Below are 144,179 nucleotides of genomic sequence, written 5' to 3' on the forward strand. Positions count from 1 at the left end.
GCTGGAGGTGAATTGGGCACCCCTGTCGGACGGTGCTGTCTGTGCTTTGAGCTCTGGCTAATTTCATCGAGGCTGTGTGGCAAGACTGAAGAACATTTGGAAGTGTTTGATTAAACAGGCTGCTTCCACTTTTTCCTTCTCATGTGCTCTAGACAATGCATCTGGACCCAGATTGAGACAGCCCTTCCTATGATGAACATGGAAGTCGAACTGCTGGAGCCACAGTGTCCACTGTGTAAGACGTGAGGAAGTTTTGGGGCAGTTGAATGCCCAGGCCAACGCTACATGATCTGTATAGATGTCAAAGTGCCTCCCTTCCAGATAATGCTTCCGTTTTTCCACTGCCCAGACCACTGCTAGACACTCCTTTTCAGAGGTTGAGTAATTTAATTCTGCTCCTCTTAAGGTCTGTGATTCAAAAGCTATCACCTTTTCACCCTCAGATGTCTGCTGGCTGAGTATAGCTCCCAAGCCTACATCACTGGCATCGGTATGCACCTGAAACGGCAGGTTAAGGTCAGGCTGCACCAATACAGGTAAATAATAATAATAATGCATTTTATTTATGGGCGCCTTTCTCAACACTCAAGGTCACCTTACAAAATCAACAATAAAACACACATTCCAATAAACAATAAGTAAAAACAGTAAATAAAAATAACATATTAGTACTATTGATTATAAAAACAAGTAAAAATAGAGTACGGTCATTACAGTCAGGGCAAAAAATAAAAAATTAAAGAGTAAGCCTTTCTGAAAAGATGAGTTTTTAGGTGTTCTTAGGCAGTCCTTCTCCACCATGGACCCTACCTTCCCCAGTTGTTCCACTGTGTTCATGTCCCTCTTAGGCAGCCAGCTACCCTGGGGTTGACATTGTTGAGGATGCGGCTCACCAGCCCTTCATCAGAGACGTCAGGCTTCCACTTCAGGCAGAGTGTACAGTAGTCATAGGCAAAGTCTCTCAGGCGTTGATGTGGCTGCTGTACCAGAAACCGCAGCTTGTCTTCCACTTCTGAGAGGTAGTTGTCTTGAAGGAAAGCAGTCATAAATGCCTCTTTGAAAGACTCCCAGTCCGTTACCTTTGCTTTTTCCGCCTTCCACCAGCTCTGAGCAGGTCCATGCAGCACAAAACATAAGAGTGCCTACGAGCTTGACTCTGGTGAGGGGCCTGATCCCCAAGAAGTTCTCACAGCGGATGTGCTCAATTTCATTTAACAATGTATCAATGGAGTCACCGAAGGTTTGAAACTCTAAGCGAATGGGAGGTCAAGCACAGAAGGATGATAGGCCTGCTGCCGCTGAAGAAGTGCCTGTAGTGAAACCAACTGCATTGTTGTTAATGGGTGTAGGTGGAAATATGTTGGCTCTGGGGAAAAACAGGGTTTTAATCTGAGGGACGGATGTAATATGAGAGGTGCCTGGAGTGAATGCTTGCAATCTGGTGAGTGTGGGAGTGCTTGTCAGTCGAAGTTTCTTCATTTCACTTTCCCACTTTGCATTTCTCCTCAGGAAACAGTCCGTAACTGCCTTTTCCAGCCTCACCAGGGCCTTCTGGAAATAATCTGCCAACCCCTCTAAGCTAGCCTCCACAGCTTCCCTTAAACTAGTTACCCTGTTTATTGTACCGTCATCCAGTAAAATTCTAAATTTGTTACATTTTGACTACAAATACTACCCTCTTTCAATAAAGATTAATGTTTAATGTTGGATTGCGTCTAGTTACAAATGGGCCTGCAGTGAAATCTGCATTGGCAACATTAATACTGGTTGATTGTTGAACATCATTATCATTTTTTACATTTGAGATATCGATATTTACACAATCAGTGGACATAACGGTGGCTGAAATCTCTGCATCCATGTTAAACTGTAAATGTAAATCAAAAATACAATAGACAGAGCGTTCCCTGTACGGGCCACCACTATGTAACGCTCAGCAACTATTATAGGTCACGGAGTGTACAAGTATAACAAAGGGGAAGATGCTCACCTTTAAAACCGTAAACTATGGTAGCAAAATATAAAGACACAGACACCAATAACATTTAACTTGCCCAAGTTTATTATACAAAAGAAACAGATATATACAATAACAAAACGTATACAAGACAAACAACGATTTCCAAGTAATACCGTGATTGTGCGTGTATGTGTGTGCGTGAAAGTCTCAAATTGAATATATTTACAAGTGCCGATCAGTACCACCGGTGAAGATCGCAACCAGCAGCATAATCTAAAACAAGAGGGTGAGTGAAGGTGTCTTCCCAGGTAAATAATCCAAACAAAAAAACCTACGCATGTTTGAGAGGTGATAAAAAGAGAACAAATGAAGATAGGATAAAATAGTTTGTTTTTGCCACAGGATGTGCAAAGCCCAGTGGTGGTGCTTTATTCGTAATAAAAGTAATCTATTAATGTAATACACTGTAGTTGTTGTGCTGCTTAATTTTTGGATGGGTGCGCCTACATTTTTGGTGGTGTTTCTATCTATATTTAAATTTGGGGGCACCAGTGCTACCAATAATCCAAACAAACTATATATTCCACAACACAACAACATGCTAATATTAACAGCGTATAAACAGTCCTCTCCATATGTGGCTACGCTACACTAGTGTTTTTACATCTTGTATGTTCAAAACTTGCTGTTTGACATTGCATAAACCAAATTAGGACCTCAAAAATGCAATGTTACTTACAAATCTGCACTGAAAGCTAAAGGTCATTTACTAAATTTATTGTACGGTTCAATTTGCAATTTATTAACTCTTTCCCCACCATAGTTATCTTGTGAATTAAGAGAAAATTGAGTTTTTTAATCCATATTTCCGCTATTATCCATTAGGTGGCGCTCTTACACAGCTTAAAACAGTATTCACTCAGTTAAAAAGTGTATGTTTTGATACTTAAAAAATCCTTTACTAAAACTAAATGATCTCAGCCTTCTACTTAAAATGTGGTATTTTTAAAAAAACCTACGCATGTTTGAGAGGTGATAAAAAGAGAACAAATGAAGATAGGATAAAATAGTTTGTTTTTGCCACAGGATGTGCAAAGCCCAGTGGTGGTGCTTTATTCGTAATAAAAGTAATCTATTAATGTAATACACTGTAGTTGTTGTGTTGCTTAATTTTTGGATGGGTGCGCCTACATTTTTTGGTGGTGTTTCTATCTATATTTAAATTTGGGGGCACCAGTGCTACCAAATAATTGTTAATTTTGAGCCCTGCAAGAGGGTGTGTGTTTTGGGTAAAAGTTTTCTAAGGAGCTTGACAAGACATAGGCTCGTGGAGATTTCCAGAAGCTGAGAGAGAAACTGCAGTTAGAAGATCTAAAGGGATATCTGGATTGGATCACATAGGCTGAAGATATCGACCCTGATGATGATGATGAGAGTGTTCAGGAGACCAAACACAGCCGCATGTACATGCAATCATGCACACTTTTAGATTGTTTTGTTTTTACATACATTTTATTGAAACTCTCTCTCTGCATTACAGTAATGTACAAATATAATTGAATTGTATCTACAGCATGCATTCCCACAAGTGAGACAGAACCTATAAACACAGAAAATCCAGGAGAGGACGAGAGGATCTTTTGCTGTGGACTTGTCTGGTAAGCTTCCAGAGATCATGATGAGATGTTTCTCCAGCTCTTAGCTTACTGTTTAGGCCTGGCAAACTCGATTCCTTTTTAAGGATCCGGGTTATTGTGAGTCACTCACTAAAGTGATCCAGGTTATGTGAGTCACTTGAATCACTTGAGTCAGTATTGCTAAATCGCCAAGGAAACTCAGTACAGACCCACTTGTAACCGGCTGATCCACACGACTCGAGATTCTCAGAGCCGGAAACATTGCAGACTCGCAGACCATGGGACTCGCTCTACAGATCCACTAACCGGCTGATTCGCGTGGATCAGCCGGAGCCGGTTAGTGGATCTATAGAGCGACTGAAGTCTCCTCAAAAGCAAATCCACAACAAAAGCCTTTCACTTCTGAGATAACATGCTTATAGGTTTTAGGTTTGGTGTGTGTATGGTCGACCATTTAAAAAATAGGCCTAATAATAGCATAATAATATAGAAAAAACTGTTTCCTGCTTATGCAGCCCCCAGAGGCGTAGAGACGGTTCGCGCTGATCAGCCGGTTACGGATCAGCTGGTTACAAGTTTAAAGATTCTTGAGTCAGAGCAGATCTCTCGAGTTTGCAATGTTTCTGGCTCTGAGTGAGAATATCAGGTCAATTCGCGGCTCGCGCAGATCCGCGGGTCTCTCGAGTTTGCAATGTTTCCGGCTCTGAGTGAAAATCTCGAGTCAATTCGCGGCTCGCACGGATCCGCGGGTCTCTCGAGTTTGCAATGTTTCCAGCTCTGAGTGAGAATCTCGGGTCAGTTCTCACGCAGATCAGCCGGTTACGAGTGGATCTGTAGTGCGAGCAAAGTCTCATCAATAATGTTGAAAGAGGTTTGTGTGTGTGGTGGCGCTTTTTATTGTTTTACATTGAATTGTAGTAGGAATCAACGGATCAGGGTAAATGACAATAGAGACTCGCGACTCATGAGTTAATTTAAAGATCCGGGTTAAAGATCCGAGTGAGTCGCGACTCAAACAGGTCTATTACTGTTAGCTTGTGTCATAATTAATGACATGCTGTGATGCCATATCTTTCACTCTTTCAGTCAAAAACTTGCAAAGTCAAAGTTCAGGTCAGTAGCTCAATATGTCAGTCTTGCCTTTGTCTTATTTGTACATGTGTTTGACTTCACCTCACGCTCTGTTTCTGAAGAGTTTCATTGTGGGTGTGGTTATGTTTTTATAGCCCTGTTCTCATGTGTTTACGTTCAGTTTATCTCTGAGGATTTATGTTGCTTGTATTTTGTGTTTGGTAGGAATATAATTGCAGACCTGAAGACCTTTGTCTTTCTATGTAATTGATAAGAAGTAACCAGCAGTGGCTTAGTGCTCATCCGTGAATCCCCCGCAAAGCACGAGATGGGCCCCTCCCACCAACAGTGATGTCATATCCAACACATGCTGCAATAACGGAGTCGGTCTCTCCATTTACATTAAATCATTTACATAATTAATTTAACAGTATAAATACATATTTATCTTTTTACTAATGCATTTAATATCATTATTATTGACATTATACAGGCCAAATAATATATTGTAATGATTTTGATAGGCTGTGTATAATTTGTTTAATGAACATGTTTTATCAATGACAGAAATAATTTTTAGCATTTCTTATAAGGCTCATGTTATAATCCACATATTTTATTTAACAGAGCAATTGATGTTTGTCATGTCTTGCACTCTAAAAATGGCTGGGTTGTTTTTGAGCCATTATGGGTAAATATTGGACAGAACACATGTTGGGTTAAAAATTACCCATGCTGTGTTATGCAACCATGAGGTATAAGAAACCAGCAGTTGGGTTAAAACATCCCAGCATTGGATCAATTTTAACCCAGCTGTAGGTTCTGTACAATATTTACCCATTATGGGTCAAAAATAACCCAGTCATTTTTAGAATGTAGTTAAAACCCCTTCATGGTTCACGTCACAGGAGAAGTTTCCTTTGCAGCACTACGCAGCAGTTAGCCGCGAGTCTTCAAACTAGCTACAAGAACGTCACGATCAGCAGGTAAGTTAATACAGAAAATATATATTTATTGTACATGCTCCTTCTGTAAAGGTTGCAACAGCATGCGAGTTAAAGGTATATTGGAACATTTTTCCGAATTTTTAAAAAGAACCGCCCCTCCACTTTAAAAAAAATGCACATGCGCAACACTCTACCTGCTCCTGAGATGGAAAGCCTATTAACATGTGCACGAGAGAGCCTCTTCTCTTCACTCTGTTTACAACTTGCTGTCGGCATGGCTCATACATTGAGATGTTTACCGTGTCTACGTGGTTCGTGACTTGTGCCAGGGCTAGCATCTCTAATCATAGCTTACATTAACTTTTACTAGCAGTTATTTTAAATGGATTTCTCCAAATTGCATAACAAACTTTACCTGTCGAGTAGAAACTTCACAACTGAGGTGAAGTTTCTGCTCCGTGGGAAGCCCAACCTGTGCATATCTTCAGAGTGGTATGCAGTAGAGGTCGACCGATGTGGCTTTTTCTCTGGCCGATGCCGATATTTAGAAATCAGGGCAGCCGATGGCCGATATGTTTGGCCGATTTTCTATATGTACATAATAATCAAAATGTTCTCATCATTAGCAGATATTTTAAATGTAAAAATGTCACTATTTAAGTCAAAGTATTAAAAAAATTATGACTGGTCTTTCTGAAGAGTTTTACAACCTTAGGCATGAAAATCCCTCAGCTTTCGGCGAAATTCGCCGTTTTGAAGCAAAAAAGATGACCCACGTGAATCGTTTAGATTCGATGAGAAAACATTTTTGTGGGGGAGGGGGGTATGGGCGCGTTGTTTGTAGACACGCCATTCGCCGTCATCCCACATGTATCCCAGTTACTAACCTGTTACTAATACAGTTAAAAAGAAAGTTTATCGTTTACAGTAACATTTAAGCGATTTTAGACTATTTAAAGCGACAAAGATGCTAAAATGATTTGTTTTCGATGGGCATACGCGCACAAACTCAAAAGCAAAAACGCATACTTTTTGGGCTTGACAGGAGATAAACGCACAAACTATTGTAATACCACAGTCTCTGCAAGTATTCTCATAAAAACTGTCGTTTATTATAAGTGAGCAGTTGATCATATGTGTCAGTGCTTCTCCACCGGTGTTAAAGGGACAGTTCCTCATATAAGAAATGCTTATGTTTAAGTCATTATGTTAATCAAACTACAAAAGACTAAAGTAAAATCACGTTTATAGCTTTAAAAAGATCAATTATTTAATTTATAGAATGAAAATAGTGTTATATTAATTTGATACTGTTTCTTTACCTAATCAATACTGTTAGATTTTACTCTATTTGTAACTTTGTTCTTTTCTATTTTATATGCTTGTAATTTTTATATGCTATTTTATGTCTTGATTTGTTCTTATTTTATTTTCTCACATAACTTTTTTGCTTATCTGAAAATTATTCAACCCATGACTCAAAAACCATAATGTAATTCATTTACCCAGTACTATATTTGTAAAATTAATTCATTTTAAATTAGATGTAGGCCTTCAGGTCCACCCTATTGCAATGCCAACTTAAAATTGTATGGCCTTGCGACTGGTGGTCAGATAATGGCAAAATAAAACTATTGCAGATTTAAAATAGTACGGGAATGCTGCTTGTTACAGATTTCCACATTTATCAACCCATATAATTAAACATGGTTTATGTTACTAGTCAAATGTTTACATTTTAAATTTTAAATCTAAATTGTCCGTCAGAATTAAATAATTGAAATAATGGTTATTATGTATTTTTTGCGTATGCTATGGTGTGCATTTTCTGCGCACGTGGAGGGATGTTGAGTTCCTTCCTTCTTTTTTGTCCTTGGCCAATCACATGCCTGAAGAATAAATAAGTTAAGTTACAGCGTGTTCCCTAATGAGGCCATAATATTTATTCTGGGGGGGTCCTCCCAACTCGCGGCCCCATCAGAGGCCACATCGGCCCTCGAGCGCCCTTCTCACCTTTTTCACCCCTGACCCGTTTTCATGCCTGCAACCTCCTCTGCACCATGCATTTATCAGACACAGATATTACTTGACACTCTGCTGTCATCATCTTTGATCAGTTTTTTACCATGGCTTTTATTGCTTTGTGGGATAAAATCCTTATTTGGTAGACCTGATAAATTATTTATTCATCATAAAGTTAACATGGTAAATGTCTGTTTTTAGGGGTCAAGCACCGAAGGTGCTGTGACACCTATTGGAATTGTTAGTATTATTATTATTATTCTGCTTCTTCTTCTTAGCCATAGGAGTCTATGGCAGCCCTATGAACCGTACATAGGAAAATTATGAAATTTGGCACAGTTGTAGTGGTGGTCTTAAAAAGTCATGTGACCAAAAATGGGGTCTCTAGTACTAACTCTTTAGCGCCCCCAGCAGTGCAAAAATTCAATGTTCAAATGGTTATAACTGCTGATCCGCTTGATCTATAAAAATTATACTTAGTACACGTGATTGCTCTCCTCATGCTTGTTGTTTTTAATACCTTACATGAAAACTCCACCCATTACAGTAGCGGCCATTTTGAAATGTACAGTATTCCGTTTATTCGCTGCTACTCCTTCAAATTTGGTTCAATTGTTATGAAATTTGGCACAGGTGAACTTTGGAGTGAGCTGCACAGAAATGAATGAACAGAATTTTGATATTTATCTTTGTTCAAAAGTAATAAATGCGCAAACTTAACGAGGTTGACGCAAAAATGGTTCTGAAGCTGTAGCTCGGCCATTCTTTGATCAATTGAAATGAAATTTGGTACACTTCATGTGGACCACGAACTTGGGGTTCATGCCAAATTTGGTGACAGCGTCATGGGTCATGAGATGTGAAAATAGGCTATTTTTGCCTATAACTTCTGAACTGTTTGTCAGAAAATTATGATCTTGATGTCTATGGATTGCTTACCTCATGCCGCATCTGTCGATGTGTATTATGCCGGGTTTGACCGAACCGCCTGTCCGCCATTTTGAAATTTCACATAATTTGTTATATTTTTTTAACTATTGGACATATCCGCGCAAAAATTAGTACGGAGCTTCGACATGATGTCCTGAAGGTACCTGGGAAGTCACAGTACAGCACCACCTAGGGGTTATAATCTGTAACAGTTCTTATGGAACTGCTTATAACTTCTGAATACTTTGTCTGATATTAATTTCTTTGTGAAATTGTATTCACTGGTTTATGCCGATTGCAACGATACCTCGTTTGTCATTTTCCAACATTCTGTTCATGTGTTATTGTAAAGCATATGGTAGATGATTTTTTCGCTACTCCTTTTACAAATTATGTTTATTTTATGCCAGGTACTGCTCGTATAATGTTTGGAGCAATCCGCACAGAAATGACCGAACAGATTTTTGATATTCTGTTCTCTTTCTTAGAAATACCGCTCCAAAGTTGACCGTGCCTGTGACGTTGTCTATTTGTCATAGTAAATTAATGTGACTGTATATTACATTGTATAGCATTACTATACAGAATGATCTTCTTGTCTTCAATCTCACTTGAGCTTTTTGATTCTCATATACATTGTATTTCTGTCAGTTCTGCATCTGTGTTGATTGACATATGTCAATCCTTGCAGCACCCAAGCTGTTGTTTTGCTGCCCATTGAGCTGTGTTAACTGAGTTGCGTATCTAGTTAACCACATGCCATGAGATTCTGAGGTCATGGGTTTGAATCCCATATGCAGTGTTTTTTTGTCTTAACTTTTTTCTCTCTTAAGTAACGGTAATCTCCATGCTTTGGGAACCTGAGGTCATGGGTTCAAATCCCAGCTCTTACTTTCACTTATTGAAATTTCCTTTTGTGTTCCCTTTAACACGTTCTTCTCGACCTGTCTGGTTTTCCACACGTGTTATATTTTTGCCATCTTTACTGTTGTTGCTCCACACTGCAGTGGTTCTGCTCTGCATTTGCTTTGCTTCGGATTCGGGCTCTGTATTGTGCGCTTTCTGCGCTTTGCGCATTTGCTGCGTCATGTGGTTTTTGCTGTGCTTTGGGTGTTCATTGCGCTGAAGGTGCTTGGCCCCGCAATTGCTGCTTGCAGCTATATTTTTAGTTGAGACTGTTCTTTAGGGCAAATCTTTCTGAACACATTTATATTCTCATTTCTGAGACGCTATAAGTGACTGATTGTGCTGACAGTGACGTCTTGTGAGTTTAGTGTTGGGACAAATCTGTTGTTTCAACCGTTCATTCAAACGAATCCATTCAAAGGAGTTCGCGAATCTGATGCATTGTGTTGTAATCCAGGCTGAGCAGCACAAAACTGTAAACAAAGTGTTACTGTAACAACACGAAAAACATTTCCTCGGTGGATATGATTTGGTCTTCCGACCTTTCGCCATCGAGTCAGTTTTGTTTTGAGCAATAAAAGCAGGGAGACAGTTTAAAGACAAAGCGTGCATGTGCGGCTCTGCTCTGTCACGCAAAGAAAGATCATCATCACTCATTAATCACATGAAATGAGCCTAATCTTTGCACGGACATAAACCTGTCGCGCTGTTGTACTGGCTGCTTAATTCGTGCGATCCCGCCATTGTTACTAAAGCCGTTTGTGAACAAGGCACGGCTGCACACACACGGGAGCGATCTGCTTGCAGCAAGAGGCAGCGTCACGAGTTCTACAACAACGCTTAGGTGCCCGCAGATGCGCCTGTCTATTAACACTCTGGGGTCAACGGTGGCGCGGGCGCCGCAAAGTCTTTATTTTTCAATCACTCCGCAAAGAGAGTTAGATAACTCTGCTGATTTTGGTCATACAGACATGATTTATACATCATTTAAAACGTTAAAGTGTCTAGTTTTTTTCTGTCCACTCCCAATAAAAACAGAATGTTGTGCTTTTCGCAAAATTAAGAAAATAAACATGATGCGTGTTTTGTTCTCTCTCCCTCAGTGAAGTTCTTTCAGAAACACGTCAGAAAAATTAACTGTAACTTAAGGAATACTTGTCATATCAACAAAAGATACATATCTACATAATGCTTGGAATGTCTGCTTTTGGAAAATGTAAGTGAAATCAAAAACAAATATTGTAATTTGTTGTTAACTGTGTTAGAAGAGGGAGATGTACCATCTTTCTCGTGTTCCTGCATTATCTATAATGAGCCACGCCCCGCTCCATTGAAGAGAAGAGCAGAGATCATCCATATTCATTAGTCAACCCCAGTCAATGGAGACTCCGTCTCTGTAGCCATTCAGTCAGTGGCAGTGCTGTGTTGAGTTTTAATCCAAGTGTTGGTGACATGACATCTACTTGTTTACTCAGACTGTAACTTAAGTTATCTCCAGACGCGAGTGTGTGTGCTTCATCAAACAGACGTGATCGACGTCCAAACGGACATACAAATAACTTACCTCATATTTGACGCGCTTTGTGGTATCATTATAAGATATGCGATTGTAAACATCACATCTACTTGTTTATTCGCGCATAGTTATCTCCAAAAAGCCGCGAGTGTGTGCTTCGTCAGTGTGACGGGATCGAGGTCCAAACGCACACAAAAACACAAGATGCCTCATATTTGACGCGCTTTGTGGTAAAATTATAAAGTATGCTCTCTCGCCTGTAAATACAAGTTATCTCCAGGCGCTTATGTTTTCTTTGTGCTTCCGTCAGACGCGGTTGACGGCCAAACGCACACACAAACACACAATGCCTCATATTTGACGCACTTTTTTATTAAGACGGATCTAAACACATCTAAGGGGCTGTCCACACGGAGACGCGAATCACTGTATACGCATAAATTTGTTATCGTATTGGCGTTTCATCCACACGGATCTGGCGATTTCAGAGAGTGAAACCGCTATTTTTTAAAACCTGGTCCTAAAGTGGATAAATCTGAAACCGACACCCTTGCGGTTTCGTGTGTACAGCCAATCCGTATATTTTGTGAACGAAAACGTCATCACATCACGTGTCGGCAGCGTCACACCTAACAGCAACAACAATAATGGCGGACTACATGATTGTGTTCGTGCTGCAGAAGCTAATAAGTCTTCTTGCTTTATTGCAACAAAATCTATTGCTTCTATGCAATTGTTGTGAGCAACAAGTGATAGTGGACAACACCATACGCCACATGCTCATAGATCCACCGCGGAAGACAACCAGGAGAGCAACCAGGAGAAAATTTTGGATAAGACCAGGTAGAACAAGCAGTTGGTCGGACAACTTTTTCAATGGCGTTGTTGTGGAAGATGAATGGAGGGAGAATTTCCGCATGTCCAAAGCATCTCTCGTCGCCCTGAGCGAGGAACTCAGTCCGTATATTGAAGGGCAAACAACAAACATGAGGGCACCAATTACTACACTGAAAAGGGTTGCGTTAACTTTGTATTATTTGAGGGACGAGGGACGGCTAAGGAAGACTGCTAACGCCTTCGGCGTGTCGCGACAGGCTGTGTCTGTTGTTGTCAGGCAAACGTGCAAAGCGATCGCTGTACACTTGGGTCCAAAGTATATCAAGTTACCTTTTACGGAGTCCGAGGATCTGGTTTTGCGTTTCCATCGTGCTCATGGCATGCCACAGTGTTTGGGAGCGGTCGACTGCACCCACATAGAAATCAAGCAGCCGCCTGCCAACTCGATGGACTACATCAACAGGAAAGGCAAACATTCTCTCAATGTACAGGCGGTCTGTGATTATAAGTACAGATTTATGGATGTTGTGATAAAGTGTCCCGGGAGTGTACACGATGCATGGGTTTTTGCGAATTCAAAGCTTAACCTGTACTTTAAGACTGGCCAGATCCCTCCTCTGAAAAAACAGATTGTGGATAACGAGGATGACATACCAATTTACCTTCTTGGTGACCCAGCGTACCCTCTGCTGCCTTACTTGATGAAGGAATATGCAAACGGTGGCTCAACACCTCAAGAACAGTACTTTGGGCTAAGTTTGTGTAGGGCACGGATGGTCATTGAGTGTGCTTTTGGTCGTCTCAAAGCCAGATTTGCTGCACTGAAAAGGCCTATGGACATGAACTTGCAGGACCTACCCTTTGTCATTTACGCCTGCTTTGTTCTCCACAATTTTTGTGAACACTGTAAGGAGACTGTGGCTGAACATACTGTGTTGGGAACGATGCAAGGTGATAAAGACTTACAGCCTCCTACACAATGCAACAACTACCTCACAGACTGTAATGAAGGAGAGGGAAAGAGAGTGAGGAGAGTAATCACAAAGTACCTTGACCCTTAAAAATGCTGGCTATCAAGTTTTGTTTCTATTTAGTTCAGGTTTTTTTTGTAAAGTATTTACCTTTTTGAAAATGTACTAATGATTATTTTGAAAGTGTTTTACTGAATATGTCTAGTGAAAATAAATGACTGCAACAATTCGAGAACTTGTTTTTATTGGAAAATAAATATTAAGGTCAAAAAACCATTTGAAAAAACAGGTAATTTGGAACAGTTATAAAGTGCAACAGTGCACAAATACAATATACACTGTGTCAACTACAACTGTTGTGTTATTTACACAAAACAGGTCAAACTGTATAAAGTGCAACCATGCACAGAACTAAAGTGCAGTGCAAACACTATTTAATCAATAACAAAACACTGCAACAGGGCAGTCACTCTGTGTCATCTTCCAGCAGTGCACGTGTGTACGAAAATGATGTTTGCTGATGTGGGGTGACATGTGGTGTAGGTGTGTAACATTCAGAGCGGTACTGTCGAGGTGGGTTTGCTGGTTCAGCGGGCCGAGGTGTGTGCAGGAAGGCTGGTGAAGTAGAGTGTGGTCTTGTGTCCATGAATGATGGTGGGTGCATTTGGAATTGACCACTGCTGCTGTGGAGGGGTGTAAATTGCCGTTGGAATAACAATTCCCTCATAAAGGAAAAACCCTCCTGAATGGTGCTGGTAATGTTAGCAATGTTAGTATTTATCTGCAGCATGTTGTCAGAGTTGCGTTTAGAAGACTCCTCCATCAACTCTAACATCCTCCTCTTTACTTTAAGATCCTCCTCTGCCGGATCGGTGGAAACCTTCCTCTTCAGCCTGTCTCCTCTATGGCTGTTCAACTTTGCCTTAAATATAGCAGAGAAAATTTGCATTATTATTATGCAAAATAAGTTCAGAAAAGCTATGCGAGTAATACTAAACAACACATCCACTAAGCAAAATGATATGTCTTTGTAACAAAAATCGGACGTTGAAACGACGTCCACTGAGGAGCCAGAATGAAAAAGACGTCTCTCTGACATTATTTTGCATACTGGGCACCTACACAAAGAACATGCATCCATCCTAACTACACTGAAAAAAAAATAATTAATTGAATTTACTAAATCTTATGGTAAGTGGTTGCACACAATTAATTTTAGCTATATTTAAACAAATGCATTAAATTGAACTAAAATTAAAGGAATAGTCCACCTCAAAGTTGAAAATTGTGTCATAATTTAGTCACCCTCATTTTGTTTCAAACCTGAATGAATTTCTGTCTTCTGCTGAACACAAAGTTATTTTGAAGAATGTCGGTAAGCAGACTAGGGATGCATATTAATTAATTGCGATTAATCTATAGCAGAATGACAATTTTTTGTTTACATCATATGTGTGTGTGTACTGTGTATAATAACTTTGTATAGATAAATCCACACACATGCATGTATATATTTAAGCAATGTTTACATGTGTATACATTTGTATATTTATGTATAATTTATATTATATATAAATACTTAATATATAAATGTATTTTTTACTTAAAATTATACATGCATGTGTGCATATTTACATATACATAGTTATTATACACAGTTCACACACACATATGATGTAAACAAAAACTTTTATTCTGCTATAGATTAATCACAATTAATTGATATGCATCCCTAAACCAGACAGTTGTTGGTACCCAATGACTTCCATAACTGTCTGGTTACCGACATTCTACAAAATAACTTTCTTTGTGTTCAGCAGAAGAAAGACACCCATACAGGCTTGAAACAAAATGAGGGTGAGTAAATCACGACACAATTTCTTTAACTTTGAGGTGGACTATTCGTCTAAGTTCAACTAATAAGCTTGAAATCATACACCTGGAGCAAATTTTACCTGGAGCAAATCCCGGCGCTGCTTTACAACCGCAGATGGAAGACAGTCGAGGGATTCAGTGGAGTTTGGAGAATCGGAAGACAGCTCCACTGTCGATGTCGACGACTCTTCCAGGTCACCTGTCTCGATGCCGGTGTCGATGGAGCGTGTAGCAGGCGACCCACCCCAGATCTCCTCGCAAAGCTCATAAAATATGAGTACTACCCGTCCGTGACCACTTCGACGCCCTGTGTCAACCGCATGCCTGTATTTGCTGCGTATATTTTTCAACTTTGCGGTGACTTGGGCTTTTGAGACCATGCTAGCATCGTGAGGGAAATCCTTCTCGATTAGCTCCCTCGGATACTGTGCCTGAAACGCGTCCGTTATATCACATTATTTAGATTGACACGACTCCCAGTCAATGTTTTGTTGGAGCTTAGTGGACTTGTAGTCGAGTGTGACTCTAAGTAGTAGTTGGACTTCGTCGTCAGTCCATACGAAAGACCCCGCTCTTGCTCTTGAAGTTGTTTTAGTGTTCGCCATCTCTTCTTCGTTCGTATACAGCGCGTAAAGTTATGCGCATGCTCAAAGTCTTCTTCTCCGTGTATAGTGTATATCTGTAGCATAATTACAGCGCCCCATAGTGGTCTGGCATATATACTACACCTCTTTCAGTCGGTTTCAGTGGTTTCGTGTGTGCGGAGATATTTCTTGATATGACGCCGTGTTTACGGATTTTTTTTTACAACCAGGGAAAAAAAAGATCGGATAGGGAATGCAACGGCTTCGTGTGGACATAGCCTAAAACCCTGTTTGTTCGCGTATATCTCTACACGGTAAGTTTATTTAACGCAGGATCACGCATGGGAAGGCATTTCTTTTGTGTTGCTTTCACAAACAAACACGTAACAAGGCGTCGTCTTACTGCCTAAAGGCATTATGCAGCTCATTATGCAAGTGTTTTGTTCTTCAGCTGTCAATCACAGATTATTCAAGAGCTTCCAGCCTCCTTGCATATTGCCTTCCTAACCAAAAAGTGACTTTGAAATTGTAAATCAATATTATTGTCTATGTGTAAATGAGTAAGCAGAATGATTTTCACATCATTTTAAAGAAAAAACTCTAGACTACTAGATCCTGTTTTGAAAAGTCTTGGGAAAACATGTTTAGTATGAGTTTTTTTTACTTATATCAGTCACTTATAAATTTAGCTTTTTCAAAAACCATGCATAAACATTTTTCTCTCAAAAATACAAACATGTACATACATGTTGATCATATAATATAGTAGCCCAGTTTGTGCTGAACACAGTGTTATAAGACTTTTGCCATTTATTATGTTTTTAAGCAACTGAAAAAAGCACAAATGTCAGTGCATGTCAAAACTTCTCCAAGGCCCTAAATACCCCTTAGACCCCAGAGGGTTAATCGGCCTAATTTTGCAACAAAATCGGCCAAAGCCGATATTTTTTTAAATATGCCAAAAATCGGCCAATTAATCGGCCGGCCGATAAATCGGTCAACCTCTAATATGCAGTGTTTTTATTGAACCGATTATTGAACTTGCAATAGGTCCATAACATTAGCTACCTCAAACAGAAGATGTGCAAGACACAAGACAAGTCTGTTTCAGACTATCAATTAGGAAGAACCACCTTTTTAAGTTTAAATATCTTCAAAACTCACCATTAAGCTACACGATACTAGCTACACTAATAAAATACTAGTCAAAGTTGTAAAAGCTTTTGTTCAGCTTTAGCAGTAGCTGATTTTCCAAATTGAGTCCATCCTGGCTCTCCTATGGCTAAATAAAAGTCCTGCTGTACTAAACAGCCTCTCACATGCTGCTGAGGCAGGAAGGGGTGTGTTTAACCTGATTGTCAACTTGCAGATTGAGGGAAAGGTCTTCAGCACACTGATGTGGTCAGCACTGCATGCCAAATATCCCTCAAGTTCTTTGGAGCTTTCTTGTGCATTTGACTTGATGTATGAGAAAAAGTCGTCATCATCAGAAGAGGTAGTGGCATGCAAGTTACTGAGGGGATGCAAAGGCTCCATCTCCAGATTGATGTAGTCCAGTTCTGAAAAGCACAAATGAAAGAGAATGGCATTCAGAACATTAGTTAATGATGGCCAAAATACATATTTTCATAGTTATATTCTTAACTGAAATTGTCATTTGGCAAATAGCCATGATATCATTCTGACTACACTGTTATAATACATAAATCTTCCAACTCAGGGATGCATGCAGTCCAAGCTGTATTGTAATAGAGCGCATGCAACTATTGAATATAATTCCTTTTTTATTTGCAATAATTATACATGAGTATGACCCTGTCATAATTATACATATGAATGGGAATGTGAGGTTTAATGCATGAACTGCCATCAATGCACAGTAGACATCCCTATTAATGTTTTTGAAAATAAATACAAAATATCTGTTCAAAAGAAACATGCTCTGCTTTATTCTCTTTGAGGACGATTTCATCTTTGGTCCACAACGTCTTGAGTTTTGGCAGCAAGATGGCGGCTGCAACAGTTCTGGGTCTTCCAAGATTTTACTGAAGCTGTTCTTCAAACCCAGTTGAATGGCATCGACAAGTGGCTTGAAAAACTTTAATGACAGCTTGATCCAGTCCAGTTTTGTCTTCGTTTGAGTAAGAGTAGGAAGAAGCCATCCCATCTGTATGTTGGTTTCAGCCTGCAAAATATCAATGGCCTTAGCCATTGGACTCATGACTGCTGAGTATTCTGTTAAAAAGGCCAGTTTGGTTGGATTGAGCCTGAAACACAAAACAGTTTCAATCTGGGGTAGACATAGATTTAATATCTTAAGCCACTTGCTTAAAAGTAAATCAAATGTATCTCAATTTAGGAATTTTCAGATATTTAAATTAGAAATCAAGACAAAAATGCTAAGACATTTATTTTTGGGAGTGTACAATAAAGTTTTTAACTTTTTTTGTTCTGATGAACACAAAGGAAGATATTTTGAGGAATATTTGTAACCAAACCGTTTGTGGACCCCATTTACTTCCATGGTAGGAATAAAGAATTACTATGGAAGTAAATAGGGTCCCAGAACATCTTTGTTACATTGTAACATTTCTCAAAGTATCTTCCTTTGAAATGTATACAGGTTTGTAACAACATGAGAGTGATTAAATAATGACAGAATTTTTATTTTTGGGTAAACTATCCATTTTAATAGTGTAGGAGTAGTGACATGGGAAACAATCCCAGTATACAGAGATACAGTACTCGCATTGGAATTTTTAATGATGTGCAAACATCTCGGATGGCTCCCTCTTCTTGTTCTTTGACGATCCTCACTATTCTCTTCACTACAAGGAACATGGAGTTCCATCTGGTTGCATGGGGCCTTATTAGCTGAAGTTTGCATGCATCGTTAATGGTTTCTGCAGCTAAACTGGATCGTGCACTCTTAGTACAAAGTGCCTGGCACTTTGAAAATGCAGCTCTGGACACTTTTTGTAGGCCTCATTCGAGTTTGCCTTTAAAGCATCTACCGTTGACACCAAATTGAGAAGGTGGCACGTGCAACGCTGATGCTTTGGTAAATGATACTCAAAGTCATCGTCTACATCAAGCACACTTGCCACTTCTTGGAAGTTAATAACTTCTTCCACTTCTTGAATCTCCTCCTCATCTCCCTCGTCCGAGTTGCTTAATTCTTCAGTATAAGTCATGTAAGGGGTAGGACATTAGGACCCAGTAGATGTCATCCTAGAACGCATCATCGCTTAGCTGGCTATTTAATGTGACGTGGTCACAGAGCGACAAGCCAAATTAGCGTTTCGGCATAGCGTGTCGGTATAGCGTGGGGAATGAAAGCATCCGGATTTATCGTTTAAACCAGTGTTGTTGCCACTGTTTGAGGTCGGAGATTGGCAGGTGGATAAATCGGTTATTCTGGACAAACTGTTACAGGTACCAAGACAGATTACGAAATGTTGTGAATGTTTGTAAAAGCTTTGTATATTGATTTTGTATCTTCTGTCGCAGTAACACAGTTTGAGATTGTGTTGAAGATAACGTACATCCTATTGTTATGGAAATGCAGTGAGATTGTGAAGACATATTGTGCAAACACTTGTTTGCTATTCAGGTACGAATATGCCTATAACTATTGATTGTATGTCTTTTATAAAATAAATGTATCTCATGACATTTTATTATTGTTATAGGACGTGTGACCAGTCACTGTTTTTCCTAGTTAGTTTTAGATTTACAAACTGCCTACTACATTTTATATTGATTGTTTTTGACGCCCTAGGGGCATGTGAAGAGAGAGGAGGGGGGTTTTGTATTTTTGTATAATATTGTTTTTGTTTTGTTTTGGTGTTGACTCTTTCTGATAATCTGTGTATGCCATGTGAGGTGCTTTAATTGAAATACTTGGGTTATGTGTAGTTTTCCAAGGAGACAAACGCCTACGCCAGGAGAAGTTTGTGCTCTTGTGCCAATTATGGCAGAAAACGGTTACTGGATAATTTAACATTCATGTTCATCTATATTACGTGCTGTTTAAAGTTTGTTTGCGGTTCATGTAAGGCTGTGAAAGGCTAGCCACCACCTTGTCTGCAATGTCAAATGACGCATCTCGTTGAGGTCGGTGTTGATCGATCTGGTCCAAGTTGAGAGGTCGGATACTCCACTTTGTTTCCTGTTCCTGACTTCTTACGGGTTTAAGGTCAATAATATCCAACATCCAAGTTGTCTCGAACACAGCATTAGTTCATAGACTCCAGTTCAGTTCTATCTGTAACAAAAGAACACAATGAGACCATCATCACATCAGACAAAGTATTTCATTTATATAAATTGCACCCAAAGAAAAACCAAAATATTAAAAACATGACAGATCAAAATCTTCATTTAAACCCAAAGGGGACTAGCCTAGTAATACCATTCTCTGCTACATTGCTTGAGCGGAAGTACAAAGTCTGATGTAGTCATGCTAAAAGGGGACATGGTCTTTAAATAAAACACCCAAAATGCCCCTCTTTTTAAGAGTTTTCAATATCTCCACCACAGTAAGAATTCTTTCTTTCTCAATACTTAAACATTAAAGGTCACGTTTTTCCTGATCCCATTTTTCAAACTTTAGTTAGTGTGTAATGTTGCTGTAATAGCATAAATAATACCTGTAAATGATAAAGCTCAAAGTTCACTGCCAGCCAGGCGATGTATTTTCTTTAACAGAATCCCCCTTCCAATACAGCGAACGGCCGGTTTGTACTACAGCCCTCTACTTCCCGGTTGAATGACGTCAAAGCAAGTGTGTTTGACTAAACTCCGTCCTGGCTAAGATAAGCTGCTATTGAATCACAACACACTAAACAAGCTACACAATCAGAACTCGTTACGTATTTCTGAAGGAGGGACTTCATAGGACAAAGAATACATCAGCCCGTTTTTAGGACAGTGAAAGGACTATATAGATATGTAGATTGTGTGAAAAATACCGCATGTGAAACATGTACACATGTTATATTGCGCACTGTAAACACAATCAAATCTTCAAAAAACACAGGAAAAACGGGACCTTTAAAGTTGTTCAGTATTATGGTTGTAATCAAGAAAATGACAATGCAATTTTATTTAAAGATCACATCCCCTTTGGGTTTAAATGCAGATTTTGATCTTTCATGCCATGAAGGCAATAACGCAGAAACATCTGCCCTTGTATTGTTTGATTAGAAAAACAGGTCTAAGCACCTAAAGCTGGGAGAGCATGGTGAGGGTGTTGATTGAACTAGATCTATTGACCCCTAGATAAAATAATTAATAAAAATAATGTTTTTTTTCTTATCTGTCCTGTCCTATTTTGTACTGCAAAATAAACAAAAGCAAGTGACCATAGTATAAAGAGGATAAACTATGGGTAATAAGGTATTTAGCAAGGCTTACATTTAAACATTTTTGTTTTATCTCATAGACTATGTTTACACTGTCAGTTTAAATCTGATTTTTGTGTATATCCAATTTGAATGACTGACTGTACACACTGTGTATGACAACTCTTCGTGTTTGATTTGTGTGACCTGAGGCGCATTATCTTTTATCCAAAATAGCTGCATTGGTTTTTAGCAATGACGTTGCGTTGATGTGTTTGAAATAAATGTGCTTGAGTTCATGCAGCAACAACCAGTTTTCATAAATGAAAAATAAAATATTGTCTTTTTATCCAATTCATCCGAGAAATCATTTGGTAATTAAAATAATGTACCCTAAAAAACCTTTCATTAGTAAGACCGCATTCATTACTTTACTAAATATGGGAAGAGACTCACAGGTGGAGGTAGAAGTTTGGTCTGCACTTTCCATAGCTGGTGCACAGGGATTGTGGTAGGCTAGTGACACAATTGAAGAAGACTAGTTAAAAATCTGCTTTACAACAGAGGTTGAATTAAACTTTTTCATTTTGACAGATAAGTCTGTAACAAATCTGTCATAATCAATTAGGACTAAAATTAGGGATGCACGATATATCGGCCGACATATCGTTATCGGCCGATAACTGCTTATTTTTAATATTATCGGTTATCGGTCTGATAGCAAAATTAGGCAGATAAATGAAAGCCGATAAATTATGGATTATTTTGGTTTGTTGAACCACTTCACTTGCTCATTGCTGGCCATGTGGAGTTTTGATTGGTGCTTTCTGTGACATAGCACGAAGATGACACATGTTGCGGGCTTAAGAAGAGTATGCTAGTCTAGCGCAAAGACAAGATGTCCGCAGTCTGGGAGTTTTTCATTGTGAAATTAATAGGAATATTTATCGGCCTATATATATATATATATATATCTGTTATCGGCCCCTAACTATAAAGAGTTATCGGTTCTCGGCCAAAATTTCCATATAGGTGCATCCCTAACTACAATATCAACAAAACACTTAGAAAATGAACAAAACCAACTATCTGAATCTGTCTGAACTCTAACATTGAGGTCTGGATAGACAAAGTGAGTGTTTATCTGTGTAAAAGTCAGACCAACATTGAAGACTGATGCAGTTGTCATTAAGGCTGATTTTGTCAGACCTACCCCAATGCCTCTACACAAGTAGGCTATGCGGCACTTTTCATTTACACGTTTGCGTCGTTGTTCGCATCGATGTGCATTTACACGTGCAGAACGCTAGTAGCCAATGTCCATAGGCATTTACCAATGTAAAATACCACATCAAGGCAAAAGCTGAAAAAAATAAAAAGTGGCAGAAAAAACCCTTGTTGGGGGCCAATCACACCAAATGCGTTTTAAAGACGTGGAAACACAAGGTGCACCTTTATTTGGTCACTTTATAAAAAACAGTGCAGTGCAGCGCAGCTTTTTATATTGCTAGGCAACCACCGAGGCAGCTGTCCTGTCAATCAAATATCTAAGCGTGAGCGCTCTTTTGCTCTTAACTGTCATATAAGCAGAAACTTTAAAAAGAGGACTCTTGCACTGACTTTGATCGAAGGTGAGAGGTGCATAAACACACAGGAGACAGTAAGTAACTGAAGTATGTTTGTTTCAAATAACTGTAAACATCGGTCCTACAACGGAAGGCCTGCCTCTCCCCATATTCAATTGGACAATGGAAAGACACAAATGACGTCGGGTGCTTTTCTGCTCTTAGCGCTCCTTCAAAAACGCATGTTGCAGTAGGGGGCAAAAATGCAAGGCGTTCAGTGCCATTAACGACGCACATAACGCTCAATGCTGCAGTTAAAAAAGATTTACCTCAAAGTAAAGACAACTGGATCTGAAGCGTAATGATGGTCTTCAGAAGGCCTCTCATGGTGGTCTTGATTCAGAGGTTTGAGAAGACTACCAAGCACCAGAGCCAGCTAACAGGTGGACCAAACATCAAGCCAGAATTCTGCATGAGTCAGGTAAGCAGAATAAAAGACGCTGTAAATAAACAATAATAAAAGATGGTCATTAATGACTTAATGCTTTTATATTCATGTTAATGCTTTGAAAATTATCTTATTTCTTTCAGAATTTATGTCTTTTGATATTATTGCCTAATGCAACAAATGGAAAAAAGCATACTTTATGACAACCTTAGCAGCAGAACACCATGACTTTCTCCTGGGTAGACGAGAAAAAAAGTTTGGTATCAACACCCATCTAACAATTAAGGTAAAAGATAAAGTTTTATGATCCCTGCATTCAGGTTAGAGTATGGGGTAAGTTGACCGTTCTATGGGTGTTTCTCAAATGCAAGGTTGCATCCTATGGAGGCTGCGTCCATCTTAGACCTGTCCTTCTGAGATTTCGAGGTTAGAATCCACCTCAAAAGCCAGAATGAGATGGTTTAGTTTGATGTCCAAGGCAATGTCATAATGGTTTCCGCCCCAGTGGTCATGGCATGAAAACTTTAAAGAGAGAAGTTGAAAATTAGCAATGCATCACCAAAAAAAAAAATCCAATACTGTAGTACAGTGAATAAAAGTCATGTATCAACAGTCTTTACAACATGGACAGTTAAACCTTTTGTAATTTAATTAAAACAACAAAAGAGAAAACAAGCAGATTGAGATGTCCTTCAACGATGCTTGATGACGTGGCAGCCGAGACATGCAGCATTCTAGGACGCAGCCTTATTAAAAATAAAAAATAATGGACGCAGCCTTATTTATTTTTATTTTATATATGTATAATGTACCCCCTGACTGAACTTGTATTTCTTATTATTTAAAAAAAATATATTAAAAATATTTTTAAAAGAACGCAGCTGTGCGTTTGAGAAACGACCGGAAACGACTTATATGTCGCGAGGCCATCACGTGACCACAATATTTACCAGAAGACCGTTATTTGCTCGAGTTCCCTCAACTTTTTTGTCGCAAATAACATTATTAATAACCTGTAAATAATAAAATTTGTACACATTACGTTCCTTTTCACGTTGTAATAGTATGTTTTTGGTTTAATAGTCGGCTTTAAGTTAGTTTTTCTGTCAGTTTGATCGTCAAAATCTTGGTAAGTAACTTATAGCTTGTCATTCCTGGTTTTAATTGTTAGAAATACGAATTAAAGAACAGATATAACTGATATAACTGAAACAATTAATAAATACAATTATTCAACCACTCCAATAGAACAACGTTAACGGTTTTGAGTGGTTTTTAGGAAAAGGTCTGACTGAAATGAACGTAATCCGTATAAGGGCCACTTTAACGTAACGTTACAGGGCGGGAAAGGTTTGAGGCATTTAATAACTCTATTAAATTGGCTGGTTTATCCACACCAGTGCGTAACATGTAAAGTTAACGTTACAACGTGGCTTCGGGACTTTGCAGCGACCTGAATAGCATTGCATTGATAAACGTTAATAAGCTTTTAATAGCGTATAGAACATTAATATAAGACGATGATTCTGTAGATCGACTAACTTACATCCATGTATTACATATTAACTTACCTTGACACTGAAACTGCCGTCAGCACTGTTGCTTCACCCGTTGGAACATCCTACTAGTTTAGGGAGTTAAAAATCGAGTTGGAAAAGAACAAAAAATCGTTCTACACGGGACCCAGAAGCTGCAAAAACCGATTGAGGTTACACTCTATTGAATGATCCCAACGTTGAGTGCAGGCAGCCCACACATCTCTCAGATGTGTTTGACTTCATGCTGATCTACTCGCAAACCGATCGTGACATCAAGTACCGCGAGTTCAAACCTTTTCCGGGGCTTTCCCAAACTCTCGCGGTACTTGATGTCATACCACGTGCTGTCTGCGCATCTCGGTGTTAAGTCAAACACACCTGAATGTATTTGTTGGCTGCACTCCCTTGCGCTCAGTGATGTAGGTGTAACGAAATAAATGTATTAAATTGATATTATATAAATAAATATTGTTATAAAAAATCTTTATAAAATGATTAGCTGTCATTAATAAATTAATATTTGATTTGAAACATCAGTATACGTAAATTTCCCTCAAGTTATGAAATGCCTAAATAAGATCAAAATGGTGAAAATACAACAATGTATATTTGACCAATTTAGCATTTATTAACTTTTGCCTTTTTAAATTGACTTCAGAAAGTTATCTACAGCCACACATCCACTGTATACCAAGTTATGATGATCAATTATGAGAATGCAAAATGATTTATAGATCAGTAAACAATCAACAAAAAGGTAATGTCTTAATTAATATATTTCTGCTTTTGTTACTTATTCATGTATTTGAATTACATCATTCAAAATCAAATGTTAATAATTATAGGGTTTCAACTTGTTGCAGCTTTACAAAAAATGTAGAATTTGTAGGAGCATGGACAACTGAGTAACAAAGTCATATTATGCAGATGGGTGCTCATGGTGGCCTCCAAATAAATACATGGACAGGCTGCTCAAGAGGGTCAGGATGATGGAGATGCAAGAGCCAAAGACAGCACGGACCAAACACCAGGCCAGAATTCTGCATGAGTCAGGTAAGCAGAATCAGTTACACTGTATAAAATCATTAATTAATAGACAGTACAATTAATAACACATTATTTTTCATAGCTGTAAAAAACAAAAGAATGAAACAGTACCTGCATTTTAGTTTCCAGCCTTTTTCACAAAGTTGCCGACAACTGGAAGAATGTCCCAAATTGCTGAAAAAAGAAATTCAGTAAGTCCTTATAAAAGAGACAGTTTAAAAGGTAAAACGGCTTCATTTAACTTCAAAAATACCCCTAAATCCTTAAAGAACACGCCCACATTTTGGGAATTTAGCTTATTCACCATATCCCCCAGAGTTAGATAAGTCCATACATACCTTTCTCATCCCTGTGTAGTGGTGTGAAGTGAATGGGTGATATTGCTGTGAATAACGTGTAATCTATTTAATTGGTTTGTTTTACTTGTGTATTTTAGATTATTAAGAGTGACGTGTGGTGTGCTGTAAATCTTAACATGTCTCAGGAGGAAAACTTTATGTAAACCCTTAACCATTTGGTGTTTTGATTAAGAAAAGTCTCATGGTATCACAGCTGTCTTTTTAAAATTGTTTATGATTGAAAAATTGTGAAAAATGTATATTTTTCTTTATAACACACCAGCTTCCATCTGCGTCCTGTAATTAGGGTGGCTTGCGTGAAATCAGGTAGTTCTTTTTGAACTGACAGTTTTATAATCATGGTCCAATGATTTAGGTAGATTGAGATCATCTTCTGGACGGCTTAAGGCCACACACAGTCACGTTGTTTTTATCTTGGTCTCCATAAATGCGGAATGCTTTTAGAAAATTCGACCCATTGTCAGTCATTGTTCTAACAATCTTATCACGTATCTGGTACTCTGCATGGATGTCGTTTAATGCAGTCGCTAAAACGTCAAAAGTGTGGGCGCCTTTTAACTGCCTACATGCTAGGGCTACTGGGTGCCTGTCTAAACTTTCAGAATCAAGCCAATGAGCTGTTACGCCAATAAAGCTGCGCCTTCTGGCGGACCAGCAGTCTGTAGTGGTTGCAATGTATTCCACCTCACTCATTGTAGCTTCGGCTATACTTGATCGGAGAGTGGGGTGTCACATGATGGTGGCATTGGGTTGGAGGTCCTGGATCAGGTCTTTCAATGCTTGTAGGTCCAACACTGAGTGGTTGAAGACCTTCAACAACAAACTTAATCACTGCTTTGTATAGGTTCACTTGTGACACATGCTAGCTAGACATATCCAACTTGAGCTACTTTCGTAACACTTTCTCTTCTGTGAGCTGTTATGACTAAGTCAATTTAGAGTAACTCTCTAACTGATGGGGATGCTTTCTCTGCAAGAAAGATACAATTAATATATAAATGTGCATTTCCCTAAGTATAAAACTGTTAATAACAGCCATATAGCCTACATGTGGCTTACCAAACTTTTTTATGGTAAAAGTTATCATAGTGATAGCTAAGTTAGCTAACTTTGTGTTTCCAACAGAATGTGCTGTACATTTCTATACCACAAATTGTATTTCTCGTTCCATATATACGGCACTCCGCACCCCCCTACCCAATGGGGTTTACAGTGCGTAGCATATGCACACAAAAAAAACACATTACTGGGGTATAAATGGCACGAGAAATAAAACTTGTGTTATAGATACAGACTTGGTGAAGTTTTGAATGCTGAAATTATGTTCACCCGTGGCAGGACAAAGAAGGCATTTTAACCGATACGAATCTCCCTTGACTTCAGTCAATTTAAACACATCCTTGAGATATGGCCATGGGTGATCCTTGTAGGCAATCTCGGGATCATCATTGCTGCTGGCAGCATGAGCTGCACCTTCTTCACCTGTTTCTGCTGCTGACATCTTTCACTTTGCGTGCACTTACTGTTGAGCGTATGCTGCTGGCAGAGAGCTCGCGCTTGTTCTGTTTTTTTTTTCAAAAGAAAACCTAGTTTTTCATCGGTTGGAAAGCCATTGTAATAAATACTTGGAACGGGCATGGGGAAATGTATTGGAATAAAAAGTAAACTTTCACTCTTACTTCACTACAATATTAAAGACAAAGTAAATGCAAAAAAACATAAGTTCAGATCCCCGAAAAAAAAATACTTAAGTAACAAAGTATTTTTACTTTGTTACTTACCATCACTGCAACAGATCTATGTGCTTCAATTCTGAAAGGGTCAGGAGGCACGAACGTTTGGAGGGCAACCCGGCGAAGTATTTTTGGGTGAAACTTGGATAGTGTCCTCATTATTCCATTGGATTAGACCGACCAAAACTAAAGAGACTGCTTCGAAGCCGTTTCTGGGAGTGAAAATCAGTGGTGCAAACTTATCACCTTTCAGTGAAATTCGCTGTTTCTCCTTGAAGTAGGTCATTCACGTGAATCGTGTGGATCTGTAAAAAAAGGGATGGGGGGGGTCGTTGTCATATCTGCGAGTCATTTGTGTTGTCATGTCACCTGTCGGCAAAGAAACAGACCTGACCTACTCTGATTGGCTTTCCTTTCCCTCATTCAACCACACAATCTCACTCTTGAAGCCTATTACCCTAACTTTTGAACGCTGCAGGCAACATCGCGTCTCTCTCAACAGTCCATATTTAAAGAGGCTATGGAACAAGCTGACGGTAAGTCATTTATTTTTTTATTAATTGTGCGATGTTGGGGTTTAGATTAGCCTGTTTTTACCTAGTTAAATTAAGTTTGCTGTATGTGTATCTGTTGTAAATTATGGTGTTCCAGTTTTAATGGTGATTACCACGTGAATTCAGTGCATTTTTTTGTTTTGTTTTGCATGAGACTGCTGTTGCTATAGCTATGAAGACTTTAAGTTAGCTAGTAGGCTACATTTGTTTGCTACCCTTTGCAAAATGCTCCTCAGCCTCGACCTTAACATAATTTGTCTCGCATACCAGTAAGCTATTACTCTGACATAAAGTCGATTTGCATAAAGCATACTGCTTAACTCTTTCCCCGCCATTGACAAATTAGCACGTCAATAAGAGAAAACGCTTCCCTGCCAATGGGTTTTTATGGCCATCCATATTTCTGCTATCCACTAGGTGGCGCTCCCAACACTGAAGCAACCACAGATCTAAAAACATTAAATACTGTGTGTATGTTTTTATCATCAATCTCAATCTGATCTCTAACAAAATTTCTTTACAAAAATGCAATTATGAGCTTTTTGTTCAAAATTTGGTATAATTGAGAAGTGATAAAAAGAGAACGAGTTAAAAGATAGATAAAACGTTGAGGTCTATTCCTTTATATATTTAAACATTTCCTGGAAGGCAATAAAGTTTTCTGAAAATCAAAAAAATTTTTGGCGCTCACTGGCAACCTTTTTAAAGAAATGCTGGCATGGAAAGAGTTGCTGTACAGTAATATGAGTATAACTCTGCTTTTAATCCTGTGAAATGCAACAGGCTATAAATATAAAGTAGTTGTTAATCAAGCTGTTAACCAAACTTTACCACTGACCCACTTCAATGTTTTTCCAGAGTAAGAGAATGAGATAGATTGAGGAGGAAATATAGTGGTTTTTGTTGGGTATATTACTGACCATATACTGTATTATACTAGGCCTAAGGCCTATTGTTTCTACACAAGGCTATATGCACCCAGTTAAACTTCTAAGGCCCATTGCTTTTATACAAGTATATAAGACACCCAGTTAAACTTTCGTTTCCTCAGTTAACTTTCGTTTTCTCAGTTTCCTAATTAAAAGAGACCAGGTGCTATCCTGCACTTATACCCCGATTGTTCTCGCCACGATTAGTTTGAGAAACAAGGTCAAACAACCGAAAAACAAGAGTACGTCATTTTAGATTAGAGAATTTGTCCGGCTGTACTTTGCTACATTAACAAAAAGTTGGTTATGTCAGGGAAAGCCAAGGCCAATCGAAATAATAAACAGAGAACGTCACTTTAAGATTTAAGAAGTCCAGCTGTCATTTTAGATATGAAGAAGGATTCAGCTGCACATAAAACAAACAGATTGATTGTGGCAAACCAAGACCAATTAGAAGAGTATACGTCATCTTAGATAAAAAGTGTTTGATCTTACTGTATAAAATATGGAGTCAGAGAGGTAAAAATCAGACGGCTGGGGATGGTTTTTGAATGCATGCTAATGTAATTCTTTGATCATCTGAACTTTGTTGGCTCGAGCGAATAAAGTAATTTTTGTTTGGCACCTGGAACCTTTGCCTCCTGAGTATTTTTTCTTATGAAGATTCAAGCTAAGACTTTTTGCCACAACAGAAGATGCCAGTGGCTCAGCTAGAGGCTGGAGTCAGGTGCAAATGGAACTGGTCCTGGTTGAAGTTAGAATCAGAAGCGGTTTTCACACTGCGCTTAACCCTGGGTTATCTTCATTCTAAACCCTGCTTTCAACCCTACGTTAAGGAGCGTTTCACACCTGTAATTTGAAAGCGGTGTTAGCACCGCTTTTTACCCAGGGTTATGAAACCCTGCTCTGGAGCAGGGTTAGCACCACATTTGTGGTGTTAACCCCGCATTGTGGTGCCAAACGCATGCAGTGTGAAACGAAGCAGGGTTAGAATGTTATGACCCTAATTAAACACAGCTGAAGTAGCTAATCAAGGCTTGATAATTACAGACAGGTGTGTTGAAACTGGGTTGGAGACTCCTGACCCAGGGTTTAGGAATGCACAGTGTGAAACATCAAATTATGAATACCCAGGGTTATCTCTTAACCCCTGGTTAAGTTTGAACAGTGTGAAACATGAAAAAAATAACCCAGGATTCCATTAACCCTGGGTTTAGAATAACCCAGGGTTAACAATTTCAGGTGTGAAAAGCCCTAAAGTGTGATGTAAAGGGAAAATAATGTTTTTCAATTGTCAGTTTTTTTTTTAAATAGAGCAACCAGGCAATGCCAGGTCCAGCCTCTGCTGCAAAGAAATCAATTATGCTACAAAGGGCTCCCATGCCCTTCTGGCACATTGTAAAACTAAAAAACATGGCCAAAAGATGGTGACCATTATGACTACACATGGTGTGTTGTCTATGTCAGCAACTATGGTTCAGTCACAGAAAGGGGCTGTTGGTGCAGGAGCCAGAGTAGATGAGGGAACGGTTGAAGGTGTCAGTACCCCTGTTTGACCGGGTAGCAAATGCAGAGTTGAATGTTTGTTCAACAGTATGTACTAGTTGTTATCCAAAAATCATTGTTTTAAAATACTAATACTATTTTTGTTTTTCTAGGCAATTGTTCTTGCAACCTTTGCAGAATATTCACTCCCTTTATCTGCAGCTCCTGTCATTGTTGACCTTGCCCAAACACTGTCTGTAGATAAACCAGCATTGGGGGCATGACGTTATCCTGGACTGCTGCCTCATACAAGATGGTACAAGGCCTGGGGCACACCTTTTCAGAACCGACGTTTCAGAGCACCAGGACAAGCCTGTTCTCTGTCAACTTAGATGAGAGCACATCTAACTCCAATAACAAAGTGCTTTCAATTCTAGTGAGCTACTTAAGTCAAGAGCTTAAGCATGTGGTGATGGAACACCTTAGCTCCATTAAGGTTCTCAAAGGTACTGCTGAACATTTGGAAACTGCCCTAGTGACCTTTTTCACTGAACACAAAATCCCATTTGGCAACATGGTCAGCATGATGATGGACTCCTGTAATGTAACGCGAGGGAGCAAGACTTGACTGGAGAGCCGAATAAGAGAAAAGTATTGCAAGAACCTCCTGGATGTCGATGGAGATTCTTGCCACCACATCCACAATGCTGCAAAACAGTTTGGTGTGCCATTTGGCCACCACCTTGAGCAGCTCTTCACTGACCTCCATACAGACCACAAGTGGGCTTCAGACCAGGTAATTTTCATAGATATTGTGTAATATATATTCACCAGATATTTACTTTGCATATAAGCTTCAAGAGTAACCTACTTTTTACCCATTTCAGGTGAGTTACCTGATAGAGATCTGTGAGTTTATGGGCATTCCAGGAACCAACCCACAGAGGTTTGTGGCACATTGGTGGCTTTCGGCATATGATGTGGGCATCAGTACTCGCCGAATGTTACCTGCATACAAGGTTCTGTACTGCGGATTTCTCAGTCAGGCAGACCAGACTGTGATTCTTGTAGATCTCCTCCAGGACTTCTTTGTACAGTGTTGGTGAACGGGCAAAAGCCAGGATCAAGTACTTCCACCAGGACCTCAGGCGAAAAGGTACAGTTGTTGAAATGAATCTAATATTTGTTATAACTTAATTAAAATGGGCCCCTTCAAACTGATTGATGGTCTTGTGTGTATGTATTGTGAAAATGATTCTAATTATTTAATTTCTTTCAGGAATGACTCTAGTTGGAAAGGAAAGAAAACAGAGGCTAGTAAAGAAGCTCTGGTTTGACAATCGTTCTACAACCCCCCCCCCCATCTCAGTGTTTACCTCAGTGTTGTTCCCATCCTCAAGTAGTATGTGATGGTGTTCCAGGTGTGTTATGCTTTAGGTGGATAACAATCTTTTATAAATTAATAAGGCTTATTTTTGTGTGGCCTAAGCAGTTAAATTATCATATTAACTAACTTCAAGTCAAGTGTGTGTGATAAAATAATTTTAGTATTAGACTGACATGCCATTTTGATTTTATAGGGCAGCCAAACCCTTGTTCACAAGCTGCATGACAAACAGCTCCAAGTTGTCACCAATTTCCTAGCATACTTTGTCAAGGCTGAGTATCTTAAAAACAAACCAAAGAAGCTCATGGAGATGGATTTCAGGGCCAAAATGCTGCCACTCCATGAGATCTATCAGGCCAGTAGCTGAACAAATTAAGGCAGAAAATCCACATCATTCTGTGACTAAATTCACTGAAATCCCAAATCTAACATTTGCTAAATTATTTTATTTATAATCCATTTTCATAATGTTTTCAGAGTGTGCTGAAGTTTTTAGAGACTGAATACTGCATACCTTACCACCACAGGTGCCTATATGCAAAAGAAGCTGCAAGTCTCTGTCTGCTTTTGACCCACTGGTGAGGGGCCACTGAGTAACTGGAGTTCTTCTGAAGCAGTTGGCTGGGATGATGGGCCACTTTGTGGCACCCCATTTTGACATCCCTCTGGAAGTGGTTAAATTCAATGTCGATTCCACCCTCCCTGTGTACAATGATGGTGTGGTGATGACATGGTGGGTGAAAGTGTTTGACACTAGTCTGTACTCAGGATTAAACCATCTGGTTTGAAAGTGTCAGTCCATTTTCCACGGACCCATGGTCGAATCGTCTTTTAGCACCATGGGACACATCATTGATGATAATTCTGTGGGGCATGTCACCTTTTACACCCCTGATGACCGTGTGAAGAGCAGAGCCCAGTGTGCCTGTCAAAGGTTCAGATGTTTAGCATCACAAAGATATTGGAGGTTTTTGTGATCAGTCAGCAGTGTAAAGGAGTCTAACCAGTGTCTTCATTCCTCAAAGCCAAATGATTCCCCTGCTGCTATGAAAGCATTGCTCCTACTCCAGTTTGTGAAACATCTACCTCAACATGGAAGGGTATAACATGTTGAATATTTCTGATCAGAAATCTTGTTGTGTGGGGGAAACCCTGAGGACAAACCCACACACACGCTGTAGATAGTAACGTGAAACAACGATCCACAATCAGAAAGTGAGCTTTATGAAAGATGAAACCATAATGACATGGCACAGCAGGCACAGTCCAAAGTAATGTAAAAATGTAGATGTAAAAAAGCAGTCTGTTGTATTAATTCCATTTCTTTATTCCCATTGTTCGCCATGTTTGTTTACTGTGAAGTCACATTTGGCCGTGAGAAACATTGCAAGATCTCCACGTGATTTCCTGTGTTCTCAGCTGAGACTTGCGTTGTTTGTGAAGTTAATCTGATGGTGCGTAGTGTGCAGTCATGACCACATAGTGGCACACCACACACTATAGGAACAAACATGTTAAATTGCTATATTTTTTCCATGTCTGTCGTCTCTCACATTTTGAAAATCTGATAAGATTTTAAAAATGTTTTGGTGTGTCCCTAGCGTAATTTGGTAATCAATGTTAGTTCGTTTGTTCCAGCCACTGGCTGCCGCTAGGGTGCAGGATGTAAGGGCAAAGTCAGACACACATTTTGCTTGTGTAACAGTGCTGTATCTGTGTTGTGTGTAAATCAGGTTGGACACCAATTCACACTTGAAGACAGTCTTTTATTATGTTGACAACATATTAACAGCTGTGATCGGATTCACAAATCACCCTCCTGTGTGTTCGCAGCCATTCTCTCTCGTGGCTGGTGTGAATCTAAATTAAATTATTAATATTTATATGAACAGTTCTACAACACAATTGAGAAATATGTACCTGTTGACAACATATTAACAGCTGTGATCAGATTCACAAATCACCCTTGTGTGTGTTCTATAATAAAGTAAACAAACTTGATGTTACCACAAAGATGAGGTATCATAAACACAATTCAATCAACATACATTTAAACACACATATATTTACATCCATAAGATGGTTATACAATGATATGATACAATTTTTATCACAGAGCACTCACTCACTGCAGCCATTCTCTCTCGTGGCTGGCGTGAATCTAAATTACCCTACCGTAACCAGTTCATTCTATGGGTGGAGTTTACAATGCAATTAAAAGGGGCAAACATTAAAATGTGTAGCAAGTGGAAACATCTTTATTTACCCTGTTACACTCCCCCCTGCTGATTTCCACTTGCTTCCGCAAACAAGTCCATACCCCACAAAAAATAACACTAGATCAACATTAGAGTGAAAACACTGACCACAGAATCAGGTACATAACATCATAAACCATAAACGGTAATAGAAAGAGAAAGAAGGAATAAAAGTATATAGTGTTCAAAATTTCATGAAATTGTCAATTGAATTCAGTGTAGACACTGTTCCCCAAAAGAATTAAAGTGAAAAGAGGGTGGCCAATCCCCTAGGCCAGTGTTTCCCAATCCTGATCCTAGAGGCCCCCCTGACAGAAAGTTTTAGATGTCTCCTTATAAAACACCTGGGCCCGGTTTTTCAAAAGGCTTAATCCGGATAAAATTGATCCGGATTTAGTAATCCTTTTTTTTGCGATACGTGATCACATAATCCAGCTTACTTTTGAGACAGTTTTTCAAAGCAACATCGGATTGGATCCGGATAGGAACTTTTCAGGATCACTATATCTGGATTAGCAGTGCTCAAACAGGATAGGAAATCACAATGTAGAACTATAGATATGTAAAGCGCAACAAGTAGAATAGCCAGTGTGGGGTCAATACGTTTATTTTTATTTTAAATGAAAACACACATTTAAAAAAAAAAACTAAAAACACACCCCATCCTCTTCCAGCAGTCTGCTCATCTGAGACCTACAACACAAACACTGAGGATATTTATAACAAGTCAAATATAGATGTATTGAATAAAAAAAGAATTCATGTCAAATACTCCACAATAATTTTATTATTTTATGAGGCCAAACACTTTCTACTTTGCTGTAGGCCTATACTGAAAGGCTGAATACGTTAAAGCCTACCTAATCACTGTAGCCTGACGGATGAACAAATAAAATTAAAACCTTATGAATAAATGGGATATCTTGTAAGATACTGCAAGATCCAAATGTAGTATTATTTGATACATTTTTAAAGTTTTCATTACATTTTGGGCATGAAATCCACGCTAAATCCACCCTTCTGATGGGATCAGTTTAATCCAGATTTTTTGGATCAAAGTGATCCAAATCCTACAAAAAAGTTCTGAAAAACCCAAACTAAAGGTTTGATCCGGATCAAAGCCAAGATTGGATTACGTGATCTAATTCGATTATGCAATACGTTTTTTCTTTTGAAAAACCCATTTTCAAGATTTGATCCAATCCGTTATCCAAAATCCTAGTGGATTACTTTTGAAAAACTGGGCCCTGATTTATCTTATCAATCTCCTTCAAAAATGTTAAACATGTCTACCTAACAAGCTGATGAGTTAAATCAGGTGTGTTAAATAAGGAGACATCTTAAACTTTCTGGCAGAGGGGCCTCGAGGACCAGGATTGGGAACCACTGCCCTAGGCACTCTTAAGCCCGGGATACACTGCACGATTATTGGCTGTCCCAGACGAAAGATTGCCATAGTGAAACTATCATCACAAATTGTGTGATCGTGGCTCTCCATCGGTGGTCCTATGTCGTACAGTGAGAGAGGTTCAAAAACGGCCGTTTTCCCGGTCTTGTGTCCAAAGATAGCCTACGATAGTTTTCTGACAGTGTCAGAAATTCGGCATGATCACCGCACAGTGTGTTTGCTACGACCTGCGCGCCAGTATTTGTTTACCACGAGCGCATGCTGGTGAACGTTCAGGAGGAAAGTTATCAAAACTTATTTGACACTGAATTATTTTCTGTAAGGCGACCACCAATAGGCATTGTAGCACTCAAGGAATCAGGAGCAGCTATATCAATTTGCTCTGCAATGGATTCTGGTAAACTCTTGTCCAAACCCTCAACATCATCATAATTCTCGTTTCTCAGCTGGGTTGTATCAGAGCTGGTTATCGCAACCTGCTTTAATTCATTAGACTGAGCTGTATCCAAGGCTTGTATTGCATCATGAACATCTGTAGCTTCCTCCACATCATCAATATTTGCATCATTCATACCATCAGAAGGTAGCTGTGACACCCACTCTTGTGTTCTGTAATTTGAAGCATCTTCAGGCACATCAGCAACCACAGAATCAACACTCTGAGTCACTCAGGTGGCTTTCAGTCATATCTACTTCAAAGTCATCATCAGGAAGTGGAAGGAAGTTTATTGGCATTATAGGGTTATGATGTGCAGTCTTCACAGCACCAGTATGACTGTGCTGAATTCTGTAAGTATGACTGTCTGCATTAAGTCCAACAACAATGTACACTGTATCCTCCCAAAGATCAGCAAGCTTCCGTTTCCCACATGCTCCCTTATTGGCAAGCAAAACTCTGTCACCAACATCAGTTGGTCCTCCCTTGACCTCTCCTATTGTACAAGTCAGCATGCCGCTTAAGCTTTTTTGTGGCAGATGCATGTGCAATGTGCATTGCCTCCTTCATATCTCTCCGAAGAGCCTGCATGTAATTTTCATAGTTCACAACATCAGGACTATCCAGAACAGCTTCAAATATAAGGTCAGGGCACTCTCAAAGTTGGCTCCTCTATCAGAGTGAATACGCCATGGGAAGCCATAAACACAAAAGTAGTTATTCCACAGTTGATGCGCCACTGTTTTTTTCTGACTGATTTGGACACAAGAAAGTGTTAGCCATCTTTGTGAAGTGATCTGTTACAACAAGAACATCCACGGACCAGTTGGCAGAGTCTGGTCTGTTGTAATGATGTTCTCCAATGGCGCATGACCCTCCAGTTCTGGTGTCTTGCTGATCACACATCGACGACAGCACTTAACATACTTTATTACATTCTTCTCTAGACCACACCAAAAGAACCTCTGACGAGCAAGATATAGAGTCCGCTGCTGACCTTGATGTCCTGCTTGGTCATGAACACCTTTTAACACCACAGATTTCATTGCGTCAAGCACAAAACACAGGTAGGTTTTCTTTTTGGTTACACTATTCTTTGAAACCCTGTACAACACACAATTCTTCCTCAGCAGTTTTCCCCAGTGTTTCATAAATTTCAAGACATTTCATTCCTTTGTTCCCTCCTATTAGGTCTCCGCCCTCTCTCAACAAAGCAAATGACTTTGCTCAAAACATTGTCTTCCTGTTGTTTCTTAATCAGATACTCATAGGAGAGCACATCAACGTCTGGTGATTCTGAGGACATTATTGCTTTAGGGAGGTGAGACAGTAGTAAGGTATGTGACTTGATGTTCTCATCACTATGCCTATAAGAGTGCAGAACAGCTTCCACTTCCTGTTTGAAATAGTGCCAGGGATGGAGACTTTGGCTGAATCCGAAATCGCATACTTACTGTGTACGTACTGAATTTCACTGGGTACCTACTTAACGAGCGCTAACATAGTACGTACATGATCGCATGATAGCGTTAAGTATGGAAACCATCCGCCATGTTGACGTGATCTTGTGACCAGTGACGTAACTTCAAGGGCAAAAACGTTCACGCAACGAGGGCCAGGTGATTTTTACTATCACTCTGCAAAAAAACACATTTTACTACCCTTATTTTTTGCCAGCTTAGTGAGCTTTTTGTGTGATTACAACTTACAAGTGAAAGCGACTGCTTTTCGTGCACCACACCAAGTACATGCAGAACTTTTCTCCCCAACCTTATTGCATAACAATTCATTGTTGTATTTCGCATAAAAGTATTGCTCAAAAAGGTGCTTTCATAAAGGTATTATTTTACTGTGTCATCTGCTTAACACTCAGGGATTCCTTATGCCCTATGCAGAGTTTCTTTCACATTTTAAGGTTCCTATGAAGCGCAATGACTTTTTTATATTAATATTCTGATATGACTCTGAATGACGTAGGCAGCGTAGAAAGGGTACCTCCGAAGCCTACTTATCCAGCCTCACTCACATAATTTGCGTGTGGGACATCGTCACCGCTTTATTCCCAAGTTGCTTGTGTCCCGAGTCCCGAACACTTTTTGGAACAGTTCTTGCATTACGGTTCATTACCATAAATACATGGAAACGCAGGACGCGCTGTTGTCCTGTTTACCAAGCGCTCGCCTGTGAACACGGGTTTTATTTCAGCCGTGTCAATTTCAGTGCGCTTGTCGCGCATCTACATGTAAATTGAACTTCCGCGCGCCTTCATCTGATTATGAACTACTTGTAAAATGAGAAATATATTGAATTTGCGTTACAATATATATATACACATATACGCATATATATATATATATATATATATATATATATATATATATATATATATATATATATACACACATACATACATACATACATACATACATACATACATACATACATACATACATATAAATATATTCATACACATATTTATCTGTATATATATCTGTATGTACACACACACACACACATGTATGTATATGCATACAATTCCAGGCTTGAAAATAAGCACCACACCTGCCCTGCTCCAAGCAATAAAAAAGGGAAATGAAAGACAGGTGCACTTACATGTAATGGCATCAGTGACGCCACAGCCTTACGGAGTGAACTGCTGTTTGTCCTTACTTTTTCAATGCTCCCATTAATAATTTCTGCTCAACGGAGACGTCGGGCAGCAGCTCGAAGATCTCGCATTTGGAGAGCACTGATGATTTTGCATCAGCAAAATGTAAGTACGACTTGTTACAATTACTTCCATTATACCCCATTATACCCTTACAGAAAGTAATGAGGTCAAATGCCAAGAAATACTTAACTTTTACATTGTTAAAAAAACCTACACACTGAAAAAAAGGAAGGGTTTATTGAAAAAGTGGAAGGAAAAAGAATGCATTATATATTCCTAAATAAGCTTCCCATGGAAATGTAAGCAATTGAACCAATTTTTCTCAATACCTGTGTAACATATTTAAAAAAGGCCATGCAAAATTGAAGAGCTACACTTTAGAAAAGCCAGCGTGTTACTTTTCCAGTGCAGTTAAATACGCAATTTGCGCTTTAAAATTGTGACATGAAATCAGCACAGAGTACAGAAATGCACATGCACTAAAAGAAAAGTCAGATTACACATGACTGAACTAAGTTTTGGACCAATGATTTCCTTTTTTTTTTTCAAAAATGTGTTAAAATGAAAATAATTTCAAATGAAGTTTATTTTATTTTAAGACAACCTTATTAAATCATGTGCCAATTCTGCGCCTTTACATGCAGGAAGACACAGACCACCGTAGGCACCTTCGTCTGTCATTGCTGTCCATCAGGTCCCTCATTGCTGCAGTCAGATTGGACTCTGACCATGGATGGAAAACAGACATCGAGGTGCTTGTGTTCCTGTACTGGCTGGCCCATGCAGCATCCTTCAGGGTGGTCTCACAGGCTTTGGACATCCCCAAGTCCTCTGTGCACAACATCGTGCACAGGGTGAGCAAGGCCATTTTAGGAATTTTTAAGAGGGTAATTTATTTTCCAACTGGGCATGACCTGGAGGCAGTGGGAGCAGGATTTGCACAGCTGGCTGGGTCACCAGCTTTTAGCAGAGCTGTTGGTGCACTAGATGGCTGTCATATCCGGATTAAACCTCCAGCACATAACTCCCACTGTTACTTCAACAGGAAACTGTTTCATTCTGTTCAACTCCAGGCCATCACTGATCACCAAGGGAAATTCCTTGATGTCTTTGTGGGATATCCTGGGTCTGTGCACGACTCCAGGGTGCTGAGGAACAGCCCTGTGTATGCTCGCAGCCTCTATCCACCTGCTGGAAAGTGCATCCTCTGGGACGGGGGCTATCCTTGCCTGACTGCACCCATCTGCATCATCACCCCATACCAAGAGCCTGTACAGAACCCTGTACAGGCTCGTTTCAACACGAAGCATTCTCGTGCACGAAGCATCGTAGAGAGAGCCTTTGGCATGCTGAAAGCACGCTGGCGCAGTACTTTCTTCAAGGCCTTAGAGGTGAGGCCTGCCTTCGTGCCGGAGGTTGTTGCATGCTGCGCTGTGCTTCACAATCTTGCTTTGGCCAATGGGGACATCATTGAGCCAGCAGATGAGGAAGATCAGGATGACGGCCCCCCTCTGCCTCACAACTTTGCTGCAGGAGACCATGTGCGGGACAATCTTGCTGCTGCTGTATCTGCTCCAAACATGTGTGTTCCTGCTCTCCATGAGCACAACTACCTGTAAATAAATATATAAGTGTTTACAGTTCATGTTTTCTGTATGTTTCTTTTTTGTACAACGACATGGGGATTGTACTGTAGTTCCTGAGAAACACTGAATAAAGCTGCTTCTCTTAGAGCAGGTGTGCAATTGTGGTCCTGGAGGGCCACAGTCCTGCAGAGTTTAGCTCCAACCCTAATCAAGCACATCTGAAAAACTAATTTAAGTTTTTGGGCCAACTTGCACATTAAGTTCACGGGTGCTTGATTTGGGTTGGAGCTAAACTGTAGACTGTGGGCCTCCAGGACGGAAACTGCCGACCCCTCTCTTAGAGGCTGTAGTACATTGTACATGCATGCATACAAACAAGTTATACAATCTGTATTTGGGGAGCATGAAGGGTTGGTTCACACAAACAAATAAATGTAGTCATTACTTAGTGACATCCATGATGTTATATCCCTGTCTTTGAACACAAAAGGTAATTTTGCTAAATGTAGTTCTAAGGGGTTCTGTGCATGGAGTATTAGTCAATGGAGTCTGATCTGCAGAAGCATTACCCAAATTTTTTAAACCACGCTTCACTGAGTAAGAGTTGCAGATTAGGTACAGGACGACGGATAAAACATTTAATCAAAATTCATTTTCTGTTCCTGTAAAGATAGACAAGGGACAGAATCCTAAAAAGGTTCCTAAACAATGACAGCATTTATGTATTTCACTGAAGCACGCCTATGATCAACGTTTTCATGTGACAGGTAATGGAAAAGTAGTTCTGGACAGAGATCATGGAGGGCCTTCGATCTGCAGCATTCATGATTGGTTGTAATTAACGTCACCTGTCCCTAGTTACTAATTGAAATAAGTAGTAATCAATTGATTTCACACAGGTGCATTGTAACCAAAACCTGCAGAGCAAGGCCCACCATGCCCTGCCTTTAACATCCATGTTGTGAGATTTGAAGGTAGCTAATAGTCAATGATAAAACCATGTAATAAAGTGTGTGTTTGTGGATTGTGTTATCCACATGACTGTGTATGTAGCATTCAGGTTTCGTAATTTAAATTTTCCAGATTATAATTATGATTTAAGGAGTACTGCAGCTTGATTTCAAATGACTATACTCAGTACATCTAAAACATGACGGTTATGTTTTCCCACAATGTTCCGTACATTATGTAAGATGACTGTATGTCCAAAACAGTCAGTGTGTATATGCATGCATGTATGTATGGTGCAATGTACATATATACACATGTATAGACTGAAACTACACTAGTCAACATTCGAAGTGGATCAAAACCATTCAAAAAAGTTTACATAAAACCAATCCGTAATACCTATTCTTGTCTTAGGACAACTTTGATAAACTTTTTTGATCCACTTCAAATGTTGACTAGTATATATAGATATGTACATCTACACATATGTACATAAATATTTCACACTGATGTGCGTGTTGCTGTATACATGTGTGTGTGTTGTTTATATATATATATATATATGTGACCAGTCACGGAAAGTAGGGACACAAGTCGGATCTGGGGCATTTTGAGTTATTCATAGATTCTGAAAGTGCAGATTCTAAGCTTTCCAACGATGTGTAACACCTGGAAATCTGATAAGATTTGGAGAAGTTGTGGCCATTTGAATGTAACACATTCAAGAAAGAGAATGCTGAGAAATTTGAGAAAGAAAAAAGTTAACACTTTCCCTTTTCCCTGGCTGGAGAGACAATAGGGCTCATTTACATCTCATTTAGCTAAGCCATACCCCCTGTAAAGCCGTTTTGAGATACAGCTGTTCTAGCAGCATATGTAGTATTTTATTACGGAAGTCCGAATGACAAAATGCAAAAATAAACAGGACTTTTAACGTTACCTTTGCGGGGATCACAAGTCAAATCCAGTCTGTTTCAGATGTGTGAATCATCCAATGATTTTTGTCCACAAATGCGTATAATCCGTGAAATATAGATATACGGTATAGTCTATTTCGCATGAACTTCTGGTAATACAATATAATATACAATCTGAGGACTATTTACATCGTAACATGTAAGGGTATATCAGATTACACTCCGGTATTTACGTTCCGTTAAACACATGAACCCGCCTTCAAAGTTTGTATTTAAAATAGATAATCCAAAAACAGCACCGTCGAAAACGTGAAGTCCTTAAGAGATGTTACCAATCGCTCGCTCGTTCCTCCATCAGCCAATGACTTCATGGAAAATTTTGATAGACAAAACATGTAGCCAATTATATAAAGAATACAACGATCTCTGTGTTACTTCTGTGTGTTTGGACCACTGATCTATATAAATGACTGGATTGCGCATGACGTCACACTTGTGAAGCCACCGCGCCGCCATGTTGGTATACCCAAACGTTCTATTAAACCAATGGACGTTATCAGATTTTAATGATAAAACATCACTTTACTCGTCTTCGTTTTTATATGTGAAGTTACCCTGTACATTATTACAACAAAAACGTCCAAATCATGTAAATAGTTATTTCCTGAAAGTTGTACATTTTGCGTTTTAATCAGTTATTTCTTTATTACAGTATATCAGATCAGCAGACAGACCGCAGCATATTTAGTATTAATGACAATAAGCGTGTTCATTCTGAAATCTAAATACATAATCATGCTTTGTACCGTATGTGCATGCAATAATTTGCTAGTTTTGTAATTATGTTATCTAAACTTACAAGTTACCTGAACTTATTTAGAGAAATAACGCTGACCGTCACAGAATGTCAAACAAAACTTTATTTATACCCGTGTCATTAACAAATGCAACAGACACACTCACCTTAACGGTTTTTTATAAATCCATTATCCTGCCCGATTAAAACATAAACATTGCAAATAACACCAGAATTAACAAATAATTAACGTACACATATCCTAAAAATTTACCTTGTGTAACTGATACGCTGTAAAGGGGGTAAATTTTGATCATGATTTTGAATGGAAGTCAATGACGCTCTCTGCCGGTTGGGTATACCAAGATGGCGGCTCGAACTCTGTGCTGGCTTCACCTCACGCAGTTACGTCAAGCGTTCTATGCGCAATCCAGTCATTTATATAGATCAGTGGTTTGGACAAATAACAGCCGCATCACTGACTTTATGGGGCGCCGCAGTCGGATGACGTCAGAGTACCGCGAGAGCGAGTCGAAATTAAACTACTCCGTAAGATTTCTTAAAGAGCTCTCGCGGTACTTTGACGTCATCCGACTGCGGCGCCCCATAAAGTCAGTGACGCGGCTGACTGTTATTTGTTCCGCCCCAGCTTCTTTTATATTTCTTTTGTTTTGTGCACCCGAGCTTCATTTACAGTCTGGGGAGACGCACGCTATAAGTTTGAAAAAAAAAAAAAAACTCAGCAAACATGTCTTAAGGGACAGAGCAGCCACGTCACTACAGTCATGTGACTTCACGCTCGAGCCGGAAGAGAAGACAATGCTGAATAAAGTCGTAATTCTTGCTATTTTTGGACCAAACTGTATTTTCGATGCATCAACACAATTTTACTGACCCACTGATGTCACATGGACTACTTTGATAATGTTTTTATTACCTTTCTGGACATGGAAACCGTACATAGATTTTCAATGGAGGAGACAGAAAGCTCTCGGACTAAATCTAATGTTAAAACATCTTAAACTGTGTTCCGAAGATGAACGGAGGTCTTCCGAGTTTAGAACGACATAATGGTAAGTCATTAATGACATTATTTTCAGTTTTGGGCGAACTATCCTTATTCAGTAGTCACGCTGTTCCCTTTGGGGGCGGAGGCGAAAACACAAGCTTATACAGTATGTAAATATACACACAGACAATGACGCCCCCCGCTGCACGCTAGAATCTCCGGAAAACAAGCCTATTTTAACCGCAAAATGTACGCTTTTAAATATACATAAACTGCTATCTCAAACATGGAGAGGCTTCTTCGTGATCTCAACTAACAGATTCTGCAATAAAACGAAAATCACAAATTTTGAAAAAAAAACTTTGTTTCTCATTTTCTCGAAACTTGTGCTGCCGACTTGTGTCCCTGGTTTCCGTGACGGGTCACATATATATATATATATATATATATATATATATATATATATATATATATATATATATATATATATATATATATATAAAAAGTTGTAATTTGTATTTAAGAATATAATGTTTGCTATTCAAACAATTTCCAAAGCATAGAATGGAAAAATAAATTTATTTAATTATTTCTTGGCCAACAGTTCCATGAGGCAAAGAAATCTTTCCTCCCTTTCCTTTGCCTCCCTCTCTCTTCTTTCCTCTCTCTGACTTGCTTCCAGTTGCCATCTGTGCTCTCTTTCTCTGGCTTCACGTTCTCTTCTCTCCTCTCTCTCTTGTCTCTCTTGTTCTCTTCGGTCCTCCCTGTCTTGCATCTCTCTCCATCTTCTCTCCTCCCTCTCAGTTGCTTCCCGCTCTCTCTCCGCTTCCCTCTCCTCCATCTCTCGGATTATCTCCGCCATTTCCTTCCTCTTCTTGGGACGTCTCTGCTGGAACACTGAGGATGAGGAGGCCACCGCAACATCCGGACCAGATGAGGCAATAAGGGCAGGTGGAGTAATGGACGGTCTGGCCCCAATTGCCTCATCCATGGCAGTGTACCACTTCCAGGATGCTGCTGTGGGCTCCCCATCCTCAGTGCTCACCCCTGTTTGTGGACATTTTAGATCCTATAAAAATGCAAAAACAACAGCTAAGTTATGAATGTAACAGCACAATGTGTTATTATGTGTCCATGAAAAGTTTTATATTATCCTTTTCAAATATCTTACTTTGTATTTCTGTTTCAGGTTTTCCCATTTTCTTTTTGCAAATACAGCTGTGACCTTCCCCTGAAGGCCCTGCTCCAACACAAAAGCTCTGCACCCACACAAAAACATGAAGAATCACACAACTGCCGTAATAAATCATTTTGAAAGTAATAAAATAAAACACAACTGCAAAGTCTAAACAAAGTTAGGTAGGTAGTATAGTGTACTCACTCAAAGCCTTTAATAGCAGCATTGCGCTTTCCAGTGAAGAGGGCTTCATGAGCCCCTCTCCACTGGATAAGCACACGTGTGTGCTCATCAGTCCCTATGAAATTAAAACAACAGTGCAGTTAGTTCTATGACATACAACCTTAGTACTACAGTTAAACTGTTAACTCGCTTTTTATCCATCACACATCCTGAAATCATCAGCAGTAGGAATGAACAAATATATAAGTCATGCTTATGCGTCATGTACACTTGTTCCTTACATTACTTACATTTACTTCATGTAATCTGTGTGGACAACAGAGAATTTCACGTAATAGCACACATTCACTGAATTGGGTAATTCACATTATATGCTCTGCAGCATCAGGTTCGCAAAGGCGAAAGGTTTTCCTGCCAGACGTGAAACACCCATTTACTTGTGTTTAACATGTAGTGCGTCTGTAAATTCACTTTCCAGATAGAACGGCAGATAAGCTGATTACAGCGTCCCTAACTTATAAAGACAACTTACGTAGTAAAAGTGTTTCCCAGCAAAATCACAAATACACAATTGTACCATTTACGTTACCGTCTACTTACACATGTAAAAACGTTTTACATTACATTTACAGTTGACTCGACAGTTCTCAGTTTAAAAACGTGACCGTGCATTCGTTTGTAATACTTACATTTGAAAACACCCGCGTCGGTGTTCTCGGCCATGGTGAAAATGAGGACTGCTGCTTTGGTTTCCCGTGGCATCATGGGAAAGCTGGGATAGAAGTGTCCATTCGATGCACGCTTCAAAATCTGGGCGGACGCAGTAGGGCATGTGGGAATTTCTCGCCTACTGACTTTATGGACACTGAGGATTCGGACATACTACTCTGTTCACGTGCTGTTTCCCCTACTACATTTTCAGTAAGTAGGCGGTTTCGGACGATACTTAAGTACACGTGCCTCTGAATCTCGCGAGAAATAGACACAAATCCCAGTAATTCTCGCCTACCCTTTTATGTATACTGAGGTTTCGGACTTTGCCTACTGCTGTTTGCCTACTATATAGTATGGCAGTGTACGGTTTCGGATTCAGCCCTCAACTGTATGGCAGCGACCAGCCACTCCTCCAGTGTCAGGAGTATTGTCAAAGGGGTGAGTAGACCAGCAAAAGACATCTTGGATATGGTCTGTTTGCACAGCTTTAGCCTCTGCCAGCAATTTGGGTGTACAAAAGGCTCTCGACTCAGAGCATCAGCAACTACATTTTTTGGACCAGGCACGTACCTGATGTAAACTGGTATGGTGCTAGTTTAGCAACCCATCTATTTTAACAAGTGTCCAATTTTGCTTTGGACAGAATATACGTTAATGGGTTGTTGTCTGTCCAGACAGAAAATTTCTGAACTCTGAGCCAATGATGGGCTGAACAAATAGCCTATTTCATGGCAAAAACTCCAATCTATGTTCAGGGTATCGTGACTGAGCATAGTTAAGTGATTTGCTTGCAAAAGCAACCGGCCTAGCGACTGTTCCACCTGGAAGCTGAGACAAAACTGCCCTGAGTCCTTTACACGGCGCATCCACTGACAGCAAGAACGGCTCTTCAAAATTTGGATGTGACAAAATGACATTTTTAAGCAAGGCTTTCTTCAGCTGTATAAAAGCTTGCCTACACTCCTCAGTCCAATCTGAAGACAACTCCTACTAAGAGTATTCGGGGGGGTGATCGATTAAAAATACTTTTACAGAGAGAAACATTTTATATACATGAGTTACAGGCCACAGTATATCCTGGGTTAAATGAAGAAATAGACTTTAGTCCTTTTTTGTAAATGGTTGTATGTATTTTTTTTTTTTGTTTGTTTTTTTTTTTTTTATGTGTGTATGTATGTACAGTATTGTTCAAAATAATAGCAGTACAATGTGACTAACCAGAATAATCAAGGTTTTTAGTATATTTTTTTATTGCTACGTGGCAAACAAGTTACCAGTAGGTTCAGTAGATTGTCAGAAAACAAATGAGACCCAGCATTCATGATATGCACGCTCTTAAGGCTGTGCAATTGGGCAATTAGTTGAATTAGTTGAAAGGAGTGTGTTAAAAAAAATAGCAGTGTGGCATTCAATCACTGAGGTCATCAATTTTGTGAAGAAACAGGTGTGAATCAGGTGGCCCCTATTTAAGGATGAAGCCAACACTTGTTGAACATGCATTTGAAAGCTGAGGAAAATGGGTCGTTCAAGACATTGTTCAGAAGAACAGCGTACTTTGATTAGAAAGTTGATTGGAGAGGGAAAACCTATAAAGAGGTGCAAAAAATGATAGGCTGTTCAGCTAAAATGATCTCCAATGCCTTAAAATGGACAGCAAAACCAGAGAGACGTGGAAGAAAACGGAAGACAACCATCAAAATGGATAGAAGAATAACCAGAATGGCAAAGGCTCGGCCAATGATCACCTCCAGGATGATCAAAGACAGTCTGGAGTTACCTGTAAGTACTGTGACAGTTAGAAGACGTCTGTGTGAAGCTAATCTATTTTCAAGAATCCCCCGCAAAGTCCCTCTGTTAAAAAAAAGGCATGTGCAGAAGAGGTTACAATTTGCCAAAGAACACATCAACTGGCCTAAAGAGAAATGGAGGAACATTTTGTGGACTGATGAGAGTAAAATTGTTCTTTTTGGGTCCAAGGGCCACAGGCAGTTTGTGAGACGACCCCCAAACTCTGAATTCAAGCCACAGTACACAGTGAAGACAGTGAAGCATGGAGGTGCAAGCATCATGATATGGGCATGTTTCTCCTACTATGGTGTTGGGCCTATTTATCGCATACCAGGGATCATGGATCAGTTTGCATATGTTAAAATACTTGAAGAGGTCATGTTGCCCTATGCTGAAGAGGACATGCCCTTGAAATGGTTGTTTCAACAAGACAATGACCCAAAACACACTAGTAAACGGGCAAAGTCTTGGTTCCAAACCAACAAAATTAATGTTATGGAGTTGCCAGCCCAATCTCCAGACCTTAATCCAATTGAGAACTTGTGGGGTGATATCAAAAATGCTGTTTCTGAAGCAAAACCAAGAAATGTGAATGAATTGTGGAATGTTGTTAAAGAATCATGGAGTGGAATAACAGCTGAGAGGTGCCACAAGTTGGTTGACTCCATGCCACACAGATGTCAAGCAGTTTTAAAAAACTGTGGTCATACAACTAAATATTAGTTTAGTGATTCACAGGATTGCTAAATCCCAGAAAAAAAAATGTTTGTACAAAATAGTTTTGAGTTTGTACAGTCAAAGGTAGGCACTGCTATTTTTTTGAACACACCCCTTTCAACTAATTGCCCAATTGCACAGCCTTAAGAGCGTGCATATCATGAATGCTGGGTCTTGTTTGTTTTCTGAGAATCTACTGAACCTACTGGTAACTTGTTTGCCACGTAGCAATAAAAAATATACTAAAAAACTTGATTATTCTGGTTAGTCACATTGTACTGCTATTATTTTGAACAAGACTGTAAGTGTGTTTTTTTTTCTTTTTTTTCTCACATTTGCCTTGTAGCCACCCTGTGGATTCTCTATGTATATGCATGTCTTATGTCATTCAGGTGTTTCTAATCACCACATAAAAGAGACAATTGTTTGTTTGGAGTACATACCCTGAAGAAGGCTGTTTTGTGCCGCTATGGGTGGGTTGTTTTCCATACCCCATGTATTTTTAACTTTCTAATATGAAGTAGCCAGTTTAATAAAGGCTTTTTAAATTTTTCATTGAAGAAGAGTGCCTTGGATTCAACTTTTTGATATCAGAAAATTACTTTTGATACTTAAGTACAGTACACTCAAAAAAAATGAAACACAGCTGTTGTTGGTTCAAATAATTTAAATACGTTTGAATTATATAATACACTTAAGTTTGTGCATTTAAATTAAAATGTTAGTATGGACAAAATTAGAAAGTAATTTTCAAATGTACACAATTCAATTACATTAAATAAATGAAATAAAGTTGTTTTGCTTCTGCAATACCGCACTTTGATCAGCAGGTGGAGCTGCGCATGGGCAGATAGAACGCACATGGTTCACTCTCCTGATTACGGTCGGCCATTTTCTGCCTTAACGTCTTATAAACAAAATTACTTTACAAGCGGAGAAAACGGAGAAGGTTTTGTCTTTGTGTGGAGACACAGGTGAGATATTTTACTTATTTGCATTTATATTGAGATTATCAATAGATTAGAATTGTGAATTACAGATTACAGACCACATAATTACCAGATATATTACACGTGTGTAATTTACTTTGTTTTCAGATTATTATTAGTCACTCTGCATTGCTTTTTAATTCCTATGTAATATTTTGCACTTTGATTTAATTTAAGTTCTCCCATAAAAAGACAAATACTTGTATTAAATTGCTAATTAGGAGCATTTAGGTAGCATTTTCACAATTTATGTGAAAATAGATATGTGTACACATGCAAATAAATTCATTTTGTCACATGGTTTAGTATTAGTTTTGTAATAATTCTTTTAAATTGTGGTCTTTGCATTTCTATTTGATTTCATCATAGAACTAAACACATTTAAAGGATGAGTATGTAAGAAATTTATATCAATGAATCATAAAATGGCCCCGATATGTCACTAGACATTAAGAAATAATTTTCATTTCAAATACTGATATCACTGACAACAGTGTTCCGGCCAGGATATTGTCATTTAAAAAGTGGAGTTGCAGCCCTCAACTGATGTTTGTTGTCATTTTGTGTATTGGCCACCAGTTGTATGATTGCAGTACCAGTTTTAGCCACAAGTTTTGTGATTGCAATACCAGTTTTGGCCACAATCCTACATACTGTTCCTTTAACACTTAAATACACATTTAACACTTAAATACACATTTAACACTTAAATAAGTTGGCATTTAGTTAAGTAACTTGTTGGTAAAGTCATCCAAAACATTTATACTACAGTTTAGCAGTTGGTAGTGTTTAATTATATATTTTTATATATAGGTAGTTGTATTTTATTCAATTTAATTGGTGACTTACGTCCTTTTCCGCTTAACAGAGTTTGAAAGTTATGCCTCAGGAGTCCCACAAGTGGCTGTGCCAACCCAGTCTCACCCCATGGCGCCAATATTTGACGACACTTGACCATGCGTCAATATGTTGACGCGGAGGGTATCCCTTTTGCGTCATTTTTTGACGAACTGGGGACTTCAATACCATTACGTCCGTTGCATTCTCTTTTCCTATTTTCTTACCATTTTCGCGTCTGTTTAGGGTTAGATTACGCAAAATTAAACAGTGTACGCGAAATTATACAGTTGTCACCTGGCATTGGGGTTAGAGTTAGGTTTGGGTAGGGATGTCATTATGTAAATCTAACCCTAAACCGACGCGAAAATGGTAAGAAGATAGGAAAAGAGAATGCAACCGACGCGAAAATAAGAAAATAGGAAAAGAGAATGCAACCGACGTAATAGTATTGAAGTCCCCAGTTCAAAAAATGACGCAAAAGGTATAACCTCCGCGTCAACATATTGACGCATGGTCAAGTGTCGTCAAATATTGCCGCCATGGGGTGAGACTGTGTTAGCTGTGCAGAGATTGTGGCTCATTTCACACATCCAGATCAACACTTTTAAAACACTTCAGGTTAGTACATGGACACTATGGCCGCAGACAAGCATATCCATGTGCATATACTGACTGTCCATGCACTTTGAAAACATGGAATGCACTGCGGTCCCACTTAAGCAGATCACATGGCAGTGAGAAGCAACCTCAAAGGCAAAATTCTAGTGAAACCACAATGATAAATTGTCATGTTTGTACTGCCACTGACATTCCTTCATTAAATGAGTACTTTCTTCATATTAATAATCACTTGCGCAGTCATGAGACAGTAAGTTGTATGTTTAAGGACTGCTCTTTCAAAACGAACGTGTATGGCACATTTAAATCACATAAAAACCGAAAACACTCTCAGTGTTCATTGGCAGATTTAAAGGAAGGTATTGTGAAAACACAAGGGGTAAGTGGGGTATCTGAAGACAGTCTTTTTACAGAAGAAAGTGATGCGTCTGTGGTAGATGACAATTCCAGTTGTATCTATAAAGATGAGGTTCCAGAGAACTTGACTGAGTTGGTAGAGATTAAATTAGCTTCCTTGCTTTTAAAGCTGGAGAATTACTACCATGTTCCAGGCACAGCTGTTGATGAGTTGTTGGAGGATCTGTATTATTTACTAAGTGACGCTTCCTTTCCATTGACTGGCAAAATAATTGTAGACACATTACAGAAGCACAGAATTGATGATAACGAATCTCTGGTCAAAGAACTTCTTACAGCTCTTAGTACAACAAACCCTTTATTTACCGCAATAAAGCGTGGTGGTCCACTATCCTCTGCATTTAAGCGTAAACAATATTACAGGGAACATTTTAAAGTTGTAGACCCTGTAGAGTATGTTCTTGAAGCCAAGGGAAACAGAAGTTATCAATATGTTCCAATACTTGAGTCTTTGCAGAATTTATTAGCTCAGAATGACCTACTTGACAAAGTGGTCGAAAGTCATAGTTCTCAACAATTAAGAAGAGATGTCCTTCAGTACAGGTCAATTCAAGATGGTCTCTATTTCAAAACAAATGATTTCTTCTCAGAGGAGTTGAGGATATCTATGCGTTTTTGAAATCTGCAACCCTCTTGGGACATCGAGAAGAAACACAAATTATGTGCAATGTACTGGATTTTGGGCAATGTACCAACAGTGTTTCAGTCAGCGTTGTCTTCAATTAATCTTGGTGTTTTATGCAAAACAGAAGATGTGAAGACGTATGGATTTGAGAAAATCTTGCGACCTCTATTGCATGATCTCCAAACTTTGGAACAGCAAGGTTTGTATGTCCACAAACTAGGAACATTCCTTAAAGGAACAGTCGAGTGTGTTGTGGCTGATAATCTTGCCACTCGTTCTATGGCTGGCTTCATTGAGAACTTTTCAGGTGACTACTGTTGTCGATTTTGTACAGCTTCACGTGAAGATTTTCAGACCAATGAAGTAAGAGCAGGTTTGTTTACACTTTGGACTGCAGAAGAGCACCAAGGATATGTGAAACATGCTTTGGAAAACAATGTGAATGTCATCGGTGTGAAAAAAGCATGGGTTTTCAGTGACAGCCTTAAGTACTTCAATGTTACAACTGGCTACCCTCCTGATATGGCTCATGATCTTTTTGAAGGCATAGTACCAGTTGAGCTGGCTGAGTGCTTTGCTGTACTTATTTCAAAAAAGATCTTGTCTCTTGATAGGCTCAATGAGCTTATTCATCATTTTCCGTAAAAGTGGGGTGATAAGACAAACCGACCTCAACTGGTGCCACAGACTTTTGCAAGCAGAAGATCAGTTGTTGGCAACATGAAAATTGGTGCCTGTTAAGATTACTGCCATTGATTATTGGACATTTAGTGCCTGCAGATGAACCTGTGTGGCTCATGATTTTGACTTGAAGGATATTGTGGAACTGGTTCTGTCTAGGGATGGGTACGGATATTCGAATATTCGATCGGCAATAATAATTCGAATTTAAAAAATGCTATTCGAATGTTGTTGTTTTTTTAATGTGCCACGTTACGACTTATTTAATGCTTTTTCACTTCATCTATACTCTTTTACAGACTTAAATGTAAGATATACATGAACATTAATTCGTATATATTTCTGATTGTTTGGCAATGCAGATTGCAGACGAATTTAAGTTTTTTTTCTTTTATCTCCGGGTTTGGCCGCGCCGCGCCATATTTGGCAACTGGTTCAGTGAGGGCTCACGTGTTATTAAACGTGCTTCTCCACCGCCCGCATCAACACATCATGAGAGATTTGTAAGCTTTCTGTTATAAAGTCTACTTTATTTTGTTAATAACGAGACAGACACGGAGAACGAAATGAAACGGAGAACATTTATAATATGCGGTGCTCTTTCAAAAATGAACCGGATAACTGCACATGGCTGTTTAAAGCTCCGTCTTTGTGAAATCTTGTTAAATGAAGCTAACGTTAGTAACTTTGCACAGTCAACAATAATCTATCGAGCCAGCTTACGTTATTTGTAAAATAATGTTAAATACAGATATTCAATCTTGTTCAATCCGTCTGTTGTTTTTATCCGATAACCATCATCACGTGCAACACGAGGAAGAGTTTTCTCCGCAGCACCGGCATTGTATCTAGTCAGAAGAACGGGCTTTCACCGAAGCAGGTAGGGTAAAGATTGTTTCTTTATTCAGAAATACATGTCAAACTAAACTGAGAAGATATTTATATGTTGACTGAGCAGTCGGTTATGTAGATGCGTTTTTTCGTTTGCTCCGGGCTCTTATTTGGAGTCTGTTTAAGGGTTTAAATGATGATAGCCTACTTTGTCAAGTCCGAAACTTTCAACTTCGCAAGTCCTCAAACTTCGCTTAGATTTGGGGTTATTGTATAATATTTGGTATAATATAATGTATGTAGGATCCAACAGTAATGTATTCATACTAACGACTGACTTGAAACTAAGGGTTTGACTGACTCAGACTTCGCTCCGCATGGGGTTTTAACGCCTTTTTTTTTGTAGGATATTTTTTAAGAATAATTTAATATATATATATATATATATATATATATATATATATATATATATATATATATATATATATATATACAATTTACAATGTTTTCAACTTAAACGTACATACATACATATACATACAGAATATAAGTTTAGCTTGTTGTGGATATTTCCTAATTATAAGCCTTCTGTGAAATTATGACAAAATGAAAAATACAAAAGACGCATGTCTTAATTAACATAATTTAAATAAACGAATATTCGAATATTCGTTCTTTATGAGCTTAAATATTCGAATAGTAAATTACTGGAAAATGCCCATCCCTAGTTCTGTCTTTGGTTAATACAGATGAGACTATTGCATGTCTGGAATGCAAGATCTCTGTACACCGTCAGAAACATCAGGAGTTGTTCCCAAGTAAACGACTGCTTCCAAAACATCGCTATTTGGAGCATTATCCAGAAATGATTCGCTGCTTTGGTCCTTTGGTTTTTCTATGGACATTGCGTTTTGAATCAAAGCATAGCTACTTTAAACAAGTAGTTAGGCACACAAATTGCTTCAAGAACATAACATTGACTTTGGCAAGTAAACACCAATTGATGGCTGGATGTAACATTCACATACCCATCCGTGAAAAGACCACCTTTCAGGTCACACATGTCTCCAATGTCGCTGTTGAGGTCCTGAAAGAGGATGTTGTACATTGCCTTAGTGCTAGGTATCCTGGTATCTCCAGTGTCAGTGTTGCTCGGAATGTCTCTTATGATGGTATTACATATCGCATTGGCATGATAATTGCCCATGGCTCTCTTTGTGGGTTTTCAGAATTTGCTGAAATTACGCAAATTTGTATAATCAAAGACAGTCTAGCTTTCATTGCCAAAATAATGTCTTCATGGTATCACGAGCACTTCACGGCATTTGAATTGGCACCAACTCATGAAATTTGCTTCATTCCCCACCATGAGTTGAAAGATCCATACCCTCTTGCTGTTTATATGGTTGGAGGTGTCCGAATGATTACCCTAAAAAGACACATACTTATTGATTAGGTGCAGTATCCAACAATTAAAGTCTTGTAGGGCTACTGTCAATCATGATATGCATGACAAGTTCTTCGTGTAGAGGGCCATGGCACACAGTGTTAACTAAGGGTGTTTTCACATATACACTGTTTAGGTCGGCCCAAATGACGTGTCGCTCCGAGTATGGTGCGTTTGGGTCAGTGTGAACACAACAGCCGCACTCGGGTGCGCACTAAACGGCCGCTCCAAGACCGCTCTAAACAGGTGGTCTCGGAGCGGCTGTCGCCGAACTCTGGTGCGACCCACCTGTGGTGTGAACACTGCCGGACCTCGGGCCGAACCAAATACAGGAAGTTCTCCACATGTTTGAGCCACTGGGCTTCCGTTGTGACGTGAGCCGGGTGTTATATTGTTGGTTAACAACAAACAAGCCATTCCTGGTCCGTTGCATAGAGATTCGCTGTCTCCTTTACGTTTGAGCTGATGATTTTATAAATGCATAGCTGTCCTCCACACACAAATAGTGACATTACGGGCTTTTTGGCAAACGGCTCTGTGAGAAAGGCTTTAATAGAACAGCTACGCAATTTCGCGTTAAAGCAAAGAAACTTTGCAAAGACGTGCATCGTTTATCTACACATTTTGATAGCTGCGCTCTCCCTGTCAGGCTGGTTGTCATGGAAACGTGGGGGTGGTCATGAGACGGTAAGAGCTGTCAGAGACCAATGACAGCGCTGACCGTTGTCACATGGTGTACGGTGCGGCATTTCGAATAAAGTAAAAAATATATATATATATGTGAACACGGACCGTACTAACTGAAAAATGATACAATGTATTTTGGTGCGCTCCGAGGCCGCACCACGGTGCGCACCAACATATGTGAAAACAACCTAAGATACTTATGTGAAGTTTTAAATATCCAATTCACTCCTTAGGATAAACAGATGTTGTTCTAAAATGTAATGCTAGTTTCATTTTCTAGTAAATGTCAATTTTATAGTCAATAGTAAGAATAAATCTGCTGGCATTGTACTAATAGATGCATGTCCCTCTCTCTTTCAGAAAGGTTTGATGTAATGGATAGCACAGCCAAGCTTCTAGTAATCTTGGGAGATAACGACTGTGAAAGGTTAATTCTCCCAACTGGTATACCAGACTCGTTGAATGACCTTAAAAGAGAAATCCAAACACAACTTGGAGTACATAAAATTTTTCGAATACAATTCAAAGATCCCGATTTTAATGATTTTGTTAACCTCAGTTCAAGTTCAGACATACAGGACAGAGCCACACTTAAGGTGATTCAGTTGCCTTCATCTACAAGTAGCTCTTCTGCTCCATCTGTGCCAGAAGTAATTGAGACATCTTCGGGCTCATCCTGTGACACAGACATCATTTCATCTTCACATTCATCTGCACCTTCCTCATCCTCACATTCATCTGCACAATCAACTCCAGAATCTCTGTGTTGTGTTAGAAATAAGGTATGGCCTCAAAGTTTTCCAATACCACAGTTTAGTTTTGATGCTGAGATGCAACTGCAAAAAGCTCAGCTGGCTTATCAAACGGATGGTACTCTTCTCAGCCCCAATACCAAGCTAAAGTCTGACATTTTGGATGCTTTAGCTTCAGAAATAATAAAGTACAAGGCATACCCCTCAACTGCAGATCTTGATGATGTAGCTGCTGCTTTGGTACAGAAGTTCCCTTGCCTCAAAGAAAAAGGCTCTGCAAGTGGCTACTATGGCTGGAAAATAAGTTTAAAATACAAAATACAAGATGTTTTCGAACAAAATTGAGGAACATAGGATGTTCTGAGCTAAACATCAACTCACACAAGCGAAAAGGATCAGTGGGAAGTCCTAACCAAGTGAAGAAACCTAAAAAAGCTGAGGTAAACTATTGTCCGGATTACCCACTGGGAGAAACAAAAGAAACACTTGAATATCAAAGAATTGCACTACAATCTGAGGTGACTAAAAGAAACAATGAGCAGGTTATCAGGGGGCTGATGGACAGAACTTTTTCGCTTAGAAGACATGAGGTGGTTGAAGATTTGCCTGGCATTGGTGAATTTAAGAATAGATGGCCAGCACTGTTTAATGAACGAGAAGTAAGTCTTTGTAATGTCTTGCTGTAAATACTTAGATGGTGGTTGTAATTTTGAATTATGAATGATTATTCACATTTAATTGGTTTGTTCATTTGTGGTAATTTTGTATGTGATCTGTAAGTGTTGGTAAAGACATACCCTAAGTGTTGTTGTATTATAATACTTGTAAGGAATGTCACGCATATCACTAACTATTTTGATTTGTTCTTTTAAAACTGTATTAGGTTTCTGCAGAATTCAGTAGGATTACAACAATCCCTTTGGTGTCCAAATTCATGGGTCAGCTCGATCATTTCTCAACTCAGCTTATCAGTGTTTTCAGAAAGAAAGGAGGGAGCAGCAGGACAGAAGATCAACAACATCATGTCAGTTTTGGATCAAGTACCTAGATAGCACACGTACGTCTCAGATACGTATCTGCGAGGTAATCACTCAGACTTCCATTCCGTCTGGAAAACGTATTATAAAGGTCGTTTGCCCATATGAATTACGTATCTGAGACGTACGAGCCCAGCCGTTTTGAAGACGCTTTTAAGATCTTTTCAAGACGCTTGATATTTAGAATGATGGTTAGCAGATGTATCTAAGATATTTCCAAGATGTTTCTTAGATCTTTAAAAGATCTTTATAAGAGCTTTATTCGAGCTCTTTCTAAGATGTTTCTGAGAGCTTTAAAAGACGATTAAAAGATCATTAAAAATAAATTGCTCTAAACTACATCTTCTACACAGTTATACACAAATATTATTACAAAATATCATTTACAACAATTAAAACAGTATTTTCAATAAAAAAGGCAGTTGATTGCGTAAAATTTATTAAAATTAGACAAAGGAAAACATGCATATTTACACGATCTTATGCAAAAAAGCAACGTTTTTCTCTAACATACAAAGAAACACAACATCTTTAAAATAATCAAATGCTTCCTCGGGCAAAGAACATCTTGGATGGATTTTCTGTGTCTCCTTCAGTGGTAGACGGACTTCATCTGCAGCTGCATTCTAAAAGAAACCATAACAAAAAAAGAGGAAAAATTAATTTTACAAACTATGTCATATGTTTTATTTGTTTCCTCAATATAACTCTGATTAGGATGTCAAACAAAGATAAAATCATCCTAAAGTGTATTTATCGTTATATATCGTGTATATTATTAATATGAGCGTCTTTGCGTTAAATTCGTGCTTCACCACGCCATGCACTTTATCGACGTCGCACTGCAAAAGAAGAAGGGCAAGAAAGAAACCTGTCCTTTGTCTGCCGATTTAGGGAACATTTGTTTAAGGTATGTAGTAATAATACATTTTAATAATGCTGAGTGTGGGATCAGTTAACTAGAAATTTCGTTGATAATAAGCAATGTATGTACAGTAACTACACGTATGTACAGTAAGTTCACGTTAGATATTTTATGCACGTGTCTGTGGTTATTTTAGGTTGTTGATAGTTAATTTCACTTATAGTTTGAGCCTCGTGTAAATTTCTTAAAAAGCTGTAATTATTTTGTAACACTCCTGGAATACTTTTAAATCACGGAGTGTACAAACTTATAATAAAGGGGAAGAATGCTCACCTTTAAGACAATAAACTATGAAAGCAGAATATAAAGACACAGACACCAATACCATTTAACTTGCCCAAGTGTATTATACAAAAATAATCAGATATATACAATAACTAAATATATACAAGATAAACAACGATTTCCAAATAATACCGTAATAGTGTATGTGCGTGCGTGCGTGAAAGTCTCAAGTTCAAAATATTTACAAGAACGGATCAGTCCAACCGGTGAAGATCGCAATCGGCAGCATAATCCATAAAAAAGGTGAGTGTGTAAAGGTGTCTTCCCAGGTGAATAATCCCATAAAAACGATATATTCCTCAGGGAAGGATAATCCTTACAATGACAGCTATATTCTAGAATATAACGGCGATCACCTATCATCCAATACCACGCGGGCGTGCACGCCGGAACCGGCGCCAGCTATGGCCAATCCGGACGTCCACCGGCAATCTCACCCGTGCCGTGAGATCGCCATGCAAACTCTCGCGACAGCGAGAGACGGGACAAGCACAAACAGACGGGACAAAAGCCAGTACAGCTGGAGATAATAAAGACATATAACAATACGTTAACATTCACAGCGTATAAATAGCCCTCTCCATATGTGGCTACGCTACATAGACCCCTCCCCCAGCCAACGGCGTCTGAGGAGAACGACCGTACCAGCGTTTCAGGTTTACCACATTATAATTTTCAGTTTTAAGTGGATTGCCCCAACCAACAGTGTAATTTATTGGCCCCGTTTTTTTAATTACTTTAGCTGGACCCTCCCACTTGGGCGCTAGCTTAGCAGAGAATTTGTTAGCAGCAGAGGAAAGAGGGTGAGTTCTTATCCAGACCAGATCGCCCGGCTGAAACTGCGCATCTTTCCGTCGGGTATTATAGTATCTGGCTTGTCTGGATGTATGAATGGCCACTCGTTTTTTTACTTCCTCTGCCATGAGGTTTTGCCTTTCGATCAGGTTATACGAGGCTTGGTCAGGAGCAGTGTTGGGTGTAACTAGTTACTAAGTAATTAGTTACTGTAATTTAATTACTTTTTCCCTTGTAAAAAAGTAAAGTAAGGGATTACTCTTATTTTTCTTGTAATCTAATTACAGTTACTTCTGATGTAACTAAATACTGTGTATGGACTCTAAAACAATTATGTATACTATAATACAATAGTGGATTTAACATAGTTTAAGTTTACAATTCTCACTATTAACTGGTTGATTATTAGCATTAATATTAATGAGATGCTGGCAGTTATTAATACTTAAAAGCACATATTAATGCCTAATTCTGCAAAATCTTATTCTACTTCCTTAACCCTCCCCATTTCTACCAATACTTAAAATTAACAACTTCTTTAGTATTAATAAGCAGTTGGAGTATATTGAGGCAAAAGTAGTTAATAGTTAGTTAATAGAGAGAATTGGACCCTAAAATGGGACCAGAATAATTGATGTACTTTTATAAACTCAGCAAAAAAAGAAACGCCCCCTGACTTTCAACTGTTTTACTTTCAGTAAACTTAATGTGTATAAATATTTGTATGAACACTAAAAGAGTCAACACCATAAGACATAAACTAAAAATGTTTCACAGACATGTGACCAACAGAAATTGAATAATGTGTCCCTGAATGAAGGGAGGCTCAAAATCAAAAGTACCAGTCAGTATCTGGTGTGGCTTGAAGTACTGCAGTGCATCTCCTCCTTATGGACTGGACCAGATTTGTCAGTTCCTGCTGTGAGATGTTACCCCACTCTTCCACCAAGACCCTTGCAAGTTCCTGGACATTTCTGGGGGGAATGGCCCTGCGATCCAACAGGTCCCAGACCTGCTCAATGGGATTGAGATCCGGGCTCTTCGCTGGCCATGGCAGAACACTGACATTGCTGTCATGCACAGAACGAGCAGTATGGCTGGTGGCATTGTCCTGCTGGAGGATCATGTCCGGATGAGCACGCATAAAGGGTACCACATGAGGGAGAGGATGTCTTCCTGTACCGCAAGTCATTGAAATTGCCTGCAATGACAACAAGCTCAGTCCGATGGTGATGTGATATACCGCCCCAGACCTTGACGGACCCCCCACCTCCAAATCGATCCCGCTCCAGGGTACAGGCCTCGGTGTAACGCTCATTCCTTTGATGATAAACACGAATCCGTCCATCATCCCTGGTGAGACAAAACCGTGACTGATCAGTGAAGAGCACTTTTTGCCACTCCTGTCTGGTCCAGCGGAGGTGGGTTTGTGCCCATAGGCGGCGTTGTTGCTGGTGATGTCTGGTAAGGATCTGCCTTACAACAGGCCTACAAGCCCTCAGTCCAGCATCTCTCAGCCTATTGCTGACAGTCTGAGCACTGATGGAGGGATTGTGTGTTCCTGGTGTGACTCTGGCAATTGTTGGGCCATCCTGTACCTGTCACGCAGGTGTGATATTCGGATGTACCAATCCTGTGCAGGTGTTGTTACACATGGTCTTCCACTGCGAGGATGATCAGCTGTCCTTCCTGTCTCCCTGTAGCGCTGTCTTAGGCGTCTCACAGTGCGGACATGGCAATTTATTGCCTTAGCCACATCAGCAGTATCATGCCTCCCTCCAGCATGCCTAATGCACATTCACGCAGATGAGCAGGGACCCTGGGCATCTTTCTTTGGGTGTTTTTCACAGTCGGTAAACAAGTCTCTTTAGTGTCCTGCGTTTTTAGAACTGTGACATTAAATGCCTACTCTCTGTAAGCTGTTAAGGTCTTTACAACCATTCCACAGGTGCATGTTAATTAAATGATTACTGTTAATTGCACATGCATGGAAAACAAAGTTTAAACCCTTTACAATGAAGATCTGTAAAGTTATTTGGATTTTTACAACATTATCGTTGAAATACACAGTCTTGAAAAAGGGACGTTTCTTTTTTTGCTGAGTTTATATTATTTCTACGAGTCATTTCAAGCCTATCCTTGTATCATGCACTAAATAGGATTTAGAAAGTAATTAGTAATAAGTAATTAAATACTTTTTGGAGAGAGTAATTTGTAAAGTAATCTAATTACATGATTGAAGATGTAATTAGTAACTAGTAATTAATTACTTTTTTTGAGTAACTTACCCAACACTGGTCAGGAGCAGGTGGGCGGTGGATTGGACGCTCCAGCGGACCATATATCTGCCGGCCCAGCATGAGCTCTGCTGGTGTTTTTCCTGTGGTCTCTTGGTGGGCAGTGTTGATGGCGTATCGAAACTCAGGTAACCATTGATCCCAGGCTTGATGATGTTGTCCAACGTATGATGCAATCATAGTTTTCAATGTCCTGTTAATTCTTTCGGTTAAATTTGTTTGTGGGTGATAGCTGGTTGTGAGTTTTTGTGTAGTTCCCCAGGTTTTGCAGAGCTCTGACAACACGCTGGAGGTGAATTGGGCACCCCTGTCGGAAATGAGGTATTTTGGAACCCCCCATCGGGTGAATATGTCTTCCCTGAGAATTTTCACAACTCTTTGTGTTTTGCTGTCTCGGAGAGGGTACAATTCAACCCATTTTGAATAATAATCCACCACAACCAGAAGGTAAGCATTTTGTCTTTTGCTTAGTGGAAAGGGACCCATGAAATCCATGCCCAGTGTGTGTCCTGGCTCCGTGACCTGGGTATGTTGTAGAAAACCACTGGGTTTGGTGTTGTCTGGCTTGTACTTCTGACCTACCTCACACTCTTTGACATACTGCCATACATCCTTTCGGACAGTCGGCCACCACACCACCTCCAACAACCTCAGCAGAGTTTTTAGCCTCCCCAGATGTCCACCCAGAGGGTTGTCATGGTAATAATGGAGAAAATCTGATGTAAGGGATTGTGGTAATACCAACTGAAACTTTTCTCCGTTGTTCTTTAAAGGTATCCGGCGATACAACACCCCCTGGTGATCCTCGAAGGAAATCTGTTGGTCTTGGACTTTTCGGTCTTTATGAACTGACTGCAGGTGAGCGATAGTGCTGTCTGTGCTCTGAGCTAGGGCTATTTCATCGAGGCTGTGTGGCAAGACTGAAGAACATTTGGAAGTGTTTATGATTAAACAAGCAGCTTCCATCTTTTCCTTCTCATGTGCTCTAGATAATGCATCTGGACCCAGATTGAGACAGCCCTTCCTATGATGAACATGGAAGTCGAACTGTTGGAGCCGCAGGGTCCACCGTGTCAGTCGTGAGGAAGTTTTGGGGCAGTTGAATGCCCAGGCCAATGCTGCATGATCTGTGTAGATGTCGAAGTGCCTCCCTTCCAGGTAATGCCTCCATTTTTCCACCGCCCAGACCACCGCTAGACACTCCTTTTCAGAGGTTGAGTAGTTTAATTCGGCTCCTCTTAAGGTCCGTGATGCAAAAGCTACCACTTTTTCTCCCTCAGATGTTTGCTGGCTGAGTATAGCTCCCAAGCCTACATCACTGGCATCGGTGTGCACCTGAAACGGCAGGTTAAGGTCAGGCTGCACCAATACAGGTGGGTGTTGTAATGCCTCTTTGACTTCGTCCATGCTTGCCTGACATTCTGGGGTCCACTCCCACTTCACCCCCTTCTTTTTTAGGTGGTTCAAAGGAGCGGTGATGTCAGCGAAGTATGCGATGAACTTGTAATACCAGCCTGCCAATCCCAGGAACCGCTGCAGAGCTTTGAGGTCATTGGGTGGAGGAAAGTCAGCGATAGCTTTGGTCTTCTCCGGGTCCACCTCTACTCCTTTCTCAGTGACGATATGCCCCAAGAATTTCAGCTGTCGCTTGAAGAAATGGCACTTCTTCATGTTGAGGGAGAGATTAGCCTCGGTAAGACGGTGAAATATAGCATTTAAGTGTTGTACATGTTGCTCCAGAGATGATGAGTATATGATTATGTCGTCGATATAGACGAAACAGAATTTCCCTCTCAGCTCGGCCAAGACTCTCTCCATCAGCCTTTGGAAAGTAGCCGCGGCGTTCCGAAGACCAAATGGTAAGGACAAGAAATGGTATAGTCCTTTGGTTGTAATAAAGGCCGTCTTCTCCTTGCTTGCTTCCTCCATTTCCACCTGCCAGTATCCTGACTGCAAATCCAATGTGCTAAACCATGAGGCGCCTTCCATGGATTCGAGGATGTCGTGGATGAGTGGCATTGGATATGCATCAGGTATGGTCTTGCTGTTAAGTCTCCTGTAGTCCACACAGAACCTGTAGGAGCCATCTGGCTTGGGGACGAGTACGACTGGAGATGACCAGGGAGAGAAAGATGGCTCGATGATGTGGTCTTTGAGCATCTGGTCCACCTGCGCTTCAATAATCTCCTTCTTGAAGGGTGAGACTCTGTATGCCCTTGACTTCAGTGGTATTTCGTCTGTTAAGGAGATTTTATGTTGGATGATAGATGTTTTTCCCAGGATACTAGATGTGGTGTTGGGCCAGGTAGTGACAAGCCTCTGCAGTTCCTCCATATTGTCCGTATCGCATCCTGACGAGATGGTTGGAGGCAACGGGTTTAATGATGTGGGAGGTAAAGCGTAATATAGTGTTAAGGAAACAGTTGGTCTAGTATGAAGAGCAGTGGGTGATCCTAGAGGGATATCAGAAGAGAGAAAGGGATGGTAGTTATACCCGCTCTCTGTCCTCAGGCCGTATCGGTTCAGTCCCACTTCTAATATGGCTCCTGTGGTGGCAAGGAAATCCAGTCCAGCTATGAGCGGAAAGGCGAGGTGTGAATCCTTCATAATATAGGTATCCAGCGTGCACTCTTTACCATGCCACCTATAACTGATTCTCCTCTGATCCATAGCCTGGTGTATCTTGCCATATGCCATGATGAAGCGCTGTGGGGAGTAAGATCTGCTTACAAGGGTCTCACCACCTAGCTGTTTCCATACCTTTTCTTGCAACAGAGTATAAGTGCTTCCTGTATCCAACACTGCTTTCACCTCTTTCCCATTTATTCGTACAGGTATCAGAAGCAAGGATGTGACAGCCTGGGGAAGTGCTATGGAGACACCAGCCAGGTTTTTGGCATTACCACGTTCTTGTTTTCGGTTGCCTTTCTCTTTCTGTCCTCCAACTTTCTGCCAGTATTCCCTTGTTCCTAGGCAGTCCTTCTCCACCATTGACCCTACCTTCACCAGTTGTTCCACTGTGTTCACCGTCCCTCTTAGGCAGCCCGCTACCCTGGGGTTGACATTATTGAGGATGCGGCTCACCAACCCCTCCTCCGAGATGTCAGGCTTCCACTTCAGGCAGAGCGCACGGTAGTCATAGGCGAAGTCTCTCAGGCGTTGGTGTGGCTGCTGTACCAGAGACCGTAGCTTGTCTTCCACTTCTGTAAGGTAGTCGTCTGGAAGGAAAGCAGTCATAAATGCCTCTTTGAAAGACTCCCAGTCCGTTACCTTTGCTTTTTCTGCCTTCCACCAGCTCTGAGCAGGTCCATGCAGCACAGAACTTAGAGTGCCTACGAGTTCGACTCCGGTGAGGGGCCTGATCTCCAAAAAGTTCTCACACTGTTCAATGAAATTGAGCACGTCCGCTGTATCACTGGCGTCCCCAAAGGTGGGAAACTCTAAGCGGATGGGAGGTCGAGCACAGAAGGATGATGGGCCTGCTGCCGCTGAAGAAGTGCCTGTAGTGAAACCAACTGCATTGTTAATGGGTGTAGGGGGAAATATGTTGGCTCTGGTGTAAACAGGGGTTTTCATCTGAGGGATGGATGTGACATGAGAGGTGGCTGGAGTGAATGCTTGCAATCTGGTGAGGGTGGGAGTACTTGTGAGTCGAAGTTTTTTCATTTGACTTTCCCACTTAGCATCTCTCCTAAGGAAACAGTCCGTAACTGCTTTTTCCAGCCTCTCCAGGGACTTCTGGAAGTAATCTGCCAAACCCTCTAAGCTAGCGTCCACCGCCTCCCTTAAACTAGTTTCCCTTTTTATTGTACTGTCAATAGACTGTTTAAAGTCATGATTTAACGACTGTACCTGTGTGCTAAGGGCCAATAAATCCACCTTAACTTGTTCAATATCTGTTTGCATTGTTTGTACCACATTGATATTTAACACCCCACCATCATCATTATCATCATCATCAGAAATGTACAGTGAACTTAACATTGAAGTAATTTCACCAGTTGGATTGCGTCTGGTTACAAATGGGCCTGCAGTAAAATCTGCATCGGTAACATTACTGGTTGATTGCTGAACATCATTATCAGTATTTACATTTGCACTATCCATATTAACAAAATCAGTGGGCATAACGGTGTCTGCAATCTCTGCATCCATATTAAACTGTTAATATAAATCAAAAATACAATAGACAGAGCGTTCCCCGTACGGGCCACCAATATATAACACTCCTGGAATACTTTTAAATCACGGAGTGTACAAACTTATAATAAAGGGGAAGAATGCTCACCTTTAAGACAATAAACTATGAAAGCAGAATCTAAAGACACAGACACCAATACCATTTAACTTGCCCAAGTGTATTATAAAAATAATCAGATATATACAATAACTAAATATATACAAGATAAACAACGATTTCCAAATAATACCGTAATAGTGTATGTGCGTGCGTGCGTGAAAGTCTCAAGTTCAAAATATTTACAAGAACGGATCAGTCCAACCGGTGAAGATCGCAATCGGCAGCATAATCCATAAAAAAGGTGAGTGTGTAAAGGTGTCTTCCCAGGTGAATTATCCCATAAAAACGATATATTCCTCAGGGAAGGATAATCCTTACAATGACAGCTATATTCCAGAGTATAACGGCGATCGCCTATCATCCAATACCACGCTGTCCTGCACGCCGGAACCGGCGCCATATATGGCCAATCCGGAAGTCAACCGGCAATCTCACCCGTGACGTGAGATCGCCATGCAAACTCTCGCGACGGCGAGAGAAGGGACAAACACAAACAGAAGGGACAAAAAACAGTACAGCTGGAGATAATAAAGACATATAACAATACGCTAACATTCACAGCGTATAAATAGCCCTCTCCATATGTGGCTACGCTACAATTTTATAAAACATTATGTTTGCTGTCAAGACTGATATTTATTTATATATATTTATTGACGTTGATATGTAAACTTAACCTACTCAGTTGTACTTGACTAATGCAATAATGACAGGTCCACCAGTTTAGTTTAAAGAGCCAGTAAGATGACAATTTTAAGCGTCCTATCACTGTTTATAAGTTCCGTACGACAGGTTTAAATGCATGCAAGGTCAAAAAACACTGTAATTTTCTTAAAATATAAATTTTAAATTACCCCATTTCTCAGAGATCCCCAAACGATTCGTGTGAAGCCATTCAACGACTCAGCCTGCCTAAACCCCACCTTTCAGTAGCCTACTCTGCTCTGATTGGTCAACTGACAGAGTGTCTTTGCACACAATGCACAGATCACAGATCAGTCTCACAGACCACAGATCGGTGGCACAGACCAACAACAGTGCAACATGTATTGACCTCGTGCTAACATGATTTACTGAGAAGACATTGTCAACATCAATACACATCATTCATCATTAATCCAAGCAATAAAAACGATGATTGAAACTAACATTTTACACTCATTTAAGCATTTATCTAAACTAACCGGGTCATAGCAAAACCGTAAATAAGCATGCATTAGCCGTTTGCTAACGTGACTCTCTGACAGTAAAAGAACAGTTTAAACACACAACATCATTCATCATTAACCCAAACAATACAAACGACGATTGAAACTAACAATTTTACACTAATTTAAGCATTTATCTAAACTAACCAGGTCATAGCAAAACCGTAAATAAGCATGCATTAGCCGTTTGCTAACGTAACTCTCTGACAGTAAACCAACAGTTTAAACGCACAACATCATTCATCATTAATCCAAACAATACAAACGACGATTGAAACTAACAATTTTACACTCATTTAAGCATTTATCTAAACTAACCGGGTCATAGCAAAACCGTAAATAAGCATGCGTTAGCTGTTTGCTAACGTTACTCTCTGACAGTAAATTAACATTTTAAACACACAACATCATTCATCATTAATCCAAACAATACAAACGACGATTGAAACTAACAATTTTACACTCATTTAAGCATTTATCTAAACTAACCGGGTCATAGCAAAACTGCTTGCTATCGTGGCTCTGACAGTATATAAGTTAGAGTTTAAACAACGATATCATTCAACATTAATCCAAGCAATAAAACCACTATAGACATTTTACACTCATTTAAGCAAGTATGTAGCTATAATCATACTTACAGGTTGTGGTTAGGAGACGCATGTTGTTCCAAATAAAGTGGGTACTGAACCATCTTTCATTGCCAAACGTCTAAATCCCTCCGTAAAAAATTTATTTTAACCACTGATTCTTCACAGCCAGACACGTTTAGAATATCCCTCCTTGAAAAAGTCTCCTTTGGTAGTGAAAACAACACAAGCTGAAAACACAGCGTGAGCTGATGTTTACACTCACACACACTAGCTAGCTGTGGGCGAGTCATAGTTTTCGTTTCTCCCGGGCAAGGCTGTAGGCGGAGATTAGTATCTCGTGTGACGTGGATAAGTTCGTGTGACGTGGATAATATCAGGAAGAAGACTCACTCCCTATAACGACTCGTTTCAGTGATTCAGAGTCGACTCCCTGCTTTAGAAGCCAATAACTTTATTAATCGTGCACATTTTGGTTCAACTACTTTACACGTTGTTTACATTGATGGACAGCTACATGACACACTGCAATAAAGGTTAGTTTCGATTTTGGATCTGTGTGGCTCTTTAAGTATATTGTAAAACATTTGAACATAACAACATTTGGACATAACATACACACATTGAACATGCATACCTCGCTTGTGTTTCTGCCTGCATCAATTTAGTTGTATAGCTGCATTGCTGGTTAACACCTTTGAGCAGATTCTCCATGTTCTTCTGTTATGTGTAGCTGCTCACCTTAAACAGATACAGTACATTGAAGTAATGTTTAAAACAAATTAAGCCCTATAATATTGTTTATGTTTACAATAATTGGTGAAAAGTTTGACGGATAGGTTCTTACCATTCTCTATATAAGCCCCTCTGTTAACTTTTGTTCGAGCTTGTCTAGATCTTTTATCAGTCTAGAAAGATGTTGGAGAAAAGACATCATCCTCTTCTATACTCTCCATCTGTAATTGGGCTAACAACTGGACCAGTGAATGCAGGTGACTCCAAGATTGTCTCGTTTACAGCTGCAATATCAAAAATTAATTGAATTGAGGCTTTTTATATACATTTAGTATTTTTTATTAAAATTCATAATGAGCATATGTGTACATTGATTTAAAACAGTACTCAAGACTGTAGATTTACTGTGAGGTTTTGAATGTTGGACGGATTATCAGACCTGCATCTGCCTCAGACATGTTGATGTTTAGCTGATGATGATTTTAAATAAAAAAAATTTAGGTAACTTACTCTCCATTCGACCTTGCAGGTCACACCATAGTCTCAAGAGTGAAAAAGAGTGCTCTATGGATTGAACAGAAAAGGTAGTATTACACAGTGTTATGTTGTATTTAAATGCCATGAACAATGCGTTTGTTTTCTTCCTAATTATGTCAACAAATGCTCTTTTACCTTGCATGGTACTTTAGGTGAATCAAAACTCCAACCATCTGTATTAGGGTCTGGATGGATAAAGGATGCCCACTGGAGCTGGAAATGATGGATCAGGTCATTTTCATTTGTCACATTTACAAAGAAGCACACTCTAAGGCTTGCGTTACCCTGTCTGTGGCAAATACACTAGACAAAAGTATTGGGAGGCCTCATTCTAATAAACATGTTTATTTATTCCAGTATTTCCAATCAAAACAAATATAAATGCTATCCCATATAATACCACTACAAAGAGTTTTGTTTTGATTTTTGTTGCAACAGTTTTGTAAGTGCCTTTTTCTGTTCCGAAATGACTACAGCTTCTTGTACAAGTCATTGATAGGTTTAGGTGATAAGTTTTGGGCTAAAAACATTAAAGTTAAGTTAAGGTCTGGGCTTTATTCAGACCAGTCAAAGTTCTTCCACACCAGACTGAATCACTCATTTTCTTTTTGAACCTTACTTTGTTTGTAGGGTCATTAAGTTGGTATTGAAAAGGGCCCTGCCAAAACTTTTGCTATAAATTTAGCATCAAAGTTTTTTCTAGAATATCATATGCTGTAGCATTAAGATTTGTGCTTATGGAAATAAGTAAAGTATTTAAACCTGATCTGCACCCACTGGAGCTGTAAATGGTGGAGCAGGTAAGTTTCACAAGTAAACAAACTCAAATCCTATTCAGACCATTCATGATTCCAGCAATAACCAAGTTTTTTCGTAACAATAAGACTGCATTTACATTGCAAATCTTAATGCACAGATCATATTTTTTTGACTATATTTATTTTTTGTTCTGCTCTTTTTATATTTACATAAGACACTATTCATATCTGATATCGGTGTTACAATATTTTGCAAAACTACGGTTAATATGAGTGTCATGATTTGCACTTGAGTTTTGTATCGACAGGGTCACTGCCAATTTAGGCATGTTTTAATTATGACCCTTAAACAATTGTATATGTACTTCGATAAAAGTTTTTGCAATCATGGAAACATAAGTGAATCGCAGACAGCATTCTTCTTTTACGAATGTAAAATGGCTGGAGTAGTGATGTCACTAGCTAGATTAATTTTCATTTGACCTCCCCCACAGAAAGACACAGCACATCATTATATCGTTGGCTCCGCCCACTGGTGTTCAGTCTAAAGTAGTAGTTGTTGACAATTATAAAGTTGTAATAACAGTAAGATTGTGATGTCAGACAAACATTGTGCTGTTGCTGGCTGTGGGAAATTAGTGTCTTTGTAAGGGTCGCAAATAGTTTCAAAATATTGCCCCCCTACCATGAACTAAACTGTACTGTCGCAGAGACCAAGTGTAGTAGGGTACGTAGCGCTCACACTAGTCACACCAAACTTTGGAGGTAAAACATACTTTGGTATGATACAGTATGCATAGTGTGAGTACCCCATAATTTTACTGTAAACCATGCCGCTCCTTAGAGCTTATTTCTATGTATATTTAAAACATTCTTCATTCTCTTGTGATTATTTTTGCAGGTTTCTGAATTGATGTCAGATGCAAAGCAGAAGCTTATTTTCTTCCAGTTTGGCTTCATTGTGGAAAAATGCTGGAAACTAAAATGCAGGTGACATTCTTTTGTTTATTGAAGCTATGACAAATAATTTGTCTGTTTAGTTAATGTTTTATACAGTGTAACTGTTCCTAAACATTGTTCCTCGAGGTCCTCTGCTATTCACATTTCGTATGTCTTCCTTATTTAACACACCTTAATCAAATCATCAGCTCAATATTAGACATCTTCATGAACTGAACTGAGGCTGTGTCCAAATGTTCACACTTGTTGTGTTTGCACTAGACTACTTACATGACGGGTTTTTTTGTATTTGGCTTAAGTATTCTAGTGGGCGTGAAGATCCCAAGCGTGCATGTAGAATTATTCATCCGATGGGACACACTTAGCAAATTTCAATCCAGGTAGTGCCAGCAATTTGCACCAAAACGTATTTGTGTTTTATTTACTACTTTAAATTTATATTTAACATTTATAAGTTTTTCTGTAAATAAAAACACTCTGAAATGAACATTTGCTAATATCAAACTTTTAGATGCAGAATTCTTTGCTCCTGTAAAAAAGCTCTTTGTTTTGAGTATGTAGCTTTATCAAAGTGTATTATTTATTTAGTAGTCCCTAAATAAATGACACAATGTTGCAGTTGCAGATGTTTCACAAAATACTTAACAATAATGCAGTGAACACCATAGAAATGTTAACATACAATTAAAAGTATCATGCTTTACATCCAGAACATGATGCACGATGGGATGCACAAAGTGATATTTGGACGCAGCCTCAGTCTGTCAGATCAAAGAGACATACAGAATGCACAGAGCAGTGGGACTCCATGAACAGAGTTGAGAACCACTGCTGTAACTCATTATGCTTACCTGACTCATGCAGAATTCTGGGCTGATGTTTGGTCCACCCTTTCTCTGGCTTGTGTCTCCATCATCATTACACTCTTGTCAGTGTAATAGTATCGTCGTCTGCGTACCAGGACTTGGTTACTCAGCTGTCCCTTCTCCTTCAAGCTACATTTTTGTCAAGCTGCAACAAGTTGGAATACATAATTATTAACGTTTAAGGATTTTGATGTATGAAATATGTAACAAAAGCAAAAAATGTATAGACATTCTATTAAGAAATTACCTTTTTGTTGTTTGTATACTGACCTTTCAACCCTATTGCATTTATAATTGATCATACCTTTGGTCTACTGTTAACAGGCTACTGTAGAAAACTTTAAACAAAGTCAAACAAAAAAAGAGAAAAATATATAAATGCTTAAAGGAATAGTCTACTCATTTTCAATATTAAAATATGTTATTACCTTAACTAAGAACTGTTGAATCATCCCTCTGTCATCTGTGTGTGTGCACGTAAGCACTGGAGCGCGCTGCGACGCTACGATAGCATTTAGCTTAGCCCCATTCATTCAATGGTACCATTTAGAGATAAAGTTAGAAGTGACCAAACACATCAACGTTTTTCCTATTTAAGATGAGTAGTTATACGAGCAAGTTTGGTGGTACAAAATAAAACATAGCGCTTTTCTAAGCGGATTTAAAAGAGTAACTATATTGTATGGCGTAATAGCACTTTTGGGAGTACTTCGACTCGGCGCAGTAACACCCTCCCTCTCCCATTATGAGAGTGAGAAGGGGAGCAGACTTTTCAGGCGAGTCGAAGTACTCCCAAAAGTGCTATTACGCCATAAAATATAGTTACTCTTTTAAATCCGCTTAGAAAAGCGCTGTGTTTTATTTTGTACCACCAAACTTGCTCGTATAACTACTCGTCTTAAATAGGAAAAACGTTGATGTGTTTGGTCACTTCTAACTTTATCTCTAAATGGTACCATTGAATGAATGGGGCTAAGCTAAATGCTATCGTAGCGTCGCAGCGCGCTCCAGTGCTTACGTGCACACACACAGATGATAGAGGGATGATTCAACAGTTCTTAGTTAAGGTAATAACATATTTTAATATTGAAAATGAGTAGACTATTCCTTTAATGCGTCTCATCTTAAATACACTGTTGTTGTTTTTTTCGTTGAATTTGGATGTTTTGATGATTTAAGGAAAATTTACGTTGCATATATATATATATATATATATATATATATATATATATATATATATATAGATGTTTTAAATCAGAGTTTGTTAATTATGTTGTGGTTTCCCTTTTTCAGATGCAACAATCTTAGGTTTTGATTTCAAAGATGGACTTTATTGTCAGCAAAATAAAGCCGTGAGGAGATCTTGCAAGATCCACTAAAGTTTTACTGTACCCCAAGTGGTATATATAAGCTGGCCTCCCCACCCCATGTACTCCATATATGGTCTAATATTCAGTAACATATGGTTTGTATCATATGGAAAACATATGGCATTGCCATGTATAAGAACATACTGCAATGCATGCTGGTAAATTTCATACACACAATGGTGAACTATGGTTATATTCATATAGAAAACATAATGGTAAACACACACTAGTAAACTATGGTTATATTCATATAGAAAAACATAATGGTAAAGTAAAATTATACTTAATTCCTTTATATTCGGATTAAAACAAACTTCATCATAATCCCCGCTCTGAGGCTTACCTAGCCTCACTTTCCTGTTTATTTATTTTAATCCGGAGTGCCGTTTCATAATTCAGTTTCTCAGTTATCACTATATATCGTGGTTAAAGGTGGAAAAGAGGATGTTTTCCCCGCCTGAGAATCCAACGACAGTTACTGAGTTTTTTAAAAGAGCGCATGCGTAAGAACAGCCCCCCTCCCTCACAGAAAATTTCTAGGTAACGCCTCCCAAAACTCGTGCACGAGTATTGGAACACGAGTGTGTTTTTACAACCGGCATATGCTGTGTCGCGTCAGTGGATTCATGTCGTACTCACCGCAGGTAACTCAAAATCTGCAGTTGTTAGTCCTTACAAAAACATATGAAAAATCAAAAATATGTGGCAAATACAGTCAAAACATTTCCGGAATTTTAAGTCGAAATTTCGGATATGTTTGCATTTAGGCACGAACTGTATCAATAAAGCTTAGCTATCGTAAAGCATCACAGCTGCTAACTTAGCATAATTATGTTTCAATTTTCTGTAAATTCGCAAACTCCGTTATAATTTACTGTGTATTAGAGCACTGAAGATGCTGACCCTGAATATGAGCCACAACCCTATAGCGAAAGACGCCTGGTCAGAGCCAGGGGAGTGAGTGGAGCCAGGGGAGTGAGTGGAGCCAGGGGAGTGAGAGGAGCAGGGGGCATAAGACGGCCCACTCGAAGCAGAGGCCGACTGGCTGACCTGTCACAGGAGGACATAGAAGGGTACAACATCTTCAAGCACAGAGGCTTGCAAGTGAACGGGTGTGTATACATTGATCTCTATGACTTATTATAATATTTTCTCTATTATTAGAACCACTACTTCTTCATTGCATCTAACACCAAAAAAGTACACTTGGGTTGCTCTTGAAATACATTTGTTATTGTATTTGTGTACTCCCATTTGTTATTGTTATAATACATTTGTTATTGTATTTGTGTACTCCCATTTGTTATTGTTATAATACATTTGTTATTGTATTTGTGTACTTCCAAATAAAGACTTTGACACTATTTCCTAGGACATTATATACACAAAGCAATTGTAAAGACCAAGTACTGACACCTTTTTTGGTAACTGAATAACATTTGCACATTAGAATGCTAACTGTAACTATGATTTTGACAGGCTAGGATACAGAGGCTGGACATAAATCAGTGCCATCAGCTGCTAGAGCGCTGTCTCACCCGTGAACCCAGTCTCATTTTCGATTTACTGGAACATACCCCTGACCCCCCAACCTGACCAACCTCTAGCTATGCCCAGTCATCCAGAGTTACCAAGCTGGTGTGTCTGCATGAACTGCAGGGAGATGCCCACACTTTTGGAAAGAAAATGCTGTGGTCAACAACAACAACAACACTGCATATCAAATGTACCACAAATGGATTTATACATCATTCAGGAAGGGGTCCTGCGTCTTGCAAGACGAATCTGGAATGATGTACGAGCAGAGGAAGACGCACAAGAAGTTGGTGAAAGCCATAGACAGTTCCGGTACGCAGCTTACAGACAATTTGTTGTGTGGCAATATGGTGTCCTCGGACCAGGCCATAGAATTGTTTTACCAAGCTGCTGTGTGTGGAGAATACGGGATAGATTTCCAGACCCTAATGGAAATTACGTTGGTTTCATCCCTACCAGATTGTAATTTATAGTTGTTGTTTTTTTCTAATGTGTATGTGTAATGAGTATTTTGAGAACGTTCTGTAGTATTGTTAGCAAAGTAGCAGACTGTGATAAGCACAACATGTTCAATGTAGGTAGATTTATGTACACCTAAGTAGAATAAAAGACATTTGTTTATAATATTGCAATGTCCCATTTTAATGATCAAATTAACATATTTACATATTTTATACATTTTTAACACAACTCCATTGAAAACAAAAGAAAGGGTGAAGGGCTGAGCCTTGGCACAGGTCTACTGGGATGATTGGCCTTTAAAAAAAAGAAAAGAAATGCAAATTATGTATTGTTCAGTAGTTATTCAAATACAATATACACACAAAGCACATTACTAAAATTATAGACAATGTTATTTTATACCAGGTACATCATACAGCGTAACGTAAGCATGTTTTTGGTGAATTATTTGTGAACAAAAAAAAAGTGTTTTGAGGTATTTCCATCACACATTTCACAGCATTTTGGGTACATAAAACTCACCTAGCCCTCTGCTCACTTGCTGTTGCATAAGCTCCTGTATTGATGGTGCTGTGCCACCCAAGAGAAGCCCAAGCCTACATGGATCGTCAGGTCTGTAAGGATGGCTCTCTGCCATCCCTCGAGGTGCCAACAGTCTTGAACGCAAAATAACACCCTGTAGATCTTGGATGTAGCTGTAGTCCTTATTGACCTTTAGCACATACATTCTCCAAGTCTTTGATCTTTTGTTGTAAAGTCTTGTACACCTTTTAGGACAAAAACATATTTTTAGGTCACTACACCTAGTGTAAAACAACTGAAAGCAAATAAGTCTAAGTGTTTTTCTCATAACAGTGTATATTACATCTTCATCCCTTGCACAAACACTGTCATATTCATGCAAGTAGCAGTTAAAAAAAATTACTGTAATGTGCCATCTGCACGTGTCTTTTTGGGTCTGTTGAGATGGTGATTGTAGTCTAGGCCTGCCAACAATGTTCGTGCTTCATAAACCGGTGGGGAGAAGCTGAAGCGCTTACTAGCATACATAAGTATGTGATTGTGAAATGACTCCAGTTCGGAGGTCGATCTATGGAAAAAAATATAGTTTCTAATGCAATATACATAAAGAAAATTTAAATTTGAGTGTCAATGTGAAGTTGCATCATTACTGTTTTATAAAAATGTGTACCTGAAAGCCAGATACTGATGCCAGCGTGCATCCAGAACAATTTGGCGCAGTTTCTGATGTGCGACAGAGCCCTTAGGGATCCATGCTTTATTCCTGTCGGCCTCCAAAGGACCATGACTGCAAGCACCAAGGAACCACTGATGCACACCTGTCACATGTTGTAGAAGTCCAGTCCATAGGTCCTTTTTAAGTTTAACGTAACAAATATTAATTATTTCCATTACACCATATTAAGTACTTTAAAGTTTAAAGTAATAAAATGAATTACCATAAACTTCTCATATGAATCAGCTTCCTTGCAACAGTACCAGAAGTGGTTGCTGATGTCCTTGTTCCAACTCAGAAGTAAGGCACAATCCTTTTGCTGTCCTGCCTAAAAATACACATAAAATACATAATATTAACAATATTTGTGGGGGAAAATGCATCCATGCATCAGTACCAAAACAACATACCGCCACAATCCGTTTGCTTAGGTTCTTAGCCCCATGCCAGATGTCCAGAGTGTGTTTAATACCACAGTCTTTATATTTTCCTTTTCCTGTACAAAAGTATTCCACAGTAATTGTTTAGTGTTTTATTACTGAACTGCTGTATTTTGTCAGTAGAAATATTTATCATTCGTACTTACGAAACAGGGCTGATATTTGTGAACTCGCATCAGTGCAGACTTCAGTCACATTATTTAACTCTGTAGCGACACTGTCCAAGGTTTGAATGAAAGCCGCCTTCTCCATAATGACAGAGTTGAGTTGAGTTTGACGCTTATCAATGTTGACAATGGAGACTATTCTTTTTGAGTCATTTTCCATTGTGGTATATGTGCAGTATTGAGCACAAAATCCTGGGCTGTCCATCCGAGCGTCCCCTTAGAATGTCACATAAAGATAAGTCATCAATATAAAGATATTTACATGTAACAAACTTCAAGTACTAGTTTACAGTCACATTTCAAAGCAAAAGATTCATCACCTGACATGGATAAATAGACAAGCAGCACAACAGAATCCTTTGTTTTCAGCTGGCTGATGACTTTATCCCTCTCCTGATTCCAAAATTCTCGTATGTTGTCAACACAGAACCCGGCTTTCTGAATGGAGAATGTTGGTGGATCAGTAATCCCGATCTTCTTGATTTTGGTGGGACGCGGTGTTTTCTTGAAGTTATTCCCTGAGAGTAGGAGATTGACACCCAACATAAAGTCCCCGACCAGCATTCCAAATTTGAAGTAGCGCTGGGAACTCCACTTCCACACAATGCGACCCTTTGGACAGATCTAAATAAAGGCGGATGTGGCTAAATACTTTTTTTTTAAATGTAAAAGTCTAATAATAAGACACCTTGTTAATAATTTTTCGACTCTGAAAATATTGGATAATGTGTACATACTAACCCATTCAAAAATGACTCCGGTGCCTCTGGATTTTAAAGAGACTTCAAAGGGTTTAGCAGCATTGCATTGTGTGCCTGATGTGGGTTCTTTAAATGAGCATCTTTCAATGGGCAGTACAAGGTAGTCCAGAAGCTGTTTCAAGACGTCATGGTACACAATTGAAGCAGGTTGTCCTATGTCATCATCCTATGTAAGGGCCATAGCTGCTTTTTGAGGAATAGCTGCATCTTGTCTTTCAACATCAGGGTCATCATGCACAGACTCCTCCATACTGATAACTGGATAGTTTTGTAAACGAATGCCAGTTTTCAGCGCACCACCAGTACTGTTATGACAAGAAAACAGTCATTTGAAAAAATATATTTGTTTTAAATGATCCCACTACAGACGTTTTTGAAGCAGCAAAGGAATTATTCACTCAGGGTTAAATTCACCTACCGCACACGGATGGGAGTAACATAGTCCTGATCCTGGCTATCATCCGAGTCTGAATCAAATTCCTTTGTTTCATCTTCCTCTGAGGAAGACAATGACTGGTTTTCCATATCAGTTGTCCAGGTCTTATCATCCCAGTCAATCCTTTTGAGGAAAAACATTTTTAATATCATTGCTAATGGTATTTAAAAATAAATAATTTCTCTGAAAAAGGTCTGTTATAAGAATAATACTTACGTTGAATTGTGAAGGCTATTAAAAGCATCTACATCAGTGTCATCCAGATGTACGTCTGTTTCACACCTAACAAATACAATATATGTACTCACACTGCTATATAATATAATCACAACATACATTTCTTGAACAATAGTTACCTTGGTTCAACCTGCTGAGCTGAAGCTTTAGCTTCACTACCACTGCTGCTGCTGCTGCCCAACTTCTCAATTCCTCCCATAGAGAAATCAGCATCTCTATAATATTAACATAAACTAAGTTTACAATGTTTGACGCGATTAATTTATATATTGTAACGTCATATTAAAGTAGCAAAAAAAAGAAACCAATGTGTATAATAAAGTTACTCACCGATCTGCGAGTGACTCCGGCAAAATAGTGGACACAGCTGGAGGCTGGGGTCTCACCCAATGGTGTGTAAGCGGAGTTGAAGTAACAGTATCATAACTACAACGACATAAAGTTAACGTTACTGTAAGTCTGAGATTTTTGGGTGTGTGTGAATGATATGATAATAAACACATGAGACGTCGCGTTAGTTCAGTCGACGCTACCCCCATCTTGCATGTACCAGACTGGTCACTGCCTTACAACTATAGTTACAAAAACAACGTCTATATACCGGAATAACAGTACAACAATATTTATTCCACAAAGAAAGAATAATCACTGTTAACGTTACCTGTCGAGAAGAATATTTGCAAACTGCGCGTCTGTCTTGACACCTCTCTGTTCCTTTATTGCTCTCCATCGTTGAAAAGTTTCTCCAAGAACAATTCTGGTTTTATTACGTTCTTCTGTCATTTTTCTCCTCTTCTCAGCGAGTTCAAAAAAACTTTTTTTGCGTCCTCCGTCGGGTTTTTTCTCTTCCATTGTGCAAATTCGAGGAGGAAAGAAGCCGCGACAATGAAAACAAACGACGAAGTTTCATGCGCATGCGCCATCTGTGGAAAGTTACTGGAACGCGCACGTCTGTCACAAGGTACGTAATGGCAGTGATTGACAAGCCAGAGGGCCAATCGTTCATGCGATGACCGCATCAGCGATTGGCTGATGTTTTTAAAGGGGGGGTTTAATGGTATTTCAAGCATTCTGACTTATTAACACAGTTATAGAGTTGTTTCCTCATGCTAAACGTAGGCAAAGTGTCAAAAATGCAGTTGGGCGTGTTTCAGAGTATTTCTGTGCCGAATGCACTTCGCCAGGGTTCGTACAAGTTTTGGCTAATTTTTTTCGATTACGGTTCTAACTGACGTTTCAGGGGTTTTCGATACGTATCACTTCTTTATATGGGCTTCCGCCGGAAAACTTCCCCCGGAAAACCCCGTCCAGCCGTCAGTCAGCGGGAGACGCTAGAGCTTGCTAACAGCTTATCACGCCACTCAGCTTTGTTTAATTTCAAAAGTCAACAATGGCACAACAAGAAGTGTGTTTTTGGATGTAAGGAGAACACATCCAGCCTCATGGAAACAATGGATATAGTTTATTTTCCGGATTAGCAGCGGAGTTTTGCGTGTGTGTTTGATGCGGTGGATTTTCAGAACCGGGTCATGACGAGTTACACGTGGTAAGTAAGACTTCTGTCTTATGTTGGAAATAGGCGCGTGTATATTATATAAATGACACGAACATGTAGTGAATCATACGTTATAAGTGTTGTATAGTGTTGCATGACTCGTACTCGCTCCTCCCGTGTTATAACTCCTCCTTCTTCATTTTTTCGTACGTTATCGGAAAGATTCGTTAAAGCTAATATTTCTTTTATAAATCTGATTAAACTAAAGACTCTTCAGAGATATAAAGGATGTCATACTACTCTATAGGTACTCCAGATTGATATCAGAAATGCAGAAACAGCGTGTGTTACGTGAGCTTTAAGGCCCTATCTTGTGCACAGATGACGTATATGAATATTATTACTTTCAGTGCACCTAATAAATAGTCTTTTATCAATTAGTAAAGACAGTTTCAAGTAATATTGCAAAAATTTATAAAACAAACATCCTCTTTTCCACCTTTAAAGAAAACCACTATACATTACCAATTACTAAATTATGCCACTGCACTTCGAACTATGGACAATAAGAGCAAACATCTTTCCATTCATATTTTGTCTTTGAATGTAAAAGTAAAAGAACTTAAGTCCTACATAAACAGTTTCTGTGCAATTGGTTCTGCACTTGTCTGCGGCTGTTGTAGTTATATTGAACATATGTGGTAAAATTGGGTAAATACATGGTACAAAATACATTATAATCATACCGTATATATAAATGTTGGCAAATGAAAAGCAATACTATAGTAAGTAATTAAAACAAAAATAAAGTATGCATAGAGAACAAATAAATGTAAAGTAAAATCAAACCAAGTAAGTAGAAATAAACAAAATTAAGTAAAGCATGCATAATATTTATAAAGTAAATATAAAGTTAAATCAAAAAATAAGTAACCAGAACTAATCAACAAAACTAAGTATGTATGATAACCATAAAGTAAAATGTAAATTTAAATCAAACCAAATAAAATAAGTAAATTGAAATAATTGATACTACAATCTAAGTTATGTATGCATGATAAACACGAGAGACATGTAAAATTAAATTGAATAAAACAAGTGAATATAAAATTCCCCAATATAAACTAAAGCTAAGCATACATATAAAACGCAATATAAACTAAAGCTAAGCATACATCTAAAACCCAAAACATAAAGTAAACTCAAATCAATTAAACAAAAGTACTACCTAATAATACATTTTAAGTAAGATTCGTGTAATACGTTTTGATTATACTTAACCTACATGCGCTTGAGCTTGGCTTTTATTCCTCGTTTTCATCCTCCTCAGAGGTGCTTGAATATTCATTTACTAACTGTAGGTTCATTACTGTTCTGTAAAGTAAGTCCTGGTAATGCACGGACTGATCATTTTGTGCCTTTAGTTTTTTATCATCCTGGTAAGTTGTCATTTCCATTTGTTTAACAGTAGCTTTGATAACGAGGGATTTTAATAACGGTATGACACAACAAAATAATAGTCCTCCGATGCCGATCGCTACTCCTACAAATATTCCTAATTTTGCTAACCAAGCTCCCCATGCTCCTAGTTTTAAATCGAACCAATCCCACATTTTCTCATCCCTTCCGGCATTAGTTGCCATTTCAATCTGTAACTCTTTGAGTTTGGTCATGGCTTTTGTAAACGTACCTTCTGGTGCTGTATTATTAGGTATGAAAGTACAGCAGTAATTAGAAAATAAAATACACACTCCTCCTTTATCCGCTAATATCCAATTAAGCGCGGGTCTATTTTGGCATGTCATTTTACTGGTTGCATCTAGTTGCTCTCCAAGTGAAGTTAAAGCTTCATTGGTGTGGTTAATGAATCTCTGCTGGTTATAGTATATATAATTGATCCATTCTGTATTTTTATTTTGTGAAATCCAAATGAATATTGACTCAAAACCTGCTTTAACTTCATCTCGGGCCTTAAATTGATTTGGTATACCTCTGGGTTGACCTATTGCGTCTATGTATACTGTAGGATCTGATTCGTAACCTCTCTTAACTCTACGGTTACTTGTGTCCTTTGGTTCTGACTTGTAATCGAAATCCCATTCCATTATATGAATCTCCTGTATTAGTCGTACTCTTGTACATTTTCCTTTCCATCCTAAAGGCAAAGAAGGTTAAAGTTTTCTATGTCCGCAAACCCAGAAAAAATCTGCTATTGCTTGTGTTTGATCAGTAAAGGTGTCTACATCGGGGAATGCTGTACTTTGATTTTCACAGGTTTTTTCTGGAATTATTATCTTCCCATTTCTTATTCCTGATGACCTCATAGGTGGGAGATCTAAGGTATCGCTGACGTGTCGAATTTTTGTCTTATCTAAAGTCCAAATTACTTTGCATTTTCCTTTAAATTTACCCATATTAATATTCCCTGTGGTTTTTACAAAGCACTCATATTCCTTACTATAATCTATGATGTACCATTGTGGGATTTCTATTTGATCATTTTGTATTTGCATAATTTTTGATACACCGATACCTCGACATCTAGCTGCTAATGATCGTATGTGTCGATACATAAGTCTTTCTTTGCTATTACTTAGTGAACCCAAACATTCTGCTGGACAAATAGGTTTGTACAGTTTCACATTACAATGGAGTCTATTAATCTCAGCACATTTTTCAAAATCAAATGGATTTGGCACTATTATTACTTGACTTGCAGGTGATTTAGCACAAAACAAACAGTTTTTTTCTTGTAAATCTGTTGCTGTAAAAGTTACCCATTCATACCATTGATTACTTTTCGCTGTTTCCCATAAAATGTCTAGTTGGGTATCTTCTCCGTACATACTGTAATCGTCCTCAATATTTCTACGTTGTTTTCCTCTCCATGTTAGTTCAGTTGTATTTGAGATTGTATTGTTCCTCAGTCCTTTTGAGGGTTCAACAATCAATGGCAAGTATGTATGGTTAGGCGTTTGTGTTAACGGTAGTACCGTTAAAGACTTAAGGGATGTGTTCGTCAAAGTCTCTGTGTTTGTATATGGCGTTGACATACGGGATGTGTGATTCAAAGTCTGTGTGGGTGCAAACGCTGTAGACGTAAGGGATGTAGAGTTCAAAGTTTGTGTGGTTGCAAACGTAGTTGTTGTAAAGGAGGTATGGTTCAGAGTCTGTGTGGTTGCAAATGTAGTTGATGTAAAGGAGGTATGGTTCAGAGTCTGTGCGGTTGCACGCTCCGTTGCTTTTAAAGTTGTAAGATTAAAAGGCTGTGTGGTTGAAAGTGAAGTTGATGACAGGGAAGTGTGGTTCAGCATTGGAGTTACAGGTGTTGAAGTCAATGGCAGGGTGGTGTGATTCCGGGCCTGCATAACTGGAGGCGGAGTCGTGGTGTTGTTTAAAGCATGAACTGGCCACAAGCATATGATGATCAGGCATGTCGTCAGATGTGTTCTGTCCATGGTCATTTCCTGATGCCGCATCTTGTGCCTCATTGCTTTTAGCAGAAGTTTCTTGGCTGGTTGTTCCAAGGCTGTCCTCTCCAGTCACTGTTTTTTCTTTATGAGCTTTAGTGCAGTGGTTTAAGTGGTACCACGTGTTGCTGCCTTCCACTCGGACTGCTGTTGGGGTAGAGGCCACCACTTTATATGGTCCTTCCCTTCTGGCTTCGTTCCATTTCCTCCTGAAAACCCTCAGATAGACTTGGTCCCCTGGGACAATTGGACATGTGGTCTCCGTCTCCTCACAAGGCTGCTTTCTCCTTTCCTGCACAAAAATAGCTTTATGGATAGCAGTTAGCTTTTTCATGTATGACCTTAATTCCATTTGCAATTGCTCTAATGGAGGCCCAGAATATGGACCTCTGCAGTGTGGAGCGGGCATAGGTCGACCTGTAAGCATTTCATGCGGTGTTAGATGTGTAGTTCTGTTAGTTTGCATGCGATAGCTCATTAGTGCAAGAGGTAAAGCATCAATCCAGTTAAGTTTAGTACTAGCACATATTTTGTTGAGTTTTGCCTTAATGATTCCATTGGCTTTTTCAACCATCCCTTGAGATTGTGGATGATAAACACATCCCAATCTTTGCTTTATTCTTAAATGTTGTAGTACTTGTTTTACTGTTTTTTGAATGAACGCTGATCCATTATCTGAACTTATTTCTGATGGTATTCCGAATCTAGGAATAACCTCTCTTGTCAGAAATTTGATTACTGTTCCGGCTCCTTCGTCAGCCGACGGTACAGCCTCCACCCAACGACTAAACCTACAAATAACAACAAGCAAATATTTCTTACCCTGCACTCTCTTAATCATATCCACATAATCCATAACCAAGTGTTTAAATGGTCCCTCTGGTACAGGAATATGACCTATTGCTGTTGTTATTCCTTTTCTGACATTGTACTTGGCACAAATTTCACATGTTGACAAAAACTCCTCTACTGTTGCATACAAATAGGGAGACCAATATCCTTGTTCTTTAATTTTTCTAATCACTTCTGCTCGAGCACAGTGGTCAAATCCATGCGCGTCTGTGATTAGAACATTTAACAGTGCTGTTGGTGCAACAATGTGACCTTCATGCGACCGCCAAATGTTTTGGGAGTCTTTTGTGGCCCCTCTTCTGTGCCACATAGATTGCTCATATGGTCCTGCCTGTTGTTGAATCCGAGCAATATCATCAATGGTTGGGTTGGGTTCAATAAGAACTTCTGGAGCTATTATTGCCACCTGACACCCGGAGGCCTTTTTAGCCTCTAAATCTGCTGCATTATTACCCTTGATGACATAACTATTTCCTTTTTTGTGAGCTTGACATTTGATAATGGCCAGTCTTTTTGGCAACATCATAGCTGAGATTAATTCAACTATCTGTTCAGCATGTTGAATAGGAGTGCCATCACTTCTTTTAAAACCTCTTTGTTTCCATACTGCCCCATAGTGGTGACAGACGCCATGGCTATAGGCTGAGTCTGTCAGAATGTTTGCTGTTTGCCCTTTTGCCAATTTGCATGCTGCTGTAAGAGCTTTTAATTCTGCCAATTGAGCTGAGCACGGCTGTGCGCAGTGTTGGGACAGTACAGACACAAAATCCTCTCCCTCTTTTTTCACTACTGCATAACCAGTGTGAATTCCTGAATGATCCCTGAAACTTGATCCATCCACAAAGTAAGTGACTTCTGCTTCAGTAATTGGGGTAGATTCGAGATCGGGTCGTAACCTGGTGAATGCTAACGAGTCAGCAACACATTCATGTGGCTCACCTTCATAAGCCAAAGGAATCAACTCTGCAGGATTCACCGTGTTACACCGTTTAATTGTTACATCTGGATGTGTCAGTAGTAACGAATATGCCAAAATACGGGCTTGTGTCAAAACAAATTTTCCCTGTTCAATTAACTCTGCAATTTTGTGATGGGTATATATGATAACTGGATACCCCATAGTTATTGAAGAGGCCTTTTCATATGTTTGAAATACTGCTGCCAGACCTTGCTGATAACAAGGTGGATATCCTTGTGCTACATTGTCTAGTTTAGTACTGTAGTATGCTATTGGTTGCTTTTTCCTACCACTGCAGGTTTCTTGCATTAATACTGCAGAAGCATATCCATCAGCTCTGTTGGCAACAAACAGGTGGAAGGGTTTAGTATAATCAGGTGTACTTAAAGCAGGTGCTTTTTGAAGCTCCTGTTTAATTGACTCAAAGGCTGCTAATGCATCTGTAGTCCACTTTAAGGGAGCACTAAGATTTTGTAGCCCAGCCTGTTTCATAATGTCTCTCAATGGTGCTGTTCTGATTGCATAATCTTCTATCCAATCAGCATTGAAACCTGTCATGCCCAAAAAAGTCATCATCTGTCCTACTTTTTGTGGCAATGGTGCTTTACTTATGCCTTCTAGGTGTGCTGGGGCTATGGCCTTTGTTCCATATGAGATTAACCTCCCTAAATATTCCACCTGTGGCTGGCAATATTGTAGTTTGGTTTTGGATACTTTATGACCTCCTTGAGCTAGTTTAGTCAGTACCGTTATTGAGTCTCTATGGCATTGTTCCAGTGATGTTGAACAAATCATCAAATCATCCATGTATTGCAGCAAAGTGCTGTCTATTATGAGATCTTCCAAATCAGCTTTGAGTACCTGATTAAATATTGTGGGTGATTCCTTAAAACCCTGTGGTAATTTTGCATATGAATATTGTTTACCCGCATACGTAAATGCAAACAAATATCTACTTTCCTCAGCAATTGGTACACTGAAAAAAGCAGAACATAGATCAATCACAGTGAAGTATTTGGCATCAGGGGGGACATTTGTTAGCAGAGTGTGTGGGTTTGGCACATCAACTTCACTATCCTCTACTATGTCATTTATTGCTCGTAGATCATGTACGAGGCGCCATTTAGTTTTGTTTGCTTTAAGTACAGGATAAATTGGAGTATTACAATAGCTGCTTGTTTCAAAAAGTACCCCAGCTTTCAATAATCCTTCAATAGTAGCCCTTATTCCCAATGCAGCCTCTGGGCGTAATGGGTATTGTGCTTTCCTGGGAAGGCAAATGTTTGGTTTAAGTTTCACTTTCACTGGGCTGGCTGATTTTACCAAGCCCACATCTGTTTCATATTTGGACCACAGCTCTGGTGGGACTTGTCGTTCCACATCCTGTAGTAATTCAGCAATATAACTCTCTTCTGTTTCAAGTTTTGTCATCATTTGAATTTGTTTCTGCTGATTAATAATTACTTCCTGAGGAATTCCTAACAGTGAGGTTCCATACAGAATTTTAATGTAATTTTTATCAGCAGAATGAAAAATCAATGGATTTTCTGTTACCTCCCATTGACTTTGTGAGGCCTTTTTCAGCATAGGCCCAACATCTTTTGATTTCCAATTTTCCCCTACATACAGAGATATATGTGGTACAGAATCAGCTATAGTAAACCATTTGTTTGTGAAGTCATTCTCCTTTAAGTTTATAGCTGCTCCCTGTTTGCCTATTATGATAGAATCTGAAATTAACTCAATTTGTTGCCCTTTGGTTTCTTCCTGCCATCTCGTTTCAAGTTCTGTACTTCTTAAAGGATCATACATCATTGCACAATGGAACTGTGACTTTGGTATTTGTGCATCAGGAATCTGTGCTTCAATGAATTTACCCCATTTATCAAGTGCTTGTTTAACCTCATTCTCAATCTGTCCTAACCAGTACACATTAGCTTTTGGCTCAGAGATCATCATTTGAGTTCCTTTTATATCCACATATACTCCCTCTGCAGAACACCAAATTTTAAGACCCAATTTACACAAAGCATCTCTTCCTAAAAGGTTAATAGGAGTCTGGTTTGATATCAGGATTGGTAAGGTCACACGGTTGTTTTTAGTTTGTAGACAAATCGGAGCGGTCATTGGAATTAACTGAATTTGTCCCGAGAATCCTATTGTCTTTACAAATTTGCCAGACATGGGGAGATGTGATGCATAATTTGAATTTACACATGTATAAACCGCTCCTGTGTCTACCATCATGGGTATGTTTTTTCCTTCTACTTTAACCTGTAAAATTGGTTCTTGATTTGCATTAGTGGTTAAAATTGGTAACTGACTCTCCCCAATAGGATTCTCTGGGCATCCCTAAAAATCTGGGTTTGTACCTACCCAGGGATTCACAGGACCCCGCACAGACCTCTGCCAATTCTTCCCCCTTCTACCCCCAGGGGACTGGATCCATGAATGGCTCGGACAAGCACTCTTCAAATGACCTTTTTCTTTGCACCCCCAACAGATGATGTCAGAAAGTCTGTCTGCTCCTCTCCTGTCCCCTTGTGGTGGATTTTTTGTCCACCCCATCGGCCCTGGCTGTTGATTGTATACATTGATGATGGGCACGGGGGTCTGGTGTGCATTAGGAGGGTTTGTTGCGGGAGGGGTCGGCTGAACAGCTGGTGGAGGAGAAGTCACAGGAGCCATCATTGACATCTGGTTGTGTTCGTCTTTCAGCACGGCTGCTTGAATCTTTCTCTTGTTTTTGTTTGAAAGTTCTTCCAGCTGTAACTGTGTCAGTTTTCTTCGCAGTTCTTTCTCTTGCGTTTTCAGTTTCTGTTCATTTTTTCTGAATAAGTCCACAGCATGAGACACATGGTCACAAAACTCTTTGTGTGATTTAGAGTTTAGACCTACCACATCTTCTAGTTTGCTTTTTACAGTCTGTGGCATAGCATCCACTATGGCATTTCTAAAGAGGGTGGTCATTAGAGGATCCCCCTCGGGGTCTCCCTCAGTCTCTTGTTTCCATCTCTTTAATTGCCTTTGAACGTAAGTGAGGGGATTTTCTGTGTCCCCCAGTTCCTCCCCCTTCAGTGCCTTGGGGTCGATTCTGGTTTCATACTCAGTTCGTAAAACTCGCCACACTTCGGGGCGGTATGCATCAAAAACAATTCCATCCATGTCGTAGGAATTCACGGCTCTGTGTAAATTAGTGTCTTGGAGGATCTGATCAGTCTTAGCTCCCCCTACGATCTTCGCTAGAAGGGCTTTGATGTCTCCAACTGCAATCAGCTTTCCAGCTAATTCCTCCTCCAAAATCCTGATGAACTTGCCAGCCCCCTCGTGGATATCCGGGAGTCGGTTGACGAGTCCTTGAAGATCCTGTGAAGCCCAGGGGACGTAGTTCCCTTGAGCTCCTTTAATTAATATGGGGAGCTGTTTTGTTAAAGGTCTAAGTGATTTTTCTTCCCCGCGTGACCATTTCCCCACATCAACCAGGGACTCCGCTCTCTCTTCGCCCTCTCTGCTTTTTTCATATGTTTCATCAAATAAACATTTTTCTTCACTTACTACTCTTTCTAGTAAGTTCTCTTTTTTACTCTCTTGTTTTTCTTTTTCTCCCTGCTCATATGATTGCTTTGCACTTGGTGTTTTTATGTTATATTGCGTTTTCATCTTTTCTAGTGCTGTTCGTGCTTGTTTGTAACAGTCTAACTGTAATGTTTTTTCTTTTGTTGCAAGAGCTGATTTGGTTTTAGGTCTTACAACTGGCTCTCTCTCCTCTTCCTCCTCTTCCTCATCATCTTCTATTTCCACAGTTCCTTTCATCTGCATCTCACCCAAAATCCCAACAGTTCCCTTGAGCAATGGAAACTGACCCTCAGAGCTCAAATAAGGAGGGGGGTCTGCATATTTTTGTTCCTTAGCCTTGGTTTCTTGTTCCAAGTCTTTCAACAGCCTTCTGGCCTGCTTTAAATGTTTACGCAGACTTTCCCCTTCTTTTTTGAACAATGCTAAAATCTCCTGCTCCCTTTCACGTTTTTCTTCTCTTTTTTTGTTTTTCTTACTCATCTCTTTGGTTTTGTAATTTTTAACCAATGTTTCCATCTCCTCACACAATGCCACATCAAAAGTCCCCTCTTCTGGCCATCTGGTGACCATGTTTTTTGTACGTTTTTGCCATTTTTTAGACACTTTATTTATAAGATCCTTACACAATGGATACTTTGATCCCAAAGTTTCAACAGGACTGAATGCCATGTCTTTATTCATAATACAAAAACCCTTAGTACACTTTGTGGGTTTATTGAATTTTATACGTTCAATTGTTTATTCTCCTATACGTCCCCACAGGTTTTTATGCTTTGAAAGGAGATTGTATAAAATGTTTTCAAATCCAAAACATATCAAACAACAATATCAGCCATCTTTATTTCTTAGTTAAATCTTTATTTTTCATACAGAAACTTTGTTTTGACCAAACCTTCAGTAAGAAACTCGCATTCGTATCAATCCCTTTATTTATGTTTGGGCTCCCTTCATTTTTAGGGCTCATAACGCACACTCTAACCCTTTATTATTTTTAGGGCTTATACATTCAGTCTTTTGTCCCTTTATCTACAGGGCTCATATTAAACATTCATAAGTATCCCTATGTTAATAGGGCTTATCAAACATTCCACCCCACACCCACCAGACAGTAATTACACCCCCCTTTTTCAGCCCAAAGGCCTGTCCAAGGGAAACGCTCTCACTGACTGCCAGATGCAAAGTTTATTTAACAGTCTCACAGCAGCTTGCAACCTCACTCAAAATTCCCACGCTCACAGACACAGACACAGAGTACTCCAACACTTAAAACCAAAAAACCACACAGTTTAACTTATACACTAAAAACCATTAATCATTTCACCTCCATCCACATGATTAATAAACAATATACAGATAAACTCTGTATATCAACTCGTAATATTGATAACACTTCCTCCACACAATATTACCTTATGCATTAAAAACCATTAATCATTTCACCTCCATCCACATGATTAATAAACAATATACAGATAAACACTGTATATCAACTCGTAATATTGATAACACTTCCTCCACACAATATTACCTTATGCATTAAAAACCATTAATCATTTCACCTCCATCCACATGATTAATAAACAATATACAGATAAACACTGTATATCAACTCGTAATATTGATAACACTTCCTCCACACAATATTACCTTACACGCGTTCTCTTCACTTACAAATCTGTGTCAAATCACTATGGTCTTAATAGCCAACCCATCAGTAAGTCAATACAGATTCATGCATGCATGCCTTTGTTAAATTGTACCCTTGAAATCAAAACCCCTTTCACATATATGGTTCTTAAATTTAGAAGAGCTTAAATGTCTCACCACTTTGGGCAGTTCTGGCAAACAACACAAACCTAATTAATAAGCAAAAAGTGCTTACCTTAGTATATGGCCATTCTTGTTTGTGTTGTTCGTCAGGTCCGCCCAGGTGGTTCGGTACTTCAGCCCTTTTCTATCCTGTTCGTGACGCCAAAATGTTGTGGTTTCCCTTTTTCAGATGAAACAATCTTCAATCTTAGGTTTTGATTTCAAAGATGGACTTTATTGTCAGCAAAATAAAGCCGTGAGGAGATCTTGCAAGATCCACTAAAGTTTTACTGTACCCCAAGTGGTATATATAAGCTGGCCTCCCCACCCCATGTACTCCATATATGGTCTAATATTCAGTAACATATGGTTTGTATCATATGGAAAACATATGGCATCACTTTGTCAAGAGTACAGTACGTCTTTTGTCTCGGCCTTCGACATGTAACAACCTTCGCCATGTATAAGAACATACTGCAATGCATGCTGGTAAATTTCATACACACAATGGTGAACTATGGTTATATTCATATAGAAAAACATAATGGTAAACACACACTAGTAAACTATGGTTATATTCATATAGAAAAACATAATGGTAAAGTAAAATTATACTTAATTCCTTTATATTTGGATTAAAACAAACTTCATCAATTACACTTAATCATTAACAAACATTTAAAAGGTTTATTACAATACTAATTGATAATATTAAATGAATGTAATAATCTTGTTTTGTTACACCCTAAATCACTGAGCGCACAAACGCAACCCCAGTTACAAGCATGAGTGGTTGACTTCATGCAGACATACGCAGACATCGAAGTACTGTGACGTCATACTGGTTAACGCTAAGCCACATGAAGCCGGACACAAGGCATAGAATCCAAGATGGCTACAGCGTGAGCGGACGTATTCGTACTCGTCCCGGAGCTTGGCAGTTTACGATGTGAACTTTACATATATTCTTATCTAAACCAGTTCATCACGCTTACTTTATATTACACGGAACTCTTTGTATGCAGTAATCCTCTACTTATGGGCAAGAATCACAACAAACGGCGGAATATGTCGCAGCTAACGTTTCCTGATGACATGGACTCGTGCGAAAATGCCACCTCTTCAACCAAATCATCACCTTTACCTCTGACCCCAAGCAAAAGTCCTCCATCTAAATTCAGAGCCATCAACAACGATGATTCAACCACTGGTATCATCCTCGAGAAATTATCGTCGATCGAGAAGGCTTCGCATGCCACTGCTAACGCCTTGGAAACTCTCACATCAACGGTACAGTCTCTTTTAAATCAAGTATCTATCCACAGTGAAAAAATACAGAAAATAGACTCTGAGACAGAAAAGCTTAAACAAGAAAACACCCAGTTGAAATTGAAAGTGAATGAGATGCAACGACACAGTAGGCTTTGGAATTTGAAAATTCATGGGTTAAAGGAGGCAGACGATGAAAACATCCGAGAGCTTGTCATTGGCGTTCTCGCTAAAGTTGCTCCGCATATCAGCGACCATATTCCCAGCACCGTCGACATAGTACATCGTTTGGGCGCGAAAAGGAAGGACGGCTCTCATCGAACAACGATCGTGCGATTCTCCATGAGACACTATCGAGACCACGTCTGGAGAGCAGCGAAGAACAACGCATATCTTCTCAGCAAGAACCTACGCATCACTGAAGCCCTTTCCCCAGATGATGCAGCAGCTCGAGCTAAGCTCTGGCCACTTGTCAAAAAAGCCAAAGAGGAAGGAAAGAAAACATCTTTCAAAGGCCCCCATGCATACATCGAAGGCCAAAGAATTACACTGGAACAGCTAAAGCCTTGACTGACTGAACTGCTGTCTTATGGTTCCGTTTGAAAACGAAATTGCACTTAACATGTTCTATGTTTACAAAATGACTTTGATATGGATCTTTTATTGGTAAGCAATATTATCCTTGATGTTTGAATCTATTTCTGGTTCGGAAATCTTTATCATTGCTGTCATGTTCTGGGACAGCTCCTTTCTAAGCTCAGGTAACCCAGGTAACCAAGCTTTTTTGTTTTTACCCCCCTCCTCCTCCCCTTCATACTCCCCCCGTGGTAACCATGCACAACATCCAATTCAACTCCCTTAATGTTATATCCCTAAATGTTAGAGGTATAAGAGAATTAATTAAAAGAAAAGCACTTTTTTTGTTTAGCAAACAAACTGAAGCAGACCTGATACTTTTTCAAGAATCTCATTCTTGTGATACAGATTGTAAATTCTGGGTAACTCCATTTACTTTGACCATGGTTCTAATCACTCTGCTGGTGTTATGATATTAATGCATAAGTTCAAAGGAGAGGTAGTTGAATCCATCTCTTCCGGTCTTGTAAGGTGGCAAATAATGATACTTAAACTTGATAATACTTGTTTTCTATTGTGTAATATATATGGCTACAATTATAAGAAACTTTTCTCTGACCTCTCCAACAAAGTTATAGAAATTCAAAACAAATACACGAATGCTAAACTGATTCTTGGTGCTGACTTCAACGAAGCTCCAGACAATTGCATAGATAGGCTTCCAGCCCGATCCCCAAAGTCCAGTCTAAATGACGTGTTCGCCCCCCTATGTGACACTCTTTCTGTGACAGATGCATGGCGCTTTTTTAACAACGATGCACAAGACTTTACTTGGTCCAATGCTCCCAAAACACTAAGATCTAGAATAGACCTCTTTTTTATTTCACCCTCCCTATTACAGCATGTTATATGTGTCCAGCACTCTCATGCCCCATTAACTGACCACAAAATGATTTCTTTGAAACTATCTACATCTAACTACCTGCACGGATCTCGTGGCTATTGGAAACTTAATATTACCCTTTTAGATGACCATGTGTTTAATGCCTCTGTTAGAGAATGCCTAGATAAATGCCTCAACACCCCCACAAACTCTTCTATGAACTCTATTGGTAACAAATGGGAATTCTTCAAATATAACGTCAGGTCTCTTGCCATCAAACGTAGCAAAGAATTAAAAAAGAATAAATTATTAAAACAGTCTTCCCTTATGAGTAAATTAGATGAATTATTGAAAACAAACAATCACTCTGAAAATGATTTGACTGAATTAAAAGCTACACAACTTGAACTCGATAAATTGTACTCAGACATGGCCAAAGGCTCTTTTATAAGATCCAGGGCCAAATGGATAGAGGAGGGCGAAAAAAATACTAGCTATTTTTTCGCTCTCGAAAAAAGAAATTATAAACGCAAGTCATTGTCTTCCTTAAGTATTGATAATGTTGTCTCTAAAGATCCCAAAATAATATCTCACTTTGTTTCCACCTTCTATGAAAATCTATACAAATCAAACTTAAATGAAGATTACTGTAAAACCTTCTTACAAGAGCTACATGTGCACACTCCTAAAGCTGCCGATGAATTTAAATCTTTATGTGATGCAGAGCTGTCCATATCTGAACTAAACAATGCGTTAAAAACTATGAAAAAGGGCAAATGTCCCGGTATAGACGGTCTACCTGTGGAATTCTATCTTCATTTCTGGGACATATTAGAACAACCCATCTATAATCTCTTCAAAGAATGTGTTAAGAATGAAGAAATGATCACCACAATGAAGCAGGCAGTGATTTCCCTAATTCCAAAACCTGGAAAAGACCCCCTATTTATAGATAACTGGCGTCCAATAAGTCTGCTTACCACCGAATACAAGTTACTTACTTTGATTTATGCAAACAGACTCAAAACAGGACTACACCATCTTATCAATGAGACACAGACTGGATTTATGAAAGGACGGCATATTAGCTGCAACATAAGACTTGTGTTAGACTTAATTGATTATGCGGACTCTATTAATTCAGACGCCATTATTTTATTCTTAGATTTCTACAAAGCGTTCGACACCGTCGAACATGAATTCCTCTTTGCGTCCTTAAACATCTTTGGTTTTGGTCCTAGGTTTATATCTGCTGTCAAGATGTTCTATAAAGATATTAACAGCTCTGTGATCATTAATAACAACACGTCCAGAAGATTTAATATAAATCGAGGTGTGAGACAAGGGTGCCCTATATCAGCTTTCCTTTTTCTATTAGTGGTGGAACTCATGTCGATTCAAATCCTTAACAACCCAAATCTAAAAGGTTTAACCATATTTGATAGAGAAATTAGAATCTCTCAACTTGCTGACGATACAACATTATTCCTAAAAGACAAAAATCAAATTCCACTTGTACTTCAAAATATTCTCTAAATTTAAATCTAAGTAAATGTGAGGCCCTCTGCCTTTATAACACAAATGAAAAATATACACATGGCATTCCTGTAAAAGACACTGTCAAATATTTAGGTGTCCACATATGTAAGAACCCTAAAATGCGACAAGAATTGAACTTTATTCCCAGAATGAAAATTACAAAAAGCATTTTTAACAACTGGCTCCAGAGAGACCTTTCTATCTTTGGCAGAGTCCTTCTGTCGAAAGCAGAAGGTCTCTCACGTTTTGTATATCCTTCTCTATCCCTCTTTGTTTCAGAATCCACTTGTAATGACATCAATCGTATCTTTTTAAACTTCCTCTGGAGAAACAAACAACATAAGCTTAAAAAATCTGTCTTGTCAAACAATAGGTCAGATGGAGGCCTTGAAATCATTAATTTTATTGATACCAACCACACTTTTAAAATTAACTGGTTAAAAAGATGTTTACTAATGGGTGAAAAATCATTGTGGTATTTTATCCCTCACAATATATTTAGAAAATGTGGCGGTCTAGAATTTCTTCTCAAATGTAACTACTCCCCTTCTAAACTTTCTCTCCATTTGTCCAAATTCCACAAACAAGCTCTATTATCTTGGAAACTGATCTATGTTCATAACTTTTCTCCCCACAAATCACTTTTATGGAACAACCAAGACATTACTGTTAAAAACAAATCCATCTTCTTCCCTACTTGGCATGCACACTGGCCCTCATTTATCATTCTTGCGTAGAAACGGGCGTATATGTTGACGTAAGATTATGCGTACACTCCTCTCATCGCCTGATTCATGAAACTGTGCCTACCTCTCTAATTCAGGTGTACGCAATACCTGCCCTTGATAAATGCCGCGGCTGAAAACGATCGTCATTAGAATAACACGCCCCTATATATTCAAGTCTCCGCTTCCCCCACGCCCTCATTTTACGACATGGATACACGAAAGACGGCAAAAAAGAGGAATTTCTCCGATGTGGAGATCGAAACCATCACCAGGGAAGTGGAAAAAAACAAATTTGTTTTATTTGGAAGCTTAAAGAGTGGGATAAAAGGCGCCCATAAAAACAAAATATGGTCCCAAATTACCACTTCAGTAAATAGTGTGGGGGTTGAGAAGCGCACTCCAGCAGAGGTAAGAAATGTTTTATTGCTTAATATACACTGAAAAAATTAATTTATTTTCAATTTATTTAGGCTACATTTAAACAAAAGAAAGGCAAAACAAAAAACTTTTTATTAAATGTAGCTTAAATTGATTGCAACCACTTACCTTTAAAAAAATGGATTAAATTGAATGAATAATTTTTTCCTAGATCAAAAGTGATCAAGTTAATGCTCTTGTTTATTGTAGGTGAAAAAAAGTGGTCCGATCTAAAGATGGCCACAAAGAGGCGCGTCTCCGCATTGAAGAGAAGCCAGAGTCAGACTGGGGGAGGACCACCGGATCCAAGCCTCCAGCTGACACCGCACGAAGAGCGTGTGGCAGCACTCATCGGAACGGCGTCTTTAGAAGGCATCAGTGGTGGGGGAGATACCGACGACATTCATGGTAAAAATTAAATTTTATAGACCAATATAAAAAACACACAAGTACATAGTTAACTCGTTTTATTTAAATTTTGCTGTGTTGTTTTGCAGATGAGGACACTGCAGGTCCCAGCGCGTTCGAAGCATCTCCCACTCAGCCCATCCAGGAGCCTGAACCATCCTTGCGCCGCACCCAGAGCCTGAGCAGCAGGTCCAAGCTAGGGAAGCCGAGGCTCGTCCACCAGCCTCCCGTGCGCCACGGCCAAGGGTCCTGACGGATGAGGTCCTGGAAAGACAGACAGAAATTTGTAGATTACTGGTCGAAATTAACAATTCTTTACTGTCAATTAATACGACATTAAAACAAATCAATGAAAACTTAAAAAAATAAAAAAACAATGCAAACTAAGTCTGTTATTTTAACTTGCCCTTAAAACCGCCGAACAAGGTCTTGTCTGAGCTGAACAGCTCCTATAGCCGGTGGTGCTGCCCACTGCTCCACTGGCACTTCTGGGTCTGGGGCCAGCACGTCAAACGGCACACGATTCATCTCGGCCATGTTGTGCAAGACGGCACATGCCAAAATTATGTTACACACCTTTTGTGGTGAATAGAGCAACGTGCCCCCCGCGTGTGCCAGGCAGAGCCATCTACCTTTTAAAAGCCCCACGCAGCGCTCCACAGTGGCTCGTGTTCGTGCATGCGCGTGATTGAAGTTGCGCTCCTGATGCGTCTCGGGGTTTGGCACAGGGGTGATCAAAAAGTTCAAAAGGGGATAACCCCTGTCACCTAAAGGGGAAAAGAGAGGTCAGGAAAGGAATATATTTTGCAAACTAAATTAGCTCTTATTACTCACCCAAAAGATAACCAATACCCCTTAATGCGTCCTCCTGCAGTCGTCTGCGCACGCTGCTGTGCTCAAAAATGTAGGCATCGTGGGTGCCTCCAGGCCATCGTGCCACAACATTTAATATGCAGAGTCTGGCATCACAAATTATTTGCACATTGATTGAATGATAATTTTTGCGGTTGATGTATGCGTAATCATTAACCGATGGTGGTTTCAGACGCACGTGGGTACAGTCAATTGCACCTATGACATTTGGAATCCCAGCAATCTCATAAAACCCCTTTTAATCATTGTTTGCTGGGCATTGTCATAAGGGAATTGTATGTAATGTGGGATGAGTGTCCTGATGGCAGCCAGCACGGATGACAGCGTGCGGCTCATGGTGGGTTGGGATATGCCAGACCTGTCTGCAATCTCCCGTTGAAATGTTCCAGTGGCCAAGAACCCCAGTGTGGAGAGAACCTGGACTGGAACAGGTAAGGCCCTTGACCGCCGGGTTTCACGTTGGAGGTAGGGCTCCAGGTTATTGCAGAGCTCCAGGAGAAGATGCCTTGGAAGACGGAATCTGTTCATCAGCCATTCATCTGATTCATTTAGAAGATCGCGCCTATCCCTGAAAACTCGTTCCCTTCTCAAGGGCGCATATGCGTCTTCTAAAAGCGCCAGGTCAGCCATCATTGCGAACTGGTGTACGGTGGAAATCCAGTTTAAATAGCTGTTTTAATGAGCAAATGCCCTATCACAATGCATTACTTTACAGCACGTGTTTTGAAACAATTAGCACTTAATTTCGTATCAAGTCACATCTATTAGGGTGTAGTGATGATGATGTGATGTGGAGTACCATTAATTCAAATTAATAATTGCATGACAATTTGTAATCTTATCATTAGTATTCTTATGTTTTTTAATATTAATGACGCTTATTGTTATTTAGAAGAATGTCATTAATTATTATTTGTATTATTATTATTATTTAAAAGAAGAAGAATGTAGTTTTTATTATTTCTTCAGTCGGGATTATTTTTTGGTCATTGAAAGCCTTTCATTACTGAACCCAGTCCGTGCGCACCTACAGTATTGTTCAAAATAATAGCAGTACAATGTGACTAACCAGAATAATCAAGGTTTTTAGTATATTTTTTTATTGCTACGTGGCAAACAAGTTACCAGTAGGTTCAGTAGATTCTCAGAAAACAAATGATACCCAGCATTCATGATATGCACGCTCTTAAGGCTGTGCAATTGGGCAATTAGTTGAATTAGTTGAAAGGGGTGTGTTCAAAAAAATAGCAGTGTGGCATTCAATCACTGAGGTCATCAATTTTGTGAAGAAACAGGTGTGAATCAGGTGGCCCCTATTTAAGGATGAAGCCAACACTTGTTGAACATGCATTTGAAAGCTGAGGAAAATGGGTCGTTCAAGACATTGTTCAGAAGAACAGCGTACTTTGATTAAAAAGTTAATTGGAGAGGGGAAAACCTATAAAGAGGTGCAAAAAATGATAGGCTGTTCAGCTAAAATGATCTCCAATGCCTTAAAATGGACAGCAAAACCAGAGAGACGTGGAAGAAAACGGAAGACAACCATCAAAATGGATAGAAGAATAACCAAAATGGCAAAGGCTCAGCCAATGATCACCTCCAGGATGATCAAAGACAGTCTGGAGTTACCTGTAAGTACTGTGACAGTTAGAAGACGTCTGTGTGAAGCTAATCGATTTTCAAGAATCCCCCGCAAAGTCCCTCTGTTAAAAAAAGGCATGTGCAGAAGAGGTTACAATTTGCCAAAGAACACATCAACTGGCCTAAAGAGAAACGGAGGAACATTTTGTGGACTGATGAGAGTAAAATTGTTCTTTTTGGGTCCAAGGGCCACAGGCAGTTTGTGAGACGACCCCCAAACTCTGAATTCAAGCCACAGTACACAGTGAAGACAGTGAAGCATGGAGGTGCAAGCATCATGATATGGGCATGTTTCTCCTACTATGGTGTTGGGCCTATTTATCGCATACCAGGGATCATGGATCAGTTTGCATATGTTAAAATACTTGAAGAGGTCATGTTGCCCTATGCTGAAGAGGACATGCCCTTGAAATGGTTGTTTCAACAAGACAATGACCCAAAACACACTAGTAAACGGGCAAAGTCTTGGTTCCAAACCAACAAAATTAATGTTATGGAGTGGCCAGCCCAATCTCCAGACCTTAATCCAATTGAGAACTTGTGGGGTGATATCAAAAATGCTGTTTCTGAAGCAAAACCAAGAAATGTGAATGAATTGTGGAATGTTGTTAAAGAATCATGGAGTGGAATAACAGCTGAGAGGTGCCACAAGTTGGTTGCCACACAGATGTCAAGCAGTTTTAAAAAACTGTGGTCATACAACTAAATATTAGTTTAGTGATTCACAGGATTGCTAAATCCCAGAATTTTTTTTTTTGTACAAAATAGTTTTGAGTTTGTACAGTCAAAAGTAGACACTGCTATTTTTTTGAACACACCCCTTTCAACTAATTGCCCAATTGCACAGCCTTAAGAGCGTGCATATCATGAATGCTGGGTCTTGTTTGTTTTCTGAGAATCTACTGAACCTACTGGTAACTTGTTTGCCACGTAGCAATAAAAAATATACTAAAAACCTTGATTATTTTGGTTAGTCACATTGTACTGCTATTATTTTGAACAATACTGTATCTCTCAAACGTCAGGTAAAGCGCACAGGCTCGCAGCTGAAGGACTACATATGCATACAAATCAAATGCTTTGGTAAAGTCTTAAAAATTAAAAATTGAAGTCCATGTTGCATAAAAATAAACACTGAAGTTTATAATAACTTTTTTTTTTACAATGAGTCATAATATATCATATTATTTTAGTTTGTCAGTGCGTTTTGTGGTGTTAGGAAGTGTTTGCGCATTTCTGCACTAACTCAAAATGTGCGTACACCACCTCCCGAGCTGGCGTAGGATTTGAGCGTGCCGTACGCCAACGTCCATATTGATAAATCTCAAATTCACCGTGGTTTTGGGTGTACGCAAGGTGTACGCTGGAAATTTGGTGTACGCACTTTTGATAAATGAGGGCCATTGTGTTTCTTTTATCTTTGACCTTTTTGATGAGCATGGTAACATTTTGACTTATGAAAACTTCATGTCTTATTTTAATTTTCCCATACGTGCTCATGAATTTATCACTGTTTGTAAAGCCATTCCCTCTGGTATTCTACAACTTATGAAATGTCATTCTTCATATTTACAAAAGAGTTGTTATAATCCTACACTCACCATTGATAGATATTTGCTCATTGATAGAAAGTGTAACAACAAATTCATTAGAAATGTGATGCATAGTAAAAATAAGAGCTCTCCTCGAGGGAAATTTTTTTTGGGACAATCTGATTCCAGATGTTGATTGGAAAAAAACGTGGTTGTTACCATACAAGTTTTGCATCTCTAACAGGATAATAGAGACTCAGTTTAAAATACTTCATAAGATATACCCATGTAATCTATTGCTTTCCAAATACATAGACATTGACCAAAAATGCTCATTGTGTAACAAAGATGATGAATCCATTTTGCATATTTTTTATGAATGTGAGTACGTACGTAATTTCTGGTTGATGTTATCTAATCACCTTGGATTTCTTGATAATTCTTACACTTTTACAAAAAGAGATATTGTTTTTTATTTTACACACAAACAGAAATGTATTGAATTTGTTACCAATTTTTTTATACTTGTATCCAAACATTACATTCACAAACAGAAATTCAAAAAAGAAAAACCTATATTTAAAATGTTTCTCATTGAATTTCAGTACCTCTTATCCACGCTTCGAAGAATTAACAACAAGAAAAACATGATGCTTCTTTCTTTCTACGATGAACTCTTTACTACACAAACTTGATATGAACTGACTTATTGATACCACCTCCTTTCCCTCCCCTTCCCTCGTATGTTCCTGTGACAAATTTAATGTTGTATTCATATGTATGTACAATAAATGTTCATTAATAAAAGAAGAAAAAAAAAAGAAGCCGGACATAAGGGCTGCACTAATCTTTGGGCTGGAGTAGCCTGTGGTTTTTAAGGCTTCCGTGTCTCGTCGCAGAACGATTTTTATTTCTCTTTTTCACCTCGATCTTTGGCCTCTTGTGATTTACCAAAACCAACATGTGAAGGCACAACGCTGACGAAGGAGTTTCATCAGTAGAGGTAAGTAACCAACTTTATGTTATGCATGTAGTGGATCTACAGATTGATTGTCGTATATGATCATTATTTTTTTGGTTTGTTTGTTTGTAATGTTTATCAATGCAAGCCAAAATCGAGCTGCAAATCCTGAAGGCAAGGCACGTTGAACAGTTAACCCCTTTTCTTAGCGGTGGTGGGGTAAACATTAGCTAAGTTAGCCTAGACCAGCCCTTGTTTAACTTAGTTACTTGAGTTATAAAATGTTTCAATCTTCCCGCGCGACTTGCTTGGAGTAAGTTAACGTTATGTAAACGACCCGTATTAACAAGAAGCCTTAAAGTTTTATAGCGAAGTGGTTTGATAATTGAGTTAATATATTTTATGAGTTGTATTAGCTATAAAGTTATATATCTGTGAATTAATTCGTATTATTATCAGTTTCTAACAACACATACATGACAAAAGGCTGACCTAACGTTAATAACGTTAAGTTACTTACCAACACGGACAAACTGACAGACAAATTAACTTTAAGCCAACAATTACAAAAAAAAAACATATTATAAATGAACATAAACGTTATGTTTATGAATTATATTATTTACATCTTAATAATGATGTTAAATTCGAAGAAAATGTTGAAGTGTGCCTGAGGAAATAATGGTCATATGTAGGTAGATCAATTAGATTATCTTTCTCACTAGCTATAAGCAGCATGCTATATGTTCCACTTAAAGGTGTAGCGGAGGATTTTCTCGAATTTTAGAAAAGAAACGCCGTCACCGCTTTTTAAAAAAAATGCAATTGCGCAACACTCCAGATTGACAACTAGGAGGACCAATAGTCTTGATGATCCACCCGGAAAACCTAAATTCTCCGCAATACCTTTAATGTTTAATGCTCTTTTACCTTGATTGTTAGGGTGGTGTTCATACAAAGCAACTTATTGCTCATCTGCTTGAGAGAAAGTTACTGCTGGGGCTCTCCTGCTAAGGTTGTCTTAATTCTAAAAAGAAATTAAGTAATTTAGGCTTAGGTCCTAGCAAGTTTTCAATGAATGACTTCACAATCTGTTTTAATAATGTTTATATACAATGTATTTTATTCCACTTACCTGAATCGTGCAGAGTCTTGATGTTTAGTCCACCGGTTGCCTTCTCCAACCTCTGAGTGAAGCCACCACGAGTGGTTGTGTTAACCAAATTTTAGCAGATTTTAGCTCCAACCCCAATCAAACACAGCTGAAGCAGCTTATCAAGGTGTTCAGGATTGCTTGATAATTACAGACAGGTGTTTTGGAGCTGGGTTGGGGCTGAGGTCAGCAGGATGGTAGCCCTCCAGGAGCAGGGTTGGGCACCCCTGGTCTAAACGCTTAATAAACTGATAACGTGTAAGGTCATTTAAATGCGTAAAACGGCTTTCTTTTATAGGGTAAAGCCCATAAATGGCAAAAACTGATTGGCACAGGTCGTTTTTTGCTCTTAACCCAGATTTTAACGTCTTTTTTGCCGTTTCGTATGTGCGTATGTCTCCACCTGTGATAGATAAACTTCACAAATAAAAGTAAATTAAAACGCTTGAAACATGTTAATGCTTTACGTTTAATGCAACCTCTGGTTTTAAAGCAAATTTTAAACTGATCTTCTTCATTCTGTCACTAGCCCACCACAATCCATGTTTACCAGCTGTGAAAGTGCAGGCCAAAAATCTTCCTTCACCTGTGGGCCTCTTCCCACATGTAGATAAGGTAACGAATTATTTGGTCACCGTCACGGTTTCTGTCACTGGTGCAAAATAACTGCCCTAGAGAACATGAAGAATAGCCAAAACTGTGTTATTGCGCTAGCCCTAAAAATGTGAGAATCTTGATGTTTCACGACACATGGTACAACCGCGTACTAGTATCTATTATTTAGGTGGTTGACAGGTCTGTTTGCATGTTAGTAATAATTGGTAATAATTTATTGTTTATAGTCCAATATTGATTGTGAGAATTATTTCAATTTCCTTAAAAATGTTCTAACATCTTTTTCCTTTCTTTTCTTAATGCAGCACTTCAGGAGAAACCTACCTATGATCTGCTAGGATGCACAGATCCAACTCTGGCCCATTGTCATCCCAACACCTCATCTGCCATCAGTTTCGTTTAGTGTCGGTCTATTGCAAAAGTTCTTATAAACTTTAAATGAGACTTTGTGTTAAGCAGGGGTTTCCAAACTTTTCATTCCACAACATATTAAGCCCAGGATACACAGCAGAATTTTTGCAATCCAATAAGACCTTATCACACTGTGTGACAAGGATTGTTTAAACTTCAGCAGTAGACTGTCGATGAAGACACCTATTGCATCTGAGGCTGCGACATCCGTCATCAGCATGCGCTAGTGGTAAACAAATACAGGTATGCAGGTCGTAGAAGCAAACACATTGTTGATGCTGAACTTCTTACACTGTCATAAAACTATCGTAGGTGTCTTTGGTCCCAGGACTGGTAAAGCAGACGTCTTTAAACCTCTCACACTGTATGAGATAGGACCACCAATTAAGAGCCACGATCACAGAAATCTCCACGATTGTTTCACGATTGGTAATCTTTCATCTGGGACAGACAAAAATCGTGCCGTGTATTATGGGCTTTAGACAGGTGTAATCTTTTAGTATATCAAAACCATTGCTAATAATTAATTGGACAAACCATCATTACAATGCAACACTCGCTATCTTACGGTGCGACCCACAAGTGGGTCTTCACCCACATCTTAAAAACCCTGAGTATGAGAAAGAGTATGTTGTATTATAATTAAAGTCACATCTAAGTGTTATGGAGCAGTTTGTCATTATATTCACAGTATTACATGGTTCTTTCAGCAGTTACTACGTTACAGTGCTCTTAAAGTGTCTTGGTCAGCTTTGGGTCTTGTGAAGTAATGTAATGAGAATGTAAACATTTTATTCAATTTGGTAAACAAACTAGTCAATATAATTCATGCTGTGATGCTGGATTAAGCCTGGTCAAATGAATGTGTATTGTGTTTTCAATTTTTTATGAGTTTCTTCATCTATATAAACATTCTCAATATCACCTTTGGTTTGCTCAGAGTTTGTTCAGATGATTTTTAAAACTAAATGTTGTGAAAATGCAAGGTGTGTTACACAATTTCAATGGGTGGCGTGGGGTCAAATACGTCAAAAGTTTCAACCTTCTATAACTGTTGACAAACACACTTAATGTGAGTCACACCCAGTAATTATAATAAGCAGGAATTGCAGTAAGCATTAAAGCAGGGTCACTTTAAGATAATCAGCTTTTGGCAATTGTTTTATTTATTTAAATGTATAACTTTTTTCATTTTAGACTGATACAACAGTCAGAGGGGCAGTGGCTGTTGGCAATGATGTTCCTGTGTGTTTTGTATTTGTTAATATTTTGTAGTCAGAAAGAGTATGAGATCACCTTTTCTTGTGCATGGTGCTCTAAGTGCCTTTTTAACGTTTTGGACTAAACGCAAAATGTCTATATTGCTTTTTTTATTATACGTGATATGGGCTTTTGTTAATTATATTTAATTATATTTTTGTTTCAAAATTAATGCAAACCCTTAAAAACCTGTTGACTATATTTTTAAAACAATTAAACAAGACATTTATTTAAAAAATGAAATGAGTTGGAGGTCTTTGCTGATTTGTCTGCGTTTGATCGGATTCAAGACCAAACGGAGATGCATTGCAGGCAGGTAGGATTGAGAATTTTTTAAGATCTTAAATACGTCTTGTAGAGATATGGAAGACGTATTATTTAAAGACGATCGTCAGCAGATGTAAAGATCTTTACAAGACGTATCTGAGACGTACGTGTGCTATCTGGGTGCTTTCTATTCATCATTTTACATCTGGCAATATTTCTCCCAAATATATGTGTTAGCATTTAGCCTAGCCTCCTTAGGATTCAAACAGGGATGGAATTTAGAAGCCACCAAACACTTCCATGTTTTCCCTATTTAAAGACTGTTATATGAGTAGTTACACGAGTAAGTATGGTTGCACAAAATAAAACGTGGAGATTTTTTTTAAGCAGATAAAAAATGAGAACTACATTATATGGTGGGAGAGCACTTAGTTTGCAGCACTTCGACCTCAGTGCACAGTAACATCATCACTCCCCCTCTCACTGAGTTTGAGCGAGAGGAGTAGTCAGGAGTGATGATGTTACTGTGCACTGAGGTCAAAGTGCTGCAAACTAAGTGCTCTCCCACCATACAATGTAGTTCTCATTTTTTTATCTCCACGTTTTATTTTGTGCCACCGTAGGCTACTTACTCGTGTAACTACTCATGTAACAGTCTTTAAATAGGGAAAACATGGAAGTGTTTGGTCCAAGGGTGGGCATCGAAGGCCACAGTCCTGCAGAGTTTAGCTCCAACCCTAATCAAACACAGCTGAAAAATCTGATTGAAGTCTTCAGGACTGTTTGGAAATGACATTCAATTGTGTTTGATTAAGGTTGAAGCTAAACTCTGCAGGACTGTGGCCTTCGATGCCCACCCCTGGACCAAACACTTCCATGTCATTTCAGGACCAGGAATTGCCCACCCCTGGTTTGGTCGCTTCTAAATTCATCCCTGTTTGGATCCTAAGGAGTGAATGGGGCTAAGCTAAATGCTAACACATTCACAAAGCACTGTACAAAGGTTAAGTTGCACGCACTGCAAAAAGATAGGTATGTATTAATTTGTCTAAGTTGAGCTAATAACATAGTCAAATATTGAAACAGTGGTGTTTTCCTTTAAAACCCATCTCAGTCAAAATGAGATTATGATTTTTAGTAAATGCTCTTTACATAGTGTACGTTACTCAAATAATTTTGATTAAAAACTTGCTAAATACCACAGTCTGAAATATCAATTTGTAGACCAGGGGTGGCGAACGTCGGTCCTGGAGAGCCGCAGTCCTCCAGCTCTATTCAAACACACCTGAACAGTTAATCAAGGTTACTAGAAACCTTCAGACAGGTGAGGTTTAATCAGGGTTGGAGCTAAAAATTGCAGGGCTGCGGCTCTCCAGGACCGACGTTCGCCACCCCTGTTGTAGACCAACACTAAACGCCTGATATAAAATGCTCATTTAAAAGAAAAGATACAATTGCATTTGAACCCTTCATATGTTCTGTAATGTAAACTGTTTTAATTTAAAGGCTTGCATATAGCCTTTTACCATATTTTTCAGAAGCATCAGAGTCAGAATAACTCAGACATCAAAAATTATTGTGTATCTTTCCTATAACAAAATTTTTGGTTTAGGGTCATTTTCTTTTGTTCTTGTTTTCAGAGATGACCCTTATAGAAATAACATTGTCAGATTATTTGTATATAGCAATCATTTTTGTAAGTGTGAAAAAGAAACCTACTAATAATGGTTCCTTGTTACATTTTTCAGAATGTTTCCATTGAAAAAAGACGTGAATGCATCCTAAAAGCACTCGTTGTTTATGTGAACGAAGACCCCTCAAACCTTGTGAAGGAGTACATGGTAATTTGAACCTGTTTCACATATCTCTAAAACCAATTTCCCCCTTTCACCAAGATTTTATCTAATTATTTCTTTTTGTATTTGTTTTTTTTAGGATGTTGAACATGAAGAAGCCCAAACCATGATGCGCAACACCACCCTTGGAATCTACGTCATCAACCCTGAAGGGGCACATGCTACAGACCCTTACCAAGATGTTGGAATCATCATTGAAGGCATCAAAATACTTGAAAACCTTAAGAATGTGGCACATGCGTGTTCTATGATGCTTGGACTGATTTATGCATTCAACTTGGCCTACCCGCAATATTTGAGGTACACTTTTGAGATATTTCAAAAGCTTTTGATGGAGCTAGATGCCAACAAGCTGTCAAACAAGGTCCATGTCCAGAAAAATAAGCTTCTTTTCTAATTACTAAGTTGAGGTCAGGATCAAGTGAAGGTACTTGTTTCCGCAATGTTACACTGCAAAAAATTATTTTCAAGAAAATTCTGAGTATTTTTGTCTTGTTTTCAGTAAAGATATCTACAAAAATTTTAATTAAGAAAATAACTCTAGTTTTTAGACCAAAAATATCAAATTACATTTATTTTTATTTTTTATATTTTTACTGAAAACAAGACAAAAATACTAAGATTTTTTTTCTTGAAAATCATTATACTCTGTATACTGTTGACTGTTACAGTACATTTGTTCCAGTACTGCTTTCAGAATTTCTTGTTTTAAATAAATCCATTGTTACTTTTCCCAATTTAAATGTGCTTTTATTTTCTGTATTTTATTGTATTTTGCTTTTAATAAGAAAATGGAAAAGTTTAAAAAATATGGACATCTGTAAAAGGTGTGTTCTTAAATGCATTCAATATATTTACTGTATATGTTTTACCTAAAATAGTAAGAGAAAACAGTAAGACATTATTTACAGAGTTCAGATTTTGCATAAATTTTTATTGTTAAAAATGTGTAAAATTGTTTTACTTACAATAAAAGAGAAAACAGTGAGCCAATGTTCACAGGGTACATATTTTTTCACATTATTATTATTATTATTATTATTAAAAATGTTATTATATATGTAACATTTTAAATTGTTGAAATGCACTCACTAAATAAAGTAATGCAAAGCAAAAAACTGATATTTATTTTGGTTGAATCTAAAAAAAACTATATATAGTTTAGTTGGACTTAATTAAGTTAATTATATAAAACAAAAACAAGGAAGTTAATTTAATTAAACTAAACAAGATTGCATTATGTTTATATAATGTATAATATATATAAGTTTACTGAAATGGATAATGTTACATAAATTCAACACACTTTGTTAGGTGGAACCTGTTGACAAAAAAAGTTAATTAAATCCAAAATATTATTTTTTTGACTGTATATATCAGATACTTTAAGACTTTTACTTGAGTAATATTTTAAAAGGCAACTTTCACTTCTACCAAAGTCTTTTTTTAGTACAATACTTGTACTTTTACTCAAGTATTGCTTTCTAGTACTTTATACAACACTGCTTTTAATATCATAATAGCTATAAAAACAACCCAAATCAAAATCTACTTTTAAACCATGTGTGGCCAATGTTCGCATTTAATATACCTAAAAGGCCTCCTGTCTAAGTAAAAATTGGTCCAACTCACCTCACCTTCTAGATGGAAATACCCTCTCAATTCCTATATACAATAATGAAGCTATAGAAGATTAAGTTCAACAAAATGCAGTGTTAATGGCAGGTTTATTTCTGCATATTATTGCACTCTGATTTTTCGCGATGCATGTTTTTTACTCTCTTGTTTTCCTACATATGATTTACAACAATGACATGTTATCAAATAAATAATCGCTTTTATTTTACAATGTATTCCTTTAATGTGAATTGATATACACGTGTGGGTGTTAAAATGATACATATTACTACATTGATTGAACCACACTGATCATTTAATTTCCTTCTCAGATCTGTGTTAAAGTGGTTTCTGTTGGTATAGATGGAGAAGAGAGGTCCGATCTAACTAATTTATCTCCTAGATTACAATCACGTCTAAGTACTCTACCACAAGGGGAGGATCATGAAGATGTGTACGTTTTTCATCGGATTGCAAAATATGGCAATGTTGTTGATTATCTTTTAAATTGGTTCCACATGTTTGGTATATTAAGAAATAAACATCACAGAATTTTTTTATATTTCTCTTTTTTCTGCAATAAATCTGAGCCTCGTTTTTTTTTGTTCCACAGCTTGTACTTGTTTGGGGGTGAATCCCAAATATTTTTCCATATTAAAATTCTTGATAAAATCATTTGGTCCCTTATTTATTCTTTTCAGACTTTATATATTACATTTGACTGTAAGGAAGACTTTTCTTCAATGATAACGGACTAACACATGACAGATAATATCCAACATAAACCAACGGCTGACAAACAGGCAGTCATCAGGCAGGGTAATTAAACGTGACAAGAACCAATGACAGAACGGAATCAAAACAAAACAACAATAAAAAACGGTGCGGGGCAACAAAGGAACAAGAGGGAAAGCAGATGCACTAGAAATAGGGCAGGCACAGACAGGACTCATGACCTTGGCTGTACTCATCATTGAGGTCTGGAGTCATTTTTTGACGCTTGTCTTATTTGACTCCTGGCTCAGCCCTCGATTGAGCAATCAGCATGTGACATAAGCCGTAGGTATACTTGGGACGTCCGCGTATGTGCGCCGTCCGCATTACATCATTTCGTCCTCAGGAGGGTCCATGTATGACAGCATATGCATGTAAAAATGTTGAGACATGACACTACACGTTCATCTATCCTAATTTTTTTAATATAGTGTAAATGTTGGAAATCAGTGCTGCCCTGACCGCCTGGTAGAGTAAACAATTGAATAAGAAATCATTTGTATTGCATATACGTGTCGAACACAGCCATCCATGTGTAGCCACGGGGAGTATATTTGGAAAGCTGCGCACACACATATGCGGAAAATAGTATACCCCAGCCTTTAGCAACGCGAGACCGATTCAACAGTAATTGACTCAGTATGCTTTTAAATCGATCTCGCAAAAGTTTGATGTTAAAAGCCAACAGGTCTGCGCTGCGCCCCATTAAGTAAGATAAAGTCAAAATGATGCCGAGATAACCAATCAAATCAAACCAGCACAAAGAAGTGCAATTTAAAAGGACAGGTGCGCAATACCTTAGTTAGTGGATGTGCTAGGAAGATGTAAGTAAACAAAAGCTGACTATCATACAGTTTAATGACGAGAAATATAAAACCACAGTGACACAGTCAAGGTGACAAGATAAGTAACATTACTGCAGCTGAGCCACGTGGGTGTCCAAAATTAATGCGCTACTTTCACTCCTCCAGTAATTCACTTCCCGTTATTCAGAGTGTTTATTAACAAAATTCAACGCCACCCTTTAATTCTTGAAGAGATATTTTACTGTATATTGATTAGATTCACTGTATTGTACTTGTCTGCTGCCTTGAACTTGAAAACGCGACGCATTTGGCACAACGCTTCATCCACAGGTAGCGTGCGTGCACTGACTCTAAATGAGCTTATGGCTTAAATGGACAAATTCACATTATTTGTGAATTTAGCTGTTTTAGTGAGTATCATAGTAAACTACAGATTATGTCTTAATATGTCTTCCGAATGTAAAACATTTTATTACATTCTGTCTTAAAGCCTTATAAATAGTACCTGTTGAAGTCATTAAAGTTACTTAAATAACAAAAGAAGAGACAATCACTCACTGGTCCTGACTGTAACTTCATAAAAAAAGATTAATCCATATTTACTTTTGCCAAAAATCCTTAATGTTGAGCTCTGCTCTTTGAAGTAAGTTGGTTTATTATTGGTTTATTATGCAAGTTCAGCCTTGCATTCTGTTTGTATCTTACAGTTAGTATAATGCATGTAGTAATGAATGCAGGGCAAGAAGAATATTTATCTAATATGGAGTAATGTTTTCTTTCATGGGATGTGGACCCCCTAAAAGACTTGGACACCCCATTTATAAAATTCTAGTTCTGCCACTGCATTATTGATGTGTATTTCAGCATATTAAGTGTATAATGAGTAGGTGCATATTGTGAATGAATTTAATAAACAAATTCTTGATAGAATGATCCTATATTCAGTTAGCCTATATTTACTTTACTGACACAGCAGTGTGCCCAGGATGGTAAAATAATTATTTAAATGTATTACTAATAAACAACACAATCTTGTGCATACTGACATGGTTTGAAATCTATAGGTATTTGATTGTTTTTTTCTGATGTGTTAGAATTCATATATGTAGAGCAGAGAAATAATTTAAAAATATTATTTTTCCTGGGGTGCATGCCCTAGAAAAATACATATGGACCTCGGTATTTAAAAAATCCTCTGTACGGCCCTGCTCATGACAATAAGAATCCACTCTCAATAGTGTATTACGAGCTGTAGGTTTTTTAATCTGATCCCTATATAAAAAATTACGAGCTATCCACAAGTCTAAAAAGCTGATTTGATTTGGGTTAGCATAAAAAATGAATGTTAAGAAATCAGAACAACTGTTTAGATAATAATAAAAAGAATTTAGTTGTTCAGTAACCCGATTCAAAAAGACAGAAACAATCATCCAAATTAGTATGTTAGAAGAAAAAGCATGATTTAAATACACATATTTTTCTTAAAAAAAAAGTCATGTTTGCAAAAGAGATCGCAAACGTTCTCTCCATGGCCCCAACTCCTGTTTGAATGAAACATTAGTGTGAAAGCTAAAATAATTTGTTTTAAATTAAAAATGAATGGGTCTTACATCATTTGGTATCTTATTTAAATGTAGGCCTATGTGTGAATTAGCTGCTTGTATTTTTTAATCTACTTATATTGATGTTTTGAGATTTATGGAACTTATATTTTGTTTACTAATGAATCATTGGAATATTGTATGTAATTACCTTCATCTGTGTATAATTTGCACTCCCATTTATATTGTTCTCCACTTGGCGAAAAAATACCTTGATAAAGGCGATCTACCTTGCTGAAACATTGGTGGTAATTAATAAACTCTGCTTCAGTGAGTGTCAGGCGCCACCTGGTGGGCAGTGTTGAACAGTGCTCGCCATAGCCTACAGGTATACAAATCACTTTTGCACCATTTATCTCAGAGATATTTGGTGCAAAAGAGAGAGCACACGAAAAAGAGTGTTTGAAACTCGTAGCAGCAGATTCAAGCAGTTGTATTTATGTACTTGTGTTTGTGCTAGAAAATATTTCAAAAAAATATATATATTTGTGAAAAAAATTTCCCACACACATGCAACTCTCATCGCACAGATGCACAAACTGATTTGCAAATGTACAAATGTACATATTTTGACACAGGCGTTCAAGTAGGTTTTGCACCATATTTACTGCAGCAACTGCAGCAAAAAACGTGAGCCTGTGAGTCTTCCAATCTGTGACTTGCAAAATGGGACCCGTGCAGCTACACTGAAGGATTTGTGAATGTGTAACTGTTGTGTTGTATTTGAGGGAAATGATAAAATCTACAAGTTTGCAACTCTTCATCTGTGACTTCAAATTTACTGATACACGTGCGGATAATCTCTACAAATACAAATTCCACTTTCACAGGTGTGCAGTTGTTTTGCACCAAATATACATTCATAAAAATGCTGTCCTTTACATCTCCAACATTGTACTGGATGTTTTTCTGGGGTTTGGTTGGTACTTAATTTCTGGGTTGCATCTGATGAATATTTTCGTCCCATACCTTTCTCATATTGTATCTGATGTTCGTGATCTCTTTCTAGTTGTTGACCCAACTTTATGAGTTCTTCAACTGTTCCAACACTTCCACGTAGCTGGGTACCCAAGTAAGGCTTTCCTTTCAGGTTTTTACCTCAGAACGAGCAACCTCCCACCAGTTATGTGCTGTTCCATATACTGCACTACATCCCTTAATGGAAGATGATTTATTAGCCACTTTTCGTAAAGCTAAGAAAGTCCTGCCAGCTAGCTAGGTACAAAAAGGGATTTTTTTAACCTTTATTTAACCAGGAGAATCCCATTGAGATTAAGAACCTCTTTTGCAAGGGTGACCTGGCCAAGGCAGGCAGCAGCATATAAAAAAATACAAACACTTAAGTACAAACAAATAAAAACACACACATACACACACAAAAAAAAAAACTAAAACAAACGCCTCATAAAATCAATTTAGATGCTTACAGTCTAAAAACATTTACATATTAAGGCATCTGCCTCTAAGTCTTTCATTTTTAATTTAAAAGCATTTAGCGAGATTAAATCAGTTAGTTTCAAGTCCTTTTGCGACGTATTCCATGATGAAGGTGCAGAATACTGAAATGCCTTTCCCATTTCTGTATGAGCCTTTGGCACAGAAAGCATAAAAAGGTCCAGAGAACGCAAAAAGTGTTGCCCATTTCCTTTTTGTATGACATAATCACATAAGTAATTTGGGAGCAAACCAAGAATTGCTTTATATATAAAAGTGTACCAATGACATAGCCTTCGGGTGGCTAGAGGAGGCCATCCAACCCGAGTGTATAGCTTGCAATGGTGAGTCAGTGCTTTACAATTTGTAATGAACCTCAATGAAGCATGGTAAGCTGTATCAATCATATGAATATTCTGTGCAGACGTATGCATATATAAAAGATCACCATAGTAAAAATAAAAAAGTGGTGGCCACAAGTCGCTTTTTTACATTAAAAGAAAAACACAACTTATTTCGAAAATAAAAACCCAGTTTTAGCCTCAGCTTTTTCACCATGGTCTGCACATGTGGTTTAAAAGTCAGGGAATCATCAATCAAAAGACCCAGGTATTTATAGGAGTTAACAACCTCTATTTCACTTCCCCCCATAGTGACAATTGGAGGGAGGCTTTGAGGCCTAATTCTGGATTTAGAAAACAACATAAGTTTAGTCTTTTCTCCATTTTAAACTAATTTTAGCTGCATAAGGGTATTTTGAACTTCAATGAATGCAATTTGCAAATATTCAATTGCTTGTACAAGAGTTGGGGCACTACAATATATGACAGTATCATAAGCATAAAAATGGAGATTAGCATTTAACACCTTTTGACCCATATTGTTTATGTAAATGGTAAATAAAAGTGGACCTAATACAGAACCCTGTGGTACACCCTTAGTCACTGTTACAGTATTGGAACATAGACCATCACATCTAATACACTGAGACCTATCACTAAGGTAATTTGAAAACCAAGCAACTGCTTGCTCTGAAAGTGCCGAGTTAATGAGTCTAACTTTCAAAACTTCCTAAATTTTTAAAACTTCCTGATCAACAGTATCGAAAGCTTTGGACAGATCAATAAAGAGTAATGCTGAATGCTGAGCTTTGGACAGATCAATAAAGAGTAATGCTGGATCTGAATTATCAGATGGTCTTCCATAACTTTAATTGCCTTAAGTGATCTGACTTAATTTCTCATTGTTTGGATGTAGCTAACATGGTAAGTATTTGCTGATGGTTGTCTTCCATCTTTTTATTTACGTCTACAAGTTGTTTTTCTTGGAGGGAATTTGCAGAATAAAGTTTGCTGATAGCTCCTTCCTGATGTTTCATGAAATCACACATATTTTCGCAGTTGCCTTGGATTTGAGCAGTAAAATAATGAATCTCCTTTGCAGATCATGCTGTGAGGCTGGTGATGCTAAATAAGAGACACATAGCTGCAAATGGTCACATTTTTTTCCCAGGTGGGAACTTGGACTAGAGGACTGCCCCCTGGAGCTGGTGAAGCAAAATGCCCTTGTGTTTCAGGCATATTACTCCTGAATTGAGTATGAGTTGATAGAGTTGGGTCCGAGTCCACCTTTGTCGAGTACAGGTCAAGACCAAGTCATTAAACATCAAGTCCGAGTCCAAGTCTGAGTTGGACTTAAGTCTGAGTTCTTAAAGGCCGAGTCCAAGTCGAGTCCGCCCGAGACCAGAAATTAATTACATTGAAAAAAGATACAAAATTTGTATTGTAAATTGTTACTTTCTATTAATACTTTAACCTTTCAACCCATTAAACCAATGGCAATATAAAAATGTAATAAAAAATACCTCAATCGCATCTTGTCATTGCCATTGAACATTTTTATTTTATGTCAACTAGTTTCCTATCAAAAAGTATTTCAAAGAAGAGAAAGGGATATAGAGGTATCTTCTTTTTACCAGATGTCTTGCAAATAAATTCTCTATGATTTTCGTAAGTAAAACAAATTATTGCTGACTTTAAGGACATTGCGGTAGCCACGCATTGTGTGTGATGTGTGTGTTTGTCTGCACGTATGTTGCGACTGGCTGCTGCCTGCCAGTGTGTTGCACTAAAATAACAGGACTATTTAGTAGTTAATCAAGTGTTTAAACGTACATCACAAACAGATCTCTCTTCTGAAAAAATAAATTCCTAGAAGGGGAAAAAGTCTTCTGTATGTGCAGTTCAGAAAATGACAGAGGCACGAGGTTTGCTGACTAGTGTTGCCTGATCTTGCACTAAAAAAAACAGCGAACAAGAAAAATCCAATAATAAACCACAATAAATCTAAATGCTTTACTTCAAAAATCAAAATATTGGGACCGGCACCTTCACACTTTATTAACACCAAAAACTTGATCGCTTCATGAACGGTTAAGCGCCAACACGATACTTACGTACAAAAAAGCAGAGGACCTGGCAACACTGCAAGACCGCGCGCTGTGAAGCAGCCTCACAAAAGAAGCATACACAATGCCAAGACGGAGGTTTATTGCAAAACACAATGCTGTTAACGGTGACATAGAATGATTGAACGGAGTATTTATCCTTGTTCTGTGATGTGATATGTAGACAAATATTTTTTTGTTTGGGTCTGTAATGCCTTAGAAGCTTCCTAAAAACCTCTCTCAGATAGCTCTATTAGGGTGGGGGATTTTAAACAAGTGGTTTTGCACCTATTTGGCTCCCCCTACTGGCTTAACTTGCAATCTCATTACTGATTGGCTGACTTTGCTGCCACTCAAAAAATGTAGCCAATTATTTTAAAGTGGAAGGGCAGTTATATGCATGTGATGTCATAAGCATCAGTTTTTCAGATTGGGCTGTTTTCTGGCTGACATTTCTAAAAGAGGATTTTAGCATGTTTAGCACTTTTTGTATGTTTGTGAATGTGGGTAGACTACCATTATTCAACAAAGACAAGGTAAAAATGGTTTTTCATTCTTTGTCTCCTTTAAATTATTCAAGCTCAAAGCTGTGAGTGATAAGCACGCAAGATGGTAGGACGTTGCTATGGTTATTTCTGTGTCAATCATCACATTTTCGGGAGTGAGTCTTGTTCCGTACAGACATGAAACGAACATTTAGGGGATTCACTCCCACATTTAAATGCGGTTGTCACCCCCAAAAGTTTGCAGTGTGTATGAGACAGTGAGACATTAATTAATTTCTCATCTCAAGTTTATGCTGGTTTTATTGTTACACATGACGCGGACTCGACTCTACTCGGATATTTTCCGAGTCCAAAATGTCCAAGTCCGTGTCAAGTCCGAGTACAAATATCATAAGGAAAAATCAACATTGCAACATGTCTCTTCATGTAGCCTGCACAATCCCGGAAACTTGGGCAGCCAGTGTGTCTCGTGTAGCATTCCCTGAGGCTTCGTTAAGTGCCATTGGTTCATGGGGTTCATGGGGGTCAAGATCATCTCTGGAAATATCCTCATCAGGATCCAGTGTGTCCCCGTTGTCCAAGCACACATTGTGTAAGAATGCACAGCTAGCAATTACCTGAGGTGCAAAGGTAGGTTTGACTTCCAGTGCCCGGAAGAGAGTTGACCTCTACCTTGTTTTCATTACTCCAAAGGCCCGCTCAATATTGCTGCGTGCCTTTGAATGACGGTGATTGAAGCGTTGCTGCACTCGTCCACATACTGGCTCTTTGTATGGTGTGAGCAGGCAGGGGTACCCACCATCACCCAGAATAATGTATCCTGGCGGGGGGTAACGTCCAGATGTGTAGAAGGAGCTGTTTTTCATCACGCGTCTGTCATGGACTGACCCTGGGTAACCCACAAAGATGTCCAGGAACCTTCCATCTGCATCACATATGGCCTCCATATTGATAGAGTAAAAGCCTTTGTAATTTAGATAGTCTAAACAATGTAGTTCTGGTGGTTTAATCCGGATGTGTGTGCCATCTATCGCCCCTACAACGTTGTGGAATGCATGGGTCCCTGATAGAGCCACAAATTCTTTACCAACAGCTTGGAGCTCATTTTGTGGGAAGGAGATAGCTTTGCTGAAATTGTTCCAAATATTATGTGCCACCTTGTGTACTACTCGATATACTGTTGCCTTGGGGACGTTGAAAACTTTTGCCACCACCCGGTAGGAGAGTCCGTGTGCCAACCAATATTGGTTTTAAAAATGTCAAGCATCAAAATGTAAAAATTGCTTAAATTTACTTTTTTTCCCACCAGACATTGATAAACAAAGTCTGGAGTAAATGGGAACATTAATTTAAAAACTTTTACTTATCATTTAACACTTTTTGTAACATAATTAAAAAAATTAGTCCTAAAAAATCTCATTACCGCAACAGTCAGAAAACATCAACACTGACATATTTTCAAAATGACATGACAAACCTGAAAGAACATAATTTGGAGATTCTGCACATGCATTTAAAATCAAAGTATTATGCTTCTATTAATTAAATTAACATTTAATAAGCATCTGTTGCGGTAATGATAATCAAAATGTCGTGTAAGCATTCTGACAAGACAATATTTCAAATTAACTGTAAAAAAAATGATCTTACCTGGTAGCCATCTTGAAGTAACTGGTCCATGTACTTGGTCACTCAAAATCAAACTTTATTAAAATTCTGTATGTGTGCTTAAACTGTTCTCAAAAAGTGTTGCGGAGGATGAGAACATCAGGCATGGACACATCATTTTCCTAATTTTTCTTCATTATTATTATACATGAATATTGAGTAAATATTTTTTCTGTCATCTAAAGTAGTCTAGCAAAACATCCATTTATTTTTTTTCTTAATATTTTTGTGTTAATTTGATTAAATTACAACATAATGCATGTTCAAACAAAGCCGGACACATTGCGGTAATGAGAATTTCAGCACAAAATGAGATAAAATTTCCAATTATAAATTCTTATGTTGAAATCACACATTGTGCAAGGTAGAACACAGTGTTGTGTTAATTCTGATGCTTTTTAATGTTACTATATTACACATTTTAAAGCTAAAATCATTAGTGCCGTGGTGTTTCAATGGTTTCGTGAGAATCACCCATCTACATTCCTATCTAAAAGCCTCTGCAGGCTGTTCATGGCTTTCCTGGTCAGGCGTAGGTCTTGCTTTATTTCAGCCTCTTCATCAAACCATAAGTGCAAGATGGGCACAGTCGCAACCACTCTGCAGTACATAGGTGGACGATCGGCCTGTAGGAACATAACAGAAACATTTTCAAACCTTTTATATGCGAAGTCAAAAAGGTCTAGCCACTCCAGTAAACCGCACATGTACCCACAGCTACGAAGGAAAGACAATATCATAACAATTGTGTACATGACATCCCAAATGAAAAACCATACTACAATATAGAAACTACAGTAAACTGTATTAAAATACTATAGTAATTAATAGTAAACTAACTATAGGAAATGAAGTAAAATTACTCTAGCAAATACTATAGTATTTTAGAACCATTCAATAATAAAGTAAACTGTATTAAAATACTATAGCAATAATGGTAAACTTACTATAGGAAATGTAAAATTTCTCTAGTAAATACTTTAATATCCTATAGTATACTACAATACACTAGAAGAAAAAATGTACCACCCTTGCAAGTGAAACAAAAAAGAAGGCTGCTTTACAGGCACGAGAGATGAAGAAAACGGGAGGGGGAACAAGTGATGCTCCATCGCTTAAACCCTCAGAATCAAGAATGTTAGGTGTCATTGACAAAGTACACTATGAAGGTAAGTCATAACATACCGTGTGTTTTGTAACATTTAAATTTATGATAGTGTTACTAATAGTAACTAGTGCTACTTTGAAACTGAATGGAGTCATAATTTGATTATCGACACAGGCATCCCTGGTGGTTACGAAATAGGACTGGAGATGGCGCTGGAACAACATGAACTGACGATAATACAGATGGCAGATCTGATGGAGGGGACATCAGCAGAGCCTCATATGTCAGATCTGATGGAGGGGACATCAGCAGAGCCTCGTCAATTGCCACTTCAATGTACGTTGTTATGAGTTTATTGTAAACTTGTAATACTATAAGAAATGCATTATGTTAACCTTAAAGCGTAACTAAACCCCTGGTCAAAGCCTGACTCCACCCACTGGCAATATTTGAAAAATGCAAGAAAAGTGGGCAGATCCCAACGGAGATAGAGGGGACGAACTAAGCTCGTACCAAGCATGTGGTGAGATCGTAACAAGGGCGTGGTGAGCTTGAACCTGCTTACGTCACGAGTTACTTTTTGGACCCAACATCCAATAGGAAAATTCAACTGCAGTAGCCACCGCTCACCCTGTAGAGGGCAGCACTCAGACGTTTTTACACCATATATTGTAGTATTGAAACACTTCATATCCAAATGTCAAAAAACTTACTAAAATCAATGAACAGCACCAATAAAGCTTCATTCTTACAGATCATTAACTAAAAAAAGTTGGGTAAGGGTTTAGTTACTCTTTAACTAGATTGAGAGCAGTGATACTCGTTCTCATTTGTAAGTTGCTTTGGATAAAAGTGTCTGCCAAATGACTAAGTGTAATGTAATCTGTTTTTTTTTTTTGGTTTACAGCAAAAAGGCAAAAAGTTGCATCTTCAAGTCATGCTGCACAGTTACTTGAGATAGAAAGGGAGAAACTTGAGCTGTTTAGGGAGAGACTGACCATTGAGAAGGAGAGATTACAATTAGAAAGAGAGAGACTGGAGCTGGAAAGGTCACAGCTGTGCAAAAGGTGCAGACAGGAACTGTAAAGCTTCATTTTTATGATATAACATTGATTAGTGCATTGCAATGTCTGTTTAAATAATAAAATACGTAATTCAGGTGATTTAATGTATTTTATTATTTTTGGAATTCTACAGTGTAATATTTTTGTACATTGCATATCTGTTTAAATAATAAAATATGTAATTCAAGTGATTTAATGTAACTTATTATTTTTGGAAGTCTACACTGTAATATTTGTTAACCTAATAAAATGCATATATTAAAAAAGTGATGTTGTTTTTTATTTTGGGCATTCTACAGTTGTTTTTAATGTGCAAAAAATCTTTGAATAAGCTGATTCCTCATGTGGAACCCAGGGTTAGGTCCTTGTGGTGGAAGTATTGCTTCATCCTTCTCTACTACATCCACTTCTGGGTCAGGAAGGTTTGCCATTCTGCACATGTTGTGCAAGACAGCTGTGGCTTTGATAAAAAGAGCAACCTTATCTGGGGAATATTGGAGGTAGCCTCCACTAGTGTCATGGCATCTCCATCTAAAAATATAAAACTTGTTTTTCACTAAAGCGATTTTAGTTTTCTGTTTACATTAAATTATCTCTATATAAATATTTAGAAATACCTGCTCTTCCAAACTCCGAAGAGACGCTCCTGCCTGGACCTAAATTTTTTATGTGCTTTGTTGTATCTGTAAGCAGAAAAAAATATAATAGGCAATATAGCTAATAAAAATATTACTGCTTGTATTGTATAGTATGTATAAGAGGTTTATTAATTTTAGGTCTGCATCTGTCTTACCGCATTTCTGCTGGTGTTTCCCCATTGAGCACCGGAGTCATTAGGAATGGTTTTAAAGGATATCCTGAATCTCCTAGAAGCCAACCATTTTGTACACTTTCCTCCAGATATGCAGTAATGTCACTAGAATAATAATGTTTTTTGTGTGTGTTGAGAAAAACAGTTAACAGAAAGGTGATAATAATGGTATGTTGTCTTTACAAACCAAAATGTTCAATTATATTTTTAAATAGTAAAAATAAAAATAGTAGCATTAGTATTTATTAATGTAAATAAATCTGTAAAGTAATGCTAACCTACCTTGTATTAAAAATGAAGGAATCATGTGTTGACCCAGGCCACCTTGCTACTAAATGTCTTATGATCATATTGTGATCCCCTATCGCCTGTACATTGAGAGCATGATACCCTTTTCGGCAGACATATGCTGCCATATTTTCGCCACTAGGGGCCTTCATTGGAAAGAGTGACCCATCTATGAGTCCTATAACCCCTGGCATTCTGCTCGCTCGGAAAAACTCGGTCTTTATAGTGGAAAGCTCATCTCCCCTTGGAAACCTAATGTAGGTAGGTGCTAAAGCGCTGATAGCCTTTGCCACTTCCGTTAGATTTTTAGACCAACCAGGCTGTGACATTTTTGAAATAGAAGCTACTTCACTTTGGAAATCGCCTTTTGCAAAAAAACGCAAGGCGTTAGTCACTTGCACTATTACAGGTAACGCGCCGTGACGCTTTGTTGGTCTCTGTAACATTGGTTGCAATTCCTGCATTAACTGTAGTATCATGTGTCGAGGCAGCCTGTAATTACTAATAAGTGTTTTGTCATCAAAATGCAAAACATCCTCAGGGTCTTCCAACAGTCTTTCTGCCATTAAAATTCGCCGTTCTTCATGTTCAACTATTAATAATTGTAGCGCCATTATTAGACCGAGATATATTCGTCTTTTCCGTTAGTTTGAAGTTAGGACACCTGTCGGGGTCTCCTAAAGTTAAAGCTGTAGTCTACGATGTTGAAAATCGGTAGAGAAAGCCTGAGACGGTTAGTAAGTTTTAAAAAACTCATCCCGCCCCTCTGTGCTACCTGATCCCTCCCCCCGGGAAACCACCTGAACAACGTCACTCATTCAAGCTGTGATCACTGGTAGTAAACATCAGAACAGAGATTTACCGAGCAGTAAACACATAAAGGCTTGAAGGAATGAACAATTACAATTGTGATTGTAATTGACGTTATTTACTTTCACAACAACGTTTGGCATACGTTTCCCCTCCTGAGCTTCAAGAAATGACTTTATAAATATAATTATTTTGACCCGTGATACGCGATGCTAAACGGCTAACATTCCAATGCCGACCGGCAGCATGAGCATGTTGTCAGATTGATAATAATATATGTTACACCTCACACAATCTTTGTAAATATAATTATTTTGACCCGTGATACGCGATGCTAAACGGCTAACATTCCGATGCCGACCGGCAGCATCAGCATGTAGTCAGATTGATATTAATATATAAGGTACACCTCACATCACACAATCTTTGTAAATATAATTATTTTGACCCGTGATACGCGATGCTAAACGGCTAACATTCCGATGCCGACCAGCAGCATGAGCATATTGTCAGATTGATAATAATATATAAGTTACACCTCACACAATCTTTGTAAATATAATTACTTTGACCCGTGATACGCGATGCTAAACGGCTAACATTCCGATGCCGACCGCAAGCATGTTGTCAGACTCATAAAAAGATATTTATGTAACACCTCACACAATAAAAGTATAAATAAATGCGTACCTGTTCAACAAAAGTCTGCCGTGTCGGCGTCGGTTTTCAGCCCCAAATCTCCCTGAAGCTTCCTCCAACGGTCAATGGCGGACCATATATTGATTCTACTTAGAGTCCGGCGTTTTTCAAATTTTTTTAACCTCTGCTCTTTCTTCAACAGACTTCCTTTTTCTTCCAACCTTTACTGTAGGGACAAGCAGGGGCTGCTTGCTGCTGTCGTTTAGTTTTTTTTTCCATTAGTGAGATGTTGCTGCTTCGCTAGCTACCATACACTGACACAAATTTCATGTCGCAGGCAGGAGAGGGTCGGGGTGGTGTGCGATGGGGTGGAGACGCGAGCACGAGGTGGATTTTCAAATGTAGCAGGGATTGGATGAGAGCAGTTAACCAATGTAAGCTGTCCGGCCGGACAGTTTACATTGGTCAACTTATCTGCTACCATACACCCAATAGACTGAATGGATTTTTTTAATTGTTTTTTCTCTTCATATTGTTAGGATGTTACTGTAGAACCATAACCAGCATATAAACGAGGTTATTAATAATGAACAATCTTTGAAATCGTAGACCATAGCTTTAAGACAGCATTTAGGATATTTTGTCAAGTTAGGATGCTTCTGTAATACCACTTTCCTATCTGCAGTTAAGATAAGATAATGCATTTAGGAACGTCATTCTGTAATAGCTTTTGTCTTAAATGAGGTCCTAACTGAAATTACCATGGTTACTAAACAGTTAAGATAAGATTTTAAAGTTAGGACTTTTCTGTAATACGCCCCCTGGTGAATAAGTGTAGCATTTTGATTGGTTGTGTTTGGAAAAGGAAAGCAAGTCACTTCCTCATAGATCTTTGTGTTTTAGGTAGGTAGAGAATTGTGTGTAGTGTTTTGAAAAAGTGTTTTATGCAATTGAAAACTAAGTCAAAGGCTGAGAAATAGCTAATGGTTTTAACGATTTGGCATGTAGTTTTGCACTTTGAGTGAGAGGTTTCAAAAATCGTGTGACACCAAAAGATTTTCTGTGTAAGCAATCGTAAAAAACTGTAAAGAATTTTTATATTCTAAAAATTTCAATAAATCATTTGAAATAATGTCACTATTTTCTTTAAAGAAATATTACTTTTCATCTTTATAGTTTGAACAATTTCAGTGACAAAGTTAGTATTTTCTGTATTGGTGTTTGTTGCTAGTGTTTTTCCTCTCAGTATGTTCTGAGTGACATTGTGTGTTATCTCAGTAAGGGTTGTGTATAGTGTTGTGTAGTTGTGTTGTTGGAGTGAGTTTTGCAGGTGATATGAACTGTTTAGCTCAGGTGACTGTTGGTATTGCAGACTGTAGTTAGAGTTTTGCACATGTAGCTTCAGTTTTGCTTACTGTTGTTTAGCAATCGAAAAAACTGTAAATATTTCATAATTTTTTCTGTTTTCTATTATTTCTTCCTAATATTTATAGCATATTTATAGCCTACGTGTTTGTTCTAATTATGTTTAAATACAAATATGCATAGGCCTGTTTATATATTAATAACACTTCACATCATGTGTGTGTGTGTGTGTGTGTGTGTGTGTGTGTGTGTGTGTGTGTGTTTTATTTATTAAGTATGTAAACATAATAATTTTAGAACAAACAGGAAGAAGACATAGGCTAAGATATAAGGTAAAAAGAAATAATAGAAAACGGAAAGAATCTGAAATATTTAATAAATAGTGATAATATTGCTTTTTCAGTATAACCCATTCAAATCTTTAATCTTTCTAAATAAATTATAAACGTAATGTGATGAAAACGCTACAAAAACACAGAGAAAACACCAGACATCTTCTCTAATTATTTTCTATTCTAATTATGAATACATTTCCAGATGATTTCATTACTCCAGTCTGCCCGTTTAAGGATTTATTGCAATCATAAACACCTACGTTTATTTTCAAATGGTGTCTTCGACCACGATATTCTATCAAAATTAAGGCCATCTTTTATTAGCATTCTTATTCTGACACTGGACAGCACAACAAGACATTTTCTAGTGAGTTATCTTGCTCCTTTCACTCGTGTATAATTCATTTCCACTGTTTTTCTGCCACCACATTGTATGGACGAAGTTCGACCAAGGAAGACGAAATGGATGCGTCCTTTGTACTTTTCAACAATGCCAGAAGAGTTACTGTACATTGAGAGAGGAGAATGTGACGGTGGAAAATGTTTCTAAAATATTTCAGGTAATATGGTCATCAAGTTACACATCTGTTGTAAAGGTGCAAAGTTATGGGATGCGAAAAGCAGCCCCCCCTTCATTGCCCAACTCAAACGAGTTCTCTAACTAAACATAGAGTTCCCTAATGAAAATTAACCATGTTTTTGTAGTAAGAATTTTTGTGGTGTATTTATTACGAATGGCAAAACCATGTTTTTAAGCCACCATGGTTTAACTATAGTAAACAGTTTTTTTTTGGCTGTATTTAAACAATGGTTAATTTCAGGTCATTAAAGTTGTAAGTTTCTATAATTTTGTCCACCCCAGCAAAGAATTTATATTGACCCCAGTTAAAAAGCACATAAACAGCATAAGTTACCCCAATTATCTTACTGTTGTTGAGGCAATCTTTTTAAACAAAATCTTTTTGCAATTACTGAATGCTATAACTTTTACATTATAAATACATTAAATTATTTTTATGGAAGATGAACCTAATAAACTGCCATCTGGTTGTAGTGTCTATTTAAGTAAATAATATGCACAGATAATTCCATCATGCAGGTTGTGCTTAAGAAAATATTACTGTTTTTTAGGTATCCTGCCACAGCCTGTACCTTACTGATGATACTAATGTGGCAGTGTTCCCAAGAGAGGATGGCAACTTCAGTTCATTGGATCTCAGAGACAAAGCCCACCATGAGGTACACGGCTCCGGTATTGCAGCCAGCACAAGTATCAATGTTGCCGCTTCTGGGCCACCTCCTACTCTTTCCTCGAGCAGCCAGTTTCGCTTTGCCAGGTCAGCTAGTTCAGCAAGTACCTCAGTGCCACCCAGGGCCCAAAGCCTGAAGTACTTTACAAGGTACAGGGATGCAAACTCATGTATGGTCAAAAAAGAGAGAGAGATAATCGAAGCCCTTGCTCCGCGGCTAATATTCAGATACTTACATTGCCACCGGCCCCTGCAATCCCCGGCCCACTCCATAGGCATATTTAGTAAAATGAAACTTTAAAAATCAAAATACGCCGACACTAATTTGGAAAATTCAATTTAATTTTTATTAAACAAACTCAAAATATATAGCACTTCTTCTTGCTTTAGTAATTCTTCCTCTTCTTCCTGGCCACCTCCTGCAATGTATCCACTGCCTTCCGTCTGGAATACAGATTTGAATTTTTTGCAAAACTGTATCATAACGGAGTGCAAATAGTTCACTTATATCTCACAGTTATATCTTGACCCTTACGAAAATTAACCATGGTTTTACTACAGTTAAAACCAAAAAACCATGGTTACTGTAGTAAAACCATAGTAACCACAAACCATGGTTTTCAAAAACCATACTTAAACCAGTGCAGTAAAACCATGGTTTTGCTGATAGTAATCAATACACCAAAAAAACCATGGTTACTACACTTTTACCACAATAAAACCATGGTTAATTTTCGTAAGGGGAGTCAGCTTGAGCTTTGCTCATTCAGTGCAATGGGCTTGACATTTGCATTGCTTTTTTGCTACCATCTCTGTGATTTCTGAGCAAAATTTAGATATTATTATTAATGAACCATCTTTTATATTAAAAAAAAATAGGAGAAATAAAGTGCAGCGCGTGGTCGTGACTTTCAGTTGTTATCGCCATAGAAACCGGTGGCGCACTTTAAACTGCACGTTACACACAATGTTAATCGGACTCCCGGTGGCGCACTTTAAACTGCACGTTACACACAATGTTAATCGGACTCGGGACCAGTAATTGAACTGGGACCGACCCGGACCTGACTGCCAATTTAATATATAGATTCGAAACTGTACGGGTGTCGGGTCCTCCATGAAATGCATACAACTCTGCTCAAGTTCAGAAACACGTGAGCTCGCTTCACGTCGCACCAAACTCATCTGAAGAGACACGATGTGCTTGCACGCAAAATATCATTATCAAAGAGTGTTGTTATAATCACGGCAGAACAAATAAGACTAAATTTAATGCCAGATATACTGGAACGCTTCTAGTAAAGTCCATTGGTGGGAAACACTGCAATTTACAGGTGAATTTGATGAAGCTAAAACGTTACACACACACACAAACACTACCTACCCAATTGAACTATGCCTAACTGAAATGTTTAATCAATTACATGACTAGTAGATTATATAACATTATAAACCAAAAAGATCCTTACCTCCAGTGATCTCTTCAGTTGCTAGTCGAACAGGCGCTGCGGCAAACTCAGGTCTCGGGGAGAAATGTGTTAGATACGCAGCACGAATGCGGCGCCACAAAAACGACAGGCGGATGACGTCAAAGTACCGCGAGAGCGATTCGAGAAACCATACGGAGAAGTCTAATTTCAACTCGCTCTCGCGGTAACTTTGACTTCACCCTCCTGTCATTTCTTGCTTTGCCGCTTGAAGTCGAACACACTAGTGGTTCGCGTGCATGATGTTTTGCCGCGCAGTGTTGTGATTCGCTTATTTCCTATTTACTTGTCACCTATTGGTGGCATTGTCATCAGACCCCCCCCCAAAAAAAACTCTTTGGATCTGCACGAGTCACACAAGTCACCCAAACTGCCGTGAAAAAGCGGGAGGCGCCGAAAAGCGCCGTGTTTGCATCCCTGAAGGTAAGTATAATTGATTTTTCAATTCATTTGCAAGCCCCTGGCGATTAAAGGTAAATGTTTTGCCTATACTCTTGTGTACTTATCATTATAAATGACCCCTTAATGTAATTTAATCTCAATTCCAGGACAGTCAGCCTGGGAGAGTTACAAAATGGAAAGCTTGTGAACAGCAGAATGGTGGTTGTAAGATTTACTGAGCAAGAGGCGAGTGTCCCCTTAATAATGGCCAAAGTGAAAGATGCCTTAGGAAGCAACGAAGAAATTATCCTGACAGACCACAACGGAGTGGAAATTTTAGACTCAGAAGGAACAAGAGGTGCTTCATTTGAACAACTTTATTTACCTTGTTAGTTTGCAGTTTACATAACCATAGGTCTTTAAAGTGGCATGATGATTGATTAACAAACAGGTTGCAAATATAATGTGAGCTTAGAATTGCTTAGTTATTATTCATACACTTTACAATTTTGTTACTCATCTAGGCTCCTTTTACTGGAAGCAGAACTCACGAAAAGTCATGGCTGTACCGGAGGCTGACTTCAGTGCTGTGCAACAAAAGAAGCAGAGAATCTCGTAAGTTAGACTCCAAGTAGTTTGTTGCACCTCACTCACATTTTCTCCTAATATCATCAGTCATTGTAAAATGCTAAGCTTGGCATCAAATGAGCAAATATGGTCTGATAGAACATTTTCAAGTAGACTTAATGAATGTGAGAAAAACATTACATGCATTTGTCACATGCTAAGTGTGCCTAAGAACTGCTACACACACACACACACACGGGAGGTTTTGCATTGGAAAAAACATCCCTGAAACCTGATGTGAATTTTTGTTTTCCGTCAACTATTGATACGCCCAAAAACACATGTCCATCAGTCAGTCCACAATTTGTCCACATTTATTATTTTATTTGCTTTTCCCACACTACATGCACTCCCAGTGTCCTGTGTAGCATAAATAACTATTTAATATATACATGAGATGTTTCTGTTTCATAGACGCAGAGATGATGAGGGCGGACTGGACGGTGTGTTCGAGAAAATTGAGGAGGTTGTCCTGGCCGCTCAGGGTTTATCTGAAGTGACTATTGCCATCCAGGAACTCTCTGACATGGTCCGTCAAAACAGGAAGACAACATTAGTACTGACTGAAGAACAGTCCAGGAATGTGAGAGGTTCCTTAAAGGGATAGTTCGGCCAAAAACAATATTAAACCCATGATTTACTCACCCCCAAGCTGTCCGAGTTGCATATGTCCATCGTTTTTCAGACAAACACATTTTCGGATATTTTAGAAAATATTTTAGATCTTTCTTTTGATTAAATGTAATGTTACGGGGTCCAGCAATAGTCCACGACCTTCAAGTCCAAAAAAAGTGCGTCCATCCTTCACAAATTAAATCCAAACTGCTCCAGGATGATGAACAAAGGTCTTCTGGGGGTAATCCGTGCGGTGTTGTTGTAGAAATATCCATATTTAAAATGTTATTAACTTTATTAACTAGCTTCCGGTAGCGCCGCCATCTTAGAGTCATATGCATTCAGGATGAGCGCTTACGCAGCATAGACAGCGGTTTCTCTGTTGCTGCTCTGTCCCCCGCCCTCCGATTTGTCATACGTCACTAAGAAAAGTGCGTACACTACGTACACACTCTCTCCTGAGTCTAAGATGGCGGCGCTACCGGAAGCTAGTTAATACGGTTGTGATGTGTTTTTCATAGTGAAAGAATGTAATGGGGTTTACAGAATATATTTTGTTTTTCACAGTAGTTTCTCGTTAACAGCTTCACATTATTGATGTTTTTTTAGCAGGAAATTACCTTAAACAAGTTTACAGTATATTTGTTTTTAATAGTAATTTACCTTAAAAGCAGCTGTTTTAAACTGTGAAATTTACAGCTGGAAATAAAGCTTACCGTAATGTCCGTTACATTGTCACCGTATTTTTGACAGTGAAGTTCTGGCAACCACAGCTGCCAGTATTTTACCGTAAATTTTACAGATTTATTTTACAGTGTACCAGGGCTTCCTTTAGTGTGTAATTTACCCGGTTGTTAATTTCTGGCCACATCCTTTCCACTGTGTGGTTCTGTGTAAAAACAACACAAAAATGACATGGATAGAGTCAGATGAAAACTAAGAAAGGATTATTAATTAAAGAGTAATGCTTTGGAGGTGTTCAGATCTGAAGTATGTGGATACTTCAATTCCACAATATTAAAGTTAAATTACTGCAAAACAGCCAAGTAGCAGAACATGGATGTACTCAAGTACAGATTACTTTTTACCACTTTTGTAAAGCAGACTGATGACTTGTTAAGATTACCCTTGTTGACTGTGTCTGGAGGTATGGCTCTCTTTGTTGGTTGTATCTGTATTCTGACAGCCTCTCTTGCATGTACAAGCAGAGGTAAAACTCTTTACCATGATCCACACGAAGCTGATCCCACATTCCATAATGTACTACTGCAGGTCTACATAAACAATTATGACATGCTTAATTGCTGATATTATTACAAATCATTAAAACATCTTTCAGATAGAACATAATTCTGTATTACCTATATATCTAGATTAACCTGTACACCTCCTCGTAAATGACTATATTATTTTTTGCAGACATTGTTATGCTTGCAACAATTTTCTTGCTGTATCCATCCACAGCAATAACATAAGTTGCTCCAAACATGACCAATTTACGGTGGCCGTCAGGGGTCACTGCCTTGCAATTAAAGAAAACACATGCAAACAGAAAAAACACCAGCAAATCAAGAAAACATCTTCATCAGTTTGACAACACATACGCTGCAGATATCGCAACACATCCAAATACAGAAACGCGTTGCAAATTCTTACAACACGAACAAAAACAGAAACACGTTCCAAATCTCACAACACGAACAATAACAGAAACGCATTCCAAATCTCACAACACAATCAATGACAGAAACGCGTTCCAAATCTCACAACACAATCAATGACAGAAACGCGTTCCAAATCTCACAACACGAACAATAACAGAAATGCGTTCCAAATCTCACAACACAAACAATAACAGAAACGCATTCCAAATCTCACAACACGAACAATAACAGAAACGCATTCCAAATCTCACAACACGAACAATAACAGAAACGTGCTGCAAATTGTTCAAACCACAACAGAAGTGTTTCAGGGGGGTCACAAAGAGTGATGTACCGGTTTGAGAAGTGTTTTCAGTTTACATTCAATTCGTCCGTGGAGCTTTTGTGAGTTTACATCGATCAAATGTAAGTTTTTCTTGTTTATTTTAGGGTGTTTTCACATATAGTTCATTTTAAAAGAACCAAACCTAGTTCACTTAAAGTGAACCAGAAAAGGAACTAGCTGAATGTGACCTCAGTCCTTTTGGTGTTCACAAAATAGTGGACTCAAAAGAGGACCCAGTTCTTTTTTTGGTCCTCTTCAGAACTGAAGTGATCTCAGAGCTTTTCTTGTTCACATCACAACTTCATAAGAACTCAGATCCCAGCTTTCTGTGCAGCAGTTGATTTTGATACAATGTCCAAACGACACGCAAAGTGGACCGGGACCTCATTGATTTCACATATCAAAAAGAAATCGAACCACAAAAGAACCCAAAAGCGAACCGTACTCAGAATAATTAGAGAAGATGTCTGGTGTTTTCTCTGTGTTTTTGTAGCGTTTTCATCACATTACGTTTATAATTTATTTAGAAAGATTAAAGATTTGAAGGGGTTATACTGAAAAAGCAATATTATCACTATTTATTAATATTTCAGATTTTTTCCGTTTTCTATTATTTCTTTTTACCTTATATCTTAGCCTATGTCTTCTTCCTGTTTGTTCTAAAATTATTATGTTTACATACTTAATAAATAAAACACGCACGCACGCACACACACACACACACACACACACACACACACACACACACACACACACACACACACACACACACACACACAAGCACATATGATGTGAAGTGTTATTAAAGGCGCAAAAGAGGATGTTTCCGCCGACTGAGAATCCAAAGACCGTTACTCAGTTTTTTAAATAAGCGCATGCGCAAGAACAGCCTCCCTCCTTCACAGCTCATATCTAGGAAACGCCTTCCATAACTCGTGCACGAGTATTTGAACGCGAGTGTTTGTTTACCACGGGCATATGCTGTGTCGCGTCAGTGGATTCATTATGTGAAAAGATATGATAATAAACACATAAGACGTAAAGTTAGATCAGTCGACGCTACTCCCATTTCAACTAGCATGTAGCAGACTGGTCACTGCCTTACAACTACAGTACAAGAACAACGTCACTATACCTGAATAACAGTACAACAATAATTATTCCACAAAGAAAGAATAATCACTGTTACCTGTCGAAGAGAATTTTTGCGACCTGCGCGTCTGACACCTCTCTGTTCCTTCATTGCTCTCCAGTGTTGAAATGTTGCTCCAATAACGACTCTGGTTAGATAACATGCTTCTGACAATTTTCTCCTCTTCTCAGCGACTTAAAAACTCTTTCTTTTGCGTCCTCCTTCGGGTTTCTTCTCTTCCATGGTGCAGATTCGAGGAGGAAAGCAGGAGCGAAAATGAAAACAAACCGAAACTTAAGACTGAGTGTAACGTTACTGGAGCGCGCACGTCTCTCGCAAGAAACGTAATAGCAGTGATTGACAAGCCAGAGGGCCAATGACGATTGCGATGATTGCATCAACGATTGGCTGATGTTTATAAGGCCCTACCTTATGCACAGATGACATATATTAATTTTATTGTCTTTTATCATTTAGTAAAGACAGTTTCAGGTAATATTGCAAAAATTTATTAAACAAACATCCTCTTTTCCACCTTTAATATATAAACAGGCCTATGCATATTTGTATTTAAACATAATTAGAACAAACACGTAGGCTATAAATATGCTATAAATATTAGGAAGAAATAATAGAAAACAGAAAAATTATGAAATATTTACATTTTTTTTTTGATTTCTAAACAACAGTAAGCAAAACTGAAGCTACATGTGCAAAACTCTAACTACAGTCTGCAATACCAACAGTCACCTGACCTAAACTGTTCATATCACCTGCAAAACTCACTCCAACAACAAAACTCTAACACGTGGCTCAAAACAGCTCAGTGCAGCCAGTACACAACACTATACACAACCCTCACTGAGATAACACACAATGTCACTCAGAACATACTGAGAGGAAAAACACTAGCAACAAACACCAATACAGAAAATACTAACTTTGTCACTGAAATTGTTCAAACTATAAAGATGAAAAGTAATATTTCTTTAAAGAAAATAGTGACATTATTTCAAATGATTTATTGAAATTTTTAGAATATAAAAATTCTTTACAGTTTTTTACGATTGCTTACACACAAAATCTTTTGGTGTCACACGATTTTTGAAACCTCTCACTTATACCCCATTCACACAGACCTCTGGTCCCAGAAAATACCCGTAAAATTGCCAGACAAGCATCTGTGTGAACAAAAACTCGTTCCGTTAATCTTCTGGGATCGTTGCCGGAAAGAGGACCTAGTAAGATACACGGGTAACTCTCTGTGTGAACAAGAAGCCGCAAGAATGCCATAAAGGGCGTGTCGTAGTGAGGACGCGCGCGTCATCATCACAACGCAAGTTATGGTTCAGCTCCTTACAACGAGAGATAACGTGCATATAAACATTCACCACGAGAAATGTTGCAAACTAGATTGAAGCAGTTATCAGGAAATGATAAATGAGACGCATAAACAATGACGCACGTGCCGTAGTGAGGACGCGCGTGTCATGGCAACATGAAGTTGGTTCAACTCTTTAAAATGAGGGATTTACAACATTCACTACGAGAAATGTCAGCAAACTGGACTGAAGCAGATATCAGGTAAGTTAGATTTTTACTTACTTCGTTGAAACGGAGATCATTCAGCAGCATAAAAGAATATCGCGCCACTTGCTCATTTGAGCCATAATAAACGAAAATACCCGCACGTCATCCCAACAAGATATATCGTCCAGCTCCTCAAAATGCGGGTTTAAAATGCATATAAACAATCACGATGAGAAATGTCTGAAAAAGCAGAAATCAGGGAGCTCGTCAAATATCCACTCTGAAGCTGAGATCATTCACCAGAATAGAACTGTGCGTTCACGCGCTCCTTTGTAGTCTTATCATAAACAAAAATGCACGCGAGTTGTTTCTGGAGAGAGGATAATAAATAATATGCAAACTTCAGACACTGCGTAGAAGAGAGGGCGGGACTTTCAACAGGTCACGTGTCTTTCCGGGACCATCAGATGCCGTGTAAACTTGGCAGTGTGAATGAATAAAATAGCAAGCGGTCCTGTAAAATTCCAGGATGCCTGTCCCATGTATCTTCCGGCAAATCTGTGTGAAAAGGGCTTTAAAGTGCAAAACTACATGCCAAATCATTAAAACCATAAGCTATTTCTCAGCCTTTGACTCACTTTTTAATTGCATAAAACACTTTTTTCAAAACACTACACACAATTCTCTACCTAAAACACAAAGATCTATGAGCAAGTAACTTGCTTTCCTTTTTCAAACACAACCAATCAAAATGCTACACTTATTCACCAGGTCACACAGACACACTCCTCACATGTGCAAACACTAATTGAATTAATGATCACTTACCAATCACTGCTTTACTTTACAGTAGTATAGATAGGCATATAAATAGGTCAAAGGTCACTGTTTTGTCAATCTGCACCCCACCCCCCCTGCCAGATCCTGGACTGGGACCCCACACACAATTTATTGTATTCTACTGTAAAGAATATACTTTTGGTTTACATGTTTATAGTTTTGTTGTATGCTAATGTATACAACAGTAATGTTTGGACTAATAAATATTTTCTGTTTCTACATTGCATTGGTGTTTCCGGTGTACTTGTTACCCCTCTCAGCAGATTACTTTCACTGTAGAACATTGTATTGAAATGTAGATAAAAGCCCATGAAAGACCAAAGAGCTTTAGATTTTGAACAGCAGTGTTTAGATGGTATATCCAAAAATGAATAATTATGAAGGAAGTGTTTGCCATTTGATGCAAATGCTTGATTCTGACGTGTGTTTGTGGCATTTTGAATGCAGTGTTGCATTTTGAAGGAGATGTGAGCTATTTTGCATTTTGTGTGTGCAGTTTTGAGAATTGTGTGTAGAGTTTTGAAAAAAGGAGACTTAGGGCCAATCTCATTTCTCTGTCTTACCCCTTCCCCTTGTCTTCATTTTCCCCTTACCCCTCAAAACCGAGCGAAGGGGAAGGGGTAAGACAGATCGTTCCTCTTAGAAATGAGACACCACTCGATTACCGTTTGCGTCAATCTTCCCTTGCGCGAGCTGGTTGCTACGTCAACAGAGAGAGGCGGCAAGTGTTGATATAAACAACAAGCGAAGATGACGTCGTCTCAGGTTGTAATATCGGTTGCCTGGGCTCTCTTTATCTTTGCACGCTTGAGTGCCACCAGTCGAAGACATCGCAGAAGAAGATTGTTTCTCAGACGTATACGACTGCTTACAGAACAAGTCATGGTACGTATGTTTCATTGTAACGGTTTTAACAGCGGCGACACCATAGCTAAGTAAAACATTAGCCTACTCTTCGTATGTTGTTGTTTTAGTTACGATCTGGGGAAAACACATGCATTTTTATCCATGTATGGGTTAATTTTGAAATGTAGTTTCGATATCATAGTCAATCCCACATGAAAAACTACTGTAGTATACTTTACTGTAGTAAAATATATAGTAACGTTATATTATAGTATTTACTACACATACCATAGTATTAAAGTGCCCATATTATGAAAAACTCACTTTTTCTGGGTTTTGGGGTGTTATTTTGTGTCTCTGATGCTCCCACACGCATACAAACTTGAAAAAAAATCCATCCATGCTGTTTTGAGTGAGATACACGTTTCTGAATGTCCTCTGCCTTGAGTCTCAGATTGCGCGAGTTCAAACTCAGCTCCGTTGTGACGTCACAAACCGTTTCGTCACATTCAGTTTGAATTTTCCCGCCCACCACCCCACTCGCAGGTCCCCACCCACCAGGGAGCTAGAGAGAGCACAGAACAGTCAGTCACTTCGCTCGCTGATACCCTGCTGTTATTATGTCTCACTGAAATAACAGCGCTATTTGGATATTATGGATTATACTCCCGCCTACTTTTAAAAACAGAGTTTTAATGCGTGGTTATTGGAACCCGGAGTAATCTTATATACAGTGTGTTACGACGCAAATAGTCATCAGATTGTAGGCGATAAGACCTTCATGCGAAATCTGATGTAAACAACAGACTATGTAGCTCCCACGGATTATACGCATTTGTGGACAAAAATGGATGTATTTTTTATTTGTATTGTATTTTACTGGACTTTCATGGATCATTCACACTTCTGAAACAGACTGGATTCGATTCGCGATCTTTGTATCAAACACAAAAGGTAAGAAGTCACGTTATATTTTGCATGTTGTCATCTTCTATCACAAAATACTACATTTATGATGCTAGAGCTAAAATTTTTTTGCCAAACTAACCGAGACCGGGCCTTACGCCCCGGCTTTTCTGACGAGGCTAAGTTAACCCCCGAGCCTCTAATAACTGTACGGTCCGGAGCTCCCGCTAGCTTCTAGCAATTAGCACGCGGTCCACAAGCAGTATACATCCCCTACCGGGTCTTAATTTCTGTAATTTGCAAAAATAATGCGTTTGAAAATGTTTATAACGGGAATATGTTAGTATTGTCCAGAGAAAACGAGTGTATTGTTGAGACTGCTCATCACAATTTACGCTGGAATCTTTGTCATGATTAGTTTGACACACCGAGACCGGGCCTTACCGCCCCGGCTTTTCTGACGTGGCTAACCCCCGAGCCTCTTATAACTTTACGGTCCGGACCTCCCGTTAGCTTCTAGCAATTAGCATGCGGTCCACAAGCAGTATACATCCCCTGCCGGGTCTTAATTTCTGTAATTTGCGAAAATAATGCGTTTGAAAATGCTTTATAACGGGAATATGTTAGTATTGTCCAGGGAAAACGAGTTTATTGTTGAGACTGCTAACGTTACATCACAATTTACTCTGGAATCATTGTGTGTCATGAGTTTCTTCTCCTGTAGTGTACTTTTTAGTGATACTTTTCTGCATGATTTGTCTGTTGGCAACATAAACCGTTAATAATAATATATAAAATAATAACACAGTATGGTCTGTACTGCTCACGATACCACTGAGCACGGGCACATGACGTTAGTAGTGGGGCGTGATCAAAGGAGCAGCAACTCATAAATATGTAATGACTGGCTCAAAACGGCCTTGATCTGAACTGCCTTGAAACAGAGGCCACTAGAGATGGGTAACAATCTTTTCCTACAAGCTGTTTCGAGCAAACAATTTTTGAAACATGCTTTATGGAACTCATACACCTATATAACTTGTGGAAAAGCAGTCATAAGATGGGCACTTTAACTATAGTAAATTGATAAAGTGTAGTTCTTACTACAGTAAACTATAGTGTATTGTAGTATACTATAGGATATTAAAGTATTTACTAGAGAAATTTTACATTTCCTATAGTAAGTTTACCATTATTGCTATAGTATTTTAATACAGTTTACTTTATTATTGAATGGTTCTAAAATACTATAGTATTTGCTAGAGTAATTTTACTTCATTTCCTATAGTTAGTTTACTACTAATTACTATAGTATTTTAATATGGTTTACTGTAGTTTCTATATTGTAGTATGGTTTTTCATTTGGGATGTCATGTACACAATTGTTATGATATTGACTTTCCTTCGTAGCTGTGGGTACATGTGCGGTTTACTGGGGTGAGTAGACCTTTTTGACTTCGCATATAAAAGGTTTGAAAATGTTTTTGTTATGTTCCTACAGGCCGATCGTCCACCTATGTACTGCAGAGTGGATGCGACTGTGCCCATCTTGCTCTTATGGTTTGATGAAGAGGCTGAAATAAAGCAAGACCTACGCCTGACCAGGAAAGCCATGAACAGCCTGCAGAGGCTGTTAGATAGGAATGTAGATGGGTGATTCTTACGAAACCATTGAAACACCACGGCACTAATGATTTTAGCTTTAAAATATGTAATATAGTAACATTAAAAAGCATCAGAATTAACACAATACTGTGTTCTACCTTGCACAATGTGTGATTTCAACATAAGAATTTATCATTGGAAATTTTATCTCATTTTCTGCTGAAATGCTCATTACCGCAATGTGTCCGGCTGTGTTTGAACATGCGTTATGTTGTAATTTAATCAAATTAACACAAAAATATTAAGAAAAAAAAATAAATGGATGTTTTGCTAGACTACTTTAGATGACAGAAAAAATATTTACTGAATATTCATGTATAATAATAATGAAGAAAAATTAGTAAAAAGATGTGTCCATGCCTGATGTTCTCATCCTCCGCAACACCTTTTTGAGAACAGTTTAAGCACACATACAGAATTTTAATAAAGTTTGATTTTGAGTGACCAAGCACATGGACCAGTTACTTCAAGATGGCAACCAGGTAAGATCATTTTTTACAGTTAATTTGAAATATTGTCTTGTCAGAATGCTTACACGATAGGGGTGGACGGATCGATCTAAATATCGATAGTGTCGATGCCAACACTGGTATTGGTATCAGATCGATACAATTGTAATTTAATCTATATTTTACTTGAAATTTCTCTCCTCTACGTTCATTATACTAGTTTGCTCGTGTCTTCTACGTCTCCAATCCTGAGCAAGCAAACGCTGCTTTCACATCCTAACGCACTTTGATACTCCTCCCTGTTAGATCTGGTCTCCACACCACAGAAAAAATATAGCGATCCAGCCCCGGACACCAGATCACGTCAGAAAATATAAGTTTACTTTGTTAAAGTATCTGTCAGATACAAGGCTGATCAATTGTTGCTAGAAGAGAGCATAAACAGGTTTTAGATGATAAAAATAGAACAGAGTTTTATTGATGGACAGTTAGTTTCAGTTGCATATGCCTCAATGTTCAAACCTCGTCCACCCCGTCTACCCCCGTCTACCCAGGAATACAGCATGCACCTTGTTATATCCAAATTGCTCAGCTGCATCATCCCTTAGACCTTGGGCTTTCATAAACATTCTCTTTATCTATCTTGTTTACACACAGACAGAACAGTTCTATGAAACTTCCCAAATGTGAAACTGAACCACAAAGAGGCATATAAAATATAGAAATACAATGAATTAATGAATGATATAATAAAATATAGAAATATAATAATGAATGAATAATGAATAAAAAACAATAATGTAATAATAAAAATGATAATAATGAAATTGATAATGATAAAATAATATTAAATAATCAAACAATAATTAAATGGATAATAACTAATGATTATAAAATGATTATGATGATTATGTAAATAAATGATTAAAGATAAAAAAACACAATAATAAAAACATTCTGCACGTGAGGATCTAAGGTAGGATCCTGCACTCCCCCCTCTTAATCATATATGACAAAATTAAATGATTATAGATAGCAAACTTTCATAATCTTTATCAAAACACATCTTTAAAAAGCTTAGATGGCCAGTCCTCACTTTTCCTTTCTACATGCTCTTAAAAGAACAGGTAATTTCTGTCATTCTGCGTACCAGCGTCGGTTGAGGGAGTGTGTCTTATACTGGATAATGGCCTTGATGGGCCTGTGACAGCAGTCAAGTGTCTAATAAGATAAATCAACACTCTTATGGCAATGTACAAGAGCAAGATGATAAACACTTCTAAAACTGCGACTACCAAAGGTGCTTTTAAATGATTCCAAAGTGGTTCTAATATTGATGTAAACCAGTCAGATGAGAAAAGACCATGGTTTTTATTTAGCTTAGCTATTCGTTTGTGCAGAACTTAGCCAGATTATGAACCACTTTCCCAGAATCTTCCGAAATGTATAGGCAACATTCGGCCGCAATTACAATTACATGTGCCCCCCTTGAGAAGCCAACAGCATGTCAAGCGCCATTCGATTCTGCAAAACAACTTTTCTAATTGCATTTACTTCGTCCAAAATATTAGCAATAGAAATGAGAGTGGCGTTCGCTGTAGCCTCAAATGCTTCATGTAAAGCTTGTACTTCATTTTGTAAATCAGTTACCCCTAAGAATGGAAAAAGTCTTCCAAACCATTTCTTAATATCAGAAATCGAACGTTAAGTATGTCTCATGATTAAGTGCATAATCCTCTGACAATACTCTCACATCGCTGATAAAAGGTACAAATAACAGGTTACCTCTCAGCCCTTAGGAAGTAATGGATAAGCTTTTTTACCACAAACGAAGTGTGTACCATTAGGAGCAAATAGTGTTTCGTTTGTCATTATCAGAAGAGCTTTGTCACATCTGGAAAACTGGAAACGCATTTCTAGTTTGTAATGTTTACCCCGTTTCCTTCAATATCAGAAAGAATTCCCTTTAAACTTACATTTAGAGCAAATCGATGGTTTGATTCAGTATTGCTGTATGCAGGTAAATACCAGGAATTACTTGGATAAGATAACTTTTTGTAGTGGCGAACACTGCTTGTGAATAGCAGACTGCTTTTCCATAAATAATCGACAACATTAAAAACACATTTGTAAGGATTTGACATTATCAGTGGTTCAATAATCATAATCATATATTTGACACCAAGTTCACCTTGGGATTTGGTACAATTAGAATCCCCCCAAAGATCATGAAATATACTCTTTACCACCCCTAAATGCCTATGCTATGGCCATTTCCAACTTTAACAATTTCAGCCATTTTCAGCATCTCTTCCCAGCAATAGGGCATAGTAAGATAAACAAATTTTCTGGTAAGGTTGCAACTTTGAGACCAAAACCACCAACTGTTGACTACCAAAACCATCAACTGTGTAAACCACTTTGAGTGTTCAAAGATGGAATAGAGGTGTCGATTATCAAATCAATTAGCATTTTACAAATGTTACCATGTTACTTTGTTCAATGATGGAGATCAAATCAGACAGCGGTAATATACGTACATACAGATGTAGATTTCTGAAGAAAAGATTGAAATACCATCAATTGAAAATATTACGCATCTTAACGTATATATGAGCTAGAGTTACTGCTGAATTAAGATTACTGTGATTTCTTATCATGGATGGAATAATGGATCTGAATTGTGAATCAGAATAGAAATCAACACAGCAAATAACATTGTGTTTGTGTTAATTTGGCTCATAAACTTCAGCGTCATAATTAAAAATGACCCATTTACCTGGTTTTAATTTGGATAAAAATCTTGTATAACAGCCAAATGCCTTAAATTTTAAAACAAAACCCCTGTACATATGTTAATTAATAGCCAATACAAATACTGAGTGCATACAGTTAGAGTGAATCCATGAATCATTCTGAACAGATGTGAAATACACATCACATCTAATATATCTCTGACTCTGTGTCATGTCATGAAGACAACACTTGCAACAGTTAGTTGTGATTCTTGAAACTCAGAATGTCTCTGTTCATGGAATCAACCGGAATCCACGAAGTCTCGCCAGTCCGTCCTTCCGGCAGAATCTCAAAGTACAGCGGAGTTCCAACTGCTGTCTGCTGGAGGTTGGCACCAAGTAGACTCGTAAATATGATAAGGCTTTATTTTTCAGCGATTTTCTTGAAGGCCGCCAGCATATATCTCTGCGAAAACATAAAAACAAAAGAGAGGAAAACAAGAGAGCTCCATGGCCGAAAAACAACTTTGTATAAACAGATTTATTAGGAAATATCTTGTTTTGACTATTGCTAGGAAACAACTAGTTTTGACTATTGCTAGTTAATAACTAGCTTTGACTCCCATAGAAGCTATAGACACTCTCAGACGACTAGGCTGGTTCTGGAGGAGCTAAACATTTGCCCCCCACCCCATATCTTCAACATGAGGTTGGCCCCCCCGTCCTAAAAAAACGGAGTTCTTCTCATGCACTACTCCATCCCACAGCATTTCGTCTGTCTAAGATTTGGGGAGTGTAAGCTAATTTTGCATCTAGGTTCACCTAGCAACTTCACTGCTGAGTTTTACTGTTGAATTTTATTATTTTATTGCTGAAGGGGTACCTAGTAGGACCGCATAAGGATCGTCCCATCTTGGTTTTAGACCTGAGTGTTGTAATTTTTATAAAGCATTTGCCCTGGCACAATATTATGTTATCCATAACTTTTACAGCATCCTGAACCTAATTTTGCTTTTTTGTACCGCTTCAGTCAAAGCCATACAAAATGTAAAAAGAGAATCTGATATTAAATGTGAGTTTACTTCTGCAAGGTCTGAAGTTCATGGCAGCTATGCCATTGAATCCCCAAAAGCCTACAGACTTCCTGACATACCTGACCAGTAAAGTTTTTACCCTGATCAGAATCAATAATGTTTCATTTCATCTGGAATGATGTTTCGAACCAGCATACTAGCCATAAAGGCAGCAAAGCCTTTCTTTGTGAAAAAACCTTTACACCAAACGAGAAAATTATCAGTTATAATTGTAATATCTTGATAACCCTCGCACTTAGGTAAGGTTATAAAGTCACTCTGCAATTCACCAAACAGCCCTGAGGTGTTCTGCTTATAACTGATAGAATTTGGGTGTCGAATTGTGGTTTTGACAAGTTACGCATCCGCAAACAATTTCTTTTGCTTGTTTCCTAAAACCCTCGCCCACCAATTTGCCTTAAAATGTGAACACATTTGAAAAACGCCTAAGCGTCCGACACTGTCTATCTGTGTGACCAAATAAGGAAAAGACTTCTGGATATACAAATTGGTGTTAAAATGTCAAAATATTGTCATTTGCCAATTTGCAACTATTTTCAAACCATTCTCATTTCTCCTTTCTGGAGCATTGAATTTGAAAATCATCTTCTCAGCTATGTCTGTGAGCTGCTTGTCACCATAGATGACACATTTGAGCAGCAAGAGTTCCTCTGCCGTTCATGCGGCTGGCAACCGTAGCTGCCCGGTCAGCAAGGCACTCCCTTTAATCTCACTAGAATCTCCCCTCAGGTGGGCCTCTACCGCAACCCGTTCCCGGGACATCTCAGGAAACCTCTCTGCTGCCAACCTGCTCGAGATTTATGCACAGCTCCCCAGGCATAACAAAAAGTTAAACATAAATGTTAGGTTTTCTGTTACTAGCCAATTCACATGTTTCTTGTGATTTTTGCCTTTCATTTCCTTTTTGTCCACAAAAGATACACATCATTATAACAAATTGGAATTTTTAAGTGGCAAATTGTCTAAGAACACTTAATGTTTGTATAATATCTATACAGTCACAGTCATGGCTGTTTGGAATTGCTTCAGACAGACCAAATGGTTTAGCTGGATTTGCTGGTGTGCCGTCTTCAATGTCATACGAGCAGCTCTCCCTAAAGAGATAATAAAGCATAAACAGAATATGGCAGATAATGATTATCTTTTTGACCAAGTAAGGCCAAATACACTGCCTGAATCGCTCGTAAACAAGGCCCCAGCTTTGTAAAACAAAGTCAAGTTGTTGTGAATAATACCCATACCGTACAGACTTATTTCTATCTTCTTGTATTAAAACAGATGTCATATAACCCCTTTGTTCATTTACATACAATGTAAAAGACTTTCTGTGATTAATCATGCCAAGTGCAGGAGCTTCGCATAAGGCTTCTTTCAATCCCTCAAAAGCTATGTTAGCTTCAGGAGTCCAGTTAACTGGTTAACTGAGTCTTGGGCCTTTGGATTACCTTTTAACAAATTGTTTAAGGGTTGTGATTTTTCTGCCTACCCTTTAAACTAATTACGACTGTAATTACATAAACCCAAAAAAGAAAGAGATCTCAGCTCTTGAATAGTTTGTGGAATTGGATATCTTTTAACTGCCTCACTGCGACTAGGTGTTATTTGTCTTTAACCCTGCGATACACTTTGAATTTGAGTCAAAGATTACTTCTGTTATTTCTTTATTGTACAAGAAATCAAACAGCCTGACGTCTCTCTCATGTTCAGGTTTGTCTTCTGAACAAATCAATATATCATCAATATATTGAATGATGACTGATGTTAAATCAAAATCTTTCAAATGTCTTTGATGTCTTAAATATCTTAAAAGTCTTAAATGTTTTGCAAAGACTGCTGATATCAGGTTGACCTTAAATTGTAAAAGCAAATAATGATGGAATTCCTTTTACAATTGGTACAGACCAAAATCCATTAGTCATATTAAACACTGTAAACTGTAAACCATTTGTGTTCCGGTTTAATCAGGCTGAAAATTGTTGATGGATCAGACACAAGAGGTCTTATCTTATCAATGTATTGGTTTGCTTAGCTACTCTATAATCAACTGTGAGTCTCCATGATCCATATCTGCCATATTACATTTCAATTTCTGAATTGCAAATCTGAATTCAAATTAATCAATACATCCACACCATGTAATGGCTGAATTACGTCACCTACTAAATTGCAACAGTGACTACATGTGGGACAAACTGAAAAATGAGAGGAAGATTTAAATATCATGGATGAGTTCACATTTATGTTACGAACCCCTATTTAAAATATGCTTGTTGGAAAAGGGTTAAGCAACATAAATGACAAGTGACACTCACTCACACTTCTCTTTTCCCCTATTCTCGACAGGTGATTAAACTTAAATTATACTTAAACCAAAAAAACTTAACACAGAGAAACATCAAAATAAAACTCAAGTTATTTCGATTGGCCATCATGACGTACACAGAATTCACAGCTGCGTACGGTACCGCACAGCAAAGCTGCTGCCTAGGCCATAACACCGAGTTTCTCGGAGAAAAGTCAAACTTTTTCTTGTTGCTTGAATAGTTTTGTTTCTGATGTTAAAGAAACTTCTGTAAGAAAATCAGATGGAAAGATTGTTATCTCTGCTTCTTATCAATGAGAAAATAAAATATGTATTTAAAATATGGACCCTAACAAATAGAGTAGGCCACACATAAGCACTCTCTCTCAAAGCTTTAAAGAGAGAAAAGAAAAGCTTATCGTTGTTT

The 144,179-nt window shown here is 38.5% G+C and overlaps 3 protein-coding genes, 6 long non-coding RNA genes and 1 pseudogene across 13 annotated transcripts; 3 read left to right on the top strand and 7 right to left on the bottom strand.

Moving 5' to 3' along the window:
* Window positions 1–19,202: 19,202 nt before the first annotated feature.
* Window positions 19,203–25,452, bottom strand: LOC141366038 (uncharacterized). 3 transcript variants are annotated; one of them, XR_012370983.1, is made up of 6 exons: window positions 25,311–25,452; window positions 24,186–25,192; window positions 22,811–23,136; window positions 22,496–22,666; window positions 21,058–21,117; window positions 19,203–19,523 (listed from the first exon to the last, which is right to left on the bottom strand). It is a non-coding gene; the product is annotated as an uncharacterized lncRNA (long non-coding RNA). The 3 variants fall into 3 exon arrangements; XR_012370984.1 differs by having other exon boundaries at window positions 24,186–25,224; window positions 25,311–25,420; XR_012370985.1 differs by lacking the exon at window positions 25,311–25,452 and having other exon boundaries at window positions 22,822–23,136; window positions 24,186–24,326.
* LOC141366039 (uncharacterized) lies at window positions 22,507–25,461 on the top strand. Of its 2 annotated transcripts, none has more exons than XR_012370988.1 (3): window positions 22,507–22,647; window positions 22,758–25,205; window positions 25,322–25,461. It is a non-coding gene; the product is annotated as an uncharacterized lncRNA (long non-coding RNA). The 2 variants fall into 2 exon arrangements; XR_012370987.1 differs by having other exon boundaries at window positions 25,282–25,386.
* An 18,743-nt stretch (window positions 25,462–44,204) lies between these two features.
* LOC141366207 (uncharacterized) lies at window positions 44,205–45,553 on the bottom strand. The gene is made up of 3 exons (XR_012371308.1): window positions 45,060–45,553; window positions 44,850–44,937; window positions 44,205–44,747 (listed from the first exon to the last, which is right to left on the bottom strand). It is a non-coding gene; the product is annotated as an uncharacterized lncRNA (long non-coding RNA).
* A 12,050-nt stretch (window positions 45,554–57,603) lies between these two features.
* LOC141366041 (uncharacterized) lies at window positions 57,604–69,130 on the bottom strand. Its single transcript, XR_012370989.1, has 4 exons — window positions 68,989–69,130; window positions 68,827–68,880; window positions 68,219–68,600; window positions 57,604–57,807 (listed from the first exon to the last, which is right to left on the bottom strand). It is a non-coding gene; the product is annotated as an uncharacterized lncRNA (long non-coding RNA).
* Window positions 59,848–61,118, bottom strand: LOC141366208 (uncharacterized; annotated as a pseudogene).
* A 488-nt stretch (window positions 69,131–69,618) lies between the features above and the next one.
* LOC141366043 (uncharacterized) lies at window positions 69,619–71,419 on the top strand. 2 transcript variants are annotated; one of them, XR_012370990.1, is made up of 3 exons: window positions 69,619–69,653; window positions 70,513–70,601; window positions 71,282–71,419. It is a non-coding gene; the product is annotated as an uncharacterized lncRNA (long non-coding RNA). The 2 variants fall into 2 exon arrangements; XR_012370991.1 differs by lacking the exon at window positions 69,619–69,653 and adding an exon at window positions 70,303–70,376.
* A 32-nt stretch (window positions 71,420–71,451) lies between these two features.
* Window positions 71,452–102,292, bottom strand: LOC141366044 (uncharacterized). The gene is made up of 3 exons (XR_012370992.1): window positions 102,001–102,292; window positions 71,742–71,765; window positions 71,452–71,582 (listed from the first exon to the last, which is right to left on the bottom strand). It is a non-coding gene; the product is annotated as an uncharacterized lncRNA (long non-coding RNA).
* On the bottom strand, window positions 74,838–77,213 carry LOC129450355 (uncharacterized). Its single transcript, XM_073871670.1, has 8 exons — window positions 76,988–77,213; window positions 76,629–76,865; window positions 76,453–76,538; window positions 76,266–76,370; window positions 75,998–76,179; window positions 75,731–75,895; window positions 75,328–75,572; window positions 74,838–75,099 (listed from the first exon to the last, which is right to left on the bottom strand). Exons 1-8 carry the CDS (start codon window positions 77,211–77,213, stop codon window positions 75,083–75,085), a joined length of 1,263 nt encoding a protein of 420 aa, XP_073727771.1. The 3' UTR covers window positions 74,838–75,082.
* On the bottom strand, window positions 77,141–79,947 carry LOC141366209 (uncharacterized). The gene is made up of 7 exons (XM_073871693.1): window positions 78,745–79,947; window positions 78,414–78,509; window positions 78,203–78,298; window positions 78,063–78,128; window positions 77,829–77,969; window positions 77,391–77,715; window positions 77,141–77,273 (listed from the first exon to the last, which is right to left on the bottom strand). Exons 1-6 carry the CDS (start codon window positions 78,933–78,935, stop codon window positions 77,577–77,579), a joined length of 729 nt encoding a protein of 242 aa, XP_073727794.1. The 5' UTR covers window positions 78,936–79,947; the 3' UTR covers window positions 77,141–77,273; window positions 77,391–77,576.
* Window positions 91,131–100,914, top strand: LOC141366040 (uncharacterized). Its single transcript, XM_073871069.1, has 2 exons — window positions 91,131–92,178; window positions 100,715–100,914. Exon 1 carries the CDS (start codon window positions 91,282–91,284, stop codon window positions 92,080–92,082), a length of 801 nt encoding a protein of 266 aa, XP_073727170.1. The 5' UTR covers window positions 91,131–91,281; the 3' UTR covers window positions 92,083–92,178; window positions 100,715–100,914.
* Window positions 102,293–144,179: the final 41,887 nt, after the last annotated feature.

Source organism: Misgurnus anguillicaudatus, chromosome 9 (genome assembly GCF_027580225.2).
Source record: "Misgurnus anguillicaudatus chromosome 9, ASM2758022v2, whole genome shotgun sequence".
Taxonomy (NCBI): Eukaryota; Metazoa; Chordata; class Actinopteri; order Cypriniformes; family Cobitidae; genus Misgurnus; species Misgurnus anguillicaudatus.

What these genes read in the sequence shown, in the direction of transcription:
- LOC129450355 (XM_073871670.1), bottom strand. Translation starts at nt 77,213, where the DNA reads ATGCTGGTCGGGGACTTTATGTTGGGTGTCAATCTCCTACTCTCAGGG. An exon ending in ACAAATATCAGCCCTGTTTC is followed by an intron (nt 76,539 to 76,628) that starts GTAAGTACGAAT and finishes ACTTTTGTACAG; the next exon opens with GAAAAGGAAAATATAAAGAC. An exon ending in TAAGCAAACGGATTGTGGCG is followed by an intron (nt 76,371 to 76,452) that starts GTATGTTGTTTT and finishes GTGTATTTTTAG; the next exon opens with GCAGGACAGCAAAAGGATTG.
- LOC141366040 (XM_073871069.1), top strand. Translation starts at nt 91,282, where the DNA reads ATGGGCAAGAATCACAACAAACGGCGGAATATGTCGCAGCTAACGTTT.
- LOC141366209 (XM_073871693.1), bottom strand. Translation starts at nt 78,935, where the DNA reads ATGGAAGAGAAAAAACCCGACGGAGGACGCAAAAAAAGTTTTTTTGAA. An exon ending in GCAAATATTCTTCTCGACAG is followed by an intron (nt 78,510 to 78,744) that starts GTAACGTTAACA and finishes ATGTCGTTGTAG; the next exon opens with TTATGATACTGTTACTTCAA. An exon ending in CCGGAGTCACTCGCAGATCG is followed by an intron (nt 78,299 to 78,413) that starts GTGAGTAACTTT and finishes TTAATATTATAG; the next exon opens with AGATGCTGATTTCTCTATGG.